This window comes from Artibeus jamaicensis, unplaced genomic scaffold (genome assembly GCF_021234435.1).
Source record: "Artibeus jamaicensis isolate MK-2021 breed Jamaican fruit bat unplaced genomic scaffold, CSHL_Jam_final contig_1803, whole genome shotgun sequence".
Classification (NCBI taxonomy): domain Eukaryota; kingdom Metazoa; phylum Chordata; class Mammalia; order Chiroptera; family Phyllostomidae; genus Artibeus; species Artibeus jamaicensis.
Genome location: NW_026521356.1, coordinates 4,968,260 through 5,102,194, shown reverse-complemented (window position 1 = coordinate 5,102,194; position 133,935 = coordinate 4,968,260). Strand labels below are relative to the sequence as shown.

General features: G+C 41.1%; 3 protein-coding genes and 1 pseudogene across 7 annotated transcripts in view; 3 read left to right on the top strand and 1 right to left on the bottom strand.

Annotated features, from left to right (window-relative positions):
• Window positions 1-14,615: 14,615 nt before the first annotated feature.
• Window positions 14,616-43,437, top strand: KCTD20 (potassium channel tetramerization domain containing 20). 2 transcript variants are annotated; one of them, XM_037146233.2, is made up of 9 exons: window positions 14,616-14,776; window positions 27,007-27,060; window positions 29,502-29,705; window positions 32,370-32,640; window positions 35,493-35,595; window positions 35,949-36,069; window positions 37,099-37,296; window positions 38,680-38,790; window positions 39,984-43,437. In XM_037146233.2, exons 3-9 carry the CDS (start codon window positions 29,546-29,548, stop codon window positions 40,274-40,276), a joined length of 1,257 nt encoding a protein of 418 aa, XP_037002128.2. In that variant the 5' UTR covers window positions 14,616-14,776; window positions 27,007-27,060; window positions 29,502-29,545; the 3' UTR covers window positions 40,277-43,437. The 2 variants fall into 2 exon arrangements, with proteins under 2 accessions (XP_037002128.2, XP_053527165.1); XM_053671190.1 differs by lacking the exon at window positions 27,007-27,060.
• Window positions 43,438-46,979: 3,542 nt separating this feature from the next.
• Window positions 46,980-90,227, bottom strand: STK38 (serine/threonine kinase 38). Of its 4 annotated transcripts, none has more exons than XM_037146230.2 (14): window positions 89,972-90,227; window positions 85,778-85,913; window positions 72,734-72,785; window positions 71,697-71,819; window positions 69,930-70,013; window positions 65,210-65,333; window positions 62,924-63,078; window positions 58,999-59,101; window positions 58,136-58,197; window positions 52,094-52,211; window positions 50,231-50,354; window positions 49,969-50,064; window positions 48,958-49,052; window positions 46,980-48,462 (listed from the first exon to the last, which is right to left on the bottom strand). In XM_037146230.2, exons 2-14 carry the CDS (start codon window positions 85,906-85,908, stop codon window positions 48,332-48,334), a joined length of 1,398 nt encoding a protein of 465 aa, XP_037002125.1. In that variant the 5' UTR covers window positions 85,909-85,913; window positions 89,972-90,227; the 3' UTR covers window positions 46,980-48,331. The 4 variants fall into 4 exon arrangements, with proteins under 4 accessions (XP_037002125.1, XP_037002124.1, XP_053527150.1 ...); XM_037146229.2 differs by having other exon boundaries at window positions 85,778-85,910; XM_053671175.1 differs by lacking the exon at window positions 89,972-90,227 and adding an exon at window positions 85,553-85,686 and having other exon boundaries at window positions 85,778-85,864.
• On the top strand, window positions 84,087-84,331 carry LOC119050067 (40S ribosomal protein S27-like; annotated as a pseudogene).
• Window positions 90,228-129,507: 39,280 nt separating the features above from the next.
• The window catches only part of SRSF3 (serine and arginine rich splicing factor 3), a 6,842-nt gene continuing 2,414 nt past the window's right edge, over window positions 129,508-133,935 (top strand). Inside the window, exons 1-3 of the mRNA XM_037146228.2 lie at window positions 129,508-129,638; window positions 131,535-131,742; window positions 132,725-132,859. Coding sequence (XP_037002123.2) covers window positions 131,537-131,742; window positions 132,725-132,859 — 341 coding nt within the window. The 5' untranslated portion in view covers window positions 129,508-129,638; window positions 131,535-131,536. The remainder of the gene's footprint in view (window positions 129,639-131,534; window positions 131,743-132,724; window positions 132,860-133,935) is intronic.

Here is a 133,935-nt window from a genome sequence, read left to right as displayed (position 1 = left end):
CACTCTAGCTACTGGATGGAGGATGGTTTGGAAGCAGGCAAGAGATCATTATAGTAACTTTGTAATCTGCTATCATGGTAGCACTAGAGATGGAGAACAGTGTACAAATTTGAGAAGACTGAAGAACTAGAATTGATTGATTAGAAAAGGGGATGATAGGGCAAGAATGATTATGGATAACTCCCAGGTTTTTGATGAGTAAATAAGTGGATTTGGTGGCATTGAGTGAATCAAAGAATACCAGAATAGAATTTTTGTCTTGTTTGGTTGTGGGTTTTATCTGGGAGAGAGGCGCAACAGCAGGAAATGAGTTGGATATATATTCAGTGTCTGAGGTATCTGAGGAATTATTCCAGTGGAGATGTTAGACAAGCATTTCCAAAACAAGTTAGAGCTCAGAATAGAGGTCAGGGCTGGAAATTTAAATCTGTGAGTTATCATCATAGAGAAGGTGGAAAATGCTGTGTAAATAAAAAGAACACTCATGCATTCATTCACTAAAGATATGTTTATGGCCCTGGCTGGTGTGGCCCAGTGGATTGCCAGCCTGTGAACCAAAGGGTTGCAGGTTTGATTCCCAGTCAGGGCACATGCCTGGGCCAGGTCCCTAGCAGGAGGCCCACGAGGGGCAACCACACACTGATGTTCATCTCCCTCTACTTCTTCCTCACTTCAACTGTCTAAAAATAAATAATTTTTTAAAAGGCATTTAAAAGAGAAGATATGTTCATGAAATTCCTACTATGTGCCAGGCACAGTGCTAGGTGCTAGTTTATAATAGTGAGCAAAAACTTTCTGGCGCAAGATATGTAAGTAGACTTCACTGAGGATTGTACCAGTCCCTCAGTGTTGCTGAGCAACAGAGGATGTTGTTGCAAAGATTGCAGTGCATTTATATAGTTACATTAATAGGGGGTTATATTCAGGTTTAATAGGTGGAATCAGGTACCCTAGACCTATTCCAGTGTCAAGATTCTGCCCCACCCATACACACACAAGTTGTCCTACATCCTACATAACTTTGTCCTGTTCCTCTGGATATTCACATAGGTGAAGTAAAAACAAAAACCATGTATAGTTATTTTAGAACTTAAGTCTGTTCCACACATACAAACACAAAGATTTTTTGCATGGGTTTCATACAAGGCGGAACCCCCCCAAAAACCCAGAATTTATTTATTAAAAATTGTACACTTATTATTTTTTAAAATATATTTTATTGATTATGCCATTACAGTTGTTCTATTTCCCCCTTCATTCCCCTCCACCCTGCACACCCCCTCCCCCACCATTCCCCCTTTAGCTTATGACCACGTGTCTCAAGTTCTTTAGATTCTATCTTTCCCCTACTATTCTTGCCCTCCCCCTATCTATTTTCTACCTACCATCTATGCTACTTATTTTCTGTACCTTCTCCCCCCTTCTCCTTCTCCCACTCCCCTGTTGCTAACCCTCCATGTGATCTTCATTTCTATGGTTCTGCTCCTGATCTAGCTGTCCTCTTAGTTTGCTTTTGTTTTAGGTGTGATTCTTTTTTTTTTTAATGTAGGATAATTTTATTTATTCATTTATTTATTTTTTACTTTTTAAATTATTTATTTATTTATTTCTCTTTAGAGGGGAAGGAGAGAGGGAGAGAAACATCAATGTATGGTTGCTTCTAGTGCGTCCCCTGCTGGGAACTGGCCTGCAGGGAACTAGCTAGCAACCCAGGCATGTGCCCTGACTGGGAATTGAACCGAGATAGGTGTGGTTCTTAATAACTGTGAGTTTGCTGTCCTTTCACTGTTTATCTTTTTTATCTTCTTTTTCTTAGGTAAGTCCCTTTAACATTTCATATAATAAGGGCTTGGTCATGATGAATTCCTTGAATTTGTTCTTATCTGAGAAGCACTTTATCTGTCCTTCCACTCTAAATGAAAGCTTTGCTGGATAGAGCAATCTTGGTTGTAGGTCTTTGGATTTCATGACTTGGAATACCTCTTTCCAGCCCCTTCTTGCCTGGAAGGTCTCCTTTGAGAAATAAGCTGACAGTCTGATGGGAACTCCTTTGTAGGTGACTGTCCCCTTATCTCTGCTGCTTCTAGAATTCTCTCCTTCATTTTAATCTTGGCTAATGTAATGATGATGTGCCTTGGTGTGTTCCTTCTTGGGTCCAACTTCTTTGCGACTCTGTGAGCTCCCTGGATTTCCTGGAAGTCTATTTCCTTTGCCAGATTGGGGAAATTCTCCTTTATTATTTGTTCAAATAAGTTTTCCACTGGTGGCTGTTCATTTCCCCCTTCTGGTACCCCTATAATTCAGATGTTGGAGCGTTTAAAGATGTCCTGAAGGTTCCTAAGCCTCTCCTCAATTTTTTGAATTCTTGTTTCTTCATCCTTTTCTGTTTGGTCATTTTTTTCCTCTTTCTGGTCCACTCCTTTGATTTGAGTCCCAGTTTCCTTTCCATTACTGTTGGTTTCCTGTGCATTTCCATTCATTTCAATTAGTTTAGCCTTCATATGTTCCTCTAATTTGTGGCTAAAATCAACCAGTTCTGTGAGCATCCTGATCACCAGTGTTTTGAACTGTGCATCTGAAAGTTTGGCTATTTCTTCATTGCTTAGATTTATCAGCTCTGGGGTTCTGAGATGTTCTTGAGCCATGTTTTGATCTGTTCATGCCTGTTACGTATGAGGAGCAGAGCCTTAGGTGTTCACCAGGGTGGGGCCACCCAGGTTGTTGGTTTATGATGCTGTATGTGGGGGCATGGTCAGAGAGGGGCCACCCAGGTCGATGGTTTGTGACTCTGTAGTGGAGGTGGGGTCAGAGAGGGACAATGGCAGTTCCCTCTGCTGTTTCCTGCCCCTGGGGCCTGCACTGCCTGTCTCACCGCTCACTCCTTCACCAGTTAATCTGCACGCAAATGTGTGACCGTGGTCAGCCCTCAGTGAGTCCACCGCCTTGTGCCCTCAGTGGGTCCACCCACTTCTCCACACCTGGGATCCGCCCACGGCTGCCAGCGTGCCTGGGTTGTGTGCCTGGGTGGGTCCGGTGTATCTTTCCTGCCCTACCTACCCCGCTCTGCTGCTGGCTCTGCCCTTCTTAATGGTTTGGCTGAAGGGTTCGTTGTTGTCAGATTTCCGTATAGTTCAATTTCCTGTGGTTTGGCTGCATTTTTGTTGCTAAAACTTTGTTGTTTTTAAACTTGGTTGTGTGAGAAGGTACAGTGCTTCCACCTACACCTCTATCTTGGCAGAAGTCCTGTACACTTATTCTTATAAGTTTAAACTTCATTCACCTTCAAAGTATTCTCCAGATGATGCAATACACCTGTCAAGGCTTTTTTTCACCACTGCTTAAACAGTTTTTGAATTCATCAATCTTGGTGCTTTTTAGGACTTCTGTCGTTTTTTTGTTTCACCTCTTCCACATTGGCAAAATGTTTCCCTTTGAGAACTTTTTTCATACAGGGGAACAAAAAAAAGTCATTTGGGTGAAAAGTAAGATTGGGTGAATAGGGAGGGCAGGGCACAGGGAAAGCGTTGTTTTTGGTCAAAAACTGAATACTGAGCGTGGTGTGGACAGGTGTGCTCATAAATCACCCATCATGAAATGGGAAACAACATTGAAAGAGTCTTCAAACCAATTCACTGAAGCCAAACTCAGTGTCTCAACCACCAGCTGGTCCACTGACGCAGACGGGTTCTTAGAACACTCACCTAGCAGGGAGAGGCTGTACTACGAGGGCCCGCCCTCCAGAACACAATTCTGGTTTTTTTGAGGGGGCTGCCCTCTACATTGGATTTTCTAAATACACATCTGTAGTATAAATTGAGATATCAAGAGAAACTTATTCTTTTATGTTATTATTATCATTTTTCTAAACTTTACCAAGATTTGTTTATTATCTCAGAAAACTGGGTGACTGTACCACCACCACACATGCTAACTGTGTTACTCATTTAACACACCTCACCACACCGTATCTGTGGCTGCTACATTCACTGTGATTCTATGTATGGGTGCAAATGAATGACTACTTAACCGAAGTCTTCTGTTATATAATGTGTTTGAGCTTTAACATACTGAAATATGTATTGTTTTATGGTAACTACTATTATAAATTGTCTTCCTTTTCATTCTCCTCTATGGCAAGGGCATTATACAGATTTTTAAAATTGGATTTGTATGTAGTTTCTATTAACCATACATGTCATTCCAGGATAGAAAAGAAGGATTGGCAACATTATTTGTTTTAAAAAGTGAGTTTCAAAGTGTTCTAAGGTCCTTGCATTGTCCCCAAAGAGGTAAAAGTATAAATTTAAATTCATGTTATACTTAAACGGTTACACTTTTTATGTTATAAAATCAGGGAAATGACTGTTGGTCCCGTTTCTTTACCCTGCACCCACATCTCTGCAATGGCTCCATGAGCCTGGGACTGGAGTAGCAGTGTGTGAGGTCCAAGCTGAGGCCTGAGGAGGCCGCTGGCTTTCTGTTGCCCCTTTAACCCCTGCCATTTCCATGAGAAGAGGTTTCCCTGGGTGGCTGCAGCCCTTTAAACTGAGCACCAGAAAGAACGCAAAACAGAAGACAGTAAAATATCTATAGGCTACAATTAGAGATCCTTTTTTCCTCCCCTCTTGCACCCAGAGAGTTAGAGATTCTGTATTCTACTATTTTCCAAAGTTTCTAAATGAGCATAAATTACTTTCCATTCTCAAAAAAAAAGTGGAGGGTTATAAAAAATGAAATCATTGACTCTATTTGCAGCATATTTGTTTCTCCAAGGACATGAATTTATCAGAGTGCTTTGCACACAGTGGGCGGGTAATAAATACTTGTTGAATGAAAAAATAAACTCCCTTAATTAATCTCTCCAGGCTCCCACTGCAGTTCTCCTCTGTTCTTAGTCTTTCTCTCCCTTTTAAGACAAGTTTCCAACTTCCCACCCACTCCCAGTTTCTCTCTCCTTCTCATTCTTCCTTCTCTTTCCCTAACTCTTCGGGAAGGAAGGGAGAGAGGGAGAGAAACATGTTATACTTAACATGTGCGAAAGCTACATCAAAAGGTTGCCTCTCGCACACTCCCAACTGGGGACCTGGCCTGCAACCTAGGCACGTGACTGAGAATCGAACCAGGGACCTTTTGGATTGCAGGTCAGTGCTCCATTCACTTGGCCACACCAGCCAGAGTGCCCCCTTTTATTCTTTAATTGGGAATTGCATTCCCCTTTCTTCTCTCCTGTGTCCTCCTTCCATGAAATTTCTCCCCCTTAACTAGCCATAATAAATACTTATGCATTATTTATTGAAAGTGTATTGTTTACAGAAATCTATCCTGTTTTTAGTGTTTAAATAATTTAAAAATACAAAAATATATCCATATTTGTGCTTAATTTTTAAGGACTATTTTGCCCTGGTTGGTGTGGCTCAGCGGACTGAGCACTGGGCTGTGAACCGACGGAATGCCAGCTTGATTCCCTGTCAGGGCACATGTCTGGGTTGCAGGCCAAGTCCCCGGTAGGGGATGAACAAGAGGCAGCCAATCAATGTTTCTCTCCCTCTCTTTCTCCCTCCTGTCTCTCTCTGAAAATAAATAAATAAAATCTTTTAAAAAACCTTTTATTTTTAAATATATTTTATTGATTATGCTATTACAGTTGTCCCATTTTCAACCCTTCACTCGCCTCCACCCTGCACACCCCCTTTAATTCATCTCCATGTGTCATACATATAAGTTTTTTGGTTTCTCCATTTTCCCATACTATTCTTACCCTCCCCGTCTATTTTCTACCTACCATCTATTCTACTTATTCTTGTACCTTCTCCCACTTCTCTCCTCCTTCCACTCCCCTGTTGCTAACCCTCCATGTGATTTCCATTTCTGTGGTTCTGTTGCTGTTCTAGTTGTTTGCTTAGTTTGCTTTTGTTTTAGATGTGGTTGTTAATAACTGTGAGTTTGCAATCTTTTTACTGTTTATATTTTTATCTTCTTTTTCTTAGGTAAGTCCCTTTAACATTTCATATAATAATGGCTTGGTGATGATGAACTCTTTTAACTTGACCTTATCTGAGAAGCACTTTATCTGCCCTTCCATTCTAAATGAAAGCTTTGCTAGGTAGAGCAATCTTGGATGTAGGTCCTTGCCTTTCATAACTTGGAATACTTCTTTCCAGCCCCTTCTTGCCTGCAAGGTCTCTTTAGAGAATCAGCTGACAGTCTGATGGGAACTCCTTTGTAGATAACTGTCTCCTCACCTCTTGCTGCTTCTAGGATTCTCTCCTTCATTTTAATCTTGCTAATGTAATTAGCAAGGTGCCTTGGTGTGTTCCTCCTTGGGTCCAACTTCTTTGGGACTCTGTGAGCTTCCTGGATTTCCTGGAAGTCTATCTCCTTTGTCATATTGGGGAAGTTCTCCTTCATTATTTGTTCAAATAACTTTTCCATTTGTTGCTCTTCTTCTCCTTCTGGTGCCCCTATAATTTGGATGTTGGAATGTTTACAAGATGTCCTGGAGGTTCCTAAGCCTCTCCTCATTTTTTTCTGAATTCTTGTTTCTTCATTCTCTTCTAATTGGACGTTTTTTCTTCCTTCCGGTCCACACCATTGATTTGAGTCCCAGTTTCCTTCCCATCACTGTTGGTTCCCTGTATATTTTCCTTTATTTCACTTAGCATAGCCTTCATTTTTTCATCTAATTTGTGACCAAATTCAACCAGTTCTGTGAGCATCCTGATTACCAGTGTTTTGAACTGTGCATCTGATAGGTTGGCTATCTCTTCGTCACTTAGTTGTATGTTTTCTGGAGCTTTGATCTGTTCTTTCATTTGGGCCATTTTTTTTGTCCTGATGCACCTGTTACATATGAGGGGCGGAGCCTTATATGTTCACCAGGGTGGGGCAACACAGGTTGCTGGGTTGTGATGCTGTATGTGGGGCAGGGGTCTGAGAGGGAACAATGGCGCTTGTTCTGCTCTCTGCTAGTTTTCAGTCACTTCCCCTGCTACCCCTGAGCAAACTGGGCCCTTCTGATGCTGATTCCCATGTGCGTGGGTTTGTGTATGTCCTGGGACCTTGTGGGTCTCTCCAATGAACTCTCGTGTGAGGCTGGGAGTCTCTCCCAGCACCTCAACCCCCACAGGTGTTTTCAATCTGCATTTTGAGGCTTTATTTCCCTGCACTGGGACCCTGGGTTGTGCTGTCTATCTCTCTCCCCAGTTTTGCCTGGTTCATCTGCATGCATGTGGGTCCCCCCAGTCTACCAGCCGCCTTGTGCACCGCGCCCCTCCATAATCCACCGCCTCTGCTGGGTCCACCAGCCACTGCCTTGCCACAAGCCCTCGCTGCCCCACCGCCTGATGCCACCCCTCCTGCTGGTCCGGATGCATGTGTCTACTTTAACTCCTTGGTTGTCAGATTTCCATACAGTTCAATTTTCTGTCAGTACTGGTTGTTTTTTTGTTTCTAAATTGTTGTTGTCCTTATTTTGGTTGTGTGAGGAGGCCCAGTGTGTCTACCTACACCTCCATCTTGGCCGGAAAGTCTAGAACTATTTTAATAACATATTGAGTTAAATTAAGTTGCTTTTTAATTATATGTGAATCTTGTTTGACTTTTCTGTGGTTCAGTGGTTCTGGGTGGAAAAGTTTCACCACCCTCATTTTATACCTTTCCAAAGAAAAGGAATGTCCTCCAGTGACCTTCAAATTTTGAAAATTCTACTTATTTGGACAGACAATATTTGCAAACAGAACCAAAGCCACCTTTAGGAAGCTTTTGGAGCACAGGCCAAATACCACTGTACCTTCCGATATATATTTCTGTCCAGGTAGAATAAGGTTACAGTGAACATTATGGGCAAACCTGAGAGAAAATAAATCACAACCATGGGTTGGTCACTGAACCACTTTGGATCTTACATTCCTTTTTAACAAGTGAAAAAAACTGGCACTGATGATCTTAGAGGGTGGAAACATTTGGTATTTTATAAGTTAATTTTAAACAATTTCTTAAAAGGAAGCATAAGCCTAAAGGGTAGGTTTTCTCTCTGTAGAATCCTAGAATTACAAAGCTGAAATGGTTCCATGTAGTTCACCTAACACGACCTGAAATGGTAACTGCACCTCTGAGAGCCGAGGTCTACACCCATAACATGAGACTAACAAGTCCTGTTTCACCAGGCCACTGGGAGAATTAGAGTTAATACCTGCTTACTGTTGAAAATAAGACAAGAGGCCCAAACGAAGTCGCTCATGCTTAGCCCCACATCAGCAGAGACCTAACTACAGTTTGGACTCTCCCAGAGATAGACCTTAATCCAGTCCATTGGGAATCACCTGATCAGCACTCGTCTGACAGAGACCCTGCCATGCCCTGAAGGGGAGTAACCTTGCAATAACCAACTGGTTGGTTGTTTTTTTTTTTGCCTGTATAACTTCCCTGTTTTCCCTCCCTTCTGCCTATAAAAATCTTCCATTTTGTAGAGTCCTTGGAGCCCAATCTTCTGCTAGATTGGGTGCTGCCCTATTCAAACTGATTTTGCTCAAATAAACTCTTAAGATGTTTACTATGCCTCAGTTTTTCTTTCATCACTACCATATGGAAGACATTCAACAAATGACAGCTATCATTTGGTCCAAATTCCTAATTTTTAGGCAGAGAGGTCATTAATGACTGACCCAAAGGTGACCAGGCTGGTACCCGATGTCAGATCTCCTTAATCCCTGTTCAGCCTTCTCTCACCTGAATCCTTCACAAAGTCAATTTAAGTATATGATTTTGACTGCAAGGCTGAACATCTACTACTCTTCAGCATCTTAGGGGGTCTACCTCCATTTATAATAAATAAAAAGCAAGAGAGAACAACCCAAATTACTAGTTAAACAAGTGCTAAGTGCTATAAAGATTCAGAGCAAGAAGAGGAACTTCCTGAAATTGTTCTCTTCAACTCTGTTCAGATGTTGCTATCACATGATTGAAAATCAAAGAGAAGCTAAGGAAGGGCTGAGCTAGCAATTCCTTCCAGATCCAGCCTAGGAATGTGTGTGTGTGTGGGTGTTTGACAAACTGTTAAGAATAGGAATCCATAAGGGCAATTACTTAAATGTCCCCTTAAGAAAAGATGTCAAATTCTCTTTAAAATACTATTGTTATCAGTGATCACGAATAAAAGGAGGAAATACTGAAAATATTTGTCACTGCAACATGTTTTTATGTCTATTCAAACTGCATAATAAATGTTAAGGAAACCAGTATATTTTAATATACAACTTACAGTTGATATTAAGGAGGGCAATTTTAACTCATAAAAATCTTTGGGTGTTCCTTCTAAAGATAATATTGGTTTGGATGGAGTGTGTGCATAACATTAATACTAATAGTACCTTAAATTTCTCTAGTGTTTTAAGATGATAAAATACTTTAACATAATTTTGATTATGTTTTCTTCCTCATAACAACCTCATGGCAAAGACAGGTCAGTTATTATCTTACAGATTATGAAACCCAAGTTTATGGAACTTGCTCCATGAGTGGTGGAACGACCTCACACCAAGTCATCTGGCTCTTTTTCCAATGTTGTTGTTGTTGGGTTTTTTCACTACATCATATCGCCTTATGAATCTGGTATCACTTCACGTTTTCCTTTTCATGTCCCTTGTTCTCACACAGACACTGACTCATTTCCAAGCAGGCATCACAACTCCAAAGAAGCAAGAGCACTTTGGGCTCTTGGTTAATCGGGAGAAATCTTTCTGAATTGGCCTAGTTCCCCTTATTTGTTTGTTTTCCATTATAAAATTTCTCAGAGTGGAGGTAAGGGAATAGGACATATGCTTTGGTAAACAGATCTTGCCTTTCCTCAGTTATTGAAAGTTTGGGGAAAGAAGGAGGTGTGATTTGAGCAAGGTAAAAGAATCTCATGGTTTTCTGTGGCAGCTCAGTAAGTGAATAGGATCTATTTTGTCATAAGCCCAAAGTCCACTGGTTGAAAACCTACTTTGAAGAATATATACTTTGGGGCTTGTCTGTTTGTTTTCTTTTTCAAATGCAGTTTAATACTCATACAAAGTTTTAAAAAAAATTCCCAGCATTCTCAGTACTGGGTTCAGGTATTGTGTTCACAAACATGGGAAACATGAGCCAGCAGAGCCAGGCATGGGTTGGGAAGGTCAGTCTGTAAACTAGTAACAGGAGGAATGACAGATAAGCATATCATCGGTTTACACCCAGCCTCTGCCTCAGTCCAGGGTAACATACTTCTACATTTTCTGACTCCCCCATTCCGGCTCCTCACAGGACTCCTGTTTACGCAGGTTAATTTGATACTTGAACTTCAAGCCGAGCATTCTATGTACTTTTACAAAGTCCCACAGTCCTGACACCGTCCTGGCATGCGGGGGGGGGGGGGGGGGAAGGAAGAGGAGCTCATGCCCTCATCAAGATATCAGTGAGATATGTGTACAGATTACTCTCCTGACCACTACTAAACTTTAACCATTAAGCTTCAAAACAATGTTCTAGTCTCTTACTTTCATCATTTCATCTTTTTTTCCTCTACCCCTCAAAATACACTCTACTACCTTCTTGTCCATTATGTTCTAAAAAAAGGATATCTAAATAAAATTCCAAAATTATATTAAAATATGGAATATATTTTAAAGGATTTGTTCTTTTAAAAGCAGTTATTTTTCTTTTTAAAGTAATTTAAGCTTAATATTGTCCCAGGAAACCAAACGGATATATTTGCAAATAGCTCTGTGTGGAGTAAATATATTTCAGCTCTTAGGTAGGACTGGCCTCACCCTCCAAACTTTTTTATAAAAATATTTTTATCATAAAATAAAAGAAACACACAAACAGAAGACAACCCAAAGGAAATGTTTGCCTTAAGGAACCTTATAAAGGCAAACACCCTTGTAACTACTACCAGATCAAAAAATAGGACTTTACTACCTACCGTTAGAAGCCCCTTCCACGTTCCCCTCCTCAATCACAACTTCTTCCCTACCACTACCACCTAATAAGTAACCATCATCCTAACTTTTACAATGATCCCTTTCATGTCCCTTTTCCTTCAATGGTTTTACCACCAAATGTTTACCCCTAGGCAGTATAGTCTCTCGCCCCCATACACACGCTTTAAAATTTTTCTGATATATATTGTGTTTTTTTTTAACTTTACAATTTATCTCTTAAGGAGCAGAGAAAGGTCTTCTGACCTTTCCTGAGTCTTCTCAGAAGAAGACTTCTGAGTCTTCCATAGCCAGGACTTTGCAAATTGCATGACCATGGTGCAGGTCAACATGTTGCTTTGTTCCCTGTGTTTCCTGTGAACTGGCTGCTGGATCTCAATTCTAGATCAGATTTAGGTTCAATCCCATTAGCAACATTTTAGGTGGTGGGATGGCTTTTCCTCAAGAAGCACAGAATGCCTAGTTCTCTCTATGATCTTTGAGAATCTTGATGCATAATGCCTATATCTGCTAATTCACAGGTTGCAAAATTGGGACATTCTATCATTTCTCTTTCACGTAATAGAGGAGTACTTTTATGTAGATTCCCTTTCCTTTTGTCTTATTTGGTTACCCAAATAACAAAACTTAACTTTTTAAAGTTCCTTTGGAGTTGAGATCCTGCCATCATCATTTATGTAGTTTTCTTGGGGTCCTATGCCTTTGGACTGTGACTACTTGTTCGTTGAATTTGCATATGAGACATTCCCTATAAATTAGACTGAGGTACACTGAAGTTGTATGTAAAGCAAATGTATATTAACAAAGATTTAGTAGTAAATTCCAGCCACTAAGAAACTTAAAATTCTTGTATTCAGGGTCCAGTCTGTTTCCTGCTGGTCATAAGCCTTTGTGACATCATGAAAAGATGGTTAACAAAGGTGAACTGATGGAAGTGAAATAAAAACGATTCTTGTGAATCTATTTTAGGTCAGTATGCAGGCTTCTGGCTGGCTTCCCTATACAAAGTCACAAATTAACTATTTCAATCTATATCTGAGCACAATTTGGGCGGCAAATGAAAGTGACTATTCTTTCAAATATTATCATTTGATATGCAGTGACCTAGAGATCATACAACTAACCCAAATATTTAGTTCAAAAATTGCAAGCATAATTACTTTGAGAGTTCAAAAACCGTGGGACTTTGGGGGTTTTTATATTTACTACTGTATATATGATATAGTATATAGAAAGAATAATTAGTTTCTTCTATGATAATTGATACTAGCTATGGCTTTAAAAATATTTTCATTTTAAGATAGTCAACCTTAAATGAGTTGTTTAGTGGTAACAGCCGAAGGCATTTATGGTGCTTCCTGGAAGGGCTCCGTTCTCCTGGACGCAGTCAGGTGGAAGGGCCACACCTCACTGAGTGTCCAGCAAGAACTTTGGGGTCAGATGGTCTGGGCTCTCAGTTCTTCAGCACCACTTGGTAATTTAATGGCCTTAGATACTTTGTTTTTGTCTTGCTTTTTTCATTTGTAAATCTGAGTAATCAAATCTCCCTGAATTGCTAAAAAATTTAAGTGATGTAAGACACTGGGAAAATGCTTTGTAATAATTACTGTTGATAGATGTTATATTTAAGGAGACTTAAATAACAGTTAATGAGATGAACTGTATTGCCTTTTGATATTGGCCATTAAGACAACTGAAAATTCCAGGTCTGCCAATCTGACATTAGAAAGGTTTCAGTTTCACATATAAATACATCTGAGAGGTTCATGTTTTGGAGATGAACTAAAGTAGAAATAAAATGATAAAATCAGCATACACCTGTGCTTTCTGTGAATATGCATTTGTTATACTCCGTCTCCTTGATGTCTACTTTAAAAAAAAATATCAGGTCTGATAAACTATTATAGACAAAAATAGAACCACATAACCTTAGCCTGGTTCTCCATCCTTTGCGCCAGATTTTTGTATATTACAAACCTGCAGAGAGAAACCTGTCCAGAAAGGAAGAATTTAAGAATTCTTGCAAGAACATTAGAAAGGTTTTTTTTTTCCTTTCTTTTCCTTGACATGAAGACTGTACACTGTACTTTATAGAAATGGAAATAAAGGCATTAGTTTGAATAATCCTCCATGTTACTTTAGTAACATGGAGAAGTGAAAGTTTGGATCCTATAAAAAAGATCCAAACTTTTCAATTAAATTATTTATATATTTTTTATAATTTATATTTATTTTTTCAACTCAGATTGCTTCTATTTATTTTTACTATTGAACACTGTGGCAGACACAATGCTATGTGTTCACCAGACCACTTTTCTCATTCCTCTTCCCCAGGCACACAGGAAGTGATACCTCCCAGCCTTCTTAACCAGGCTGAGCCGCGTAACTAACTAGTTCAGGCCAATGAAATGTCAGAAGTGAAAGGTTCACTTCTGGATGAGACAAAGAAAAGCCTTGGCAGGATTCTCCAATTAGGCTCATTCTCCAATCTAGCTCTTCTGCCAGTCTAGTGTTGGGTTGTCAGTGCCAGAGATGGAAGCTGCTGAGATTGCTGAGTCACCACTTGGAGGTAAGCTGCCCTATAGTCACCTGCCCTTCCTTCACGTGACTAGTGAAGCATCATAATATAGCCCATCCTGATTCAAACACAGTACTGGATGCTTTAAAGTCATTTAAAGTGAAGTGAAAGACAAATGGGGAATGACTTCTAGGCCACTAAGATCAAATTATAATGAAAACATTTTGAGTTTTTGTAAATTAATGTTTTTGACCTTGAAAATGCAATTTTGCTATATAAATGCCCAGCAACCATTTGCAACCTATTGGAATGACAGTCAAACTATTTTCTCATATCACTAATATTTGGATTCTGATCCTAATCTTAGCCCCCAAATTAGTTTTTAGAGACTTTTGTAGCAAAAAAGTTGACTCAGAATTTAAGAAATCATGCTATTATTAATTTATATGGTTTTCAACATTTTCAAAAAGTTTGCATAACCAGTGTAACATTTTAATTAATTAGTATGATAACTTTTAAAAAGTACAAAAGCCATTAGAAAGTCTTGACAGGATTAATACTATTTCTTTCCTTTTATGTTTTTAGCATTCGTTTTACAGGTTTTTTTTTAGTTGTTGAAATATTTTTCTCATAAAACAACCAGTTTTCCAATAATTTGCTTTCAGTTGACTTAAAATTTGTAAATCAACTTTGCTATAGCATCTAATTTCATTAAAGTCAAGGTTTGAGAAAAATGTGTTTTTCCTCCCTTTTTTGATCAGAATGCATAACCAGGATAGAGTGTTCCAGGCAAAACGTGTTTAAACAATTCCATTGTTCTTACTACCTCCTTCTTTCAAATGCAGGGAGAAGAAATCCGGGATCTATAACTTTCTATAAGCTTTAGCTGTCCTGGGGCTGAGTTTTACACTCAGATGACTAACTTTTCCGTTTTATACCTTCAATAATTGAAAAGAGGGTATCCGCAGCCCAGAAATGGAATCTACCCTGGCGGTGCAGGCGTGAGACTGTCCTCCTTATAACATGTGGTACGTCCGTCCCAGGAAGGAAAGGCGACACCTTCCACCGTGGGGCCGCAGCCCAGAGCTCAGCTTTCCCGGCGTGCCCCGCGCCGAGGGGACTCTTAACTTGAAGTGCTGGGTGATTCAGCCGCGTGGCCGCGCGCCGGCCAGGGCAGGGGGCGCGCGCTGCTGCGGTACGGGCGGTCCCCGTGGCGGCTTTTCCTAGTGTGGTCTGCTCGAGTGAACGCATCCCACACGAATTCAAGCCCCTGGTACCAGATCGCTGCGGGGAGCGGCAGGTAAGTGGCGGCAGGTGTGGTCTGGAGACTTGCCTTTGTGTCGGGGGCTGTCTTCCCTAGAGGCTGCTCTGGCGGAAGTTCGCAGGGTCCGACCCCCACCCCCCTGTGAAAAGGCTCCGGGACTGAAATCATCGCGAGGAAAAATGTCGGCAAATGGGTTCTGGGCACCTGTTTTTGTGCGGAGGGTGAGGTCTGAAGATCGTGGGAAGGGTTTACCTGTATGGAAGTCGTAAATACAGTCGTGGGGACAGCTGAAGTATAACTTGCCTGGTTCTTGAAGGCCCTTGGTGTTTTTATCCCTCCAGAAATGAGAACTTCGGAATGTTTATTGATAAGACATTTGCAGACACGATTATTTTATGGCAATTAAATGAACTCATTAAAAATTATGTAGTTGGTCGGACTCCTAAACTCGAGCAGAGAGTGCATTTTGCTCGCTTTTTTCACCCCTGCTTCAGTCTTCTTTTTCTGCCACCCACAAACAGCTAGCTTTTATCAGAGGCTCTGCCTGCAAAAGAGCTGGGAGAGCCTTACCAGATCATCCAGATCATTTTCTTTTAGATAAAACCTCACTTTTTATAGCAGACAGTGTCTTCAGGTTTACACACCTAGCTCTACACTATCAGAAAACCTCTTCTGTTCTGGAATTGGGATGACTCTCAGAAAATATCCTTGGTTGAACCGATTTATTTATAAACCGGCGAGCAAACTACAGGATAAACAAGGCTGTGGAGGAACTATTTAACCAGTTCGTGAAAATGCATTTCCCATTCACAATGCCCTTGTTGGCTGCTAAACAACCAGCGAGCTGCAGCTGTTACCTGAGAAATTGAGGGCTTTTTTTTTTTTTTTGATGGCTCCAAAACAAAGGGTTATAGTAATATCAGTGGACTATGACAAATCCAGAGTCAAAGATCTTCACTCTCAGCTCTGTCCCCTCCCTCAAATTCTGGGACAGTAATTCTCAAATGTAAATTTGCTCCTTAAAAATGCTAGTACCACTCCGAGAAATTTGATTGTAGAGATCTGTGATGAGTGCCTGCGTATGCACTTGAAGCAAGTACTGTCCTTCAGTCTGTTACTGGTGTTCCAGGGACCACACTTTGAGCAACACCACCATAGGGCTGGCCTGAGGATTTTTTGAACAGCCCAGCTCCCTTATCCCTTCGTTGCTTTATTCTCCCCTGCCCACTTACCAGTCATAAGCCAAGGAAGAGAACTTCAGGAAAGATAAGTGTTTTCTTGGACTCACACCAGGGTAGGGAATGACTTCATACATATTTCTAATACTGCCTTGGTGTTTAGAGATAGCCAGCACCTATATAATCTGTGCTTTTTTCCTCTGGAGGCTATTTTCAATATTATCAGACCAGCAATGCCATTGTGCCTAATTTCCCACTCTCAACTAAGTCTCCTTCCCTTAGAACCAGGCCAGCCACTGCTGTGTAATTCCCATGGCCCTGAGCTCTCAGATTTCCTGGCATGTAGCAGTACCAGTAGCACTTATGAGGGCTTTTAGTTCCCTCATCAAATACCCTAGCAATGCCTGTTTTGTGCAAAGCACTGTGGTAGGCTCTTTTAGCTGCAGCACTGGAGAGATGGCACAGAGTTACATTGCTCCCTTGAGGCAAGGCAGGATCACCTCCTCTGCTGCCAAAAGCTTTTTCTGTTTTCTTAGTCCCTCTTCAAATAGATGCATAGGAATGAGGTTAGAGTTCTGCTGTGTGTTTCTGACCTTTTTTCTTTCTTTGGTATCTTTTTAATGTCTGATTTCTCTTCTTAATCCTTCTTTTTCTGTTGATTCATAAAACATTGTCTTTCCTTTTGTAGTCCTGGGCTTCATGATTACGAATCATGTCTTCCTCTGCCTCCCAAGTCTGAACATGCCTGCCCCTCCTTGGCTAACGGGAGTAAAAAATTTAGGGAAATAGTTGGAAAATGATTGATTTCTGGTTGGAATACCCAGAGTCATAGAAGTATAAAGCTTAGAGATATAAGGAGGCTTATTACAAATTTATCTAGTGCAATCCTCTCATTTTTCAGCTAAAGAATCTGAGAGATGAGATGGCAGAGTGCACTAGGACTCCTGGCTCCTAGCCCAGTGTTCTTCCCAATAAGTCATCTCAAGAAAAATGCTGCAAAAATGGAAGAAAGGTCCAGAGAAATTAAGTTATGAGGAGATGAAGAAAATGGAGAGACTTTCACATGACTACAAAAGCAGGATTATTTGCGGAAAATGGAGATTGAAGGAGAATGTGATCGAACCATATAAATTATGAAGAGTGGGAATACTAAAATAAGGAACTCTGTCTGAGGCTTGAAATAAATAGTAAAAGGAAAATAAGAGCAAATAGGTAGTTTTCTTATAATCCCAAGAGATGTTTTTTAAAGATTCAGTAAAGGTTAAGTATATTGATTAATTTTAATTATGTTAGACGTTTGAGCAATGTCCAGAATCTTTTGAAGTTGTCACATAACTATACTGTTGTCCTTACCAAAGTTATTAGGTATCTCTGTGGGAGACAGGATATAAGACTGATGTAACTACTAACATGATTCAGTATATCCTGGTGTTCCTACAGGAAGTGAGATTATTGGAATAGTATATGCATTTCTGGAATATTGGGAAGGAAAGAAGAGAACCTTTTTGATATTTTTGCTTAGGGCCCCCAAATTAGACATTTGTTGGATTGTTCTTTTATATTCATGAAAAGCAGAATTAGAAATACTGTAGTAAGGATTTATTAATTCATAGACATTATTATATGCCAGATGCTGTACTAAATGTTTTTATGTTCGTCATCTCATTTTATTTATCTCCATTTTATAACTGAGGAATCTAGGACACAACAAGCTTAAACTTGCCAAAAGTCATAAACCTAGTATGTGGTCAGTGTTCAAACTTAAATCTGGCTGACTCCAAAGCCATGAAGATTTATGCTTAATAGCTCCCTCATTATATAGTTGACTCTTGAACAATCTGGGCTTGAACTACATGGTTTCACATATATGGAATTTTTTTCAAATGATTGCAGTTTGTTGACCCTCACAGTTTTAAGCCTGTGTTATCCAAGGGTCAGCTCCACGTTTGGGAATTTGAGTATTCGGAGGCATATACAGTTTGTACAGTGTGAGAGGTCATGCCCCTAACCTGCATTGTTCAAGGGTCAGCTCTACTTCATGGGGTAGTAGTTTAAAAAGTGGGATTTGGAGTCAGTCTTTCCTTGGTTTCAAATCCTAGCTCCTAGTCAGTCATTTACTGACTTGGATAAAGTACTCATCAGTGTCTGTGTCTCTGAAATAGTGTTTGTAATAGTACCCACCTACCTCAGAGAGTTGTGAGGATTGAGTTAATCCTTGTAAAGCACTTACAACGGTGCCCGAGATACTAAACATTCTTAGGAAAGGCTGGCTGTGTGTTATTTAAAAAATATATATTATAATTTACTTTACTGGAAGATACTGTTTTCTTCAGATTCAGATCTTTTCTACTGTTGAAATTGTAAGGGTTTCTGATAAGTATTGTATAAAGTAAACTATCTCTGTTCTTACTAAAACAGGGGGCGTTATTACAAGTTTGGAAAGCATTGAGCTACAGTGGAAAGATCTGAAACCTGGGCCAGAGGATTTGGTTTCAGTTGTCTCTGTTACTGCATTCCGATTTGTTTTATAGAGAAAGCCGTAAGGACCAGATGAAGTAACAAATATGAATGAAATAATTGCATGCTATACAAGTGTAAAATACTGTTATTAAAATTATAGGGGAAAGTGAAAATAAATTATTGTTGAGATTATTAAAAGAAATTTCCAACTTCCTTAGAATAAAATAGCTCTTATGGGAAGATCACAGTCTATACTGTAAAACCATATTAGGCTCCTTCCATATGTTTGTCTTAAATCTCTTCTTGGTAGGAGGGAGTGAAATTTAATTTTGGCAGCTGTCACCTATGTATTACTTTGTTAGGGCTGCCATAACTATCCTAAACTGTCCTAAGCTTTTCTTTTTCTTTTCTTTTTTTTGAGTTGAAATATTCTAACATTTTAATAGAAAAAAATTGGAATTGAAAATATTCCTCATTCAGCAGAATCTTCTCTGAGCATCTGTAGAAAGAGGTTTTTAAAAATTTTTCTTTATTCTAAGCTTTTATTAAAAGAAAAAAATTCCAACATTTTCTTGAAGAGTCCCTTGTGTTTAGAGGTACATTTCTTTTTCTCATTTTCGAAGAAATAACACTCATTTTAGGGAGTTTGGAATATTCAGTAAAACAATTTTAAAATAAAATTACATATGAGCCTACAATTAAGGGAAAATAATATTTTCAATCTTTTTTCTGTGAATATGTTTATTATTTCAACCTGCCTGTTTAAAAATCTAACATGTCAGTACTGTTTCGTGCTATTTAATTTATTTTTTTATTTAATTTATTGGGTCATGCCATTTTAGTTATTCCAAAACTTTTTTTTAGTCTTTAATTTGGTGGATTATATTGTCAAATAAAAAAAATGACAACAGTCAACACAACAATAATCTTAATCTCTTCTCTTGTTTTAGTACTTCAGTGTCCTACAAGCAAATCTTTAAGCACTCATAAAACTCTAAATCTTAAAAATGTAAACTTATGAATCTAACATATTTCAAGGTGTTCTTAAATATTGGTTCTTAAATATTGCAATACTCTTTTTCAAACTTAGCAAATTTTTCTTTTATCTCTAAAGTAATAATAATCAAACTTAAACTCATTTACTCAAGGACACATTTTGTAATCATATATCAACCAGCTGACATTCTTCAATATGTCAGATTTCCTCAAACATTACATCTGAAATCCAGATGGATTTATTTTATTGATTTAACGCATTTTGTGTGCCATATATTGTCTAACTACTTTGTAAATGTTATTTAATACTCAAAAACTTTATAAAGTAGGTGCCATTAGTACCCCCCATTTTACAGCTGAGGAAACTGAGGAAGAAAGAGGGTAGGGAAATTTCCCACAGTCACACAGCTAAAAAATAGTGGAGCAAAGCTTCAAACCCAGACTTTTGGCTTCGGAGTCTATAACTGTTACCACTATGCTATGTTACCTCCCCTTTTAGGTCAGATTTACTTCATGACTACTGTGTATAAGTTCGCAATTTTGGGGCTGTGATCCAAGCCCCAGTTCTGAGGCCAGGACATAGACCCACCCTACACTGATAATGGACACTCTAGAATCTTTTCTGTTTAAATAGTTGCTGTGAGAAGACCTCTAAATCACTTACCTTCAGATGGGGGTTGACTTTACTAAGTTCAAATTAAAGTCTTACCCAATTCCACTGTGATTTCAATTTTATTACCTAAACATTAGCAGATGAAATTCTATAATTTCCACATAGGGTGCTTCTGTCTTTTGATTGGGTTCAGCTATTTTTGATCATTCTAATAACATCATGATTCCTAAGAAAAAGCCAGTCAGTATACGACAGAATCCCGGGGGTGAGGTCCCTAACATCCAGGACACTGTTGTGCTTGCTATTACCTAAACCAAGGAAGAGACATGGATGCTGTTAAAGATTACTTAATAGCAAACTTCCAGGAAATAGCCAAGGGATATACTAATGGTAATAATATCTTAAAAGGAACAGTGTAAGACAGTACAATTAAAAATTTTTTTAATGTATTAGTCAACAGAGTAGGCCATTTTACAGGAAAAAGCTAAGCGTGTGTAGAGTGAGAATAGATCAGTACATGTTGAAAACTCCTTTTTAAAAAAAAGATTTTATTTTTAGAGAAGGGAGGGAGGGAAACACTTCCCTTTAGAGAAGGGAAGGGAGGGAGTTGCCTCCGACTTTTCAGCCTGCTGCATGAGGCCCATCCCTCTGAGCCACACCCTTCAGGCTGTATGTGGAAAATCCTGGAGGCAGTCCGTATCACCGTGTCAGAAGATGGTTCAAGGACTGGTTCCAATTGGTGTCAAAGGTTTTCACGGTTCTTAGCAAAAGTGAGAGCAATGCAAACAGTCACACCCACGCACACACATAACCAGTTTTAAAGCACTTGACATTAAGACATCAATCTAATAGGTTTTTAGGGAAAAGAAACACTACCATATTAAATATATACATGATTTTAAGACATCCTGATTTCAAAAGTATTAAAATGTGAAGTGAAGAATTACAGTGTATGTTAATATAATGCTTTCTTGGGAAAACTATCTTTTGTATCCAAATTATACCTTTACTTCTTTTTTTATATTACTTTTTAAAAATTCATTGAGTTTGAGAGGGAGAGAGAAAAAACATTGATTCCTTGCTCCACCCATTTGTGCATTCATTGGTTGGTAGCCCACTTTTGCCCCACCCTGTATGTTGACTAATTCGTTGATAATCTAAAGAGACTACCAAAAACTTCTCCGTAGTTTTGAGAGATTTTTAAAAAACCTAACTGATAAAAATATAGTTCTAAAAGTACAGGTTTGGTTTACAAAAGTAACATGTTTGTTATCTGTAAATGTTTAAGAGTTAACAGTGGTATCATAATTGTTTTATTACCACCACAAGTGGATATATTCAGAATCCAGTACTTATTCTCTGTAAAAATAAGATACCCAGAGCTATATTGTAAATAGAGGGATTTTGGTATTAGAATTGGGATGAGGGATTATGTGGTGACTAGGTGTTAATGCCAGAAAGGAGAAACAAGCAGATATTTTTTAAAATAAGGTTTTCGAATATGATTTTTGTAAGCTTGAAACGAGTTTTGGATATTTAACATAATAACAGCTGACACTTTTTCAGTGTTTACCCTATGCCAGAGACAGTGCTTTATCTGAAGTATTTGTAACTTCTAAAACAGTTCTCCCATATAGATGCTGTTAATATTCTTAATTTATAAGTGAGGAAATTGAGACTCAGGGAAGTTAGTCATGCGCCCAGATTCACACAACTAGTAAGTGGTGGAATCAAGAATGAACCCAGGTGATCTGGTCCCCGGGCACTTGTGGTGAATGTGGGAGGCGGGTAGCCGGTGGTTAAATACAGCTTTCCTTCATTTGAGACTTTGTGAGGAAGTAATAATGCAAATGGGAAATATTTCATAGCAGCAGTTCTTTGAAAAGAAAATGAAATAAAAGAGAAAGGGATTGGGGAAGGGGATTGTTCTCTACTAGGGATTAATTATGCAATTGCTTAGGCTCACAAGGAGACTGTGTAAGGAACGCATGTGTAGAAACCTTGACCAGTATTCAAGAAATGCAGTACCATGAGTCTTTTTCTACACAGAAAAAAGTCTTCTGGTATAGCTGCAGTATTAATCTAGAAATAATATAATCTATCTTCAAAGTATATAATATATTTGTGGATTAAAATAGCTGCAGTAAATTCACATTTTACTTTTTGAATTAAAATTTTGATTAAACAGTGTCTCAATAGTAAACATCAAAATTGCTCTGGTACTAATAATTTCAACTATCCACACATATTTCTGTTAATATTTCAGTGGATTGAGTTATGGCAGTAATAAGTAAAGCAAAATTTTACTTCTGTCTAATGAGAGAACAACAAAGCTACATTCTGGGTCGTAAACTGGCACAGGGAGTCTGAATGTGTGCAGTTGCTGTCCTCATTAAATTTAATGTTCAGTGAAGACTACCACAGTCATTCTAAAACTAATAAAGTTGGTGTTACTCAGTGCAGAAGAAAAAGTATAAATGAGTAGTTAAGACATAATTTTAAAGATTAGAAGAAAACGTGTCTGTTGACAACTTAAAAAATATTTCAAAACTTCTAGGTAAGTGACAGAAAAACACTGGCAAAATATTAAATTAAATTAAAATACTAAATACATGTTACTGGCACAGAAATAGATAAATCAGTAGCACAGAGTTTGAAAACTAGACCAAGCATATATTATATGTTAGTACATGATAAAATTGACATCTCAATTTAGTGTGGGGGGGAATGGACTCTTCAGAATATATTATTAAGGCACTTAGTTGGTTAGCCATTTGAATTTTATTAGATCTGTGCCTTAATGTAAATGCCAAAATAAACTATATACAGGTTAAAGGTTAATTTTTTTTAAATCTGTGTATTGGGTTGAATAAAATTTGGTGCATCCATATAATGGAAATTATGTACCACTGAAAAATTATGTAAGCCCTGGCTGGTGTAGCTCAGTGGATTGAGCGCTAGCCTGCAAACTGGAAGACCGTCAGTTCAGTTCCTAGTCAGGCACATGCCTGGGTTGTGGGCCTGGTCTCCGGTTGGGGGTGTGCAAGAGGCAGCTGTTCAATGTTTCTCTCTCTCTCTCTTTCTCCCTTCTCCTCCCTCTAAAATGAAAAATAAAATATACTTATGAATTTATACTTAGGAAAGTCAGGAAGAGGACTTATGGGTGATTTTTGTCTTTTTAGTATTTTCTGCCAGGAACAATGAACACATGCTACCCAAGTGCAGGATTATTGTTTGTCTTCATTTTTGAAAACTCTACATCAGTAAAAGAGCTCTAAAAAAAACAGGACAGCGTGGCAGAGGAGTAAGAATGTGGCCTTTTTCTGAGGGAAAAGTGGAAAGACACGTAAGATCAGATACAAATGAAAAGTTAAGCATCTGAGGCAAAAAATAATAATTCAGAGAATTCCAAAAGCAATACAGTATGTGATTTCACTACATCGAACAGGGAAAGGTAGCTGAAATCAGGAAAACTATACAATAGAACATAAATATCTTCCAAGGTGAAAGGAGCATGATGAATTTAAGAGTCCAGACAGTAATTAGTAGTCGTACAAGGGAGATGCCCATACCCACATTTATCTCTTGTCTTTTTGTAGTGCTTTATGCTTTTTGAGTTTTTCCATACATCCAATTTGAGAAAGGATTGTCCAGCTTAGTAGTGGTACATGCATCCATTTTTATGGCTTAAAACACTGCAGCTTAAGGATGTTTTTCTTAGTGACATGGTGAGTTAATAACAAAGCCAAAGCCATAACCTGCTTTGCTTCAGTCTAGTGGGTGGTCCTGTCATCCTGTCTTTTAATTTTTTTAAATTAATTTTAGAGAGAGGGAGGGAGGGAGACATTTGATTTGTTGTCCCACTTAATTATGCCTTCATTGGTTGATGCTTATATGTGCACTGATGGGCTCGAACCTAGAACCTTGGTGTATCAGGACAAATCTAACCAACTGCGCTACCGGACCAGGGCCTATCATGCTATCTTGGTATCTCACAGACTACCAGGGAGATGTAAGCAAGTCATGGGAAACACCCAGTGATTCTAGTCCTGCCTCACAAACTTGATATGAATAAATCACTGCTATGATCAGTATCCAACCAGCGTGGGTTTTTTTCCCCTACCCACCCAAAACTTTTAAGACTGTCAAAAATGAAATTTTGGAAGCATTGCTGAAAATAAATGACTACATTAGAATGAAATCCTATTTCACATATCAGATAAGTAAAAATAAGAAGACCAAACACTGTTAGCAGGAGTTCTGGCAAATGGACATTTCATGCTGCTGGAAGGAGTATAAATTTGAATATTTATAAAGGATAATCTCGTAGTATATATCGTTCTCCATTAGCAGTTTTACTTCTAGTTTATTCCAAGGATACAATGGGGTAGATGCCCAGAGATATGCATACAAAGATTTCACCACAGCTTTGTTGATTTTTAAAGTATTTATATCTTCCTGTATTGACTGATTTTTTCAATAAGCACATTGCTTTTATAAGCAGTAAAACATTAATAATGCTGTTTTTTTATTGATGGAAAAATAAAACCATCTATCACAGGATTCTTGCATTATTACCATAACTCCTACTTGATAAGAACTGCAGCAGCAAAGATCCTGGAAATTCCTGGTTTTCTCTTTCATTTCTGACAAATAATAGAAGGAATAACTTTTACAATCAGTAATGGATGAAAGGCAAGAGGGTGGAAGCAGTGCAAATGGTTGAAAAGAATGTGGGAATCCGAGGACCTAAGTTTGGAATCTGCATGCCTCTTAGGTAGAGTTGTGGTTTGGGGCAAGTTGCTAACCTTTCTAAAGCTTGATTTTTTTTCAACAGTAAAGTGAGGATAATTAAAATATCTTTCCAGGGTTGTGTCATTATCAAATAAGATTAAGTTTGTAAAAGCTTTGTAGACTCTACAGTTCAGGAATAATAACAATAATCAACATTTATTGCATGCAGTGTGCAGGCATCATGCTGAGCATGATGTGTAAATGTATGACCTCATTTAATCCTTATATCAACCTGTGTTGTTAATGGTTATTATCCTCTCTTACGAGTGAGCAAGGCAAGACACAGAGAGACTTAGGAACCTGCCGGGGCCGTGGTTATAAAGATAGAGCGATAATGGAAGATCGTACTTTGGAGAGAAATGTAGCAAGAAGTCTCTAAGAAGTATTTATGTCTCACCAGTCTGCCAGACTTCTTTGAGGAAGACACAAGAACTTGGGAAGGGAGGGCCCAGTGGAAATAACTTACTTACAAGGGTCACTCTCTTTACAGATTCAAACAACTAAATTATTGCAGGTTTGGGGATATTGGGTAGGAAACTCCAAGATTTAGAAATGTTAAGAATAAAGTTTATATGGGCTTAATACTGGTATGGTCTTAATATTTTTAGAAATAATCTAGAAACAGAAAACCAGAAAGCCTTAGAAGACAAACTTTCTTTTGAGATTGAAACTTTAGGGTTGCACATGCAAATGAAGTGAATAGAAACGTCACACAAAAACATCAGTGGTGCGCACACACACACACACAGAGCTGGGTGCTCAGTTGGTTGGGGTGTTGTCACATAAACAGATAGATTGAGGGTTCAGTTCTTGAGGGTTCAGGGCACATTCCTAAGTTCTGGGTTCGGTCCCCAGTCAGGGTGCATATAGGAGGCAACCATTGATGTTTTTCTCTCTCTTTCTCTCCCTCCCTTCCCCTCTCTCTAAAATCAATGAGTGTGTCCTTGGATGAGGATATAAATATAAATAAGCACATACACATATATACACATACATTCACATGCATGCATGCTCTCATAGTACATTTTAAAGATGACGGCCTCTGAACTGTCAGTAGTATCCTAGAAGGTGATCATGTAGACGTTTTAGATTCTGTCTGTTACTTCTGTTGTCTCTTCCTCTACCTCTTCCCTCTTTTCACCAGAAATCCTGGGTATCACCACAGAACATGTGTGAAGCAAAACGGAATCTGTTCACCTCTACAGACAGCATTAGCAGGGTTCTCATTACTAGGTGTAATGGAACTAGGCCAAAGTCAGTGATAGGCAATTAGAGTAGTTGAAGAAAAGGAGTCGTTTCACATACGAACAGATTGAAAGGACTAGAGTTTGTGTCTGAAATGAAGGTTTGGCAAAAATGTAAGTACTTTCTGAATTTAATTATGAAGTATAGATGAGGGGTAGATAATTTATTTGCCAAATTCTCTGGTATTCTACCACATACATCACCACCCGGCTCTTACAGAGAAGAGACATGGCCCTGAAGCAAAAGATCAGACCCTTGTTCCGTTAACAGTCTGAAAGCATAATGCTTAAAAATCTGAATAGTTCAGTGGCAAGATATTGAACTTAATGGAACAGTGATCTGTTTAATTATCTTATTTTCTTCAGAAATAATTAATTAGAGGAAATTGCAAGTAAAAAGAAAATACATACGTTATCTAGAGATTATTTTGGATTAATACTTGAGATGACTGTGTTCTAGAGGAAACCAATGTGTCCTTATTTAGGTGCAAGAAATGTGTGGAGACAATTCCACTGTCAAAGATTGTATGTAAACTCCAAGGTAGGGAGATTATGATTCTAAATGTTTTGCTGTTCTAGGTCAACAAAATCAAGACTTAACAAAATATGGGCCTTCATAGGAGACCTGTGAAATAAATAATAAAAATATTTGTATAGCTCTTCAAAGGGTATAAAAATGCTTTTACGTGAGGTATGGAAGTAAAGTTTGAGCTGGCTTGCTGGATGTTAAGTTTCTCTGCTTCATAGCTATACAGTGTGTGTTTCACTGGTGTGTTTCTAACTCCTAGCTGTTTTCTGAAGCAGACTCTTCAGTTCCTGTTAGGTGTGCCAGGGATGTCATGATCCTTTGTGGTCTGTGATTATATGTTACTGTGACTTTTAGGACTGTCGGCCAAAAATAGTTTTGTAGCAATAGAAGTCTTTGTTGTTGGAGTACTTTGCTTATTTCTTTTCTTTCTTTCTTTTTTTTTTTTTTCTTAGATCTGTTCTGAGGACCAAGATTCATGTGGGGGATGGTTACAGAGTTGAACCATGGTAGGCAATGAAAATATACATTCAAAATTGAATGAAACATCTGTCCTGGAAGGGGAATAGACTATGACTCTTAAATTTAAACTGGCTGGCCCTGGCTGGTGTGGCTCAGTGGATTGGGTGCCCACCTGCAAATCAAGGGTCACCGGTTCGATTTCCAGTCAGGGCACATGCGTGGGCTGTGGGCCCCGATAGGGGGTGTACCAGAGGCAACTATACATTGATATTTCTCTCCCTCTCTCCCTTCCTTCCCCTCTCTCTAAAAATAAATAAATAAAATCTTAAATAAATAAACTGGCTGCTCTGGTGTATGTCGAAGAATGTTGAGCGTCAGTCTGTTTACCTTTTTGGTTTCATAGGTCAAAGGAGTTTTGTTCTGTTGTTTCAGGATTATAGAAGAATTCGTTCATAGGGGATTTAGGAAATGTTGGATTAAGTAGGTGATGTATTCAAGTGCGTGCCAATAAGCCTTAATCCTGAGACGATTTCTTGAAAAAAGGAGTTCTGCAACCAAATTCATTTGGGAAAACTTTGCAAACTGGGTCCTGTCTTGAGTTTCAAAGTACACTCTGATCTTGTTTACTGAAGTGTAATTTGTAGTAATTAAATAAAGACAGCTTAAATATTTGTAGATGAAATAGACTCATACAGTATTACATAAATAGCAGTTAAAAAGGATGGACTAGATCTTGATCTTCTGTCGTGGATGGATCTCAAGAACATTAATTTAGAAAAATACTACAGAATGGGAGGTGCATTTAGAATATAGTTTGTCTGTTTTTAAAGCAGCTATATGCTTTTAACAGTATATCTGTGTAGGATAAAGTCTAAGAGGGGATAATGATCAAAGGGTCCTGTTTAGGAAGGGAAACAGTTGTATATTATTTGTAATAAGTATTAACTGGATACAAATAAAATGCCCGTTAATGCTGCACAGCAAGTTCCTTTCTCTTCTCTCATTGGTGATCTCTCCTCTGCTAATTCCAAGGCTATCTTTATATTTATTAATTGATTGTATACAAGTCAAACTGACTTTTGAACCTTGGTACTATAGAATAGAAAGAAAGCATTTTCATTCTAATCCACTGTAATGACACCTTTTTCATGCATTATAAGGAATAAATGAAGTAATATATACAAGCAGTTTAGGCCAGTGATTTTCAGCCTTTTTCATCTCAGGGCACACATAACCTAATCACTAAAATATTGTAGCACACCAAAAAATAAATTTTTTCTGCTTAGGAAAAAAATGATATAATTTTGATTCATTCACATCAGATAGCTATTGTTGTGTTGGATGTTGTGATATTTTTTATTTGACAGTCCAAGGCACATGTGGCAAACACAAGACCTGCAGGCTGAATCTGGCCCTCCACCTTGTTTTATCCAGCCGGGCACCTTGTTTCTACCTGGCAACGGTGCCAAGCTCCTGGTCTCTAGTTAAGGAGTAGTTACATTTATACAGTCCTAAAATTACATTTGGCCCTTTGAAGGCAACTGCAAGGCTGAGGTGGCCCCTGGTGAAAATGAGTTTGACACCCAAGCTATGGGAAAAGAGGTCAGTGCCCCTGACTAAATAGTCATTGCATGTTTTAAAAATTTTTGTGGCACACCAGTTGAAAATTGCTGGTCATCTAGACTGCAGATTTTCAAGAGATAGGCTTATTCAAGTTTATTCTATTTTGTCTAAGAGGTCTTTGGAGAGCAACAAAGAGAAGTTTGAACTTGGTTTTTATTTTGTTTTGTTTTTTTTAATTTTATTTATTTTTAGACAGGGGAAGGGAGGGAGAGAGGAAGAGAAACATCAGTGTGTGGTTGCCTCTTGTGTGCCCCCTTCTGGGAACCTGGACTGCAGCACAGGCATGTGCCCTGACTGGGAACTGAACCAGCAACTCTTTGATGCACAGGTGGGCACTCGGTCCACCGAGCCACACTAGCCAGGGCTACATTTTGCTTTTTTTAGTGCAGGTGACTTCTAGTTTCAGCTCTCATACTAGCATTATTATGATTGTTTGACATTTTCTAGTGTTTCATTGTTGCCAGGAACATGTGTGTCTCCATTTTAAAAATCTGTGGGAAGGTTTTCTTTAAGTGACCATTGTACTCTTCCTCTCCTGTGTCTCTGTAGTATAAACACCACCAAATTACTGCATCACCATTAAATACGTAGAATTTATCATGAATGTGGCTAAAGTTAGTACATTCAATGTCTATTTACAGATAAAGCTTGAAATTATTCTCTAGTAACAGGCTTATCAACAGACCGTTTAAATAAGCCAGTTTCTCCCAATATAAAGTCACAGAAATGTTTAAGACGTCATTTCTTCTCAGAACAAGACTGAGAGGCATAGAGCTGTCAGTTCTCTAGTTTGGCCGCGTGCCATGGACGCCCTAGGGAACCTGTTTTGAAAGTGTTCTAAATCATGTATATTCCTGTCTTGCAGGATTTTTTTCTGATCGAGAGGACAGTTCAGCATAGAGTGCAAGGATGAATGTTCACCGTGGCAGTGAGAGCGACAGGTTATTACGGCAGGAGGCCAGCTGCCTGATGGATGAAACCTCAGCTGCAGCCCAAGAAAAAGAAACAAGTAGCCTGACTACTTCTGGTCTTCAGAACCTTACCTACCCTCTAGGTCCCAGGAATGACGGTATGGTGATTAGATCTTACTGAGTTCGAGGGAGGGCCTTCTGACACCTGAGCACCTCCTCTGCCCAGAAGACATAAATGTTCTAAATAAAATATCCAGTGAATTGGCTTAACTTACATACCACAATTATATAAATTGAACCATCGCAGAAAATCAGTCACGTCTGCTTGGTGATAATGGTGTAAGAAAAATAGTCATGGATTTGCAGGCAGAAGATAGATTGAAGTTATAGCTCTGCTACCCATCAGCTGTAACTGTGAGTGAGCTCCTTAATCTTTCTGAGCCCTGCTTTTTTAATCTAGAAAACAGATTTTTTAAATTAATTTAAAAAATACATGTTTATTAATTTCGGAGAGAGAGAAAGAAACATTGATGTGAGAGAGAAACATGGCTTGGTTGCCTCTTACACACCCCAACCAGGGATTGAGCCTGCAATCTAGGTATGTACCCTGACCAGGAATCAAACCCTGAACCCTTCGGTGTATGAAACGACACTCCAGCCAACTGAGCCACACTGGCCAGGGCTAGAAAACAGGAATATGAATATTCTTACCTCATAAGGATGGAAGATGATGTGAAAGTTCTTGATAAACTGTTAGGTTCTTTTTAACTTTTAATAAAAACAGTACAGTTATTGAACACGCACTGTGCTAGGAATTTTATGTACGTCTCTTTAGATCAAGGGTTGCAAACTGTGGGCTGGACTGCTGCCTATTTTTGTAAATAAAATTGTGAAATACAGACATCATTCCCATTTGCTTACATACTGTCTGTGGCTGCTTTCCAGCTGCAGGAGCAGAGATAATGACCCACAAAGCCCAGACTAGTTACTTCCTGGCCCTTCACAGAAAGTTTGCAAACCCCTGCTTAGATTAGTCTTCCTTGTAAAAATAAGGAATCGGAGGCTTCAAAAGCTTGGGTGATTTGCTCAGGTTCATGCTGCTAAGATGTAGGGGACTGGGATTTGGACTCGTGTCTGTCTGGTTAGACTCTGCTGACAGAGGGACTGCCACCCTAGCATGTACTATTAGGGAGAATTTGTGCAATGAGTCCCTTTTCCTGCTCACCCAGTTAAGTGTGGAACCTGAGGAGTCCTTCAGGAATCTACCTGATTTAATTGCTTCATTGCTGGGGGGAAAATCAAGCTTTCTAGAGAACTGAGTTAGTGACTTTGACACCCACTTTCATTTAGAAAAACAGCACTGGCAGTGAAGGCCTGTCTGGTGGTGACGGTGTGTCTTGCTACTGGCTTGTCTGTGGATTGTGTGGCAAAATGAGGGCCACGGTGAAAATTTAAATCCTACAGAAGCTGTAGGATGTGAACCCTAAATTGTTTTTTTGGTCTATATTTTTCCTTTTCTCTAGAAACAAGTGGAGGGAAATTGGGTGTACTCTAGCTAACAGTTTATTGGTTATTTAAATGCCTGAAAATGGGTGGTAATTATGTTCATTAAATATTGTATAGAAATTTAAAATACAGGAAGGATTGGAGTGAGACATTCGGTTGTATCTACATTTTATTTCTTTCAAAAAAGGTCTTGAAGGAAATGGAGAAAAATGAATTTGCCAAATCTAGGTAATGGCATATACATATTGTACTAAGACTATGCTTCAATATGTTGAAATTTTTTCATTTAAAAATATTTGTTAACGTTAAAATAAAATATATTGGGAGAATTGCATATTTAAGAGCATCCTGTAGTAGCCCTTTAGTACATAGTTGCTCCTGCTTGTCTTCTGTGTACATCACATTTCATTAATTCCCTTTTAAGCCTCTTTTGCATGACGTGGTATCGCACATTTTTAAGTGCTCTCATGAACTTTCAGTTGATAGTCGATCCTGTGAGGTAGGTGCAATGAACATTGTTCTCATTTTACACAGGATGAAACAGGTTTAGGAAAGTAAATTACATAAAGCAAATGGCTCTTTGTTGATAGAAAAACTGAGAGTCCAAGCATGAATCCTAATCCAAGGCTATTTGCACTGTAATTTTGCTGCTGATAGCAAGAGCTGCCTGTTCAAAAAGTGGTGTCGATGATGTTTAGATTCTCCTGTGGTAGTGCAAGTGCATTTTTCTGTGATTTTTTTAGGAAAAGTGATACATCAGACAGAGTCTATCATTATCTTTCTGGAAAATAAAATTTGGAAACATTCTTGAAGAATGTGGAAAATAAACAGTTTAGGCACACAGAGGTAACAGGTTCCTAAAAACACAGGAAATACAAGAGTATTAGCGAGGGAAGTGAAAACAGAAGTAGAAAGTAATTACCTCTGTGGAACAAGCCGAGGGTGGGCATGGGGTGTGCCAGTGGATTACTGGTTTTCCACAGAAAGTCTTTTCTAGTGTTTATTTTTTTAAAACCATGTAGAAGTTTACTTTTAAAGTTTTTAATCATTTTTATTTTTAAATGTGGGTATTATTTTATCCCGTCCTCCTCCCCCCACACACACACACAGAAAAGAGCTGGTGGGGGGCCAACATAAGCCCTGGTTGTATTTTTTCTTTATGTTCTCTAGGAAGGAGTTTTTGCCTGTTGACCTCAAAAATCTTTGGCGGGGGTGTTTAATTTATTTATGTACCTTTGTTTTAAGAACACCGGGTTTATTTTTTTCCCCAGAGCTTTTTCTGTCGAGTTACTTGGTTCGTTTGTATGATCTTTTAGACCTTTCACCTGACTATGCCTCTCAGCTGGCAAATCTGCAGTTCCCTCACATGATGCCACTTCCCGAAGACGTCAAAGGCTCTTGCTTCCAAGGTGGGAGTAAACGGAACCATGAGCCCTTTACTTCAGAACGATTTGGAAACAGCACTGTGGGCTTTGGCAGTAACATTCATTCCCTGGCGCCAGAGAAAGTGACGCTTCTGGTAGATGGCACACGTTTTGTGGTGAATCCACAAATATTCACTGCTCATCCGGATACCATGTTGGGAAGGTAATTGATAATTTCTTTCCAAATGCACTCTGTTCTCTAGGAATAGAATATCTACTGTTTTATCTTGTTATAGATATGAAAATAAAAGGCATTACATTGCTGACTTTTCTGCCTTCCTACTTGGTGAGACAGGGAGTGCAAGCTGGTAAAAAACCTTACATGTGTTGGTGATTTGGGGGAGGTTGAATACTTATTTTATTTATAAAGCCAATATAGTGAACAAAAGGGAGTACCATCAGTTAGAACTATATAACTGCTAAATCTCATTCCCTAGTCCTCTATAAACTCACTCTAAAAAAGAAGTCAGACACGTAATTTCTTCTATTCACAATTTGCATAACCTCACAAAAGCAATGTTTTCTAAGTTCCACAAGTCAAAGACACTAGGGTAAGGTACGATCTGTAAATCAGAGTCTTTCTGTTTTTTGGTAGGGGTGGGGGGCGTCTTTTGCCTGTTAATATAAAAAAGAGAATTAGGCGTTTTCACATGACACGACACCACAGCCATTTCACTGACGCGTGTTCTTTTGCCTGCCATCTATCTGTGGGCTGTGCCTGGAGGCAGATGTCACACTGTCGTTTTCCAGAGCCTCCATCACTGTTTGTTTTCTGAAACGGGGTCCCTATATCTGGCTGCTTTGTTGTTTCCTGGTTGTTCTTTGTTCTTCATGTTTAATTCGGACTGTAGTCTTATCCTCCTCTCACCATCTCTTGCCCCAGCTTTCCAGGGTTAGAACTTAGACAATGGAAGGAGACTGACTGCTCAGGAGCACTGGCCAAAAGTCCCCTGGGGGTGTGGGCTGGGGCTTAGGAGGCCGCAGACCGTAACACGAGGAAGAGCAAATAGGATAAGAGTGTAAAATGTGTGCGTATATACACACACACATTTGGCTTTTGAGGATTTACATCTACTTAGAAGTAGATGTTATTTAAAGCTCTAACTTTACTCGGGATGTTGAATTAATTTGAAATGAATTAGAAGTCAGAGTGGACTGCACTAATTTCCTGATTTTAGGCCAAATGGGATGTAGCTATTCAAATACGGGTTTACTTGAACATACACATACAAAGTCATGATGAACCATTTTCAATCAAAACCAAACCTATATATTTCTCAAACATCTCAATTAACATTAAACTACAACATTAAAACATTTGCAAAATTGGCCCTATATTTTATCAGACTTGACTAACTGTACTGAATCTTGGTATTACCACTGCTAATGCCCAGCCTCCAGTCCCCCTCTCCCCACCCCCAGAAAGTTCCTCAGGGCAGGTCTGCTGTTTGCAGTAAGTTTCCTCTGAAAATAGGATAAAGAGAAGAAGGCAAGCATTTTCTAGGTAAGAGCTTCTCAGGTGACAGTGGTTCTTTGAATCTAGGAGTGGGTTGTCCCAAGACGACAGTCTGATGTCTTTACCTAAATGGCTCACTAGCCGAGTTGGCCGAGATCAGGAATTCTGAGTTACTCAGGTCTGTTGTGTTCTGCAGGTACATACATATTCACAAGCCCAGCCAGTGAGCTTACAGATGTGGACCACGGTCAGAGGGGACAGACTGAGAAGTTGAGAATGGGTTAATGCATATCTCTGCCACTACTAGAGAACTGTCTCTGAGTTTACGCCCTGCTGATGATGGGCGCAGGGAGGGCGGGTTGTATTTATGGCATGTTGCTCACTGTTTGGTTCATAACTGTCTCAGCTAGACCGCAACCAGAAGGTTCCAAGAAAATGTCAGCATTCTTTGCAGACAGCTTTTATCAGGATGGATTTCCTATGTATGGTCTAATGATTTGGAAAGCATGTGATATGGAGTCTTCTTCAGTCCTTTGACAAGCAGCCAATTCAGAGTGGAAATTGACAGTTTTGAACAGTTGAGCAGCAGGGCTTCCCAGCAGGTTAGGGTAGGAAGTGGCAGTGAGCCCCCACTGGGAACTCAAATCAAGCTGGCTATAGATAGCACCTGTCTTCCCTGTCTTTGGTGCTGGCTCCCCCCTGCACAGCTCATGCACAGAAACACAGCAGCGGTCATAACAGTCACAGGGCCAGTTTTACTGGAGGGGACTGGAGAGACAGGAGGGCGAAGGGCAGGTGAGTGAGAAAAGCCAGACTGCTTATATCCTCATGACGTCCGAGTTCATGCCCAGAACAGGCCTCCTCTCTGAAGTACGTCAAACTGCTGATGAGCCTGATAACACCTACCATCCTTTTCTACTTGACCTGACATTCCCATAGTTAAGAGTTACTCCTTGGATTGAAGAAGCCCCGCCCCGCAGGAGCTTCATCATTAAAACATACCAGGAAAGGCAAAGCATTAACATCTGTACCTACTAATACAGATTCATCTATTGGATTAGATGTTAAAAAGAAAAACTCAGGAATATTGAGGAGTACGTACCAGATCAGGCAATGTCGTTAGAGGAGGGAAAGGAATGGGAAAGGCCAGGACTGCATGAGACACTGTCTCCCTGAGCTGTCGGGTCTGTATAGTCAGATTCCTGGTCCGAGGGGAGGGCCAGAGAGGCACCTCATACACTGCAGACATTTTCCAAGGGCTGGCTCTGCAGATACTATTTTACTTCATTTGCTGTCACAGAACCTCAGGACAGTTGAACCTTGAGGACTTGTAGCATCATGCCTCCTCGCACTGAAATGCTGAAAGCAGTTGCTGCCTTTTCCAGTCTGAAGGGCATTTCCTAAGGCTTGAGTACATTGTGGGGGCTGGGTCCCAGTGCTCTGTTCACTCAAGCTAGGAGAGAGTGAAATGCAGTCTCCCCAGAATGAAGGGAAGAAAGAAGTCCTACTTCTGAAGAATCCTGCTGGAGCAGGTCACGTTGTTCCCTGGTGTCTTTCAGGATGTTTGGACCAGGAAGAGAGTACAACTTCACACGGCCCAACGAGAAGGGGGAGTACGAGATCGCTGAAGGAATCAGTGCGACTGTCTTTCGAACAGTGCTGGTACGCAGGAGCCTTTTTATTATGTCCTCAGCCCACGTGATCAGAAGCCCTGAGAGGGCTTCCCTCCGGCCTGTGTGCCTGACTTCAGGGTCTCTAGTTTCCAGTTACTGACTTTTCCACTTTATTTTTCATTCCTGTAACTTAAGTCTTTCTGTATGAGTTCAATAGGTATCAAGTTCTGATTAAATATGTCAGGACAGCCAGGAATCACTTTGCCGTTAAATGAATCAGCCACCTTGGTGATAGTGCTAATAGCCCATCACTTTAAGAGGACCAGCGATGAGTAGGGTGTTGAAGAGATAATTTTTCATCTTGTTCGTTGCCTGTGTTTCTTCTTCCTGATCTGTTTACAGGATTATTACAAAACCGGTATCATCAACTGTCCTGATGGCATCTCTATCCCAGACCTAAGAGATACGTGTGATTATCTCTGCATTAACTTTGACTTCAACACTATCCGATGTCAAGATCTGAGTAAGTACAGGAGCAGCTAAACTTAGTTTGCCTGGAACTGAAGCGTGGGTTGTAAATCATCACAGAGTCAGAGACGTGACACTGTCCTGCTCCCTCTCTTGCTGCAAAGCACTGAGAGGAAGTGGAGCAAAAAAAGAGAATGGGTAGTGGGTTCTAAATCTGGCTTGACCATGAGTCACCAAGTTAATTCCTTCCCCTCTTGGGACCTTAATGTTTCAGCCTTTTAACAAGTAAGGGTACTGATTGTCTGATATGTGGGGAGTCTCACAGATAAAGTCAAACAGCATAAATCGGCTAGGTTCATACAATTATTTTTATCATTATTACTAACTTAGTGTTTACTAAGTGCTTTACAGATGTGAACTTGCTGTAAGTCTTAAAATAACCATAAAAGATGGATGATAACCTATTTAACAAATGAGACTGAGAAATTAGCTTGTTCAAAGCTCTAAGCATTAAAAGCTGAAATTAGAGCCAATTGTCTGACTACAGATTCCATGATCTTATCATTACCTAGGCTTCCTGAAATTCCTTGAAGTTCATGATACATTTCCCTGCAGATTCCATAAAATTCTCTGGACTTGTGGTTTCTTTACCAGTCTAGTATATACTTAGAGCAAGTCCCCTGGTATCACCAAACCTCAAATTATTCCTCTTCTCTGGTACTCTGACTCCATGAAATTGAGATCCAGAGCATCTTCAGAAGAGGTACTACAAAGAATCATCCCCGAATGATGGTTCTTTTTCTTGTAGAATTAATGTTTATGGTATGACACTGTGTTCAACAAAACCTCTGATCAGAGTGCTCAGGGATTTTCAACATCCCTGAGTGGAAGCATGGTAGAATGTGAAGCATACCTAACAAAATCATCTTAGTTATCACCTTGGAGCCGGAAAACAATCTTGGACTGTCAGTGGGTCTCTTCTCTGGGCCTTATCAGTGATAACAGCTATTACCCCATAGTCCTTTTCACTCCAGTCACACACACACCTGGGCAGAGAGGATGTTCACCTGCACTTCTCCCCCAGGTGCTTTACTGCATGAACTGTCGAATGACGGGGCTCACAAGCAGTTTGATCACTACCTCGAAGAGCTGATCCTGCCCATCATGGTGGGCTGTGCCAAGAAGGGGGAGCGAGAGTGCCACATCGTTGTGCTGACGGATGAGGATTCTGTGGACTGGGATGAAGACCACCCCCCACCCATGGGCGAGGAATATTCCCAAAGTAGGAGCCACTTGCGTAACGTAGATGTTTTCAGCAAGAAACATGCTGCCCAGTGTAGCAGCTAGGTCCTAGAACCCCCATGAGTGTTACTGTTGAGCCGGTGGTGAGCACATTCGCCTGGACGACAGTGCCGTCCAGCCATGCGGTCTGACCGCTGTGCTGCGGAGCGCGGCGCAGTGGGTGCTCACCTTCCGTGCTACAGCTGCTGTCTGGCCCTGGTCAGTTGTGAGGCAGCACAGTAGATGGCGGTGTCATTCTTCTCTCCATACCTTTCGTTTTAAATCCTTTCAAATTGGTAGTAATTCAGAATGCAAAGGGACATGTACACTGAAAGGTCTTGTTCATGCCCCCCTGCCTCATCTGCCCAGTTTTCTCCACTTCTTCCAGATGTCCTCAGTGTGTATACATAAGCTCTTACATGTTTTTCCTTTTTTTCAAGTGACATTAGTATTACAGACTGTTGTACACCATTTCTTATATTGCAAGTTGCCATGATCGTCTTTATAGCACTGTGGTATTTATCACATGGTTGTGCTATAATTGATTTAACTAGCCCTGTTGATGGACATTTAAGCTATAAATTGTAAATGATGCGGCAGTGAATATCCTTTTAGACAGTCTTTTCAGACAAGCATATCTCTATAGAATAATATTCCTAGAAATGGAATTCCTGTGTCAAAAGCTTTGTACTTTCATAACTTCGATGGATGTTGCCAAATTATCCTCAAGGTTGAGCCACTTTATACTCACAAAACATATGAAGGTTTTCTGCACCCTTACCAAAATAATGTTTTACTAAACTTTTATATTTGCCGTTTGAGTTTTAATTTGCATTTCTCATTTTACGAATGAGATTGAACATCTTAATTTTTAAGAGCCATTTTAATTTCCTTTTTTGTTAGCCGTATTTGTGTCTTTTACCCACTAGAAAATTGGATTGTTAGTCTTTCACTTAGCAATTTGTGGAAGCTCTCTATTTGTCATTGTTCTCTCTATATATTGAGGAAGCTAGCCCTTTGTAATATGAGTTGCAAATATTTTTTCCAGCTGATTATTTGTCTTTTTAGCTTTAATAGTGGTTTTGACTGAGTAGAACTGTATTTTTGTGCAGTCAAGAGTATCAGCTTTTATTGCTTCGAGGTTTTACGTCATACCCAGAAAGGCCTTCCTTATCCCAAGATTATAAAAATACCTTGTATGTTTTCTTTCTTATGGTTAACTTATTATTTAACATTTAATCTGTGATCCATCTGGATTTTTTTTTCTTCAGGGCAAAAAGAAATACAGCTTTCATTAGTCTGATTCTGTTAGCCCATCTCTTTCCTCTACAGAAGTTGTTGCTCCATAACTAACCACACATCTTCCTCCCTCCCCCCACCCCAGTTCTTTATAGCTCCAAGCTCTACAGATTCTTCAAATATATTGAGAATCGGGATGTTGCTAAAACAGTGTTAAAGGAACGGGGCCTAAAAAACATTCGCATCGGAATTGAAGGTAAAAATGTCCCAGTCAGTCAGTATGTAGCTTATGGAATAGGTTGGAACAATGGCCCAGCTTATGTTCTTAAAACCCAGCTTCCAGAGCTCCTAGACAATGGACACACATGTAAACCAACTTTCTACCCAAGTCTGAAGGATCTTTATTTCTGTTTTTGTTTGCTCTTAACATTTCTTTTTCACTTTATTTCCTCTGGTGGGTAAATGGAGCAGGTCTGGTGGGCTCACGAAGTGGGAGAGCTGTGTTGCCAGCAGTCTTGGGTGCATATCTTTCTGGGATCTAGAAGGGTCCTTCTAAAAGCTATAGCTTGGAGACTGAAAATTTAAGTTTATTACACTATATACCTTTGAGAAATGCCCGGGTATATTGATAGAATTGCCTTAAATGACCTTGACAATGACTCCCAACCTGTGGGCTCCATGGAAAGGTCTCAGGGACTGAATCCCAGACAGTGCTGAAGCCATCCTGGTCTCCCTTCCACGGGTCTTTGACTCTTGTGTTTTGCTACTTTTACGTCTGTCTTGCCCACAGAACCCGTCAGACCTTCCTTGGGTATGTCTTAGGTTGGAATTTAAAGTTGGAAGAGATTTTTGAGATCATCTAGTAAACCTCTTTCCACTGTGTACTTCCCATCTCTCTTCCCAGGCGATAGGGATCTCTCCATTTCCCAGCGCAGCACCCCAGAGCATCCTATCTTAGAAATGACCGCCTCCGGCTTCTGTCTGGACTCTGAAGCTACTCTGAATAAGATTCCTCCCACTGCCATGTGACAACCTGTCAGATAATTTAGGCAGTCCACATTCCCTTAACTAGTTCTCATACAGTGTGCCTGCCAAGCAGTAGAATTAGAAGACTGGAGTAGCTATGCCCTAGCAGGATTTTTGTTCTGCAGTATTGTTGCCAGCAACTAAATCTTATGAAATTACTAGGAGGCTTTTCTCCCTTCCACCAGAAGAGAGAGAATTTGTTACTTCCCTTCTAGGGATAAGGCCGACTAGTCGAGCCAGAGGGAAGACAGCATGTTGGGGACTGGGGCTGGGAGGACACGGTCAGAGGCTGGTCACTTCCCTAGTAGTTTTCAAGCATAATCTTTGGGTTTGGGAGGAAATTGATGCCGGGAGGAAGGAAGAAGGATAGAAGCCAGAGTGAGCATTTGCTGAAGTCATGAGAATGGCCTTTTGCTGTTTCAGGTTATCCTACCTGTAAAGAAAAAATTAAGAGAAGACCTGGTGGTCGATCTGAAGTAATCTATAACTATGTGCAGCGTCCCTTTATCCAGATGTCATGGGAAAAGGAAGAAGGAAAGAGTCGCCATGTGGATTTCCAGTGCGTTCGGAGTAAATCCCTCACTAATCTGGTAGCTGCTGGAGAGGATGTCTCGGAGGACCAGGAGATACTAATGCATCACCCGCCCCAAGTGGATGAACTTGATCGGCTAAATGCCCCGCTTTCTCAGATGGCTTCAAATGACTTTCAGGATTAGGGCCAGCTGTGGGTCCAACCCTCTTCGAAGTTTTTCTCCGTCTGGGCTGCCCAGAGCCAGTCCTCCTCATGTGTAAGAGACATGCTTCTCCCCTCCTTTATGCCATAATTAATGTGCACCCCTTTCAGTATATTTGCACCTCTGGCAGGGGATGAAAGAGCACTCACTGGTAATCAGCTACCAGCTTTGCAGCAGCCCTGGTAACTTGAAAATTTAGGTCTGGTGCTGTTCACTGAATCTGTGTAACTGCAAAAGCAGAAAAGGAAGTCAAGACTCCTGTTGCCTCATTCAGCAAAGCAGTTCTCATCTTTTATGCTTTGTTCTTGGCTTTTGTGTAGTTTGCTTTATACCAGGCACATTACTTAGTAGCAAAGGGACCAAACTTAAAAGGAGACAATCTCTGTCTTTAAACAGACACTAATGGCATACTCATTGGGGGTTACATTAAGATGCCGTTCCTGGTGGCACCTGTGCCCAAACTGTGTCAGGGAAGTAGGCTGTCATTCAGAATGTCTAAAAGGAAATTCTTAGGCGCTTAAATGCAGTTTTGTTTTTTCATTAATGCAGCGAACAATCCCAAACCACACAGATTCTGTGACAGGAAGGGTAATGGCATAACAGTATTTATGAAACCTTAGCTTCATGGTGTTCGAGCCAAAATAAGTTACTAATTTTGAAGGAAATTCACAACTCAAGTAGAAGAACCTCTCCAGGTCAGGCCACTCCGATGGTCTTGGCTTGGAGTCTGGTGTGAAGCCTCAGGTCTTTGCCCTGGAGCAGCATGTTGCCGTGGTGTGGCTGGGAGGCCTCTGGGGCTTTAGCACTTAAAGGCTTTTGGGATGTGGGCAAAAGTTTCTCAAGAGGGCCGTTTCTCAGCAGGACACTTGTAAGAGCTCCAGTGAGGGAGCATTTGGGGTGAAGCTGGTTGGGGAAGCCTCACCTGCCCAGGCTTGCTGCCAGTACAGGGCTTTTCTTTGTATATTCTTTTCATATGTATGGAGTACTTTTCAGTATCGGGATATTTTTAATTTTTGAAATAGCCTATCAGCTGCTCACACTGGATAAGAAACCATACTAATGTCATCCCAAAAGGATGAGTTGAAGGGAAATGAGACCTAGTAATTGTCTTTGCTCTGTCAGCTACATGTTAATGCACGGTGTGCGACAACCCAGACCACTCCCCGCACTGAACCACCTTCCCCGCCCTGATGTCACCATGGCTGGAGCCCAACAGGCTGTGGGAGCATCTCCCACTTTGTGTGCAGCCTGGCCCCCCAGTCCCCTGCCCAGAGAATGTGCTGCTCATAGATGACAGAGAGGCACATAGTTCCCTTCAAGTTCTTCAAGGCAGGAACAAGACCAGTCTTCTTCAGTTACACTCCCATACAATACTGTAGTTGATTCTCTTTCACAACTGCATTCGTCCCAGTCCTCCAAAGGTGAAGTCAGAAGGGTGTTGAAAGCTGCCTTTTCCAGACTTGAACAAGAATGTCTTAAGAAGTGTGTTCTGTGTGCATGTGGTCAGCATCACAGTGGAAATCAACACTCTGTTCCTTACTCTGAAAAAGTAAAAGGGGTTAAACTGAACCATTCCCCTTTTATAGACTTCTGACTACCACTGGTGTCCCTTTGTAAGGCTGAAGGCTGGGGCTTAGGGTTAGAGTTGTTTTGTAGCCAGAGGGTAGTTTTATTTCTGTGAAACTTGGCTCATATTTGATGTCAGGGCGGCTGTGACCTTAGCAGTAAACGTTCATGCCCTCTGGTAGTTGACTAGCCCAGTATTGTTTAATGGTGCTTCCTTTATACTTTTCAGTTGACTTCCTTGTCATTGCAAAGGAAATTTGCAGTCTGTTTGTGTAGTCTGTTAGGTATAACTTCTGTTCAACAACTAAAATGTCATTAACGTTTGGTAAGTGTCACCCTGCTGCAGCTATACTCTAATTTAGTCCTTGCTTAGGTAGAAAGCCAGGTATGAAAGTATGGCATGTACTTAACACTTTTTTCCGTGTAAATGTTACACTTACTCAGGCTTTCAAGAACTAGATCTTTCTTCCCCGTATTGGGTTAACATGGTTTTGGCCCCAACCCCATTGAAAATCTGTGGAGGTAAATCTGCCAGTGTCACCAGGTGATGGTGACTGGGGAAAAAGCTGGGCCCTCAGGCTGCTTCTGCTGGAGAGGGAGGTTTTTCCTGCACCCATGGGCTCCCAGCCTGGAGCTCGGCATCACTGTGATCTGTGGCTCCCCTCAGTCATAGCTGCTCTGTTCCCATGGTCAAGTACTGGCCCCCTGGGTAAAAAGTGTTTCTAACAAAAAGGGTAGGACTCAGGTTTGGTGTTATTTCTAAGTGCCTAAATAATTAAGCCAGGCAGTTTATACAGAAACATTTTCATAAGGTAATGGTTTTAGGCAGACTATTTTACTCAAGAGGTATCTCAGCAAGCCAAGATGAACCTGAATTTGATCTTTCAAATCCAGGGCTGTGTCTGCATCATACCACATGAGCAGGAATTGCCATTGAGGACTCTAAGAGTAGTGGATAAGGAGACAGTGTTAAGATGTGTCTGGTGACATCAATGATTTCTCCGAAGTGGTGGAAATGCATTGAGAAAGAATGAATGACAGCAAAAGGTAAAGAAGCTAGAAAGTAGCTGGATTTACTGCACACGATATGCAGTAGCCAATATTATTTTAAACTAAAGTCCAAGAGAACAGTGTGATATCTAATATATATAGGTCTACGAAAATACTATGAAATAAGCCCAGGAAGGATGGATATATTTGCAGATAGTGTTCCAACAGGTCCTTTTGTGTAAGTAAAAACAACACAGGCTTTAAATCACACTGTCGGTGTGATATGGAGCCTTTTTTATGGTGTGGAACTATAGGAGGGGTTTGAGTACTTTATTCAGTGCCACTTCTTGCCGTCGGTTTGAAATTGTTAACATGGGCTGAATTTAGAATGCAAACCCTACGTCTTTGTGGGAGATGGAGCAACATTCAAGCTCTGGGCGGGACCACCTCTGCAGAACGTTTTCTCCTAAAGGCAAAATGCCTTTAGTTTTGCCTCTGTGTTTAAAGTTGCACATGTTCACCTACCAGTGTTTACGAAATCCTGTATTTGGGATGCTTTTTTTAATAATAAAATATTATCATTTGTGTGTGTGTGTGTTTGGAAGAAAGTAAAATTAGAAGTCAAGATTTTAGAAGGGACTGAACAGAGTAGCATTGGCCTGCCCAGAACAGTCTCCTTACCTGCGGCGGCTGTGCATGGGTCTTGCCTTAAGCCTTTTGTGTTTCCCACCCTGCTGTTTCCTTTGTACCTCTAGCTTCCAGAGTCTTAGTGGTCTCCCTTTTCTAGTTCCTGGGTAACTTGCATTCCAGACCCCTTAAGCCCTCAAACTCAACTAAATAGGATCCGGCAAAGTGAAATGTACATTTGAAAGGTAGGAGGACTCAAACTTCAAAGTTCCAGTTTTAGTTTATAGCAAGTGAGAGGTGCCAGCAATGAAAAGCAGGTGGGAAGATAGAGCAGAGTGCAGGCAGGTCCCTTGGAGACACAACTGGAGAGACTTTCTCATCCTTTGGTATCAGATTGCACCCTACTCAGGTCTGGTATCTACTGAGGCCCCTAGGCTCACCTAGCCTGGGAGGCTGCTGGTGATGCAACTTCAAGGGGTGCTAAGGCAAGCCTGTGGCTCCCTAGCAGACCTGCTTTATCAGCATAGGTTAGAACATGCTCTGAAGACATGGCCTGTTGAGTATATTTTGTGCCAAGCTGTGTATGACATACGGTTCCATCAAAAGGCCTTTTATAATCACATGAAGACATTTATGAACAGTCTAGCTCACTCAGGAACTTCAAAAGGGTGGAGTAGCCAGTTTTTACTGTGAAGGGTGGAATTCACAAGAGAATTCTAGGGGTGACTCATGACCAAATTGTGAAGGATAAATACTAGGTTTGGATCCATAAGTACAAGGGTAGGTGGTATCCAAGGCAACTTAACTGTAAGCAAAAGTGACAGTAACTGCTTATTGTCATCAGGAAAGTGGATGGGTGATGCAGATATGAGGTCAGAGTAAGGATGTTCCTTGGAGAAAGGCGTGTCGGGAGCCTGCAAGGGTTTTATGCAGAATGACATGATCAGACTTGAAATTTAAAAGAATTTCTTTGGCAGCAGGGGGGAAAACAGACTTGCAAAAAGGACCAAGGGCAAAGAGGTCATTTAAGAGGCCACTAGGTTCAGTAAGGAATAATGAAGGCAATGGTAGGACAGGTGGCCATGTCCTAGACATGCTTACTGACAGGAACCATGTAAGAAGTATCCAGCTTGGACAGTTGGGGAGACAGGAAAAAAGGCTGTGGAGGCGCAAGAGGAGCTCTGGACAGCTTCAGTCTGAGCCTGAAGGCGGCCCTCCACTGGCAACGTCTAGCTGGCAGTTGGCTCCGGGAGATCTGGAGTGTTCTGGGGAGCAGTCTGGGTAGATTGGTCACTTTGAAGACCTCGCCACAGAAACATGGCAGATAGAGCCCCAGTATGGGACTGAAAAAGAGGGCAAAAAATCATTGCTCTGAGGAGCACCACCAGCATTTAAGGGGTGGCAGAGGAACTACCAAGGAGCAGTTTTTAAAGTCAACAGTGTGAGTGCAGCACATTGATCAAGTAAGGTAAGGAGCAATGGCAGGGCACCAGTGCCCAGAGGAATAATAATAGAAATTAATAGCAGCATGCTTTATACATGGCATAATTAATACCAACATTTCACACAAGGGACAGGAACCAGACTGGCGTGGATTCAAGTGGGAGGGAAATGATGCAACGAAAGTGACTGCAGTGCACCCTGTGAAGCAGTTACCCAGAGTTCCGTGCCTGTACTGTTCACTCCCCTCTGCCAAATTACTGCTGTTTACAATCATCTTCCAGAAACTTCCCTAAGCTTCCCAGCAACTCTGGGCTGGCTTAACAGTATTGTTACACTGACAGTGAAACACCAACTTTGCAACTGATGCTGCATTTAAGCCACTGAAGTGGGTAGGAATTCTCCCCTCAAACTGATCTGCAGTCAGAACCACAGAGCACTCGTGTCCCCCAAGTGCCTGGTATTGAACTCTGTATATCACGGGGGTTAAATGTTATTTAGGTAAGATGTTTTTCTCTGAAAAAGCACATGGTAGTTAGTTTAAATCTGTGTTGGCTTTGATAGGTAATTCCAGGTCAATGTATGCTACCTAGGAAGGGAAAATACCATTCACTGAATCCTTCTGAGTCCTAAAAACCCCCTTCAGATAACACACCAAGGACCAGGAGAGACAAACAGGGTCCAGGATACATACTTTCCAAGGAAAGAACCCAGATAAAAAGTATTAATAATAAATAGCAGAGGATTCCTATTATGCCGTATAAATGAGTTTTGAAATTATCAATCCCAAAGGAATTCATCTGTTACTTTTGCAAATAATTCTAAAAAGAAACCGGATGAAGGCACTGAAGAAAATTCTGATGTGCTCTGAATCAGGAAGAAAAACATCCCTAGTTCAGGTTCATTTCAGTATGCACTACAGTTCAAGTTCTGTATTTTCTAACTCCCATGAACACAGTGGGAAACAGGACTATCTGCGAACAGGACCAACAGTGAGCCAATCCCAGCAGGTTTGCAATGAGCCTTGGAAAAACAGTAGACATCCTGACTGCGTTTAGCTGCCTTCTGCCCGCAGGTCCCACCCTAGTCTTGCCCTTTCCTGCCCCTTCCTGAGGCTCCTTTCCCTAACCTAGAGGGGGTAAGAAGTGGGACCCAATAGGACTCATGTACACAAGATCTGGAGACGAACCCTGCTCTGGTGGACACGGGCGGCTGAGAGTCTCATCCTACGAGCTTTTGAGATTGCTGGTCAACCACAGGCTGGGGGCTATAAACAGATGTACAAAGGGTCCACCAGTTAAGAGCACTTGTAGGAAGCTCTCCACCTGGCCTTACCATGAGGGGAGAGCTCACTGCCCTGTAACACGGAACCAGGCAAAAAGAACACGCATGGGGCCAACTGAAGATGGTCTCTTGATATGAAGAAAAATTCAGAAGACTCAGGTCCCAGCTTCCCTGGGAGAGAAAAGCACTTTGCCTACAGACGGTGATACATGTAAGCTTTCTACCTCTTTTAAGGAGAAACCATATTTCACTTTTTTCGCAGTTTTTGAACAGTTTATTAAAAAGTTTAAAAGTTAAAAGGTGGACATTTACCCCTTAAACAAATTACCCCCTGCCACTCCCCAACACACGGACTATCACCACTCCTGTTACATCTCCTCACCCATGCATACCACACACTCTTGCAAAACACGTGGGGGTCAACACCCCAACTATTTGGTAATACAAAGAAACTACAAATTTACCAAAAAAAAATTCTCATTTACTTCCTTTTCACTAATAGATCATGAATGAAAGATTAAGGGGCAGACACATTACCTTAATCCAGAGTTAATACTTCCTTAATGTTTTTTTCTTCCTCTAAGACAGTAAAATCCAAAGCAATTTCACTTACTACTACAACTTTGAATTCCATTTTTCTTTTCTGAATGGCTAAGATAGGACATACTTTCCCAGATGATCTTAACAACATCAAGACAAGCAGGAAGCAGTCCCCTGACTGGAGCTTGGCCATGACGTTCCGCAACAGGTAAAGTTACCACACAGGTGCAAATGATGCTTTCAGAGTTATTGAAATTTTAAAAAGTAATAATGCATTTATATGGAGTCTCCACAATTATCTGACAGCAAAATTCCTCTAAAGATGGTGGCAGCTGTAAAAGAGAAGGCACTTTGTGCTGAATTTCAGAGGGTGTCTCATGGGAGCATGCCACGGCGGCGGCCCGGCCGTGGGCCACCCTGTCCAGTAGAGAGGAACATCCCCCAGAAAGGCATCTGCAAAGGAAAACTGTAATCGTGCTCCCCATGCAAAATGGTACTTAAAAGTTGGGGAAGAAATACAAACACAGAAAGAAAACAAACACAGCTGCACTGAGGATGGAGCAGTGAACTTGACAAAGATCTGTAGGCTGGCTCTGCAGTGCACCTTCTATTGGTCTAGTTCTTTCCCCATTTCAAAGGAGGTTCTGGAGACCAAGCAGGAGCAGCACCTTAGCCAAGAGGATTCCAAGCCTCCTGCCTCTGCCTGGCTCTCCTTACTGTGTTCCCAGGATAAACCAAATGCCCATCAGCAGCACTTGCAGGCATTGCTGGCTCACGGTAACATCCAACTGAGGGATTTTCTGATACAACCATGAAGAGAAAGTGAGGGTTTTCCACGTGATCCAGGACTCCTTGGCAATGCCCAATGGCTTTAGGAGCCTTCTAAGAACAACAATGGATCAAGCTGGTATTCCCCCATCAACACTCAGAAAAGCAGCATGAGTATTTCAGATGGGTGGGAAGATAAAAATCAACGGAGTGAGGGTCTTTAGCCTAGTACCATAAATAAAGTGCACCATGAATGGAGGCTATAAAAAGCCACTTGACTGGGGTGGGGTATGGGAAGAAACTACCATCACCGCCCCGTCAGAGAAAGGTGGATCATTTTCTTCAGCCAGAATGCTGGCTGCTGAGGCTTTCATTATTGCTTTATTTCCTTAGTACTATGGAACTTTCAGCTGTAAAGGAAAAGAAATACTTGGTGGGCTTGGCAGAAAGCATATCACAAAATTGCAGGAATTGGCTGTTACTCAGTGTAAGTATGCATTACAATTTCAACAATGTGGGATGACAGCTGTTTTTTCCCCCGTCATTCTGATGAATTCAGGAAAACATCTATCAAATTGGCTCACGACACTCCTACGGAAACTGCTTATGGCTGATGTAGTAAAAATGGCTGTCTTTGTTTTCCAGCTTCTCAGATGGTGCTTTGAAGAGCATCTACTCACTATCACATTTCAGGCAAGTTTACCAGGACATACTGGTGGGTTCCATAAACTTCTCGGAAGCTCTTTCAAAAGAGTGTGTGAGAGGAACAGTGCGATGCTGCACAAAGAACTCTGCTCTATTTAGGGTTCCGTTCCAAGAGTCCTATTTTGCTGCTTTCATGTAGGAAGGTATTGCCCCCCGCGCAGTCAGGCCCTCAAAGCGCTTGTACGTGTAATTGATGAAGACCCAGTCCTTGTTCTTGTAGTCAGTCTCAGGGTGATTACTTGTTGCCACTGGGAAAGAAATAGATGTGAGAGTTCATTTACTGTCTTACCCCGATGGACCACTGGGTACTGAGGACAGGACGTTCTGAAGAAAATACCAGTTTCTATTTGGGAAGAGCTACGTTTCACTCTGTGCGAATTTTGTGCATTTGTGCTTGCCTATAGATTCCTTGAACCTCACTTGTTTCACATGTACTTTAAATGTTTTATTTTCCCATTTCTGTCATTTCAGGTTACCTAACCTTTAATTTAATAAATAACAAGAAAAGAGATCTTTGTGATTTACCAGCCAGCTGAGCAGGTTAAACATGGGAGTTTGTATTCATCTTTCTTTCGACAAGGCCTCGCTAGTGCCCAGCGTCAGCACTGGAAAATACTTACGAAGAACCCGAAGAACTGAAGTCCCTCTCCATGTTCTCTGCCCTGATTTGTAAACATCACCCCAAAACTGGGGGGTAAGTAATGCATTTGTAAGGCAGCAGGAGGCAGTACTGGTGGTATTACCTGTTGGCTTAAGAATATCAGATTCTGGAAACTCATCGAAGTTTGAGGTATCATCAATGCTTTTGATTTCAATAGATATTGCAGCAGGTCTCTCTCTGCCAAGAATAGACATGCCAAAAATTACTATGATTAGTAATCATGTGGATCATAATTAATCGAGTCTTCTCCAAAGAAGACCACTGGTGGCAGGCAGCATTTATGTTCTCTGAAGAGCTTCTGACCACGGACCAACTAGGCCAACTGACTACAGCCAAAAAAAAACCAAATTACAATAAAAAAATACAAAGAACAATTATTCACAGCTAGGAAGACAAGAGCAATAAGGAGAAATTAAAGTCCACAGTTAGGTACTCCTCCTGACAGACTGCCCTGTCTGCTACAAGGGAACCTGGACTTTCTATCAGAGGTGCACATGAGCAGGGGGCTAAAAATGCAGCACACCGGAGGCAGAGGTAAAAATCACAAGGATGCAAGTCAGAACACAGCTGTGAAACAGATGACAACTTCACCTTCTGTTTAGCAACCATCACGTGCTGAGTAAGTGGCCAGAGGCTCTCTGATACAACTGGGCTGGTGGCCCTCCACAGTCTGGAACAACCTCCTCTTCACCCCCCGCACCACTGCCTGCCCCAGTCCTTCCACCCCTTCTCCTTCTTCATCTCCCAGTGACAGTGCCTAACCTCTGGGCAGGGACTGTCCTGCAGGTGGTCCCCAACATCAGAGAGGTTGGTGTGTTCCAGGTAAAAGAACAGGCGTCTTAGATGTCCCCTTCACCATGGAAGCCAAAGTTCACTTCACCATGGAAACAACTGCTAGGTTCAACATATCCCACGGCTCAGGGCCAACCAGAACCCCCAACTTCCAGTCCTTACCATGAATCAAAATCAGGAAGACACCTTGAACTTCTAAGAAGAAATTAATGACACAATTTGCCAATAATGATGCTTCCAAATGAGTATTAAGCAAACTAGACTTTCTGAAATAACCCTGAAAGCTTTTATATGGATATACCTGATATGTTCCCAGTCAACGCCTTCGAAAAAAGAATTACGTTTGATTTCCTCAACTCCAGAGGCTCCAACCCTATGTTCCCATTCACAGCAGAATCTGGAAAAGACAGAGGCCTTCTCAGCATATCTCAAGTAGTCTCTTCTCTTTTAGAAGAAATGGGAAGAAGCAGGGGACGACAAATCCAGGAAATAATGAAAGCCTACAAAAATGGATTCACTCACGTCAGAAAGCCTAGGGTGGGGGAATGTTCTCTGACTGATACCTCAAAATTAGGTCCTTGGCCTTCTCAGAGACAGGAACTTCTGGAGGAAAAGTCAAAGTTTCTTTCCAGTTCATCACCTTCTTATATGTCTCTTGAGGGGTCTCAGAACAGAAAGGTGGGTAGCCTGCAGTAAAAAAGGAACTTGGAACTTTAACAATGCAAAACTTTGAATCTGAGATTATTCTCCTTCATATGATTCTATAAATCTTTAATGACCTTGTATGTCCTTCCCTCCATGACACAGACAGGATTTCCACTCATCCCAGAACGCACCTAAACAAATTTATCTTCCCCCAAACTCCTAAACCCAAAGTGAGGTTGTGCTTCTGGAACCACGAGGGAGCCACCCAATCACAGGAGCTGGGGAAAGGGAGGAGGACATAAGCAGAGTTGCAGATGTGGGAATGGCTGTGACCAAAGCAGACAGGAAAGGATGAAACAACATCAGTAAGAAACGACTCCATTTTAAGAACATCTTTATGTGGGTAAAGAGCCAAACAAGTTGAGTAAGAAAAAAAGCATGGGTTTTAGCCCTGGCTGCTATGGCTCAGTGGACTGCAAACCAAAAGGTCACCGGTTCAATCCCAGTCAGGGCACATGCATGGGTTATGTGCGGGCCAGGTCCCCAGATGGGGGCACGCAGGAGACATCAGATCCATGTATCTCTCACACACTGATGTTTCTCTAAAAGTAAATAAATAAATAAATAAATCTTTAAAAGAAAAATAAATAAATAAATAAATCTTTAAAAGAAAAGCGATTCTTTTTCTTTCCTTAAAAAAAAAAACAACTTTATTTCTTTTTAGAGAGGGGAAGGAAAGGAGAGAGGGGAAAAAACATCAATGTGTGATTGCCTCTTACGTGTCCCCTACTAGGGATCTGGCCCACAACCCAGACATGTGCCCTGACTGGGAATCGAACCAGTGACCCTTTGGTCCACAGGCCAGCACTCAATGCACTGAACCACACCAGCCAAGGCTAAAATCTTAAAAAAAAAGAAAAAAGTGGGTTTTGGAAGTGATCACCACCCCTCTTCTGAGAACTACAGGCAAGAGGATAAATACACTATATTACTCTACCTGCCCTCCACACAGATTACAGCCACCCCACAGGCATCCATGCAGTGCTCCCAAAGACCGCACAGCCAGACAGATGCCACACCGGCCATCACCCCAAATACACGGACTCTCCTAGTGCTCTCAGGCACAGGGCTACCCCACTGAAGTGTCCCCTAAATAAAACATTACCGATCTGAGTAAGAGGGAGCGAGGTCAGAGAGTTCCATGCTTTGAAGGCCTTGAGAGAGGAAGGGGACAGCAAAGAAGAAGAGTGGATGAGGCAATGCCCAGGTAAAGCCCTCTGCATACGATGGGTGTTTAATAAATGCCAGTGACTGAAAGAGCTGCTACACAGAGAGGATGAAAACACAGGAAAAAACCATGATAAATGATCGGCAAAGCAACCACAGGACATCAGTGCACCACAGAACACAGGATACATTTTTTTGGCCAAGAGTTTTCTACCTGGGAAGCTTAACTTTGAAAGATGGGGGAGGAGGAGCCTGGCCAGGTAGCTCAGTTGGCTACCGCATCATCCCAATGCACCAGAGCTGCAAGTTTGATGCCTGCTCACAGCACATTCAAGAAGCAACCAATGAATGCATAAATGGGTGGAACGAGAAATCAATGTTTCTCTCTCTTTCTCCCTTCCTCTCTAAAATCAATAATTTTTTTAAAGTTAAAAACAAGAAAGATGGAGGAGGAGAGGGAACATAATCCCAAATTGAAAGAGAGTTTATTATTTAACAATGTAGGAATTTTTCCTGGCTACACAGAAAAAGCCATGTAAAAGCATGCTACTTACCGATGAGCATCTCATACATGATCACTCCAAGCGACCACCAATCACAGAGCTTGTTGTACCCGGTCTGCATGAACACCTCAGGAGCAATGTAGTCAGGAGTACCTACTGTGGAGAAGGCCTGAAACACGTGCCACACATCAGGGAGGAGGCAGGCAGGAGGGTGCCCAGAGTTCTCTTCTACAGACCAAAGGCCACCAGCACCATCTGGAGCTACCCACGAACTAAACATACAGGAAGGCCTAGCTGCTTAACGGCAAACCTGATTTGCCAGAGCACTTCCAAAATGAAAAATAAAGCTTGTTAACCCAACTTTGCAGATCTGATGCCCAAATTGCTTTGCCGAAGGCCTCAGAACTAATTAAGTGGCAGAGTGCAGTTAGGAAATCACCTGGCTCCAAATCATCCCTTTCTGCCACATACATTCTTTGATTTGAGAGAATTATTAAGGGAAGTTTTATTATCAAAAGCTAAAGTTATATCCTATATGTCAAAGGATTATAAGTGTCTATTTACCAAACTTAACTCTTTATGTAAACAGTTCTTACAGGAATGTTTTCTAAAGTAAAGTGATCTCTTCTCATATACCAGGACTGTAATGCTGGGGAGGTGCGGCCCAAGCTGCCCAGTGTGCCCAGCACGGAAGGCTCTAATCTTGGTGCTTTCGCTATTATACAACTTCTAGACTTAAAAATTACAGCTGTGTTCTCTTTTTAAACTATTTATTATAAAATACGGCAAACATACAGAAACGAAGCACAGACAAGATAATACACAAGTAACCATTACCCATATTAAAAAGAGGTTAAATAAGGTGCCATATTTGTCTCAGACTGTCTTTTAAAAGAAATAAAACTAAAATGATTAAAGCCTGATAGTCTCCCTCCCTCCCTCCCCACCGAGGCTAGAACCTCCCTGAGGTTGCTATGCCATGCTTGTATGAGTATGGACATAAGTGACGTAGCACCAACTCCTTGTATATTTCAACTTGGGCTTCATACTGTACTGTATTGTTCTACAAGGCTACAACTTGCTTTTTTTCCCTCCGATTATAAATGAGAGTAATTCATGTAGCTCCAGCATGCCCATTTTATTCCTGTGTACACTATTCCATTACACAAATGTCAATGTTTTCTTTTTTTTTTTTTTACAAATGTCAATGTTTTCTTAATCCATTCTCCTGGACTCTTATATTGCTTCCAATGTTTCGCTAGAACAACACCCAAATAAACATTCTTTTAACACTTCCTGGACAATTATGCAAAAATTTCACTAGATGTAAGAGAAACAGTATCACTGGGTCTTCTACTTAATTAGACATCTTCCAATTGTCCTTGAAAGTGGTTATGCCTGTTTACACACCTACAGTGGGGATGAGTATTCTGTATCTCGCCAACACTTGGCTTTCTCGCACTTCTTAATTTTTACCAATCAGATGAATATGAAATGAGATCTCAGTATTAATTTGCATTTCCCTTATTCCCAGTAAGGCTGAGTGCATAGTCATGTATTAATTAGCCATTCAGGTCTTTTTTCTGTGAATTCCTGTTCGGATTCTTTGCTCATTAGTTGTTGTTTTTGTTCTCTCTTTTTAGTTGCATTAACCTTTTTCTTACTGATTCACAGAAATTTTTTATAAATCCAGGGTATAAATCCTGATTCAGGACATTAATCCTTTATAGTTTCACATATGTCAAATGCCTTCTCCCAATCTGAGGCTTATCATTTTATGATGTTTTTAAATGATGTAAATTAGTCACATACCCAAAATTTGTACTTATTAAATTACAGAGCATAATGAAAATGAACGCCCATGATTCAACTGTGGAACCGAAATATTACCAGTATCATTGAAACTAAACATGCACTCCTCTGCATCCCACTGTAGTGCCTCTAACCCTTGTAAATTCCATTTTATGTTTATCATTCCTCGGCTTTTAAAAAGAAATTTAATTCTGCCACGTGTTTCTTTAAATGTGATCCTTTTTAGTTTTGTTTTTGATTTGTAAAAATAGCACCATTTACATGCAGCCTTCTGCTATTTGATTTCTCCTCATGTTTTTTTCTAAATCGACCCACGATGTTAGATATGTAGCTGTAGTGCAATTATTTTCACTATGGTAAAATATTTTATTCCAGAATGTAACCCTTTTCCTGTTGACGGACAGGAACCACTAAATAATTTCCAGTTTTTGCTATTACGAAAATGCAATAAACATTCTTTGACATGGCTTCTGGTTCACAGGTGCAAGAGCTTCTCCAAGGCACACGACTGGGGCAGAACTGTGGAGGTGTAGGGTCTGTCTAGGAACTACAAGATAATTCGAAAGTAGCAGAATCTTGTGATTTATCTTCTTGTTTGCATCTTTCAACATACAGAAAGTTTTTTCTTTAAAGCAGTAAAATAAAACACGTTTTTCTTTATGATTTGTACTTTTTGTATCCCATTTGAAAAATGCTGCTTTACTCTGAGGTCATAAAGAAACTGCAGGTATTTGCTTCTAATATTTTCAAAGTTTTACTTTCCATCTACAATTTATTTTATGTATATTGGAAGGCAGAAACCCATTTTTCTACATACTTAATTGTACATCGTTTTCTTTTAAATGCACATATTAAATAACAAATGCCAGGGTGAGGGTTCGATAAAGCTTTAAGCCTGAAACAGGGATTGGGCCCCAAGAAGCAGAAATATTTTCCTTCTAATTAAAGGTTCAGAAACTACAGAAACTCTTCAAAGAGAGACTAGATTTATTCCAGCCAAGCGGAATATTAAGTAAATCTTGTTTGTTCAGAGATTTCTATTAAGAAATCAGAGATATATTGCTACAGGAAAAGAATTACCTCAAGATATGAATGTGCTAAAAAACACCCTTGTTGTGGTCACACACTGCCAACAGCAGGTGCCCCTGTGACGTGAGGCAATGCGGTTGCTCTCCTTTCCATGAATTGGCGGTAGGATTTTCCAGTCTAGGGACTGTCCCCTTCCCAAGCTCTTGTCTGTTTTCCTTACCAAGGTGTCCTCCATCTCTAAGCTCTGAATACCTCGAATCTTTTTCATTCTGTTGTCCGGATATTTACAGTGTCAGGTCATGCTGCACTCTAAGACAGCTTCGTTGGTTGTTAACAGTCAATTCAAACTCGTGACATGTTGCAACTTATGATTTCACTTAGGATTTCAGAGGAAAGAAAACAATTTCATTTCCTACTCAATCACTTCTGTAAATTCTACACTAAAAAATAAATAAATTGACAAAGACCAGATGCCTAGGTCATACTTCATCTTTTACCTCTGTAGTTTAGTAACTTAAAGTTGACACATAACTATTTCCTAACCAGTTACTGAGTCCTAAGGTTACCCAGCACCACTAAGCAATTTAAAGCATTACAATATGATTTAAGCACCCAAGGAGTAAACCTTGAGCCTCTATTCGGTGACTCTCAATAGACTGAGAAGTAACGGAGTGGGTAAGCAGTATGATAGACGTATTAACCTAGAGCAATAAGTTTACATTAAGCATTAACATCAACTTTCTGCTTGGTACTAGCTGAATGGGTCACTTAATGAAAGGTCAGAGCACGTGATTAATTGACCTTTTGAAGGCTAAGAGGTGCCTTTTATTTTTCTTCAATTTATCAAAATATGTAGTATGAGGATGACCTTAATTTTTTTCCATTTCTATCATAGATAAAATAAAAAGGCAAGAACATTACTCACAGCGTAAGAACTTTGGTTTACTCAGATTTTAAACTATTAAAGGATACTGAACTTCAAATACAGACACCGTGATACCTCCTTCCTTACAGACCTATAAATGGTTCCCAATAAGTCTGACGTGACTCTTTGGTCCTGACAGCCCCTCACCCTCAACAAGCTACATAATCAAGTTTTCAACCACGCACAGAATTTAGACATTTAAAGAGTATTACAGTTCCTAGGGAAAGACACTATGATGTGACTAACTACACCAAACTTAAGTATCCCCAAGTTAATGTCACAGAAACAATACCAAAGATTAATTTCAGTTACTGCATCTCCAGGCGTTTGGTTTAAGCTAATGCCTCTCCCAGGGCCCAGGTTTAACATAAAAATCATAATATTCAAAGCACAGTCTGGGACCATAGCCTCAAATAAACTTAAAAAAACCAAACAAGTCTTTCCTTTGAGTCTTTCTTAAACAATTCTACAGGCTTCCATTTTCACATGACTGACAGCTACTTACTAGTGAACCTACTGAGTATTGGGCTGGCCAAAAAGACTGTTGGTTTTTCCATAAAATAAAATACATATTCTTCATTTTCACCAATAACTTTATTGACTTGGATATTTTGAGTATGTCAATCATCTCCTGCGTGGTATATAACACTGACTGTTACCAATCAATGTCTCCACTTGACTGCTATCAACTCCAACTGGTCTACCTGACCAGGGAGTATCGTCCGGTGACAAATCTCCAGCACAAAACTTTGCAACCACTTTTGCCTCCTTTGATCAGTCACAGCACCTTTTCCATACACTGCACAAATCTTTTTTTGCATTTCAGTTGCATCTTTACCTTTCTTTTTTAATTTTTATTTATTTTTAGAGAGAGGGGATGGGAAAGAGAAAGAGTGGGAGAGAAACATCAGTGTGTGGTTGCCTCTCATGTGTCCCCTACTGGGGACCTGGCCTGCAACCCAGGCATATATACCCTAGACTGAGAATCAAACTGGCGACCCTTTGCTTGAGCACAGGCCCGTGCTCAATCCACTGAGCTACACCAGCCAGGGCGCATTTTTACCTTTCTTAAAATAATACAGCATAATATGCCAAAAGGTTGCTTATTTTTTTCCATCTTCAATATTAAAACAACTACACAAAAATTCATCAATTTGATAAGTTTTTTTAAATGTGCACTGATATGACAGCCATCAAACACAATCTAATAAAATTGTCTAGAATCAAGTAAAAGACAACAACTAAATGCTGTTAGAGCCATCTTACAGAGAAAAAAATGAACTTTTTGGCCAACCCAGTAAGTTACGAAAGATACTGCAGAGAACTCTAATTCAGTCTTTTGCTAAGAAGACTGGCTGAGAAACAACGTTTGGCAGACCTGCCGAGTTCCTACCACATACGTGTACACTGACAAGCAGAAGTGCTGCATGTCCAGGTAAGAGATGTGCATGACCATCACTCCGAGTTAGTGGTGGTTTTCCACGGCTGCGATTCTTGCTTTCTAGTGACCAGCTTTCAGTTTAGCTTTACCGTCACCCATTTCATTTGCTACCGGTTTCTAGCAATGCCGAAGTATGCAGTGATACACATTTCTTTGAATTTTCCAATGACTAGACATCAGTACATGTACACTGCACTTCAAATATGAACCAACGAATCAGAATACAAGTTTGCTAGATAGCAACATTTCACTGTGAATTTGTATTATTTAAATTAACTTCCAACATACTATCAAGGTAAATCCAACAATGTTATTTTTTAAGCTTGTGGGGCATAATTTTATGTGTATTCACTTAAATATTTATAAAGTAAATGATGCGCATTTCCCTTACATTTCTCTCCAATTTTAACACCTGGTCCCTTTTCCATCACAAAGTAGAAGAGGATGGGGCAGGGAAATTGAGGAGTCTTGACTTGCTGAAGTGAATCAAAATTTTAACAGTTTGAGAACCACTCACTGCCTTAAAGCTCTGGGTAGGTATCAGTACCTACCCAAAGTTTTATGGTTTTATTTTGAAAGCTCTGCAGCTTTAATATAAACCCTTTACCGCCATGAAAATAGGGAGAGGGGGGAACAGGAAGAAAAGGGGTCATCACCAGTGTAAAAGCTCAGAGTGAGGTCATCTACTGAAAATGTCACAACCAAAACAACCTATTACCTGCCTTCAAATGATTACTTTGGTGCTACATAACAGTGCTCTATTAAAGTAATCTTAAAAGGGAGAGATGTGCTGCAAACGTTTATCAAATGTAAATTCATGTGTATATTTTTTTAAACATATTCATACTTAGTTTGTAGCATTTAAGAAGCTACAGCTATTACTTACTAGCTGACGTCTATTTCTCTTCCAGGTTTCTGCCTTCCTTTTGGAATTCATATTCTGGAAAGCTAAAAGCAGAGAAAACAAGTTCTAATCAAAGTTGAGACCGGAATGTTTACTACTATTTTAGGCTCTGGTTCAAACCACATGAGACCCTAAAGTCTGCCAGCACATCAGGAACCCTGGGTGACACATTTCCCACCATGTCCATAAGCCCAAATCGGAGGCTCTGAAGTGTTTGTTCAAAGAAGCACACAAGGAGGTTAAGTGGCGTTTCCACATGGACGGTGTGGCCCCAGAGGACACGGGCAGGCTTTGATCAGAATTACAGAAAATCAGTTTCATCAGAAGCAAAGGTCCCAAAGTGGACCTAAAACATCTACAACTTCTCAAAATTATCACATTTCCAGACGTAATAACTGTCCATCACAGACTCCTGAATTTATAATACATTATTTGATATAAACTCCTCCAAGATGAACTGTAATTTTACCACATAACTTCAGTGGTTTGATGGTGCTCAAGTGAAAAGTAGCATTCATAAAGATAAATTTCTTCCTGCCGTGACGGAAAGCAGCGCACAGGATAACGCAGATCTGGAACCGTGCCCAGGACTTTTCCTCTACTGCCCCGCGTGTCTCCCCAAGACCCAACCTCTCAGCGGAGCTCCAAAGCCAGCCCCTGCCAACATCTCACGTAACACATTCGCAGCACGCGCCTTGCCGCAGTATACAACTACAACTCAGTTAACGCTCTAAAGCCTCAAAGGAAGACTCTATTAATGTGTCCTGCACATTTAGTTACCAGGGGAACAGCTTTACTAGGCCAAAGTAAGGAACAAAAAGGCTAACATCACTGTTAACACTTACTGAAATCACTGGGAAGGCTGTGGTTCAAATTCCTGTAAAATTCTGTCCTATGTGCTTTTTTCAGGCCTGTGCAAAGGCCAAAGTCAGAAAGTTTCACGTGGCCCTACGGGGAAGAAGAAACAAGGTAATGCAAAACATTCCTGCCTGTGGAACACAGTGTTACCTTCTCCAGCTCCTTGCAGCATCCATTGCAGCTCAACAGCCAAAGTACACTGCCTTTTTTTCTCTTATTACAGGGAAAATATATACAATAGCAAATACATTTTTTAAAGATTACCCCAAATTCTATTATACTAATAAAGTATTTTCATTTTTGCATATTATCTTTGTTTTTGTCCAAACATAAACTTTTAAACGTAGTTGAACACAGCATCTAAAGACACTTTTACTTCTTAAACTAACTCAAATATTCTTGTTTATATCGTCTTTTAAATTACCTTTTTTAATGTTTATAGATAATATCCAAATGGCTTAGTACATCACTGCTTAGCTCACACACCCTTATACTGCACGCTCATTCCTCCACACCCCTTCACTCTCACTGTGCTGCGGACCACACGCACTGTAACCCAGAGGGCCTCTGTTCCCCACCCCAACCACACCTGGTCCAGAGGACGGTCTTAATACATGGTTGTTAAATAACGAACAAATCTTTGTTCATATAAGTTCACCTTCTCTTGAATTCTTTCAGTAGGATAAATGCCAAGGAGTAAACTATTCCAAAGACAGAAGTTATAGACTTTACTACACAGTTCTTAATAAATGTGGCCAGAGTGCATTTCAACCTTACATCTCTAGTTTTACCACTCCCTTCCAGGAAAACTCATACCACACTTTAAAAGTGTTGTCTCACTTATATTTCTTATGCCACACTCCACAGACTGAGAGTCAAGACAAGGCTGGCTGGTGAAATGACAAAAACCAAACCAGAAATCAACATGCTCTTTCTCTCCAGGCCAGGATTAGCTAACCTCTGCAACCCTCTGATCTCATCTGGAAAATGGGGATAATGACATCTTCCTGGTAGGAATGATGAGAATTAATGCAGACAGGGCTCCTAACTAGCCCTAAGAAAGAGGTAGGTGTTCTTAGGGTGGTTAAATTTTAAGTAAAGGAGATAAAACCAAAAACAGGGGAGGGAATCCTGATGCTCAGGGATCTACGCTACTCCAGGACACAGAGTTATTCAATGCAAGTGTTGTGGCCAATGTCTGAACCCTAAAGACTTGAACACATGTGGCCATTCCATGACACCACCTTCCTTCAGGCCCAACATACAGCCTTCCCAGGGTACAAGGCTACAGAAGCCTGCTCAGATGGGCCAGGCCTTACTTTGTTTTGTTTTTCAAGAAATCCCATTAAATTCAACGGTGTGTGTGTGTGTGTGTGTGTGTGTGTCCCCACGCATGCAACAAGGTGAACTGTCAAACAAAGACAGCTTTGAGCCTGTTCACCTGTCTTTTTTTTCAGATTTGCAAATAACTTGTTCTACAAGTCAAGGAACAGAGGTTAATTTGTAGTTCTCATAATTACATGTTCTACCTGGATACCTCTAAGAAAGGAATGTGCCTTAGAGAGCAGTGCCTAGAGCAAATGCTATTCAAACCTAGATTTTCAAGGAATTCTGCAGCTATTCTGAGTCTATGTCACTCGAAATTTCTGTATTTTCCCTTCTACGATATATATGGCTGAATACACAAATGAGGTCACCTGTGAGAACATTTATTCTACAAGTCTGGGCTAGCACATTATAGAAAGTAAATATGCACCTAGTGAGGTCCCCATTCCTCCTCAGCAAGACTAATCCCAAGTTCTTAGCCTTTAATGTTTGCTGAACCTGGTCACTGACTATAGGGGACAAGTAAGCCAGTACTGAGGCACCTTGGGGCCAGGGCCAGGGCACTCGAACCCAAGACCAACAAAGTAGAGCCAGTGCCTCATTACAAATATATCAGAACTTAGTAACACAGAAAAATACTTTCATATACATTAACATTTTAAATACCAAGCTATTTATTTTAATGATGTTAACTATATATAAATTATTGACAGAAGCAGAAAAAGTACTGAAGCTATTATACCAAAATAGTGCTTATCTATGAATGATCACATTATTAGTATATTTCTTCTTTGTAACTCTATCGTTCAAATGCTCTACTATGCACATGCATTATTCTTATGGCAAAGAAAAAACTATTAACCAGAAGACATCATCTGACAATTCTCCTGCCCTCCTAACACAGAAAGATAAAGGGTTTTAGAGAAAAAAATTCAGGTTTTTCAAGAGTAGCAAGATAACTGTCAAAAGACAGCAAGAAAGAAAAATACTCCAGAATTACATTTATTGGGTTGGCCAAAAAGTTTGTATAGTTTTTTCCACAAAAATAAAAGACACGATTGTCATTTTCACCAACAACTTTACTGATTTGGATATTTTAGTATGCTGGCTACCACCTGCATCATATAACACTGATTGTTCTCAACAATGTTTCAACTTGATCACTATCTGATCTACCTGAGTGAGAAATCTCCAGCACAAAACTTCACAAACCACTCTTTTTTATTAGATAAGGGTTTATTTTTATTTTATTTTTATTTTAGGATTTTATTTCTTCATAATTTTTTTATTGTTCAAGTACAGTTTTCTGCCTTTCCCCCAAACTCTCCCCCACAAACCACTTTTGACACATTTGATCAGTCACAGCACCTTTTCTAAAGACTGGACAAATCTTTTTTTTTGCATTTCAGTTGCATTTTTACCTTTCTTAAAATAATAAAGCATAGTATGCCAAAAGGCTGCTTATTTTTTCCCATCTTCAATATTAAAACAACTACACAAATTTACCAATTTCAATAAGTTTTGGTTTTAGATTTATTTATTTATTTTTAGGGGGAAAAAGAGGGGGAGAAACATCAATTTGTGGTTGCCTCTTGCATGCCCCCTGCCCAGGACCTGGCCTACAACCCAGGCATGTACCCTGACTGGGAATCAAACCAGCAACCGTTTGGTTTACAGGCCAGTGCTCAGTCCACTGAACCACACCATCCAAGGTGGGTAAGTTTTTTTTAATGCAAGCTGATATGACTGCTGTCACAGTACAATCTAACGAAAGTATTTCAAATGAACTTAAAGCCAGCTAAGCGCCACTAGAGCTTTCTTACAGAAAAAAAGAAACAAACTTTTTGACCAACACTTTTCTACTTAAAAGAAAATTTCAGTCTAGACAACAATTCTGTGTAACAGAACACAGCATCCTACAATTTTAGAGCTGGAAGTAACTTTGGAACTTCTCTGAATCAATGTATTCACTTTACAGATAAGTGAGCTCCAGAAAGTAAAGACTTCTAAAAACTATCGGGCAGCACAGAGGATAATCTTCAAATCTGCTGTAAGTTTAAGAACCAAGCAACTAAGCTCATTTGCATATCTCCTGGGAAATACAAAAAGGCCATTACAGAGGCTGACAGGCCTCTTCTTTAAACAGATGGCCTAAGATCTGGGACCTACACAAGGGAGTTGTGTTTGCTGCTTGTTGGCATTGCTTCCTGGTTCCTGGCTGGCTTCCTCACCTGACAAGGCTGCCCAGCAGAAGTGATGCCTCAGGAGAACTGCATGCTAAGAGAAGATGATTATCTTTGGCTTTATTACAAAATAACCTTCTAAATAAATTTCACCCTCAATCATTTTCAAAAGGTCTGTTATTTCTAAGAGGAACATGTAATCTAATTAGAGAACCATAAGCCGTTCAAAGAAAGGAAGTAACAGCAAACTTACCTGAAAAAAGAGAGAGAGAGAAGTAGTGCAGAGGCAGTTCAGAGCTCCACAGCTTCCCCACTGGTACTGCCACAGGCAGTGCAGGAAGAGGCTGCTCACCGGGGAGACAGACACACTCGGACACCCTGCTACCCCACCATCCCACGGTACCTTGCTGTCCAGGAGAAGGTTGTCTGGTTTGATGTCTCTGTGGATGAATCCAAGTTGGTGAATGGAGTCAATGGCTAATACTGTTTCTGCTATATAAAACTGAGTCTCCTCCTCTGTCAAGGTGTCTTTTTTCATCAGCAGAGTCATCATGTCCCCTGGAAACAAGAAGATAAAAACCACCACACACACAAAACACATGAGTAAGTGCCTGTTTTCAGATATGCCTTCCTTATCTGCCAACATAAGGCCTCTGCTGTGTTCCAGAGACTGACCCCCGACGCCACTATGGGCAAAAATGCTAAGTGGCTTGCAACACTTAAAGATAAAATTCATAGCCATGGAGAGCAAAGCACTGTGGCCTAGCCTAGCTGATGCTTACCACTGAGCTATGATTTCCATTTTATATTGAGAGAAAAAGAAAATTTCTCTCACACTAAAAAAAAAAGTTTGCTTATGATAATTTTTTGACCTGGGGATAAAGCTACTTTCCTTTTTAACTTTGCACAAATGTCTGCAAACTTCCTAGAGCCAAATGTCATTTTCACATAAGTTGTACTGCCATTATTACAGAGAGAGACTGGAATGTCAAACAATAATAAGCATTCGGGGAGGCTGAAAACAGACTCGCCAATCTCTATTCACAAAGCACTACAACATAAACACAAAAGTGAGATTTAGGAAGCAAAGTGCTAGTCAACAAAAACTGAAACTAAACTGAAAAACTAAACTGAAAGTGGGATAGCTGCTTCCCCAAAGTGCACAGATACTAACCACCTCCCCAATCAGTGGGGTTTCTTCCTTCGGTGTTTTATTACAGGTATTTAAACTGATATGCTTTATGCAATTTTTACAACACATTATCAATAGTTTAATAATTAAAAGGTAACTTCCTTGTTTTCTGCAAAGTCAAATTTTAATTATATGAGCAACATAAAATGGCAAAACAAAGATTCTGATCCTAACGCAACAATTAAGACAAAAGCGAATTAAGTCTAATATGTAGTTTAAAGCTAAGAAAAGCAGGAAAGCCATTTATGTTAGAAAATAGGGAAAAGAGAAAGAAAACTGATTTTAATAGAGCATCATGCTGCATTTATTTCATTTCATTCATAACTTGGGAATTTTTATATTCTTAGAGAAAAGTGGATATTTTACCCCTATGCAAAAAAACCCATTCAAGCCTTTTATTAAATACTCTCTCTTTTTTGACCCAAGACATGAAAAATATGAATCCCTACTCACTCCTGGCAGTCACACATGCAATCTGGAGGCACACTACTGACATAAGGACAGCGTGCCCGGGCCAGCTCTAAGGTAGCCATGTGGCAGCCAATGGCCTCCCCGCCTACCCAGGTGATCAGAGAGCTCGGGCCAGGCGGTGTAAGGCTCCATAGGCCAGCTCCACTGGGTGCCCAGGGCGGGGTCCAGGAGACATGAGCAGCTATGGAAGTTGGTGCAGGTAAGGTTGAGGAGACACATGCCAAGGGGCTGGTAGACAGAGCTGGTTCTTATTCCTGTTTAAGAATCAGCATCTAAATAGTAGAAAATTTCCCCTCATTCTATATCTCTTTTTAACCTTCATCAATTGTTAATAAAAATTACTGATGACCCTAGATCTAAACTAAATGTTGTCACAACATCAAAATATTATGCCACAATTATATTTGCTTTGCTATAGAACCAAAGGAGAAAAAGTTTTCTTTTCTTCCCAGCAGAGTTGGCTCACAGCTCACCTGCTCACTAGGAAACAGGCTGTGTTTCCCAGAAGAGATGGTAGACACTGTTCTGGGTTTGTCTGGAGCTGTCTTAGGAGGTGTACATGCTAAGTTACATGAAACATAAAAATCTCAGAAATGAGGAACTGATTCTGGATACTAGTATAGGTAATGAGAAATTCCTTCCTCATTAATATAAGTTACAGAAAAAGAAACAAAAGAGTTGAAGCAAAGAATGTTACAGTTTCCATTTTGTCACTTGGGAAACTGATTATACATGATGCCCACTGACAGGAGAGCAGGCAGGCTCTAGTTTAATCTTATACATTTAGAAAGAAAAAAGAAGGAAATGTCCATCTGAAATCATGAGAACGAATTAGAAGGTTATTTTCATGGCACTAAGAATTGTAGAAAGGCACCCAGTACCAGACAGGTTACTGACTTTCTTACAGACCTAAAAAAGACATAGAAAGTAACTTTGTGAGCACGGATTAGAAAGGAGGGTTAATTGAGGTGAGAAAGAAGCCACAGAACAAAAAGGAAAAATGACCTTTCATCGTCAAGTAATTACCTCCAGGCAGGAACTCCATGATTAGGTAGAGGTTTAGCTTATCCTGAAAACTATAGAACATTTTCACAACCCACAAACTGTCTGCCTCCACTAGAATGTCACGCTCCGCACGAATGTGGCCAACCTGGAGGTATATGCATTTGATTAATGACAAGACTTGCTCTGCTTTATTAGATTGAATATTTGTTTAAACAATTTAAATACTATTTTGAATATTATATTGTGATGATGCAAAAGATCCAATATATGCTTAGGCCAACCTACTAACTCAAAACTGACATTTGACTTGGCAGTATTCAGTAATGAAAACTTAAGTGATGAAAGGCTTAAAAAATGGCAAAATGAATGGCTGTCATGCAAACAGCAACTTTAACAGCACTAAAAATCGAACCTCTGATTAGTTAAAATCACCACTGTTTTTCATACCTTTGTGTTTCAATACAATACTCCCTCCTCATCAGAGAGGGATATTTTCCAAGACCCCCAGTGGAAGCCGGAAACCAAGGATAGCAGGGAACCCTATCTATACAGTGTTTTCCCCTATATACACGCACCTATGATAAAGTTTAATTTATAAGTTAGGCATAGTAAGAGGTTAACAACAATAACTAATAATAAAATACAATTATAACAATATACTGTGAAAAAAGTTATGTGAATGGTTTTAAGTTGAACACAAGCACTGTGATACCACATCAGTCAACCTGATGACCAAGGTGGCCACTAAGTGGCTAACAGCCGGGTAGTGTATACACAGTGTAGATACAGCAGACAAAGGGATTCGTACCCCAGGCAGACAGAGTGGGATGGTGTGCGATTTCACCATGCTACTCAGAAAACAGCGCTCAGTTTAAAAGTTATGAACTATTTCTAGAATTTTCCATTTAATGTTTTTAGACCACAGTTTAACACAGGTAGCTGAAACCATGGAAAGTGAAACTGCAGATAAGGGGGGACAAGTGTAATCTTTTATGATATAATTAATCTCAAGATGAGACTCTCTAAAAAGTCCTGGCTCAGCCCTGGATGGTGTAGCTCAGTAAATTGAGTACAGGCCTGAGAACCAAAGAAAGAGTCAAGGTTATATTCCCAGTCAGGGTACATGCCTGGGTTGCGAGCCAGGTCCCCAACAAAGGGTGCATAAGAAGCAACCACACACTGATGTTTCCATCTCTTTCTCCTTCCCTTCCCCTCTAAAAATAAAAAAATTAAATCTTAAAAAAAAAAAAAGTCCTGGCTCAGGTGTGCAAACGCATGTGCAATGCCGGTGCCCTCGCTGACAATTCTAGAATACTATGACACCACAGCACTTAGGTAACTGCTGTGCACAGAGTATGTACTCAAACAATTCTTACTAAATTGAAATATATGAGCACCTAAGAAAAGTTTTAGGTTCAAATTTATGGTATTTCCAGTTTTCTACTCTTACTGAAATATCTAGCTAAAGAGGCCAAGTTGCCAAAGGTTTGGGAGAACAGGTGGAATTCATTTAAAAACATTTTATTGTAAAATTTACCTTATCTACTTGTAATATGTAATGGTAATCAAAACAGTGCTGCATATTATCAAATCCAGCCCCCTCTCCTCTTATGTAAGAATCACAAAATGCAAAGTTGGACTGAATAAAATCTAAGCTTATAAATCCCAGTCTAATGCTTGAAGAGAGGTTTTGGTCTTAACAGATGCCACAGGGCTTGAGTTTACCATGTGTTCAGAGGTAAAGATGTACCAAAGTTTGCAAACCAGCACTCCTTTTGGCATCTCGGCCCATGGGTGTTGTTTTGTTAGATACGATGTTCTATATGCTTTTTAAAATTGGAATGTCTTTAGCAAAGCCAGGCAGACTTCCATTCGGACACAAATCCTACCCCTCTCCTGTCTTATACCTAAACTGCCTTATTCTTTCATGCTAATTCCCAGGGGCCTGAAGGCATTTGAGTTTACTTACTGACTTTCCAATTGCTACTAAAATTGTTCCATAAATTTTTAAATAGCAGGAACATTTTTACACCTCTACTAACAGCATGAAGGTGGGAAAAATGGAACATAGGGAACAAGTGCTATGAATCATGGTGAAGTCCAATAAAGCTACTGCCTTTACTCAGGTTTAATACAGCAGCAACCTTCTGGAAAACACTAATGCCACTTGCTGAACGGCAGCCATGGCTTTGACCAAGTCATTACCAGACAGAAATATGGTACAAGGCAGCCTTCACCTGCCTCTGCTTCCCCTGGCTCCTGTTAAGGCCTGTCCCTACTGCAAGGAGCAAGAGAAAAGGTAAGGCGCTACTATCACCACTTGTCACTCATCTTGGAGGACAGATTGGTGACTACAACATTCCCTGTTTGTCAGGGGGAAACCTATAGTCACTTAAGTTCACCTTGTCCTTCTCTCCTGGGGCTGAATCAGCAGCTAGGGCCCTCAAGATCAAGGAGTGGAGCCCTGGATGGTGTGCCTCAGTGGACTAAGCGCTAGTCTGCAAACCAAAAGGTTGCTAGTTCCATTCCCGGTAAGGGCACATGCTTGGGTTGCCAGCCAGCTTCCAGGCCAGGTTCCCAGGTGGAGAAATTTGAGAGGTCACCAATTGAGATGTTTCTCTCCCTCTCTTTTTCCCTCTATTCCCCTCCCTCTTACAAAACAAAACAAAACAAAACAAAACAAAACAAAACAAAACAAAACAAAACAAAACAAAACAAAAAGATCTAGGAAAAGAGTAGGGTAAGGGTACCCTTACCCTTACCAGAGGTTCCAATTCTTATCCCGTTCCATAAATATTTAATGGGGTGGGGAATCACGGGCTAGTTGCTACCCTGGGCACTAGGGAAACAGATATAAGTCAGTCTTTTGTCCCACCCCAATACCACGACCAGCATCACAATTAGAGGTTTTCCTTTTTCACTGAAAGAGAAACACGAAGAAACTAGCTAAATGCTGGTCTCTTATCCTTTAAAATTTTCCAGGTGGCAAAAATTTCCACCCTGTGGGACAAAATAACAACCTGAACTTTCTCTGGGTAGCTTTAATTCTTGCTCGGTTTAATAAAAGCAAACGAAAAACTTTTCCTCTGAAAAGGCACCTATACCTAGCTGACAAAGAATTAGGCTCTGAATCCGAACTTTGTCAGCCGCACCCGAAAGTAATGGACCTGCGGTGGTCTGCTTCCACTCCCACCTGGTGCGACTGCTGCTCGCTCTCCAAGATGGTGACCCACAGGGACTGTGGCCAGGAACCCTCAATGGACCACACTGAGATCAAACCCAGGGAGCTGAGTCCAATGGCAAGGTGGACTCAAATCCTAATCCTAACAAATATCTCCTTTACTTTCACTTAGAAAAGCTTTAGGAATTAATCTTGAAGGAGGCACAACATTTGAGAACACGTTTTTGCACAATGTCTGGATCACCTGCCACCATGCTGGGGAACAGGCACAGGTTATCGAGGGTTAGTACGTGAGGGCCATGACATGCGCTTCTTTACCGTCTCATTCTGAGTACAGTTAGCTGATAAAGAAAGATTTTGAACCTTGGGTAAACCTATAGGAAATACGGCTTGTAAAAATAAAACTTACTTGTGAAATACAAAATATACTAACTAATAAACACAGTTTTACAGTTTCCTTTTCAAGATCAGCTAAAACTCTTTTGGTGCTTACACCCATACCACATACTAATTTTTAGATAACACATAAATAGAGCTGTTGTGCATTTTTAATAAGTTGGTGTTAGCATAAACTATAATGTCTGAAGATTTACTGCCATGGTATTTGATGCTCTCAATCGAAATTCCTGGGAGTCTAAAGATTCTGGGTAACGTGAAAATTAAAGAGAAAATATAGATTCCAAGCGTGGAGCTGGAATTTACACGAAATCTCAGTGATTATACCTCCTCTCAAGAGGCAGAAAGGAGTAAGTGTGGGGCCAGCCTCCCCACTCCTGGGCTCTGCACCCAGAGCTCTCCTTGTCTCTCTTTGCCCTCCTGTAGCATCTGATCTTTTACAGGATATTTACGGGCATCACCCACTACAGCTTGTTCTTAAGTAACCAGTTAAATTAAACTAGATTTACAGAAACTCTGCATTCTCGTTTTTAATATATTGCTTAATATTTAAAATTTATTTTGCACAAACTACTTAGGTATCTTTTTAGGTTTTAAAAAGTGCTCTTAATCATTAGTGAAGAATGGTCACTGCTCTGCCGTCTGCATATTTTTTCAAATTCATTCAAGAAGAAGGCTGTTCTCTCTTAGGCAATGATGAGCTTACGCAGAAGACCAAGCTTTGATTCCAGTGAACAAAATAAAGTACAGTGAGACACATTTTAGATTGCCAATTCCAAATTCTAATTCCTAAGCCTCAGTTGCAAAGTGTATCTGCAGTTCCTCTCTCAGCATTCAGTCAGGAACGTGCCACCACATCAGCTGTTACCTAAGAGAAGGCTCATCCGGACGCCCTGTGAGCACCTGGGACTCCCAACAGCAGGCGCTCCTCTGATAGGTTCTCCACGTTAAGAAGACTGCACAAAACGTGTAGGCATTATTTATACTTTTCAAATATATGTAACTGCTTCTTCGTTGGATAAGTAACATTATATATATATTCAAACTTGACAGAGCTAAAGAAAACTGTAATAACAATATACATTTCAATTAAGCAAAAAGAACAGTTTTAGGAGACAACAAGTTCATAGGGTGACTCAAATCCCTACTACAATTGGGTTTTACCTGCTCTTTTTCAAGCATATCTGCTTTACGGAGTATTTTCATTGCATACACATGCCCTGTATCTTTCTTCTGAACAAGCCGCACCTAAAAGTTATTTAAAAAATGCCAAGTTAAAAGTTTACAATGCCAAACTAAGGCTTTCATGTGTTATAGGAATATTTAAACTAAAAAGGTTTTACAATTTATATAAGCAACTAGCAATACCAAAGCAGAAGAAAGTGCTTTATGATGTATGAAAATGGATACATCCCACCCAGCGAAGCCAGTGCTGCAGACACCCTCAGATATCTCCACACGTGAACAGCTCTGGCTCCCTAGTTGAGCAAAACAATCTAATTTCAAGCCCTTGTTTTTTAACTTAAGGGCTCATTAAAACCATGGCATATGTCATGTAGTCAGCTCAGAAAACCTAAGTAAATGATTACAATGCTTAAAACAATAGCAAAAGCTCATGTGTAGGAAAAAACATCTGGAAGGAAAAAAATCTAAAATGTATAATTAGGGAAATAGAGGTTTATGCAGTTTTCCTGTCAATTTTCCAGTGTTTTTAAGAGAGAATAGATAAACAGATGAAAAGAAAATTAATGGTCTACTATACAACGCCCCCCAAAAAACTTCTTGGCAACTCCCTGCACATTCTTCGCTTCCTCGCCCAAGCCGTGTATGTTTTCTTTTTCCTGAACCTTTGTTTTCCTGACTGAATCACATGTCCCTTCCCCACTGAACAGAAAGCAATTTAGAGGGGGTACTGTATGTTTCCCTCTCTTAACAGGCCAACAGGGATTCTCAATGCCAAGGGATCAAGTTAATCTTCTACCTGTGCTTTTGTATGCACTTATATTTTCCCCTGAGGTGTGGGTTTTCAATAACATGATGCTCCTTTTACACAAAAATAATGAAACTATTGCATCAGTAAGTCAACCACTTTGGATGCTTTCCATTAGGGAATGACCTTGCATGGGTTCATTCCAATCCTCCCTACCAGACCAGATCACTCCTGTGACCAAGCAGGATGTGTCTGCAAGACTAGCTGGGACAAAGCTACAAATTCTTTCAACTCTCTCCCACTACTTTATAGAACTCATTTCTACAAACCCTGTCTCCTAGGGCCATCTTTTTAGAGCTGTACCAATCGGACATGAAGAAATAAAGGGTGGAGTGGTACTGGGAAACAAGAGCTTTAAGATGAGGAAACCTGAGCCCTGGGCAGGTAGCTCTCAGGTAATTAAAGCATCATCCCAACATGCCATGGTTGAAGGTTCGCTCCTCGGTCAGATCACATGAGAATCAATCAGTGAATGCATAAATAAGTGGAGCAACAAATAGTGTTTCTCTCTCCCTAAAATCAGTAGAACTTTTTAAAAAGATCAGGAAGCCTGGGCCAACTTCTGGTACCACATGCTCAATGGCTCTGTGACACTGCAACACTACAGGCTCCAAGTCACGTATAATACGAGTTCCTGTCATGATTACAGCAGAAAAACAGTCAATAATAACTACTGATTTCCTTCTACCTTTCAACTCTCCCTCTAGATCAGTACTTAAAGCATCAACATCATCTCTGGAAAAAGAGAGCACAACCATCAGCGATCCAGGACAGTGGAGAGGGAAGAAGAGGCCAGACGGCAGTTAGGGTGTGGGGCTGGCGTGCTCGACCCACCCCCCACATGCAGGTCTATCAACAATCATACATAGAAGCTGTGAAGTCCTGTGGTGTCTCTGTACTGGGTAAGCAGCTGTAACTGCGGGGGTTTGTTTTGTTTTTACCTCACCAAACGCTCCTCTGCCTATTACTTTTAAGGACTCAAAATCTTCCAATCCAAGTCTTGTTCTCTTCAAACGAAGAAACTCTGTTTCCTTCCGAGCATGAGCTGATCTCCTGAGTCGTTTCTAATGTTTAAATAAATAAAAGGACAGAGGAATGGGAGGGTGAGGAGTTGAAATTCTGCAACAAAGTCCTATTTGTGATTTGACCCATCTGGAAAACAGGCCCCCAGACGAAGCTTACTTTTTCACACACAGAAGCATCACAGAAGGACTCTTACAAGTCACTTCTCCCCTCGCGGCGTTCAGATACAATAACCAAACCATAGTCAACAGACAGGTGCTTCCTCAGTGACCCTCTGGTCTAACCTTGCTAATGAAGGAGGGATAAACGATCATCAACATTTTCCTTTAACCTTTGTTACAAAAATAAAAGTGTGTGCTTTTAAGTTTCTCTCTGGGGTTTTTACTCATCGCAGTTCCTTTTACTTTTACGCTCTAGTTTTCTATGATCCCTACAAATCTGGGATATTTTTCACCACTTTCCTGGGTTCTGTGATTCATTGCTATTTTTTAAAGCATTTCCTCTGCCTTTTCAGTTCCTTGCAGTTTCTTAACTGTATTTTCTCGAACCACATCTGTGGGCATTGGAGAAAAGAGCTGATTTGAGAGATCTTTTCCTTAATAATTATTTCAGAAATTTGCCCCATTTCTGGGAGTCTTTTCAGTGAATTCTGCAAGTATGCTACAATTTGCTTTTTAACTTTTTAATTTGATTTCATCTCTTCCTTTTGTTGGGACTCTGAATTAGTTCTAATGAACTTATTTTAACTATAGAACTAGAGAAATCTTTCTCTCCTGAATGCCTGATAATTAGCTTCTCCCTCTGCATGAATACCTAAATCCAGAAGCACACTAGCCCTCCTAAGTTTCTGTCACTGAGCCAAAAGCCTTCCCTGTGCACTAAGACTAGCAATTTGCTGAACAAGAGGTGACCTGCCATGCTGTTTCAAGGGGAAAAAAATGATGATTTTAATTACCTCTTCATCTTTTAGGCCTTCTTCTTCCATCACTTTTTCTAACTTCTTTTGTCTAAAAATAAATAAATACATGTGAAATAACATTTGAATTATAATTTTCTGAGAAGTCCATACAAATATAAAAATTATTCTTTTAACAACAGAATACAGATACAGGTGAATCTTAAAAAAGCTCATTAAAGCAATAAATTACAGTTACCAAGACAACCGAAGAGTCCTACTTTTTTTGTTACTTTTACATTCTGAAACAGAATGCATAAGATATTAATGCAACAAGGAATCTTATTTTGAAATGAAAAGTCCCCCCCCCAACTGTATTTCCTCCTTCACAAACCGCAAAACAGCTGGTGTTTGATAACCTCCTATCAAGGTGTTTCCCTCTCTCCGACTGAAATCTACTTCCTTTATTTTCACACCCTCCTCCTCCCTGCCACAAAGAGTAATAAACAACAAAGGTAAAAGGCAGAATTTAGATATTCAAGGGAGGTAACTGGTATCACTATAAAACTTAAGGACTGTAAATCCTTAGAGTACTGAATTACAGAAACTGTATTCAAAAATATTGTTGGCCCTGACTGGTATGGCTCAGTGGGTTGGACAGCCATCCTGCAAACCAAAAATTCAGTTCAATTCCTGGTCAGGGCACAAGGCCAGGTCCCTGGTTACAGGTATGCCAGAGGCGACCCATCTCTGTTTTTCTCACACATCGATGTTTCTGCTCCCACTCTCGCTCACTCTCTCTCTCTCTTTCTTTCTCCCCTCCCTTCCCCTCTCTCCCAACCTCTGTCCTCCCTTCTCTCTCAAAACAATGAAAAAAAATGTTCTGGGGGGAGTGGGGATAAAAAGTTCTGTGGGTTTTTTAAAAGATTTTATTTATTTATTATTAGAGAGAGGGGTGCAGAAAGAGAGGGAGAGAAACATCAATGTGTGGTTGCCTCTCGAATACCCCCCACCAGGGACCTGGCCGGCAACCCAGGCATGTGCCCTGACTTGGAATCGAACTGGTACGACTTTGGCTCATAGGCCCAGGCTCAATCCACTGAGCTACACAAGCTGGGGAAAAAAAATGTTTAAGAGTATTTTTGATCTACAGTTTCATATTGATTTGATAAAGCCAAAAGAAACAATTAAAACTTCCTTATAACCTTTATTTATTGAGTACTGTAAATGAAAGCACATAGGCTGGAATCTCTCTTCCACCACTCTCAGCATTCCAGAAAATGGGCAGTATGAGCAAGGCAGGGAAGAATAAGGGTTAGTGAAGTAACAGCATACGGTCTAGTGTGGCTGAGGCACACGCACTTCTGTGTGTGCCTGGCTCTTAGTGAGTCGCCGACCAAGAATTTACAGAGGCTTGTGCACAAAGAAGCTATGTGATGAAGTTTCTATTTTAGAATGGCAACCAGCAGTAATGAGCTAATGGACTGGCAGGAAAAACAACTGATAGACTGAGGCAAATTTAAAGCTATCATAAGGATTCATATGTGCAGTAAAGATCTAGAAACAGGGCTGGATACCTAGAGTGAAATGAACAGAGCTCCTGCAAAGATAGCCAACCAACTTGCAGTAGGAATTGAGGGAAGTCTTAGAATTTCTTGTGTGGAAGGACAATGATGCCACTGACCAAGCCAAGGGTAAACATGGAAAGATAATGGGTTTCATTTTGGTCAATGAATATGTATTGCAATAATGGTATTTAGTTTAAATGACTATACTGTTAGAAATATTACAAATCCACAGACCTACTCTGCCCCTGATGGGAAGAAGCAAGCATCTACATGACTGTTAGGCTGCCCACTTTTCTTCTTCTAGTTCGCAGAATATTTTGGGATATGCACCTATGTGTGGTCATATATTGGAGTGAAAAGGCTGTATTATTGGTAGTTTCATAAGTGTAAACTAATTGCATTTCAGTGGTTAAATAGCTGAAGGAGGGAAGAATAAGAAGAGTCAAACTATCAATAGCAAGAGCTACAAAAACTCAGCCATGTTTAGTTCTTTTTGTGCCCTGATTATCAAATACCATCACACCTTCTGACTATACATTTTCTGAATGACCACACCAGACTGGGCTGGAAGTCCTCTGTGCTACCACACAAGGTGTATCACAGAGACAGCTCCTGCTGACTATATTTTAAATCTAAATTCAAACACTTTCCACACTTTATTGCAAATGTAATTAAATTGGTTTCAGTAGAATACCTACCTGAAAGTACAGCTATCAGAGTCAGCTCCTTGAACCCGATCAGACCTTTCATTAGAGGACATACCCAGAAAAGCCCTGCCATACAGAATCATCCCTGGTAATGATTTACTGGGACCAAGTCAGCAAAGGCCTTGAAGACAACAAAATTGACAAGCACAGCCTGAAATGAGGCTTATAAGAGACATCCTCTGTGAGATACCATGGAATTACTGTAAACTTTGTTAAATGTTTGGTGGCATTGTGATTATACAAGAAAATGGCCATATTTTTTTCAGTCCACACAGGATTGAAAGATAGTTGAAGTTTGCTTTAAAATGCAGTAGCAAGAAAAAAATAAAATGTAATAGATGAAACAAATTTAGCAAAGTCTTCACGATTACTGTATCTGAGGGATGACTAAATGGGGGTTGACTGCCTCAGTCTTCCTATGTGTTTATTTGAAAGCGCTCATAATGAAACAGAAAAGCAGGCCCAGCTCCGGCCACAGCACCAGGTTAGCTGCCACCCCCCCCCTGCCCCGTGGTGGAGCCACCCATCCACTCAATCCCCACGTTCCAGACCATAATCCTGGGGAGACACAGGCCCCTTCCACGCACAAGGCTTTCCATGAGCTCCACTCATTTTTGTGTGAACTCATGTAAGTTTTTCTTTTTAATTTATTGGTTTTAGAGAGAAAGGGGAAGGGGAGAGAGAAAGAAACTTCAATTTGTTGTTCCACTCATTTATGCACTCATGGCTAATTCTCTTATTTTTATTTTTAAAAGATTTTATTTATTTATTTTTAGAGAAAAAGGGGAGGGAGGGAGAAAAGAAGGAAGGGAGAGAAACATCAATGTGTGGTTGCCTCTTACATGTCCCCTATTGGGGACCTGGCCTGCAATCCAGGAGTGTGCCCTGACTGGGATTCGAACCAACAACCCTTTTGTTAGCAGGCCAGAGCTCAATCCACTGAGCCACACCGGCCAGGGCTGGTTGATTCTTGTATGTGCTGTAACCTGGGATCAAACCCGCTACCTTGACATATCAGGATGATGCCTTAAGCAACTGAGCAACTCGGCTGAGGCCCCAGGTAATTTCTTTTGAAGGCAGGGACCTCATCTGAATTCTACTTCCACTAAGAATAGTGCTTTGTAAGTACTAACATTTTGAAAAGTATGCTGCTAATTTTTTTTAAAAAAAGGTCAGAGCTCAGAATGTGTAACAATGTGCAGACCCGTTCCTGACTACTACTTTTAATTAGCCACCATTTCTAAGCCTAATTTAGGCTCCCCTCCCAGCCCAGCTTGACTCAAGAGTTTTCGAGGCCTTTGCTGACTTGGTCCCAGTAAATGATTACCAGGGATAATTCTGTTATGATAGGCCTTTTCTGGGTATGCCCTCTAATGAAAGAGTCTGACTGTGTTCAAGGAGCTGATTCTGATAACTTTACTCCCAGGCAGGTATTCTACTGAAACCAATTTAGTCACATTTTCTTTCAGTAAAGCTGTGGAAAACTTCTCACTTAGAATTTAGATTTAAAATACAGTCTACAAGAGAATAGATGACAATTTCTGTTGATGAGGCACTTGAAACCAGAAAAAAACAGTATAGAAATAAACAGTGGTCATTATCTCCATGATGAAATTGAGAAAATTCTCCAGAAATACCCTAAAAGTGATTACACAGATGTTTTTTTAAATCTCAACAAATTACTTTTGTTTGACTGATATGCAGTCAGTGACTACCATTACAAGGTCTAGATTCACTCAACCCTGGGGCTTAAATAAAACTGACTCTTGCTCATTAGTAATAACCACATATTACAACTCACTATTAGATCAGTTAGGAAAACCTGGGGGACAACAACAAAGAGGAGTAGCAGAACATGCTGGTTCTCAAAGAATAAAATGTAATAAAGTTCTGATTTGACTTTGGAGTATGGGAAGATGTAGACCATTATTGCCAATTAAATCAGGTTTTTGTGGCTTTAATTAATCCAGCAAAACAGTATTTATGAAGAACAGAAACAACACAGAATATTTGTAAGAAAAAAATGAAGTTTCCTTAGTTTCGATTTCAGACTGCTATAAATTATTAAAACCATTAATTTTTTATGAATAACTAGACAATTATGAACACCTACTGGGAACCTACATCACATGAGAGAAAACAGAAGGAGAAATGCTGTTCCTAGAGAAGGTTACCACAGAGGCCACTATAAAAGGCGAAACAGATGAAATAAAGATGACTGGCCCTACCAGGTGGACTCAGCTTACAGTTTACCAATAGCACTGAGCACCAAACTGTACTCTGCAACACTGTGTGATGGGGACTAGACTCCGGGGGCCTAATTATTTTTCAATTCATCTGTAGAGCATGTTGCAATGTTTCTATAAAAATAACCAATATTCTCATACTCCACTTTTATACAGAAAACTATCAAAATGAGTTTTATTCTTCCTTCCACTTCTAGGCTTTGGTCTCATCTCCTGTTGCAGGAAGTCCTTTATTTTCCATGCAACCTGGTGCTCTCCCATACATGGAACAGTACCATAGGAGAAAGAATAGAGGTTTTAAAAGCATCACATGAGGCACATACAAACAAAATGAAAATCTGTATTATAACCTGGTCTCAACATTTACTAGCCCAAGACTTATTATTTCAAACCGCTTATCATATATTAGCCACATACTCATAATAAAATGTCTTTATCAATTGTCTCACATCATTAAAATTCTGTTTTTAGCAAGTGCCTGTGATGTTTCCCTTCATATCAAAAAGCCGTAGCCATTTCTGAGAGTTCTCATTTTAGTTTACTTACTACTTCAGTAAATCCTGCCAATAACTGTTTTTCTTTTATTTTTTTAACTTTCTAGGAATAATAAAACCTATAATCATTTTATCCAATTGTATCAATAAACTCAAAACCAAGTATCAACTCATGTCCAAAAAAGAGGGCACTAAGCCCAGACTATTGTAGCTCAGTGGGTTGAACACCCTCCTGTTGGATTCTGGCTCAGGGCCCATGTCTGGGTTGCAGGCCAGGTGCCCAGTTGCGGGTGCACAAGAGACAACTGATTATTGTTTCTCTCACACATTAGTGTTTCTCTCCCTCTCCTTCTCCCTCCCTTCCCCTCTCTCTAAAATAAATAAATAAAATATTTTTTTAAAAAAAGAGGGCACTAAATAAAAAAGATTAACAAGGAAATATTGATTCTAAAAAAGCTCAAAGTATGTGCTGCTTTTTAATTTTATTTATTTACTTTTTTTTAAATCCTCACCTGAGGATATGTTTTTTATTGATTAGAAAGAGAGAGAGAAACATGTATTGGTTGCCTCCTCCTCACACCTGAACGAAGATTGCACTACACAACCTAGGTATGTGTCCTGACTCAGAATCAAATTTAAAAAATTTTTTGGCATATCAGAGGACACTCTAACCAACTGAGCTACCCAGCCAGGGCAGTATCTGCTGCTTCTTCATTTGTAAAAATGAAAAATATTGGTGATTTGAGGACAACAAAAATTACCAAAACCAAACATTCTAACTTATATGTCTAAAATTCTCTCCTTATTGTCTTTTGATCAATTTGGTATTAAAGAAAAACAAAAGCCACAAAAGTTTTTGGAAGTTCTCCCCATCTTAAGAATCCCCCCAAAAAGCATTGATTTCAACCCATTTTAGGGTACAATCAGTGCAAAGCACAATGTAACATATGAATAATATAAATAAAACCATGTATCATCTTGTTCTTGGGGAATGCAATACATAGGGCAGAGCCAGTAGGATTAGAAACCAACTGACTATTATCAAGTAACTGACTATTAAAACAAGTAACTTAAGATTCATAAGCATTTGTTTTGTAACAACAACACCAGAAGCTCAGGTTTCACTCCGCTGGCGATACACTGTGCAAATTTATCTTTTAATTCCCCGTGATCCTAACAACTGGTACTGGGCAAGCATTTGTCCCAGTGAACAGCAGCTGGCTACCATCAGCTAAGACATGTTTGCCAGTCTGTAAACAGAGCTGTATATTTAAGGTCACATCATATATCCCATTTAAATTATGATTTACATCCTCACTAAGAACATGGATGCCAAAAATCTCTATCAAAAGATTAATATGCTGAATCAAGCAACATATAAAAAGAGTAATACATTATGAGCAAGAGTGTTTTTTTAACCTCAGGAATGCAAGGTTAGTTTAATACTCAAAAATTAGTCTATGTCCCTGGCTGGTGTAGCTCAGTGGATTGAACACAGGCCTATGAACCAAAGTGTCACTGGTTCAATTCCCAGTCAGGGCACATGCCTGGGCTGCAGGCCAGTTCCCAGCAGGGGATGCACAAGAGGCAACCACACATTGATGTTTCACTCCCCCTCTTCTCCCTCCCTTCCCCTCTCTCTAAAAATAAATAAAATCTTTTTAAAAAATTAGTCTATGTAATTCACCATATTAAAAGACTAGGGAGAAAAAACATATAATCATTCCCAAGATGCAGAAAAAGCATTTGAAAATATTAACACCCACTTGTGACTTTAAAAAAAAACAACAAACAATTCCCAGCCAAATAGGAACATAAGTCAACTTCCCCAATGTATAAAGAGCATCTTTGAAAAACCTACAACTAACATAATAATGAACAGTAAAATAGTGAGTGCTTCCCCTTTATACTGGGGACAAAACAAAGATGTCTTTCTACTAATATTGAATACTGTACCTGAAATTCCAGCCAATGCAATAGGGCAAGACAAGAAAGCTGTATAAATTGATTGGAAAGAAGTAAAACTCTCTAACTATGACAACTGTTTATATAGAAGTCCTAAGGAATCTACCAAAATAAGCTACTAGAATAAGTATATTAGCAAGTTACAGAACATAAGGTCATATACAAAATTCAGTTATATTTCCATATGCTACAACAGTGATCTTCAACCTTTTTCATTTTATGGCACACATATACTAATTGCTAAAATTCTATATACTGTATTTTTTTTTTTTGCCAATCTGACAAATAATAGGTGTAATTTTGATTCATTCACACCAGATAGCTGTTGTACTGGTTGTTGTCATATTTTTATTCGAAAATCTAAGGGAAAAGAGATTAGTACCCCTGACTAAATTGTATGTTTAAAAATTCTTGCAGCACACCAGTGTACTGTCGTACATCAGTAGAAAACTGCTGTGCTACAAAGCCATGGACAGGAACCTCAGTTGGTTAGAGCACCATCCCAATACACTGCGGTTGCAGTCCCACTCCCTGGTCAGGGCACATACAAGAATCAACCAATGAATGCATAAATAAGTGGAACAATAAATCAATATTCTCTCTCTCTCTCTCCTCTCCATATCCCCTTCCTCTCTATCTAAAGTCGATTTTAAAAAGTCACTGTGCTACAGCAAAGATTGGGAAAATGAAATGTTAAATATCCACTTATAATAACATCAAAAAAACTCAAAGGCTAGGAAAAGATGAACAAATATACATAAGACGTCCACACTAAAAACTACAAAACACTGCTGAAAAAAATTAAAGAAGATCTGACAAAGTGGAAAAATATACCATATTCATGCATCTAAAGATTCAATATTGTTAAGCTGTCAATTCTCCTCTAAATTTATCTATGGATTCAATACAATTACAATCATAATTCCATCAAGCTTTTCTGTAGAAATTCACAAACTCTAAAATTTATATGGAAATGTAAAGAACTTAAAATATCCAAAGCAAGCTTGAAAAACAAGGAAAAAAAAGAACAAAGTTGAGAACCTACACTACCTGACTTCAAAACTTACCACAAAAGAACAGTAATCAAGACAGTGCGATACTGGAATAGAAATAAATAGATCAGTGAAATAGAACAGAGCATCCAAAAATAGATACACACTTACATGGTTTTAAATTGATCAAACAAAATATCAAAACAATCAAATGAGAGGAAAAAAACCTTTTTTTTTTACAGTAAAATCGTGCTAAAATAACTGGATATCCATAAAAAGCAAAATAAGTATCAACCCCCATTTTAAAAAATATTTTATTTACTTCTTTTTAGAGAGAGGGGATAGGAAAGAGAAAGAGTGAAAGAGAAACATCAATGTGTGGTTGCCTCTCATGTGTCCCCTACTAGGGGACTGGCCTGCAACCCAGGCATGTGCCCTGATTGGGAATCGAACCAGCGACCCTTTGTTTCACAGGCCTATGCTCAATCCACTGAGTTACACCAGCCACGGCTCAACCCCCATTTTATATCACACACTTATTAATTCAAGAGGGGTTGTAGTACTATATGTAAAAATTAAATTGATAAAACCTCCAGGAGAAAATATGGAAGAAGATCCTTATGACTTGGGATAAGCAAAGGTTCCTTAAAGGTCACAGAATGCAAAAACTGTAAAAGAAGAAAAAAAGAAGCCTGAGTTGAAAACCTCTGCTCATCTAACATTGTTAGGAAAATGAACAGAAATGCAACAGACTGGGAGAAACTATGTATGACGAAGGGCCGGTATCTAGGACATATAAAGAATTCCTATGACTCTATGGTAAAAAAATTTGAATAAATTTCACAAGAAAAATACATAAATGGCCAAAAGCACATAAAAACAGTTCAACGTCAGGACTTCTGGCCAAGATGGAGGCGTGGGTAAACACACTATGCCTCCTCGCACAACCAAAAGAAGGACAACAACAAATTTAAAAACAAAAACAACCAGAACTGACAGAAAATCTAACTGTATGGAGGTCTGACAACCAAGGAGTTAAAGAAGAGACATTCATCCAGACCAAATTAGAGGGGTGGAGTCGGGCAGCCAGGCAGAGAGGACTCACGGAAGGAGGCAGCTAGCCACCGGCTGGTGGACTGGGAGACACAGTACCCTGGAGTGGGTGGTCCCACACTCACATGCAGATAAACCTGGAGGGACAACTGGGGAGCGAGACAACACAACCCAGGGTCCCAGCATGGGGAAATAAAGCCTCAAAACACTGACTGGAAACGCCTGTGGGGGTTGAGGCGACAGTGGGAGAAACTCCCAGCCTCATAGGCAAGTTTGTTAGAGAGACCCACAGGGTCCTAGAACATACACAAACCCACCCACACAGGAATCAGCACCAGAAGGGCCCAATTTGCTTGTGGGAAACAGAGTAAGTGACTAAAAACCGGCAGAGAGTGGAGCAAGCGCCATCGGTCCCTCTCAGACTCCTCCCCAACATACAGTGTAGCAATTCAGCAACCTGGGTTGCCCCACCCTGGTGAACACCTAAGGTCCCACCCCTTACTATGTAACAGGCAGGTGGAAACGGGAAAAAAAAAAAAAAAAGGCCCAAGTAAAAGAATGAATCAAAGCTCCAGAAAAAATACAACTAAGCTACCTAAGCTAGACAAGGTAGCCAACCTATCAGATGCACAGTTCAAAACACTGGTAATCAGGATGCTCACAGAATTAGTTGAATGTGGTCACAAATTAGATTAAAAAAATTAAGGCTATGCTAAGTGAAATAAAGGAAAATGTACAGGGAACCAACAGTGATGGGAAGGAAACTGGGACTCAAAACAACGGTTTGGACCAGAAGGAAGAAAGAAACAAACAAACAGAAAAGAAAAAAGAAACAAGAATTTTTAAAGATGAGGAGAGGCTTAGAAACCTCTTGGACATCTTTAAACATTCCAACATCCAAATCATAGGGGTTCCAGAAGAAGAAGAGGAAGAGCAACAAGTGGAAAAGTTATATGAACAAATAATAAAAGAGAACTTCCCCAATCTGGCAAAGGAAATAGACTTTTAGGAAGTCCAGAAAGCTCAGAGAGTCCCAAAGAAGTTGGACCCAAGGAGGAGCACACCAAAGCACATCATAATTACACTGCCCAAGATTAAAATGAAGGAGAAAATCCTAGAAGCAGCAAGAGAAAAGGAGACAGTTTCCTACAAAGGAGTTCCCATCAGACTGTCAGCTGATTTCTCAAAAGAGATTTTGCAGGCAAGAAAAAAGTATTCCAAATCATGAAAGGCAAGGTCCTACACCTAAGATTTCTCTATCCAGCAAAGCTATCATTTAGAATGGAAGGGCAGATAAAGTGCGTCTCAGATAAGGTCAAGTTAAAGGAGTTCACCATCACCAACCCCTTATCGTATGGGACTTATCTAAGAAAAAGATTAAAACTGTGTACGGTAAAATGACAGCAAACTCTCAATTATTAACAACCACACCTAAAACAAAAACAAACTAAGCAAACAACTAAAACAGGAACAGAATCACAGAAATGGAGATCACAATGGAGGGTTATCAGCAGGGGAGTGAGAGGGAAAGAAGGGGGAAAAGGTACAGAGAATAAGTAACATAAATGGTAGGTAGAAAACAGACAAAGGAAGGGTAAGAATAGTATGGGAAAAGTAGAGGCCAAAGAATTTACATGTATGGTACATGGACATGAACTAAAGGGGGGGAATGTGGGTGGGAGGGGGTGTACAGGGCAGAGGGGAATAAAGGGAGGAATATGAGACAACTGTAATATCAATAAAATATGTTAAAAAATAGCTCAACATTATTAATAATCAGAGAAATGCAAATTTAAACAATCGTGAAATACCACTAAACATAAAGTTAAAAGATTGACAACACAAATGTTAGCAAAAATGTAAAACGACTAGAACTCTCATCTATTGTTGGTAATATTTTGGGAAAAGGTCTAACAATTTCTTTTTTTTTTTAAGATTTTATTTATTTATTTTTACTCAGAGAGGAAAGGAGGGAGAAAAACATCAATGTGTGGTTGCCTCTCATGCACCCGCCACCGGGGACTTGGCCCACAACCCAGGCATGTGCCCTGACTGGGAATCGAACCAGCAACCCTTCAGTTTATAGGCTAGCACTCAATCCACTGAACCATACCAGTTAGGGCAGGTCTAGCAATTTCTTATAAAACTAAACATATGCATATATATGTTTATGAACCAGCAGTTCCACTCCTAAATTTACCTAAGAACGGAAAACAAATATTCACAAAAAGATCTATAACAAATGTTATTGATAATAGAAACTTATTCAAAGTAGTAAGAAACTGAAAAAGCCCAGATGTTTATCAACAGAAGACTGTATAAACAAACTGAGTTATAGTCAAAAAAACAGAACAGGCTTTCTGGTGGTGAAAACCTCTCCATGACAACATGCCTCTCCATAAGGATCTCCTTCATCCCTCTCCAGAAGAGGAGAAAAGACGCGAAGCACCTGGTGCAGAGCCCCAATTCCCACCTCATGGATGTGAGATGCCCAGGGTGCTATAAAATCACCACCGTCTTTAGCCAGCACAAAGGGTAGTTTTGTGTGTTGGCCGATCCAGTGTCCTCTGCCAGCCTACAGGAGGAAAAGCAAGGCTTACAGAGGGTGCTGCTTCAGAAGAAGGCAGCACTAAAGGCACCCCAAATCAAGATGAGTGGAGAACTATCCCAATAAACACACTGTGGATGCATTCACAAAAAAAAAACCTAGAATGGTTTATATCAGCAATATAAACAAATAAGCTCTTGATACAATAGCAACATGAATGTATCTTGAAAACATTATGCTGAGTGAAAGATGCCTTTCTCAAATGAGTAGTTACCATATGAATCGGTTTAGGCATTCCACTTGAATGGAATAGGCAAGACCAATCAATGGTAAAAACGAAATCATGACAGTGGTTCCCTGGGATTGAAGGAGCATTTCCAGGAATGAAAGAACTTCCTGGGATAATGGCAATGTTTTATATTTGACAAGGGTTTAAGATATACAGGTTCATGCATTTGCCAAAGGGGTAATGGTAACCCCTAAGACAGGGGTGTCAAACTCATTTTCACTGGGGGCCACATCAGCCTCACAGTTACCTTCAAAGGGCCAAATATAATTTTCAGACTGTATAAATATAACTGCTCCTTCACAGTTAAGCGAGAGCTCGGTGCTGCCACTGGGTAGAAACAAGGTGCCAGACCAGATAAAACAAGGTGGAGGGCTGGATTCAGCTACCAAAATTTGCATTTCATTGCATGCAAATTTTCTCCCTTAAAATATTGAACTCTAATGTGTTACACAAGCAGAAATATTCAGAAGTAAAATATGCTGACATTTGAAACATACCTTAAAGTACAGCAAAAATTAAGATAGATTAATGAACAAATAGATGGATGGATACAGGGATACAGAGCTATGTGATAAAACCACAAATGATAATTGTAGAATCTACATGATATATTTATGGGTATATACTGTACAATTCTTACAACTTATCTGCACTTTGAATATTTTCATAATAAAACGCTAGAAATAAATTTTAATTATGAGTTACTACATGAGCAGTATACACCAGATCAATAGCAACAGCTGCTGCCACCACCACTAACTACACAATTATGTCATGTGAAGCACCACGACAGATATTCACAGGCGTCACACAGAACCCCCACGACAATCCCCTCATTTTCCAGATGTGGGAACTGAGAAATAGAAAGACTCAGAAACTTGTTCTAGGCTCATAAAGCTACTAAAATGGTGGAGGCAGGATTCTGAACCCAAGTCTGACTCCGGAAGGGCTGCTCTTTCCATCAGATCCCACTGCCTTAATGAACTCCGAGGGTTTGGCCGCACTGTTTTGTACTACCATGGAATGCTGCAGACTCAGTAGACTCCTTCCAGTGATTGTGGGTTACAACAGCAAGGGCTTTGGAAATCAATGATGCTGTCAATCCACTCTAATGGGACAGGCTACAACATGGCTGCTGCTATTCTTGTCTCCTTTCAAAGAAAAGATATTATGAAGGTGCTTTACGATACTACACATAAATGCCAAAACCATGACAGAATTTTCTTAAACAAAATTCTTTACCTCATTTCTCGTTCTTCATGTTGAGCAATAAGGTTGCTATAAAAATTCTCCAGTGTCACTTTGGTCATTGTCACCCTTTCTTTTGTGTGATTACTCATGGATGAACAAGGTGTTGACCCTGTCATTGCCATGGCTGCTAGAAACAAAGAAAAGAAGTGGTTTTAGTCTTAGAGTTAGAACCCATCAATTACGCACTCTCCTACACTACTAGTAGGACTATAAATCGGGACAACTTTTTCTGGAGGACAAAGAAGTAAATAACAGAACACCTGGTGAAAATAAGTAGATATTAATGTCCTCTGACCCAGAAATATCATCCCTAGGTAAAAGGCCTAAAGAAATTGTCACTCAGGATATGCACAAAGATGTGCATTACAGGAGATGGTCATTATGCCATCATTTTGTCACATGAAGTTAGAGGGAATTCAGTAAAGAAATAAATAAAATGCTGTGGATACATACAAAGAAATACCACGTAGCAGTCAGAAGCAAATCTACCTCTAAAAGTAACATGAATGTATCTTTAAATGATGTCGTATTTTTTTAAAGGAAAAGAACATGATCACAACATCATATGTGTAAATTTAAAAAATATAATATAGCCCTGACTGGTGAGGCTCAGTGCGTTGAGCACTGGCCTATGAACCAAAAAGTTGGCAGTTCAATGCCCAGTCGGGGCACATGTTTGGGCTGCCTGCCAGGTCCCGAGTCAAGGGTGTGTGAGAGGCAACTGCTCAATGTTTCCCTCCCGCATCGTTACTCTCCCTCTGTTTCAGCCTCCCTTCTCCTCTCTCTAAAAACTAAATCTTCGCTAAAAAAATATTTTTTAAAGGAACATATAATATAGACACAGTACAATTCTTTGCTACCCAGGAATCTACCTTGGAGAACTCAAAGACCTATAAGGATTCACAAGATGGTTTGATGCAGCATTGTACAGAAAGAAAAACTAGAAATAACTTGAACATCTAAAACAGAACTGATTAAATTATGAAAAAGTCCTATAATGAAATAATATGCAAACAATTAAAATGTTAAAATGTTTAATGTCAAGAAAAATGTTTCCAATCCAAGTGAAAAGAGTAGGTTACAAAACAGAAGGTATACCTTCTCAATTATGTTTCTGTGTTTACTATACGTGCACAGAATTATTAAAAACACATGAATCGAAATGTTATTAGTGGTTTAACTCTAGGCTGAGAAAACAGATCATTTTATTCTTGTGTATGCTTTCCACATTTTCTATATTTTCTTCAATAACCATGTACTATTACCATTAAGTTACCACTAACTTTTAAAAGTATAATTTCTATAGTTAAAAAATATCTGACTAAAATGCTCATCTACAGGTATATATGTACTCTGACATGCATATTTGATAAATGTTTGCTATCTACTTGAGTTTACAAGCTAAAACAAAGACCTACGATGGGAACATATTACAAAGAAAAAAGTGAATTGAAATTTTAATGACAGAAGATGCCACAGAAACAAGGCGCCCTATCCTCCCAGTTGTATGTGTGAGAAAGCCAATACTAACAAAGTTTAAATAGATGATAGAACATGTTTACCTATATTTATATTTAAATTTCATTTTTCCCCAGAAATTTTTGCCAACCTACATTGTCACACTAGACCAGATTGCTCACCAATCTTCACTTGCTCCAGCTCTGGCAATAATGTTCAATATTATATCCTTATCATGTCTTCCTCCTACACAACCTGCCTCTAAGTCCATTAGCAGCTTCTCTGCTTTGTATAGCAAACTAAGGCTTGTGAGGAATGTGCAAACACTTGTTATTACTAAGAAAAAAGACAACATTAAACAATTTTCTAAAATGACACTCAGGAAAAAAACAGAGAGTAACCCTTTCAGAGCAAAGAGATTCAAAATCAAGGCTCTGCTTCAGAGTCAAACATCTTGATTCATAATAATGTGCCAAAATGGTCAGTAATCAGAAATTCAAGACATTGAACTCAGCTCTACCTTATTATGTTATCTTCTTCAAGGAAACTTTCTGCTAATACCAAAGCAAACTTAAGTGTTTTTAGAATATCAGAATTTAAAAAAAAAACAACTGTTTGGTTTATGAAGCTTGGGGCTTGGGTGTGGTTCCTTATTTGTCAGCCTGTACCCTCTCTCCACCCACAATGAAAACCACATGCATTCTAAGTTTGGTGAAGAAATTTTCAAACCAGATTTAAAACAAGTCTGAAGCAAGTGAGCACTTTGTACTCCACTCCTCCCTTGTCTGAAAATTTCTGGATACCCCTTATACATTTTAACAACTGATATTACTTCAACTTTAAAAATACAACTAGAGAGAGTTAAGCCTGAGACAAACAGTGCCTATGTATAATAAATAGTGGTTAATAAATGTGAGTTGAGCAAGGGAATGATTTTTTGGTTGTCAACAAAGCTAAAAGAACAAAATTACATTTCCAACCATGAGTGTACAAAAGTTTGGGGGGTAGTTTTGACCCATTTAAGTCATGGTATGACTTACTAAAGTTTTAAAAAGAATACCAGGAGATTAAGGTCACTCAAACATGCTTATGTAGTAGACCAGTAAGTGTTCAACCAGAACGGCCTCTGACCTTCACATACAGTCTCTAACGTAAGGCAAAGATTACACTGTCCTTCTCTTCCACCTTTCTTCAAACCCCCCTCCTGCTGGTCATCCACTTATAAAAGGGTTAGCCTAATTCTAAAGACCTTTCATCCAAAGATACAATGATGCTTACTATAGCAATTTATAGGTTCACTGGGTCAACCAAATGCTTTGTATAAGATATGGCTTTCCCTCTTGTGTTTGATAACCCAAGCCTTGACGCCCTGACCTACAGACCATGGGATGCCCTTGCTCTCTTTGTTTCTTTCTCCAACTCTGCAGAATTAGGGAGTAACAGGTAGGTGAGAAAAAGTCAGGGGTAGGCACTGCAAACATAAAAGGAGATCAAATGAAAACCACTGCTTATTGAATACAGAGAGTTGTACCTGGTTGACTTCACAATGGTACTGTTATCTCTATAAATGCCTCTTCTCTTACCAAGTCTTCACTTCCTTCTCTGTGACTGGACAATCCAATATCTTTTATTTGGACAATTCAATACTGGGGCTAAGACTGTTCCTTAAGAGTCACCCATCTAATTTCTCTCACTAAAATGTAAGCCACTGGAAAGCAAGTATCCTGTCTTCCACTACTACTCTTAATATCCTTCCCCCAGCTCAAGGGCAATACCATGCACTTAGTGAGTGCCTTATAAAAAGCTTACTAGGTGAACACTCGCGTTTATGCCCGTTACTAGGAATTAAGGATATGTATGCGTGTGACGGGGAATGGTTTTCTATAGAGAGCTGGAGGATGGAGTTCCCACGCTCTTACCGGGAAGCTGGTATCTGTTTGGGGTCGGATGGAACCTGTAACTGTGACGGTTGTTCTATGTTGAGGGAAACCGCGGTTACCATGGCCTGGCTAATTCTAATTCAGAGCCAAGGTGGCCCGAAAGGGAGAGGGAGCACAGGGTCTGCTTTACACAGCCTTCCCCTGTGCTTTTCAAAAAGAAAAAGTTTCTCTTTGCGTCTTTTAATCAATTCAAAGTGCAACTGGGAGATCTGGTCTCTCACTAGGAGCCCTTGTGCACACTTTCTGACAGAGACTTGCCTCTAAGTCCTTATCAACTTTCCTCTTTTACTTTCTTATTAAGCGTCCTCACTAAATTTTCCTGTGATTTTACGATTATCTCAGTACCCAAAGGTTAACCATGGGGAAGGGAACAAGCTCGGAAGTACCACACCCAAAGGTGGGCTTTCGACGTCTCTGCCTCACACTACAGCTCTTGGGTGCTTCGGCTCCGGAAAAAAAGAAAAGGAGGTGAAAACTGGTAATGAGCGAGATCCCGGAGGGGACTGAGAGACGGCGGCGAGCGGACAAAGCTGGGGGCACGGAAAGAAAGCTGCCCACCCCGCCCCAGGGGCACGCGAAGAGAGAGGACGGGGTGCGAGCCTGGCGCTGGGAAACCGTGGGGAGCACGGACGGGGAGCCTCTGGAGACCGGGAGAGCAGTCGAGGGACCGAGAGGGCAGGGCGGGAAGGAGGGCGCAGGCGAGAAGGGGAAGAGTCTCGACGAGTCGGAGAAGAGGAGAAGGGAGAAGCCTGGGATGGACTAAAGACAGCGGCAGCAAGACACTCACCAGAGCCCCGACGGAGGCTGGGCTGCAGGCGGGGATAGCCGCGGACGCCAGCCGGGCCGCAGGAGGGGAGGGGACGGCTGAGGTGCTCTGAATCAGAGGACCAGGGACGGTTGCTGGTGAGAGCAACAGGAAGCTCCCCAACTGCCGGAAAAGACGGCAGCACGGAGGGGCCAAGGCAGCCGGTACCCCGCCGCTGTGAGGGGCTGGCGGGGAGGCCTGGGGCCGGGACGCGCAAGCGTAACTTCCCGGAGACGAGGCGGGGACGCTCGGACTGCGCGTGCGCGGCCCGGCCCCACCCACCCACACCTTCCCCGCCTCACCAGCGCAGAGTCCGGGTTGAGGGCAGGCTTGTGGGGTGGGGGGGCGGTCCCAGATGGACAAGGCCGGGGGAGGTTCCCTTTGTTTTGTTTTCTCACTTTTTGTTTCGAAATAATTAGACTCAAAAAGTTGCATAATTAGTGCAAAGAGCTCCCCTATACCCATCAGCCACCCAGCTTCTCTTCCTTCAACATCTTATATACGCAGACTACACTATCAAAAGCAGGAAATTGACATTGTCACAGTTCAAATTAAATAGACGAATACAATTAATTAGATTTCAGCCCTTACTCGGATTTAACCACTTTGGTGTGCACCCATTTCCGCACGTACCTTCGCGCGTGTCCACGCCCCACTGTAGTCCTGTGTTGTGTAGTACCCTGCCCCTCCCTCGACTTTCGAGCATTAGAGCCCAAGCTCTGCTGGAGCCCTTGATCCCACCTACTCTTCGTCAAAGTAATGACTGAAGGTGCCTTACTGTGGGATCAGGCTTTCTCTCGCAGATTTGGACAAGGGCTACCGGAGGGCGTCCCAGTGCGCATAGGAGCCTGCTTTTCAGGGCTGCTCGACCGCGCCTGTATCACCCCTTAGGGTAAAGAGGTCCCAAGTTTACCTAGCCTTGGGGCACTCATTCTTTGAGAAAGGAGCACAGTGCCCTAAACTTCCTGGAAACAAGAAAGGTCCCCACCGTCCTTCAAAGAGGCTATCTAGAGAGTGAAAGAAGCATATGAACAAATGATTCTTTAGGGTATTTTGTGATACTATGGTTCTCTCTCTCTCTCTCTCTCGTAACTGTAAAACCATGGGTCTTGGTTTTATTCTTCAGACTTGGGGTCCCAGGCTTTGTTTCCTTAATGGTCTTGAAAACATAGGCCTTCCTTGACTGCTTTCATGTTACTAAACTCCAAAGCCCGTTTTCCTCTTACCTACTCTCATACAGAGACCACCTCTCCCTTTTGTTCTCTGCCCAGAGGCCCTTCTCCCTCAATGCCTTCTGTCAAAGTTCTAGCCATCCTTAATGACTTACAGTGCAAGACGTTTGCATAGAGCTTTGCAGTTTACAAACTGCTCACTCATTTTTATCTCAGTGGATCCTCACAGCTCTTGGGCAGGTTACATAGAATGAGTATTTCTAGGGTTTCTTACTCAATTTTTCAAATTCATTTTTAATTTATAGTTAACATTACTTTCAGGTGTGCAACATAGTGGATGGACATTTATATACCTCATGATGTGATCACCACAATAAGTCTAGTAACCATGTGTCACCGTACACAGCTATTCCGATATTATTGACTGTATTCCCTATGCTGTATGCCCATGACTTAACTTATATCTGGCAGTTTGTATTTCTTTTTTTTATGATTTTTGTTTATTTATTTTTTAGAGGGGGAAAGGGAGGGAGACAGGGGATGGAGATAGGGAGCAAAACATCAATGTGTGCTTGCCTCTTTCGTGCCCCCCACTGGGGACCTGGCCCACAACCTAAGCTTGTGCCCTGACTGGGAATTGAACCAGTGACCTCTTGATTTGCAGGCCAGTACTGAAACACTGAGCCACAGCAGCCAGGGCACAGTTTGTTTTTCTTAACCCCCTTCATCTTTTTTGTCCATTCCCCAAGCCCACCACTCTGGCAACATTATCAGTTCATTCTCTCTGTGAATTTGTCTCTATTTTGTTTTGTTTGTTCATTTATTTTGTTTTTTTACATTCCACATATAAGTGAAGTCATACAGTATTTGTCTTTCTCTATTAAATTTAGGGTGAGTCTTTACTGATAAAGTAACACTCAGAGAACCACAATGATTTGCCTGAATTCTCACAGTTAGTGAGCAAGTAATTGAAGGAGTGAACCCTATTTTCTGACTGCAAAAGCAATGTTCCTTCTGCTTTCCCCTTCCTGCCCTCTAAAGCCCAGTTCAAACTTTCATCTTCTCCTTGGAGCCTTTACAGTTTCAGAAGAGGGATTTCATTATCTCCTCTCTATATTCCTATACTGACTCATCTGTACCTCAACTCTAATAACCACTAGAGTCTTCCTCAAAATAGCTCAGCCAGAATATGCTACTCTCTCCGCACTGATGTAAACAATGACATTTCACCATGACTCCAATAAGCCTAGTGGATATTTGTCATTCTTTTTGACTACCTGAATCTCTTTCATGTGTTTGCCACTTCTCACTAAAACTAAAAATTCCAAATGTCCACTCTCCGTGATTCCTTTGCAGCTAGGGAGCAGGCACAAAACTTAAGTGCCACCTATCACTACACCCACCCTGGACTGTGAGTTGGAACCAAGGCTGATCTGATCCCACTTGCAGGACTCGACATCATTTGCTTCACTCTAGTACTGATGTTGTCAGATTTTGTCTTTATTTAAATGTTGATATTTGGTCATCATGGGGTTTTTTGCATTAAAAGTTATGTTTCAATATTGCAGTAAAATAATTTTTAATGATTTTATAGGCCTGGCTGGTGTGGCTCAGTGGACTGGGCACTGGCCTGTGAACTGAGGGGTAGGTGGTTTGATTCCCAGTTAGGACACACACCTGGGTTGCAGGCCAGGTCCCTGGTGGGGTGTACACCAGGGGCAGCCACACATTGGTGTGTCTCTCCCTCTCTTTCTCCCCCTCTCTCTAAAAATAAATAAATAAATCATTTTAAATGATTTTTAAGATTTATTGATTTAAGAGAGAAGAGACATTAAATTGTTATTCTTCTTATGCATTTATTTGCTGATTCTTATATGTGCCCTGACTGGGGATCAAACCCACAGCCTTGGTGTATCAGGATGACACACTAACCAGCTGAGCTACACAGCTAGAACCTGTAATAAAATACCTTGATCACTGAGTTATTTGCTGCCTTCACAGATCTTGCACCAAGGTGAAAGTCTTGCTTTCCTCACCCTGCTCCAAGTCCTGGAAAGATTACTCTGAATCTGTTCTGCAGAGAGTGGTGGCTGCTCCAAAGAATTTCTAAGTTAACCAGAATTGTGTCCGCTTTCATTTTTTTTATTCTCACCCGAGGACATTCTTATTGATTTTAGAGAGAAGGGAAGGGAGGAAGAGAGAGAGGGAGAGAAATATTGATGTGAGAGAGAAACATTGATTGGTTGCCTTCTTATGCTCCCCAGACTATGGACTGAACCCTCAACGCAGGCATGTGCACTGTCCAGGAATTCAACCCCCAACCTTTCAGTTTTCGGACTGATGCTCCAACCAACCGAGCCACGCCAGCCAGGGCAATATTCACCTGTCTATGCTCTGTAATGAAGGCAGGCAATATAGAAGGGGATTGAGAATGAATAAAGTATATATTACTTTGCTGTTCTCTTTTAATCTAACTTGCTAATATAAATGGAGAACTAACGTTTAGCAGGATCCTTATTAATTGACTTCTGGTTAATGGAAACACTGAACAGAGTCAATTCCTTTATATTTTCTATATTGCCAACCTCTCTGGTAACACTTAGCCAGATTCTTTTTGTAACTCTTTTATGGGTGAAGGAAGAGGAGGAGGTGAGTGTCTTTACTCACCTCACCTTATAGTATAATATCTCTGCACTTATATAATTATAATTACAATATAATTCACCTAATCCAAGCTTCCCAATTTTACAACAGATTTCTCTGAACACATCTTGGGGAAAACCTTTTTTTAATAGTATACTAAGTTATTCTTCATCCCCATGGGACTTGAGTTCCTTCGTTTGAATATTAGCACTTTATTGTCTTGCTCTTTCCCCCAGTTTCAGATCCACTAGCCTTTCCCTTCTCTTTCAGCATTGCCCCAAATTGTTCTTTCTCCCAAGGGAAATCACCTGCTTATCCTCCATCAGGCTGACCTTTGATTGCTTCACCAGCAGAAGCTCAGTCTGTCAGTAGAGACCACAATCCTCTAAAGGACAGGCAGTGTGCACCCTGCCTATTGGGGCAATGACATCAGGAACCAGCTGGCCCAGTGCTTCTCAAACTTTAATGTGCACACAAATTTTCTGGGATTCAGTTAAAATACAGAAGGTCTGGGCAGAGCTGAGATCTTGAACATCAAACAAGCTCCCAGGTGATGCTAATGCTGCCAGTCCACATACTACACTTGAAGTAGAAAAGAACTTGATGTAAGTATAAAATAAGAAGGGACAAAGTGTCCTTGATCCAACAACCCTTGGTCCCTACCAGGGCCGATACCGATGAGTCAAATGAGGCACCTTGGACACAACATTGAAGGAAGCGCTCAAGCTCAGGTGGTGCATCCCCTGAATGTGCACGACCCTGCGAGTGAGCACCTCACAGAGTGCATCCCAGGCTCCTCACTTACCCATCCTAGTGCCTGCCCTGCTCCCTGCCAAGTAACATTTTGGTCGGTATCCATCCAGACTACTTTCTAATACACACGTGAACATGTACAGAATCATATTGTACGTGATCCCATTATGCATAATTGTGCCTACAACATTATGCATACAATATTGTATTCTTATTATGTATTCACTTATATCTAAATTACACTATTCTAAACCTTCAAGCTCGATAATTTAATCTCAACAAATTTATTTAATAATTCTGTTCTTCTAATATGTACACAGTTGCTTTCTCTGAGTGAAAGAATTATGAATGCTTATTATTTTCTTCCTTACACTTTTCTGCACAAATTTTTCATATTGGACCCGCATAACTTTTAACTATTGTTTGTTATCAAAGTAATACATGTAAGGACTTTAAAAAGACTAACCTATCTAGAAATAAGAACAATAAACAGCAGTTTCAACTGAATTGACTCCACAGAAGCAGCTGCCTTCAACACTTGTTGTTTCTTCTCCTACTTGCCTCCTCATTTCTAAATAATATTGCTATTTCTTGTTTTCCATTTTAGATACTTTTTTAATGTCTTCAGTGAAGACAAGGATTTAACTCACACCACAACTTCTACATACGTCTTCTACCACCACCGTTCTCCTTAAACCAATATTCGGTGTTTACAACTGAGCCAAGCGGGACAGAAAAATTACTGTCTTCCTGTATCACTCTTTGTTTTTCTCAGAGTTAACAATTTCTTCGATTTTTTCCCCTTGTGTAGTTTTGTTTTAAGTGTCTATCTCTGATTCATCTGGAAGTTTTCCACTGGAATGGAAAACTTTTCTCAGATTATGGTCAAACTCACGGTCTACCAGCTCCATATTTTTTCTCTGGGGTCATCCTTCTGGAGGCTTCTGTATTAGTCAGGATTCTCCACAGAAACAGAACCAATAGGAGATCCACACATACACAAGGTAGGGCAAAAGCAGGTTTACAGTTGTTCATATGGAAAGTAATACAATAAATAATTTATTAATTATTAATAATAATAATCTAAGGATAAACTGTGTTTCATGTATTCACAACTGTAAACCTATTTTTGCTACATCCAGAGAGAAATCATTTTTCTTTATCTATTGCTTTTATTTTATTTATATTTTTAATTACATTTTATTGATTATGCTACTACAGTGTCCCAATTTTTCCCCTTTGCCACTCATCACCCAGCATCCACCCCTCAGGCAATATCCATACCATTGTTCATGTCCATGGCCATGAGTATAAGTTCTTTGGCTACTCCATTTCCTGTATTGTACTGTACATCCTTATGGCTATTCTGTAACTACCTATTTGGACTTCTTAATCCCCTCACCTCTTCACCCATTGTCTCTCACTCACCTCCCATCTGGCAACCATCAAAACCCTCTCCATATCCATGATTATGTCTCTGTTCTTTTCATTTGTTTTTTTACATTCAATTGGTGACAGATATGTATTTCTTGCCATTTTATTGTTCATAGTTTTGAACTTCTTCTTTTCTTTAAATAAGTCCTTTTAACATTTCATATAATAATGGTTTGGTGATGACGAACTCCTTTAATTTTTTTCCTGTCTGGGAAGCTCTTTATTTGACCTTTAATTCTAAATGATATCTGTGTCAAGTAGAGTGATCTTGGCTGTAGGATCCTGCTTTTCATGATTTTGACTATTTCTTGCCAATCCCTTCTAGTCTGCAAAGTTTCTTTTGAGAAATCAGCTGACATTCTTATGGAAACACCCCTGTAAGTAACTAACTGCTTTTCCCCTGCTGCTTTTAAGATTCTCTTTATCTTTAATGGAGGACTTCTGCCAAGATGGAGGGGTAGGTGGAAGCACTGCACCTTCTCGCACAAGAAAGATTAAAAACAACTAAGTTTTAGCAACAAAAACGCAGCCAAACCACAGAAAATTGAACTACATGGAAGTCTGACAACAACGAACCCTTCAGCCAAACCCGTAAGAGGGGCAGAGCCAGCAGCAGAGCGGGTCGGGCAGGAAAGATCCACTGGACCCACCCAGGCACACAACCCAGGTGCGCCGGCAGCCGTCGGCGGATCCCAGATGTGAAGAAGTGGGCGGACCCACTGAGGGCGCAAGGCGGTGGACCCACTGAGGGCTGATCCCGGTCACACATTCACGTGCAGATAAACCGGTGAAGGAGCAAAGCGGTGAGACAGACTGTGCAGGCCCCAGGGGCAGGAAACGGCAGAGGGAACTGCCATTGTCCCTCTCTGACTCCGCCCCCACATAAGCATCACAAATCAGCGACCTGGGTAGCCCTGCCCTGGTGAACAACTGAGGCTCCGCTCCTTATACCTAACAGGCACAAACAGATCAAAACATGGCTCAAGGGCCCTGGCTGGTGTAGCTCAGTGGATTGAGCACGGGCATGCGAACCAGACAATCGCAGTTCGAATCCCAGTCAGGGCACATACCAGGGTTGCAGGCCAGTTCCCTGCAGGCCAGTCCCCAGCAGGGGACGCACAAAAGGCAACCATACATTGATGTTTCTCTCCCTCTCTCCTTCCCTTCCCCTCTAAAGATAAATAAAAAATTTTAAAATAAAATAAAATAAAATAAAATAAAATAAAATAAAATAAAATAAAATAAAATAAAATAAAATAAAATAAAATAAAATAAAATAAAATAAAATAAAACATGGCTCAAGAACAACTCAGAGCCCCAGAGCCGATACATCTAAGCAATGAAGAAATAGCCAAACTTTCAGATGCACGGTTCAAAACACTGGTGATCAGGATGCTTACAGAACTGGTTGATTTTAGTCACAAATTAGAGGAACATATGAAGGCTAAACTAATGGAAATTGTGTTTGTCTCTATGTATTAGGTAGAGCTGCTTTGACTCTGTGTCTTGGAAGTGTGGTCTAATGTAGTAGATGTCACGTAGGGTTCAGTGGCTCAACCTCCCCTATTACCCAACCTGGGTACCCAAGATGTGCCCTTCATGTGGGCCGAGTACACTCTCCTCTTGTGGTTGAGCCTTGATTTCTGTTGGCAGATTAATGGGAGGGATTTAGCCAGGCCAGTCAGCTGCAAGGACTGGCTCTGACCACTAACCACCAACCTCTCCCCTCTGTAGAAGATCAGCTATGTGGGAGCAAGGTGGTGGTGCTCTGACATTGTATGTAGTTATTCACTGGGTGCACGGACTCTGGGTTTTCCCAGGTGAGGTATGCCAAGGTCGGCCCCCACCTATATTCTCCCTCAGGCTACCCTGTATAAGCTATAAAGCAATCTGAGGTGGCTGCTATTTGTGCTGGGCTTGGAGGTTCCAAGGCAAAGCCAAACTGTGATCCAGTTCTGGCAGCTGCTAGTGCCAGGCCTAGGGCCACTTAACAAGTGGTACCGTCCCTGAAGGGACTGGGGGCTCTTTGAGGCTGGCTGTTGCTTGAGAGAATTCAGGAATTTTAGCATGAGCTAAGACCAGCCATTCATATAGAAAAGCCACTGTTAACAGCTTGGGTGGCCCTGTTAATTGGGTGGGACAGAGCCTCAGGGGATCTCCAAAGGCAAGGCAAATGGTGTTAGCCAGGTTGATGAAGTCTCAGATATGGCACCCACCTGCCATCTCTGTGGCTCTGTGGGAGAAGATTTTAGAAAAGAGAGAATGGCTTTTGCCTGCCTTTCTGTACAGGAGAAAACTGTCCCCCAGCTCTCACCTTGGTACCAGACACTTCACTTTCTTCTTGTATGCCGCTGGTACTTTTCAAGCTGCTGCCCCAGTACTGGAGTTCAGAGGGAGTGATCTGAGTAAGTTTGTTTGTGGGTTCTCTAAGGAAAGTGCTTGGGACTCCAGAGTTTCTTCCAATGAGTCAATCCCCACTGGTGTTTGCAGCCAGAAGTTGTGGGAACTTATCTTCCTAGCGCTAGAACCCTGGGCAGGGGGGTCTGGGGTGTGGGTGGTACTCTTCACTCACAATACATCCCTCCCAATTTTTATCCCCCACAGGTAAATGTGGGACCAGCTTGTTTGTTCCACATCTCCACCTCTCCTACCAGTCTGGATGGATGTGGTTTCCTTTAATTTTGTAGTTGTAGGACTTCCATTCAATTTGGTTTCTGACAGTTTTAAGTGATGGTCGTCCTATGGTTTTTCTCTTTAATCTCCCTCCCACTCAATTTCATGGCCAACCATAGCTTTCTGTAAATATTTTCCAGGTGAATTAAAACTACCCATCAGAAAATTGTGCTGGGATAGACAAAGTTGACAGGAGAGTCAGTGGGTACTTCCTCCACCCCCATCCAGCAGCCTTCCCCCTCCTTCTCTTCCTCACAGTCCTAGGAGAGAGTGCTGACCTCAGACAGCACATTCTCTGAAATAACCGCCACTAACCAGGCCTGCCCAGGAGAAAGAATTTATTGGCAGCTCCATCCTTCAGTGAAGCATTAATATAATTAGCTGGGTCTGTAACATCTATCCGGACGTTTTTGTCCTAATGCTTAGGGTACAAACCTGAACACCTCAAACAAAGAAAACGCTGCAATGTAATAGTAGCTTTTCATAGTGTGCCTTGGTTTTAGACCCCAGATGCAACGACACATAGTACAATGGTGGCTTTGCTCACACGATTTTGCCTGCTGAAAATTAAGAGATTTTCGTTTTCTTTAAACTGGATGGTTAATGATGGAGCTAAAGTAATTGAGAACTTTTAAGAAATACAGGTTTTAAATTAATTTATTCCCAAATGACTGTGTGTGTGCATGATGAGTCAATGTTTCTTTGGGAATTGAGGGTGAAAATCTCAGACTAATGGAGGAAGCAAAGCAAGGCAGGGCCAGGACCCAAATCATGCATAAACTTTTCCCACCTTCCTGTTTGGGAATGAAAATATTAGGAGGGAAGAAATTATGCAAACATTATGGAGCAAGGAGAGAAAGAGAACTATATTGCTGAACAAAAAGAGTGACAAAAAGTTCCTAAAGCAAAAATAAATCTGAAAGCCAGAAGTGAAAGGGACAAATAAGATACCCACCGACTTCACTGTGCTTAGATTGGAAACTTCCTGTAAAACGAGGCAGTTTCTGAGGCTCCAGCATTGAAAGGTTTTCTTTCAACTAGCAGAGCGGGGAGCGGTGTGAATCACAAGGCTCTCAGTCTCCCTCAGGAATATGCTGAAAAATCTTCTCATATTTGCAGAGGCCCAGAACCATCCTAACTGCCAGCTGCCAGCTGACCTCATAAATTCTCTAAAAATGAAGGCATGTGAATCCCATTAGTTCCAAATAGAGGTAAAAGACACACCAAAGTGTTCCATATTCATAATTTTGGAAAGTGCTGGGTTTAGTAATGTAAGTTTTTATCACAGGACTTCTCAGGACCTTTGCTAGTGTTGTGCCTCTCCATCCGGAGCATTTATTTTGTAGGATTTCCCCAATCTATTGGAGATATTTTATGAAGCATTGATTAACATTTACCAAACCTCGCTCTGAGGAACACAGATCTGATTAGTAGGAGAAAGGGGCCCAGAAAATCACCTGCAGTTCTTGTGTAACTTCAGGTCAAAGAAGCAAAAAGAGACCCAAGAGCCGATTACCATCTCCTGGCTTTGAAAAATTGTCTAGTTACCACAGATAGCTAACTAGTTATTAATAAGAAAGAGAGCAAAATAAATGTTGAATTTATTTATTTTTAATCTTTTAATTCTTGCCTGAGGATATGTTTGTTGATTTTAGAGGGGAGGATAGCAAGAGAAAAACACTGATATGAGAAACATCAATGGTTTGCCTCCCATACACAATGGTTTGCCTCACCAACCAATGATGAAACCCACAGCCTAGGTATGTGCTCTGACCAGGAATCAAACCCACAGTCTTTTGGTGTACAGGATGATGGCTCCACCAAAGTGAGCCACCTGGGCAGGGCAAGAGATTGAGTTTAATAAAACAGAAGCATAAGCCTGTTTACTTCACTAGGAAGCTACAGCTTCACACACATACCAGGCCCGGCATTGCCCCAGCAAGGACTGACACCCCTCCTCCCCCACTCCAGTACAATCCAGTTGGGGGGAGCAGGAGATGCTTAATCAGAGAGGCTTGGTCAGTCTAACCAGGAGGTAGATCTATCAAAAGCCCATAAAAGCTTGGGAAGTTTATTGGTTATTTTGAAAAAGCTCCTGGTTATAACCCCAGGGAAACAAAGTTCTCTCTTGCTCAGGGGTCTGCATTCGCTCCTGTTGGTTTTCAGGCTCTCTGGTTTGGGAGCGCTTGACCATGTAGATCTAGCTGCTACCGGAGCCCACAGCAGCCTGCATAAGCTCGGAAGGACTAAGCTTTAATATGAAACAGAAACTCTGGACCTTGGTCTTTGTTTTACCCTTGCTGAAGACGTGGCTGGACTTTTTCTGCAGCAGGACAGAGGAAGACAGGAAATTGGAAACCCAGGGGCAGCTTCCACATGAATAAACCTTGCCACACTACAATCTCCCGCGTGTGGGTCCTTGGAAGGCTTTCCTCGTAAATCCATAGAGGAGCCTGATTTCCACTGACAACAATCTCATAAATTCCCCTTTAGTTCTAAATTACTAACAATTGTTTCAAAATCCAGTAATATCAGAGGTAAAAGGGAACCTAGAGATTACTTTATCTAATCCTTCCATTTACAGGTGTGAAAACTGGCCTCAGGAGAGGAATGCACCAAAGTCACAGGCGAATTAAATTGCAAAGCTTGGTTGGAACCAGTTTTCCTGACCTGTGCTTTCAACAGTGGATTCTTGATTTACCCCTGAGCCCATAGCCTCAAGATGTTTTCGATGGAATCTGAACTATTATCATGCAGGTGTCATGGTCCACCTCTCTTTAAAACGTTTTAAAATAGGTTTGTGTTGTTTGGTAAATAGACCAAGAATTATAAAAGGTTCAGCCATGGCTTGTGTGGCTCAGTGGACTGAGCACTGTCCTGCGAACCAAAGGGTCATGGATTCAATTCCCAGTCAGGTCACATGCTTGGGTTGCGGGCCAGGTCCCCAGTAGGGGGCGCAAGAGAGGCAACCACACATTGATGTTTCTCTCCCTCTCTTTCTTCCTCCCACCCCCTCTGTCTAAAACAAAATAAATAAAATCTTTTTTAAAAAAAAGAATTATAGAAGTTTCAGAGTGAAGATCTCAACCCTACCTTTGTTTCCCATGCTTCTATTTTTTTTTCCTCGCGCTCCTACATCTCACCTTCCTTCCCTACCTGGTTAGACTGATATCAGTGTTTTATGTGTCCTTCCTGAGTTTACTGTGCAAATATTAATGTAGAGCCTTATTCTTCTCCCTTATTTACACACACAACATGATCTCTTTATTAGGCAAGTAAGTTTCTTCCCCTCTAGGCCTTAGTTTCCTCATTTAAAAAGAAAGAATTGTACCAACTCTCTCTGTGTTCCCCTAACACCCTCAGAGGCTGCAAGTGTGTCAAGCCCCCTGCCACTCGCCTGGCCCCTCTTGACAACATTTGGTCTTTTGGAAAGTCACACTTGCGTGGCTGGTTTAGTCAGTAACCTCAAAATGAGAGCACTCAGGGTGTGGTTTATAGACTCTGGTATTTCATGCTTTAAGAAAATCCAGTACACAAATGCCAACATTTCCAAAGCAAATTAAGGAGTGGCTGTTTGTATATTCGCTTGGTACAAAATTCAAAAGAGCATAAAACAAAAAGGCTCCACCTTGATCCGAGGCCACCAAGCCCTCCTCCTGTGGATCAGTTTCTTGTATAGCCTTCCTGAGATTTTGAATATGCAAACATATCTATATATGCACTCCAAAATAGCACTCCAAGCACTGTTTTTCTCCTTGTATTTCTCACTGAAAAAGATATTTTGGAAATCCTTCATATCAGGGCAAATAGAACTTATTCCTGTTTTCTTTTTATTCCTTTTTTAAAGGGTTGTATAATTTTCCAATAATGGATCTGCTAAAAGGAATTGATCTTAAAGGGGTTCCTGTTAATAGTGAACTCCGTTATCCTGTTTGAAATCCGATTTAATCCCTGAAGTCCTGCCGTCAGTCGCACTCTTCTGTAGAAAGCAAGACTCGGTCACAGGGTGTTCCCCTCTGTGCACAGCTCTGGTCAGAGCAGGCGTCAGCGCCTGCCGAGCAGCTTGTGCCGAACAAACAAGTGTTTTCACCTCCTAAATATTAAGGTTGAATCTCAGACTGCTCTAAGATCTTCAAAACTTAATCTTCTTAAATTTCAGAATAAGTTTTCCCCTCTTCCTAATTTTTAGAACAAGCTTTCTCTCTCTTTCTCCTCCCACCATCCATTACTGAAAACTGAAAAATCTAATGTAGTTTTTTTTTTTCCACCAAGTTTTTGAAACCTGCCTCATTCTCCAAGGCTCTGACTAATCCCTAATAACCACTAACAATCTTACCTGGTTGGTCCCCAGCTCTGCCCTGATAACAATAAAACTCATCTAGAACTATACTCACTATAGGCAATGCAAAGAACTTTGGCATATGGCTCAGTTGGTTGGGCATCGTCCTGCAAAGCAAAACGTCACCAGCTGGATTCCTAGTCAGGATGCATGCCTGGGTTGTGGGTTTGTCCCTGGTCCCCAGTCAGGGTGTGGTCAATGTGTGTGTGAGAGGCCACCAATTGATATTTCTCTCCCCTCTTTTTCCCTCCCTTCCCCTTTCTCTAAAAATAAACAAATAAAATGGAAGGCAGGCAGGCAGGCAGGAAGGAAGAAACTTTGATCAAAGGCAGGTGATAATGAGATATTGATCTCCCAGCCCTCAGTGTAGCCTAGGTGGGTCGGGCAGCCCTGAGGAGCCTGGTCATCCATTCACCCCAAGGGATGTACAAACACTGTTATGTTTGTCATGTGTGACAGAAAGGTTGACAAGCTCTAATGAGCACTATGAGAAGAAACACTCTTTTTAGCACAGAGTTTGGCATATGGTGTTGATATACGAGGTGTGCCCGGAAAAAGTCCAGCCATTGTTAATATAATGAGAATGGTTTGAGTGACATCGATGTAACCTGGCAACCAAGGAGAGTGGACTGGAATAAGCATGCGTGAACAGTGACTTTACAGTTCCAGTCAGTGGGGGCAGTACATGCCCTTGAGTGAGCATGTCTACTATGTGGCCGTCACATTAAAAAAGACTGAACAAGTACAGCAACAAATCTGCAACAAATTTGGTGTTAAGCTTGACAATTACTCCATGAAAGCTATTCGGATTATTCAGAATAGCTCAGGGCAACTGGCGATGGGCAGCTTCATCATGACAACGTGCCCACTAATGGCATCATGTCTCATGCAGAGTTTTTGGTGAAACATCCAATCACCCAGGTGACTCAGCCCCCCCCCCCCAACCCAAATTTGGCACCCTGTGACTTCTGGCTTTTCCCCAAACTAAAATCACCTTTGAAAGGGAAGAGATTTCAAACTGTTGATGAGATTCAGGAAAATACCATGGGGCAGCTGATGGTGACTGGGAGAACTGTGTGAGTTCCCAAGGTGCCTACTTTGAAGAGAACTGAGGCATCATTGTCCTCTGTACAGTGTTTCTGGTATCCTGTATCTTCTTCAATAAACGTCTCATTTTTTCATATGACATGACTGGATATATTCTGGACAGACCTCATGTGATTCATTGATGGGTTGGTTGACTGATATAATCAGGTACTATGTACTCAATAAATAGTAGGTATTATTATTATTTTTATAATCCTAATCCTACTTGACCTCTTATTTTATTTAATATACTTATTTCCCTTAGTTCTGCGACATGACATTCTCCTGCTTTTCTTCCTAACTTCTGAATTCTCTTTGCTGATTCTTCTTCCTCTACTGGGCCTTTAAATGTTGGAATTTTTCCAAATTTAGTTCTTCATTCTCTTCTCTCTCCATGAGCTACGTCAATGTCTTGCAGGACTCCAGAGACAAACTGTGTGCCTGTGAGCCCCGAATCGATGTTTTCAGCACATACCCTCCTCTGAGCTCCAGACTCATGAATCCTACTGTCTGTAATCTCTTCTTGAATCAACTGAGGCGAAGCATCTTCCACCTAGAGGAATGAGAGCTAAAAATCAAACTAAAGGTACTGTTGTCCCAAAACACGCACTTCATTCTTTCATTTGTACCATTCCTCCAGATAAAATAATTTTGTAGAAACAATGGAGGGAGGGAGGGAGGGAAATATAAAGTTTTTCTTGAGCATCTGGAATTAGTACTCACTGTAGAATCCATTTCAAATCTTTTCTACCTTCTTCAATTCTGTGATTCTGCTAACCCTTCCCACCCACTGACCAGACTCACCCTAATGAGCAGATCTAACAGTTCCCACTTTATGGAGACCATTAGGCAGATCTCTAACCTCCTGCCACCAAATCTACAAACATTACCATTCTCAGCCTTTTCTCCTCCTGTTTAGGCCAGTTTCCTGTCCCGCCTTTGGCTTGTGTCACTTTCTAGTGTCTCAGGGATCCTTTGCTTGGGAGTGTCCACCCTCTCTATCCTCTCTTCTAAGCGCTCTCTCTACTTGCGGCTGCCTTTCTATCGTTCGTGCATATTCAAAGGCTCTCCAAAGCCGAAGTCTCTTCCTTCGACCCCATGCCCTGCTCCTGCCACTACCCTTTGCCATTCCCTTCACAGTCAAATTTCATGAATGAATTGTCTGTTTACCATCTTCATGGTACATCTCAGCCTTCTGCAACTGAGCTCTCTTCCCGCCGTCTGCTGAAGCTATTCTTGTCAAAATCAATACTAATGTCTCCCAAATCCTTTAACCCAATGGTCTTCACATTGCTTGCACTCTCTGAATTATTGGCCACCATCACCCAGGCCCTCCTTGTTTCCTTGCTGTTTTCCCCTGACAATATTTCATAAATGGTTCATGGGGAATTGCCAGCCCAGGGACAATATTTTCTTTCTACCCTCACAAACAACTAGTTATCTCTAACTTGCCCTTCAGGTCTGGACTGAGGGCATGGTTCCCTGTCCCCTCAGACCAGTCTGCAAGGCTTCCTGTGCTTTGTCTCGGGAGCAATTATCACAGACTGCAATTAGTTGCGTTAGGGTCATTCTATACCCCTAGGCTTCCTCCTGAGCTGTATCTGATTTCCAGGGACTTTTATGGTGCCAAAACTCAGGGGAGGGTGGCCCTCTGCTCTTGAACAGCACCTGTTATGCTGGCCCAGCTGAAATGTACTGAGCTCACAGGCTCCTGAGTTATAGTATAAAGGGATCTGAAGGCTTTCCTTCATTCTCCTCACATTTTGATTTTTTACTTACGTTTTTCTGGACTTTGTCCAAAGTGATTATTGGAAATGCATAAAGCAGCAGTCCCTGAGGGTGGCCTGGTAACGGCCACACAGACTCTTTGTATGAAATTTCACTTAACAACCACTGGAAGCACCGAAGCAGTTATCAGGGCATTCTTCTCACCCGGTTCCTAACTCCCAGCCCAGAACTGGGCCCAGTTCTGGGGCACTGCCCAGGCCCCGGGACACACTGGACTCTGAGTTCTCTAGTCTCCTTCTCCACAGTCCAGGGGCTCTGAGCCCGTCTGGAGGCGGAGTGGACTCTTCCTGGCCTTGTGTGCTGTCTTTGCTCCTGAGTCCTTTCTGTTTCCCAAAGGGTCTTCCCTCCAGCTGGGTCCATCCTTCCCTGAGTTGAGATAACAAAGATTTAATACACGAAACAGAGAAAAGGCCATGGAGAAAAGAAAATCCTGGTGCACAAATCCTGGCGCACAAAGCATCAGCTGTTATTCCAAAGTAGTCTCCTGACAGGACTGTGTGCAGATAGAAAGTCTAGGAAAAGTGGATTTGGAGGTAATAGATGAATCCAGAACCTCCTGATATCCTTAGGAGACAGGTATAGCAGAAAAAAAAAATCGTTTTGCCAGAGAGTAGGAAGAGAAGGGTGTTTCATCTTTGGCATTACACAGAGGAAGTTCTGGGGGGAAATGTGAAGATTTTGTGATTGTTGAATAGCAAAAGGTATGAGTCATTTGTAAATATGAAGAAAAATAAAACACATACTTGTGCCTAAATGTAGCTGGCAAGAAGGTTAATAATCACCCACATATCTCCCCCTAATTACCTAATTAATGCAATTACCTCCTACGACATTGTGGCCTTTCTCTTCCCACAGATCCGGATTCATTGCTTGTTATCTACATGAAACAACACCATCACCCCAAACAAAAAGCCCACAGATAACCAAGAAAAGACACGTGTTTGAGAAAGGTGCCGTTATATTTTCAAGGAACTCTGCATTAACATACTTCCTTTTTTTTTAGACGATCAAATCCTGAGAGGAGAATGTTAGATACCAAGTGGAAGGCAGTGACGCATGCTTTTCTGCAAACAGTGCTGGTTCTTCAGGGGGCTGGAAGCAGATTCCAGAGGCCTCTGGCATTTTCAAAACCACTCAGGACACCACAGAACAACAAGCACATATTGTCTGCCTGCAGGTGACTGGAACATGACACTACCTCAGGGAGTCTCCCCAGATGCCTTCTCTTTCAACACTGAAATGTACCTTGAAATCCCCTTTCCACTGGCCGGTTATCCAAACCATTGTCAAATTTCCCAAAAAGTGTCTTTTACAGCAGATTTGTTGAACCCAGTGGTGGGACAAGACTGCTCCCTGAGCTGCCTGTTATGGCCCTGTCTTCTAATCCTGTTGTCATGACACTGACTTTCATTGACACTTGTTTAGGTCGAGAAAGACTTAAAATGGTTAAATATCTTCTTACTGACAAGCACACAGCAGAACTCTGGCCTTCAGGGGCCCTGTAGATGACTCTCTCCCATGATACTCTCTCCATCTACCTACCCCTGTCTTTTTCATGCCCTTCTTTCTTATTGTTGCTTAGACTTCTCTTTGGAGAGACTGCTTTGGAGAAACCAAACTAATCGGACTCCGGGGAGAGCTGAGCTGCAGAGCTGCTCAGCTTAAATGAACTGACAAAATAATTTTCTCCCATATCCTGTTTTTATTTCAAACCCTGCTTAAAAACAGGTTTCTAATTGAAATGTTCTAATTTAAATCATCTTTATTAACAATGACTTCTCAGGTACCTACCCAATGAACACTGTACCAGGCCCTTCAACTAGGTTCTTTCCATTGATATCCTGGTTTCCATGAGAAACAGGATCAGAAATAAAGTGCTAATGAAGGGCAGACAGGGGCTAATTAAGTAGGAAGCTAATGAGGCCCAGGCTATAGGCCTTCTCAGCTATGGGCCCCTTTCAAGGCCCTGTACCTGATTCTGTATCCATAGGCTTTATTTCTCTCCCTAGAGCAGGATGTCAAACTCATTTTCACCGGGGGGCCACATCAGCATTGCAGTTGCCTTCAAAGGGCCGAATGTAATTTCAGGACTGTATAAATGTAACTACTCCTTAACTAGGGGCAAGGAGCTCAGTAGAAACAAGGTGCTGGGCCGCATAAAACAAGGTGGAGGGCCGGATTCGGCCCGTGGGCCTTGTGTTTGCCACCTGTGCCCTAGAGGGAGCTTTCAAAATTGCATAAGCTTCAGTCCCCACAAACCTTGGATCTGTCCCTGGTGTGGAGCCAGTATTTGAACTCAGAATTATCTGACTTTGAAATATATGCTCTTCACTCAGAACTGTTCTTCATCATGAAATTCAGGAGTCAGAAAATGCAACTTCTTCTCCCTAAATCTGTGTAACCTGGAGCACTCCAATAACCTTAACAGAGTGCTCTATTTAACTACTATTCGAATCACCCCTTTGGAGACTCAGGGACATATATCAGCAGACACTTCTTTAGCACCACGTGGCTAGGCAGATGAGAGAGAGCGTCCGGTCAAAGGCCAGACTTCGGATCTGCTCTCTGACTTGGAATCCTGATCCTCCCACTTCCTCCTCAGCTGTGTGTACTTAGGCAAGTTATTTACCTCTCTGTGCCAGAATTTCCTCTTCTGAAAACCTAGTATAACAATAGTTCTGGCCTTGGCCAGGTAGTTCAGTTGTATAGAGCGTTGTCCCAATATGCCAAGGTTGCAGGTTCAGTCCCTGGTGGGGGCACATACAAGAATCAACCAATGAACGCATAAATAAGTGGAGCAACAAACTGAACTCTCTCTCTTTCTCTCCCTGCACCCCCCACACCCCCGCCCATGGATCACATCCGCAACCTAGGTATGTGCCCTGACTGGGAAACTGGGAATGGAACCCACAGCCTTGGGTGTATTTGGTGTAATGTGTGATGCTCCAACCAACTGAGCTACCTGCCCAGGGCTCTTCCTATTATTTTATAATCTTTTTTTTAGTCAATATTCTCTTCTTTTTTATGCTTTTAAAAAAGTTTATGCCTTGATTTGAGAGAGGAAGGGGGAGGGGGAGGAAGACAGAGAGACAGAGACAGAGGGAGAGAGAGAGAGAGAAGGGTCGATTCCGTGCCCCACCCAGTTACGCACTCGTTGGTTGACTCCCATACGTGCCCTGACCAGGGATTGAACAACTAACCCTGGCACGTTCAGACGAGGTTATGTTATGCCAACAAAGCCACCTGGCTGGGGCTGTTCCTTTCCATTCGTGTAAACTTTCGTTTTGTTTAATGTCCAGACCATTGTCGAATTTCCCCAAAAGTGTCTTTTATAGCAGATTTGCTGAACCCAGTGGTGGCATAAGACTGCTCACTGAGCTACCTGTTATGGCCCTGTCTTCTAATCCTGTTGTCGTGACATTGACTTTCAGAAAGACCAGGCCAACTGTCCTGAAGAATATTGCAGTTTTTTATTTTACTTTTACTTCCTGTGCCAGTGTTTTTCTTGCTCCCTGGATTTACTGTAAATTAAAAATTATATCTAGCTAGCTGGTGTGTCTTAGCGGACTGAGCGCCGGCCTCTGAACCTAAAGGCTGTTGGTTCTATTCCTGGTCAGGGTGTTACAGAGCAGGGCCAAGGCGGGTACGATATACTATTACCGAAAATAACCCCTATGGGGTTCTCATTGTCCGCCGCCAGAGGAAAGATGTTGCTCGATCCCAAAGATTTGTGAAAAGGAAAGGAAATCTTTATTTAAAGCTATATAGACTTAAAGTAGTGACCTAATGTCTTCATTAAAATATCAAAGTCCTTTAGGATACCCACAGACACACCCAGTCCTTCCTTCTCTCTCTGCCCTAGTCTGGGGCATTGTATCTCAGGAAAAGAAGTAGACGTCCGTGATTCAGGCTCCTGGCACCATCAGCTGTGTTGCCATCAGGATCTCCAGCTAATCCAAAGCCATGTGGCACCTTCTCATGGCCCACCAACAAAAGTCCTCGTACCTCTTTTCTTCCAGGCAAAGCCTCTCCTGCTTCCTAAGCCATGTGGCCAAGGAGAGCACCCCAACGCCACGTGGTCCTCACTCTTGCAAAGCTGCAGAGGTCTCCACTTTGTCAAAACCTCGTGGTCTTCTCTCCCAGCAAAGCTGCAGGGAGAGGGGGCGGGGCGGGCCACCACTCTGCCAAAGCCAAGTGGCAAGTTTTCTGCTAAAGCTGCATGGTGACTCTCCCTCACGTGGCTGCAGGGGTCCCCACTCTGGCCAAAGCCCAGTGGTTCTCTCTGCACTGCCGCAGCCGTGTGGTCCTCTCTCCTAGCATGGCTGCCAACTCTGGGTTTAAATTCCCACGCCAGTCTTCCTCTGCAGCCCCATTTCCGACTTCTCCGACAATCGGTTACATGTGCCAGCATTCCAGTATCCTTCCAGCTTTACTGGGCTGCCATAGTGATTCTGGGCAGGCGTGAGCCCAGACGTGGATCCCAGGGTGTGGAGCCAATCTTCTCCAAGCTCTCAAGCAGGCAGTGTAACCAGGGGGAGTTGCCTCCCAGTTACATCTTGGGTGGAAGTCACTCCCTTCTCCCTGGCTCAAAGCATGGACACAGCTATTTAACATATCTATGAAACCAGTTGAATGTTGTAGATATGTTAAATGAGCATGCCAGAGGTTAGCTGCAAAGCTGTTGCTGTACAAAACAGCTCTACATGTTCCTGCTCCATGGGTCCTTTCACCCAAATTATACCTGTGAGGGGAAGGGGTGAGGACATCCTAATATTTCCTGGACACCTTGAGTTCTGGACCCCATTCCTAATCCCTGTTTGCCGCCCCCGCCCCCCCCTGGCTGCACCCTGTATCAAGGGCACATGCCTGTGTTGTGGGCCAGGTCCCCAGTAGGGGGCGTGTGAGAGACAACCGATCTATGTTTCTCTCACACACCATGTTTCTGTCCCTCTCTTTCTCCCTCCCTTCCCCCTCTCTAAAAATAAATAAATAAAAATTGTATCTAAAGGTGTGAGAAACCCAATTTAAACATTTTGGCTAGACAACAGTTTCTAAGAAGTGTTGTGTATTCATATTATATCATCAGAAGACACCCATTACTGATTCTGAGATTGAACCAGTTCTGGGGGAATGACAGTCTGATTCTCCCATTATATGGTTACATCTACCCCACCCCTAATTTGAGACTAAAAGTGAACCACTGTGCTCTTAATTGGCATTATTTGTATGTGTAGTTCTCTACCAATCTTTTGTTTACTTTTTAACAGTTTTTTAAAAATATTTTATTTATTTATCTTCAGAGAGGAAGGGAAGGAGAGAAGGAGAGAAATATCAATGTATGGTTGCCTCTCATGAGTCCCCTGCTGGGAACTGGCCTGCAACCTAGGCATGTGCCCTGACTGGGAATAAAACCGGGATCGTGTGGTTCACAGGCCCACACTCAATCCACTGAGCTACACCAGCCGGGGCTACTTTTTAACAGTTTTGTTCAGATATAATTGACATACAACAAATGGCACACTTTCTAAAAGTACTGTATTGATCTTCTGTTGCTGCTGTAACAGATTACCACAAACTTAGTGGCTTAGAACAACACAAAACTTACTGCCCACAGTTCTGCAGGTTAGGAGTTCAACATGGGTCTTACTGTGTTTGAACCAAAATGTCAGCAGGGCTGCATTCCTACAGGGAAACTCTAGGGGAAAAACCATTACCCTTTTTTTTTCAGCTCCTAGTAGGCTGCCCACATGCCTTGGCTAAGAGCCCCCTATGTCTATCTTAAAAGCCAACAACAAGCCTGGCTGGTGTGGCTCAGTGAATTGAGCGCCGACCTGCAAACCAAAGGGTGGCTGGTTCGATTCCCAGCCGGGGCACATGCCTGGGTTTCGGGCCAGATTCTCAGCAGGGAGCGAGTGAGGGTCAACCCCACATTGATGTTTCTCTCCCTCTCTTTATCCCTTCCTTCCCCTCTCTAAAAATAAATAAATAAAATCTTTAAAAAAAAAGCCAACAACATTAAAGTAGTGGCCAGGTAGCTTAGTTGGTTTTAGTGTTGTTTCCATACACCAAGGTTGCAGCTCCATCCTAGTCAGGGAACAAACGAGAAGCAACCAATGAATGTGTGGATGAATGGAACAAGAAACTGATGTTTCTCTCTCTCTAAAAATCAATAAAGTAAAACAAATTTTTGTTTAAAAGGCAACAGTGTTATACCTCTCTGATCGTTCTTCCTAGTCACATGACTCTCTTTCACTCTTAAGGACCAGGCGCACCCATATAATCCAGGATAACCTCTCCATTTTAAAGTCACCCAATTAATGCCCTGGCTGGTGTAGCTCAGAGGATTGACATGAGCTGTGAACCAAAGGGTCGCTGGTTTGACTCCCAGTCAGGGCACATACCTGGGTTTTCGGGCCAGGTCCCCAGTGAGGGCCACATGAGAGGCAACCACACATTGATGTTCCCCCTTCTCTTTCTCTCTCCTTTCCCCTCTCTCTAAAAATAAATAAATAAAATCTTTATAAAAAACAAAATAAATAAAGTCACCTGATTAGTAACCTTAATTCCATCTGCTACCTTAATTCTATTTTGCCATGTAACATTCGTAGATAGCTTCATAGGTTCCAAGGAGTAGGATGTGTACATCTTTAAGAGACCATTATTCTGCCTACCACAACTTATTCTGTGATCTGCAAAGACTTCTGTCCATCTCATATACCAAATATATTAACCTGTTCCAAGATCCCTCAAAGGCTCAACTCATGAGAGTATTAACTCAAAGCCCAAAATCTCATCTACTGAATCTCATCAGTGAAATCATCTAAATGAGATACAGGTGAGACTGTGGATATATTCCATCCTGGGGCAAAATTATTCTGTATCGGTGGGCCTGTGAAACCAGAAAATAAGTTTTCTGTTCCCAAAAGACAATGGTGGGTTTAGCATAGGTTCACAGTTATAGACATTCCCATTCAAAACAGAAAAAAGATAAAAGATATAAAGGAATCACTGATACCCCTGAAAATTTCAGGATCCAGCCAGGTAATCTCCACTAGGTTCCAAGGCCTAGAAATGATCCACTATGGTTCTCAGCTCTGCTCTCTGGATTCAAGACTCCATCCTCCTCTTTTGCATGAAAGGTGTATGTGTTTATAGCTGAGTAATTTCATCAGCCTGCTTCCTGTCTGTAGAATTTGGATGGTCCAACAGACTTCTTCATTTTGTCTTCTCTGTGTCCCTTCCAGTCCATCCTGTCAGTGTTTCTGCTGGTATCAAATTCTCAGGAGCCTTGGGATCTCCTTTGAATGTCCCAGGGACTAACTCCAGTAGACAAGAGGCTCCTTCACTAATATCTTCTAGGGAATCCCAACTGTATGTTGTTTTTTGTTTTTATTTTTTTATCTCTTATTTTGTTGTTGTTGAAATGGATGAAGGAATCTGTGATTTACACCAAGGGCCTTTTTGGGCTATGACAAGGAAAGCTGTTATGAACAAATGTTCTGTGCAAGGCTTTGTATGGACTTATGCTTTCATTTCTCATGGGTAAATGCCTAGTAGTGAAATGACTAAGTCACATTGACATGGATCCCAGCTCTTGGAGTCCATGGATAAGATGAGACAAATTCACACAGACTACTGAGTCCTGTGGAGGAAAAGGGACGGCATGGCTTCTCTCTCCAGGGGAGAAAAAGGGCTTCTCTTCTCCCCTCCCTCCTCTTCCCACTCCCCTGTTGCTAACCCTCCTTCTGATCTCCATTTCTGTGGTTCTGCTCCTGTTCTAGCTGTCCGCTCAGTTTGCTTTTGTTTTAGGTGTGGTTGTTAATAACTGTGAGTTTGCTGTCCTTTCACTGTTCATGTTTTTTAACTCCTTTTCCTTAGATAAGTCCCTTTAGCATTTCATATAATAAGGGCTTGATGATGATGAACTCCTTGAACTTGACCTTATCTGAGAAGCACTTTATCCGCCCTTCCATTCTAAATGAAAGCTTCGCTGGATAGAGAAATCTTGGATGTAGGTCTTTGGATTTCATGACTTGGAATACTTCTTTCCAGCCCCTTCTTCCCTGTAAGGTCTCTTTTGAGAATTCAGCTGACAGTCTGATGGGAACTTCTTTGTAGGTAACTGTCTCCTTATCTCTTGCTGCTTTTAGGATTCTCTCCTTCATTTAAATCTTGGGAAATGTAAATATAATGTGCCTTGGTGTGTTTCTTCTTGGGTCCAACTTCTTTGGGACTCTCTGATCTTCCTGGATTTCCTGGAAGTCTATTTCCTTTGCCAGATTGGGGAAATTCTCCTTTATTATTTGTTCAAATAAGTTTTCCACTGGTGGCTGTTCCTCTTCACCTTCTGGTACCCCTATAATTTGGATGTTGGAAGGTTTAAAGATGTCCTGGAGGTTCCTAAGCCTCTCCTCATTTTTTTAAATTCTTGTTTCTTGATTCTTTTCTGTTTGGTCATTTTTTTCTTCCTTCTGGTCCACTCCTTTGATTTGAGTCCCAGTTTCCTTTCCATCACTATTGGTTCCCTGTTTATTTTCCTTCATTTCACTTAGTGTAGCCTTCATTTTTTCATCTAATTTGCGACTTAAATCAATCAGTTCTGTAAGCATTCTGATGACCAGTATTTTGAACTGTGCATCTGATAGGTTGGCTATTTCTTGGTCACTTAAAAGTATTGGCTCTGGGGCTTTGATTTGTTCTTCTGATTGAGACATTTTTTATTTGTTTGTGCCTGTTACATGTGAGCGGCAGAGCCTTAGGTGTTCACCAGGGCGGGGCAACCCAGTCGCTAGATGGTGACATTGTATGTGGGAGCGGGGTCAGAGAGGGAGTTATGGTGTTTTTTTCTGCTCTCTCTCAGATTTTGGTCCCCTCTACCACTTCCCATAAGCAAATTGGGCCCTTCTGGTGCTGGTTCATGAGTGGGTGGGCTTGTGTACATTCTAGGACCCTGTGGGTCTCTCCAATGAACTCTCCTGTGAGGCTGGGAGCCTCTCCCAGCACCTCAACCCCCGCAAGTTTTTTTCAATAGGTGCTTTTAGGCTGTATTTCCCATTGCTGGGGCCCTGGGTTGCGTGGTTTGTCTCACTGCCCATTTTTTGCCTGGTTTATCTGCACATGAATGTGTGTCTGTGGTCAGCCAACCGCCTTGTGCACCTCACGGTGTCTGCTGGTTTCCTCCCTGCACCTGGGGTCTCCAACCACCACCTTTTCTTGCCAGAACCCTTCTCCTCTGGCAGCCGACTCTGCACCTCTTACCGGTCTGGAGGAATGGTTCGTTGTTGTCGAACATTGGTACAGTTTAATTTTCTGTCTGTTTTATTTCTAAATCTTTGTTGTCCTTAAGTTTGGTTGTGCAAGGAGGTACAGTATTTTCACCTAAGCCTCCATCTTGGCCAGAAGTCCTCCTATACTATTCTTAAACTCACCATGTCTATTTTGTACTTACCAATTATGCTTCTGTACCTTTCCCCCCATTCTCTCTCTTCTTCCTCCCCACTGATAACCCTCCAAATGATCTCTGTATCTATGGTTTCTGTTCCTCTTCTAGTTTGCTTAGTTTGTTTTTGTTTTTTAGATTCGGTTGTTAATAGTTGTGAGTTTGTTGTCATTTTAATGTTCATAGTTTTGATCTCCTTTTTCTTAAATAAGTCCTTTTAACATTTCATATAATAAGGGCTTGGTGATGATGGTGAATTTCTTTAGCTTTATTATGTCTGGGTGCCGGGGTCCAGCCTCAGCAGGGTTCAGGGTCCCTGAAGGATGGATGGCGCATGTGAATGAAGAGTCAGACACCTGACTGGATGCTGGAGAACAGCCAGCTTCTGTGGGACTGACTGAACTTGTAGAGTTTGATTTAGGCTTTATTTTTATAGAGATTGTTGTATAACATTAAAGGAACAGGTGCATGGCATGATCAGTTAAGCAGAAAAAACCAATACAGAGGTAACCAGGAAAAGTACTAGAATTTCCACAGTTTCAGTTATGTTAAACAAAAGTTGTTTTGACCAGGAGAGCCATTAATCAGACAATTTGAAATAGCTCTATGTACAGAGTTTGAATGTCTTATTGTCTATTAAAGGTCTTAGAATTTGGCATGAGGCAAAAGGTACCATAGACCGAGCAGAGGTTAGGAAATTCATTATAAGGCCTTTGTGATATCTAACTTAGCTATCTATCTTTCTGTCCAAAATGTTTCTCTATGTACTATGGACTCTAACTCCTTGGTAATTATATCTACGTGCTTAGTTTGTAGTATTTAATAAGCTTTTCCTGTTTCTTTGCCTACTAAATTCTAATGAATATATATTCCTGTTCAAGGTAAAGGAAGGGCTGTTACTCCAACAACTTTTAGACATTCAGGGGCTATTTCATTAGCGGTAACTTTGTTCTCTGGTCAAGAAATTATTTTGTACAACTTCATTGGAATTATGCGAATCAATGAATCTGAAATACAGGTGTCTAACAATCCCACCACCTTTTGATCACCCAAGCAAACATGTAATGAGAGATAGACATGAAATCCAGTCACAGGTGCCTCTGCCTTGCAGATGCATCTCAACCATCCTGGCCTTGTCAAGGGACGGTTGCTGGCCGGCTCCTGACATCTGGAAAACACTTTATCTGCCCTTCCCTTGTAAATAATAGCTTTGCTAGGTAGAATAATCTAGGTTGTAGATCTTTGTTTTTCATCACTTTGAATACTTCTTGCCTGCAAAATTTCTTTTGAGAAAACTGCTGACAGTCTTATGGGAACTCCTTTGTAGGTAACTGTCTCCTTTTCTCTTGCTGCTTTTAAGATTCTCTCTTTATCTTTAACCTTTGCCATTTTAATTATGATGTGTCTTGGTGTGGTCTTCTTTGGGTCTACCTTGTTTGGGACTCTGTGTTTCCTGGACCTGTATGTCTATTTTCTTCACCAAATTAGAGAAGTTTTCTTTCATTATTTTTTCAAATAAGTTTTTAATTTCTTGCTCTTCCTCTTCTCCTTCTGGCATCTCTATGATTTGGATGTTGGCACTTTTGGAGATGTTCCAGAGTCTTCTTATTCTCTCCTAATTTTTTTAGTTCTTGCTTCTTCATTTTTTTCTAGTTGATTGTTTATTTCTTCCTTATGTTTCAACTTATTCATTTGAACCCCTGCTTCCTTCCCTTCACTGTTGGATCCCTGTTGATTTTTCTGTATTTCACTTAGCATAGCCTTCATTCCTTCCCTTACGCTTTTGCTGTATTCAGTGAGTTCTCTGAGCATCCTCATCACCAGTGTTTTGAACTCTTCATCTGATAGCTTGGATATCTCAATTTCATTTAGTTCTTTTTCAGGGATTTTGTTCTGTTCTTTCATTTGGGCCATATTTCTTTGTCTCCTCAATTTGGCAGCCTCACCATGTTTCTTTCTGTGTATTAGGTAGAGCTGCACTGACTACCTGTCTTAGTGCACCTATTAAGTTGTAAGGCAAAGAGCTTTAGGTATTCCCCAGGGTGGGGCAATACGCTTCATCACTTTGTGGCTCTGAATGTGGGAGAGGGGTTGAAGAAGGAACAGTGCTGCTGCTCGGCTTCTGCAGGCTTGCTGGGCACTTGCCCCATTTCCAGTCATTTCACCCTCCTTCTCATATGTGACAGGCGCTCCTCTAGCTGCTGCCCTGGTGGTGGTTTCCAGAGTGGGTGGGTTTGCATACGTTCTAGGATCATGCAGGCCCTTTAAAGGGACTCTTCGAAGAGATCAGCAGTTTCTTCCACTGCCCCAACCCCCACTGGTTTTTATAGCCAGAAATTATTAGGCTTTATTTTCCCAGCGCTGGAACCCTGGGCTGTGTGGTCTGGCCTGGGGCTGGGATCACTTGCTCCTAAGGTGTCCCTGCCAATTTTTATCCACCACACATGAATGTGGAACCAGCCATTCTGCAGCTACCACCGTCACCTCACCAGCACCACACCACTTCCTCCTTGCCCTGGCTCCCTGTCTCCCCTCCTCCTACCCATCTGAATGAATATGGCTTCTTCAAATTCTTGGTTGTAGAACTTCCACACAGTTTGATTTGCTGGCAGCTCTGTGTATTTTGTTTTGAGGTTAGTTGTGATTTTTCTTATGGTTGTACAAGGAGGTAAAGAGTGTCTACCTACACCTCCATCTTGAGTGGAAGCCTGAACTTTTTATTTCTTCTTAAACTCTAGGAGTCTCAAGGAGACTTGCAGGGGGCAGTGGCAGCTCCACCCGGGTTTCCCCCTGATCCTGTCTCCAGGGCCCCCTTTTCTCTCACTACCAGGTGAGCTAACAGCAGCCCTGCCTTGGCTCACTCCTGTTACTTCTTTTACCCTAAGTCTTCCCTTTGTTTCTCTGTCCCTAGACTTAATAAGCATATTCTAAAAATTACTTGTACTCATATTGTGAAATCTTTCCTACACAAAGTCAAAAGCCCACACACTATAGTCCATCCTGAGGCAGACCCACTCCAGGCCAATGCCTGTCCAGTAAGTGTGACCTGGCACCTGTACAGTAACTTGAGCATGAACATCATGTTGTTAACCACAGCTGAGACAGCCTAGACCCTGCCTATCATTGGGTCACATACTTGTGGGCACTGGTTTGTGATGTCATATGTATTTCTTACTGTTGGGATCAAAAGTTTGAAAAATCCAGGCAAGGGCATTCCCGGCAAAAGGGACTGTATATGGAGGTACTATGTATATGGAGGTACTATCTATATGGACTGTATATGGAGGTACTTGCTTCTGGAAAGGAAAAACTAGGAGAAAAGTAGGGCCAGGTAAGAAGGCCCTGAGACTCACGGTAGTGAAGCATGACCTGGAGGCAGAGAGACTCAGATGAGGAGTCAGTGATGGAAAGATAGTGAACTGGAGTTTGAGGTACTCTAGAGGGATAGGAAGAAAGCACGTGCATTTGGGTACATGGCTCAAGAGTAAGGGAATAAGCACTGCAGCAAAGATAAAGCAAAGAACTTAGGTCCCTTATGAACAGAGATACACAGGGAGCCAGGAAGAGACCAGGAGGGAAGCCAAGGGCTCCTGCATCAGCGAGCAGTAGAGGAAGAAATACTATGAAGGGCACTGAGAAAAGGAGCCAGAGCTGGGAACTCCAAAACTGGAAGGTCGAGAATAGAAAGGAAAGAGGAAGGGATCCATAGGCTGAAATGCCTTAGGTCAAGTGAGAAGGATGCAGACACCTGGGGGCTCCGCATCAGTGTGGATCTGTGGTGAGCGTCCTGACTACAGGGGGCTACAGGTGCTCCAGTCACTCTGAGCTCTGGGACCTTGGGCAAGTGATTTCACCACTTGTGCCTCAGTTTTTTAATAAAATGGAGATACTAAGAACATCTCCTTTGGGGGAGTTGCAGAATTAAAAGAGGAAGGGAGGAGAAGGAGGAAGAGAGTCAGTGTGAATCAGCTGTAAATGTTGTAAAGGCTACACAATTTAGCACATGGTAAATTATGATAGCTATGGCACCTGCTACCTAAATGTTTCTGGGTTAATGTGCAAACTGCAGAAACTCAGGAAAGAAGGAAGGACAGCTGAATGAAGACAAGTCCATTTTAAAACGCAGGATTAAACACACATTTAACATTTGACATACTGACCCCTCCACTCTGCCCTCTTCAGTTGCTTCTGGTAGTTGCTTTTGAGGCCAAGTTTGTTTCCCTGTGTTTGTGATTTCCTGAGTGTGAGCCTGAGTCACTGAAAAAAGATTTCTCAACCCCTAGCTGCACAAGCAGTCTTTAATCTGGCCTGGATCCTTTTCCAGACCTCTTTGTGGCTCTAGAACCAAATAAGGCAATACACTGAGGAAGGCATTAAAGTTCAGGGCCACCAAGGCAGGAAGAGGGTAGAGCTGAAATCAGAAAAGGAGGCTCAAGAACTGAGCGCCCGAGGAGGGGGGGGGCACAACGAGGGAGGACATCTGCTCATGTAACATGTTGTTCCTTGAGGTTCCCGGAGGAATGTCGGAAACTGAAAAAACAAACACAAACCCAGAAATGCTAAACACAATCCTTCCAAATGGCCACAATTTCTGAGCATTGCAGCTTTCTGTTCCTCAAGTCCAGGCTTGGGGGCAGAATCCCACCTCCATCCCTGACAAGTACAATCTTGGGCAAGTTACTTAACCTCTCTGTATTCCAGTTTCCACTTGTTTCAAGTGCTGCGATTACATTTTATAAATCAGGTACATTTCAGAGGAAACCACAGGGTGGAAATTATTGTGTGTGGTGGGTTGGTGGTGGTTGATGCGTGTGGAGAAACATTTGGTGGCGGCAGCGTGAGGGGAACAAAATGACTCAGATGCTCTCAGCTAACTCACACACTTTAGGGGTCACTTAATAGCTCAAACTAGAAAGAGATTAGATAATTAACTGAGGATTATTGGAAACTGAGGGCCAATTTTAAATGAAAGCTTTAAAGGCAAATTGTATTTTAGGTATTTTGGCTCTTCAGTAAAAAGATACTTCATTAATTTTCATTAAAATATAATTATAGAAAATTAGACCACACAGAGAAACAAATAGCTAAAAATCCTCAGCCATCTTATCATATAGAGGTAAATGCTATCAATTTGATATATAATTTTTTTAACTTTTTATTCAATATATATAAACACACACTATTTGAAAAACATCATGTCTGCATTGCTCTGTTACCTGTATGGGGTCTTGTAGGTGTTTTTTTTTTGGGGGGGGGAGAGTTAAGAATAGTAGTGAATCCTCTTAAAACCTACAAAATGTCCACCTGCCCGTTTTTCTTATGTACAGAATTCCTCTTTGCTGATTCAGTGTTTCCCAAGCATTCTGATTCTATGACACACTCCGAGAGGACTAAACTTTCCCAGGACACAACATGGTGAATGAGAGAAAATATAACCTTATAGAACTGTGAACTATAACCAATATGAACAGTGTTCATTTGCTGTCCCTGCCCCTTAAACTGAAAAACAGAACCAAACAACAAAACTCATGAAACAAGCTACAGGTTATCTGGAGAGTGAGACTTTATCTGGGTATATTTCACTTTTACCTAGATCTGGTGGGCTGGAAAGGGACTGGGGGCGGTGGCCAGTGGTCCCCATGGAGCTTAGTCTCTCTCTGCTCTAAGACCAAAGCGGGTCTGGAAATGAGAGCTTTCACACTCATTTTTTATGAATATCTATTGTCTTCTGTGCCAGGCGGGCGTCCCTCTCGAGGCAGGCAGAGATGTGTGGCTGGCAGGAAAGGGGTTAGGGAAGAAGCTAGGAGTTAACCTGTCTCTTCTGAATTACTGAATGTAAGTGTCCAGTAATCTATAAAATACTCTGCTATTAAGACAACGAGAGTACAATTATTCTTTTTCTCCTCCTCTTCCTGCTCTTCTCTTGTGGCTTCTCTCTGCCTTCCCCCACCCTACTTTTTGGTCTTATTTTTATGGAAAATTTAAAACATATAACAAAAGTAGACGGGAAAGTATAATGAACCCTGTTTATCCATCACCCAGCTTCAACAATTCCCAGCTCATGGTCAATCTTGTTTTATCCTCAAACCACTTACCCTATCCCTGTATTATTTGGAAGCAAATTCAGAACATCATATCATTTCAGGTATACATATTTCCTTATTTATTTTTATTTCTAGTTGATTAATTAATTTATTTATTAATGTGTTTTATTGATTATGCTATTACAGTTGTCCCAGGTTCCCCCCTTTACTCCCCTCCACCCTGCACACCTCCTCCCACCCACATTCCCCCCTTTAGTTCATATCCATGGGTCATACGTATAAATTCTTTGGCTTCTACTTTTCCCATATTATTCTTACCCTTCCCCTATCTATTTTCTACCTACCATTTATGCTACTCATTCTCTGTACCCTTTCCCTCTCTCTCTCCCTCCTACCCCCGTTGATAAACCTCCATGTGGTCTCCATTTTTGTGGTTCTGTTCCTGTTCTAGTTGTTTGCTTAGTTTGTTTTTGTTTTGTTTTGTTTTCGGTGTGGTTGTTAATAATTGAGAGTTTTCTGTCATTTTACTGTACATATTTTTTATCTTCTTTTTCTTAGATAAGTCTCTTTAACATTTCATATGATAAGGGCTTGATGATGATGAACTCCTTTAAGTTGACCTTATCTGAGAAACACTTTATCTGCCCTTCTATTCTAAATTAAAGCTTTGCTGAATAGAGTAATCTTGGATGTAGGTCCTTGCCTTTCATGATTTGGAATACTTCTTTCCAGCCCCTGCTTGCCTGTAAGGTCTCTTTTGAGAATTCAGCTGACAGTCTGATGGGAACTTCTTTGTAGGTAACTGTCTCCTTATCTCTTGCTGCTTTTAGGATTCTCTCCTTCATTTAAATCTTGGGTGATGTAAATATAATGTGCCTTGGTGTGTTTCTTCTTGGGTCCAACTTCTTTGGGACGCTCTGAGCTTCCTGGACTTTTTAGAAGTCTATTTCCTTTGCCAGATTGGGGAAGTTCTTTATTATTTACTGAAATAAGTTTCCCACTTGTTGCTCTTCTTCTTCCCCTTCAGGTACCCCTATAATTCAGATGTTGGAACATTTAAAGATGTATTGGAGGTTCCTAGGCCTGTCCTTATTTTTTTTGAATTCTTGTTTCTTTCTTCTTTTCTGTTTGATTGTTTCTTTCTTCCTTCTGGTCCACACCATTGATTTGAGTCCCAGTTTCCTTCCCATCACTATTGGTTCCCTGTACATTTTTCTTCATTTGACTTAGCATAGCCTTCATTTTTTCATCTAATTTGTGACCACATTCAACCAATTCTGTGAGCATCCTGATTACCAGTATTTTGAACTATGCATCTGATCAGTTGGTTACCTCTTTGTCACTTAGTTGTATGTTTTCTAAAGCTTTGATCTGTTCTTTCATTTGGGCCTTTTTTTTTTCTTGTCTTGGCATGCCTGTAATGTAGTGAGGGGCGGACTCTTAGGTATTTGCTAGTGCAGGGCAACCCAAGTCCCTGTGTTGTGGCACTGTATGTGAGGGAGGGGTCTGAGAGGGAACAGTGTCACATGCTTTGCTTTCAGCCGGCTTGCAGTCACTTCCTCCACTACCTACAAGTAAATTAGGCCCATCTGGTGCTACTTCCCCAGGTAGGTGGGTTTGTGTACATTCTAGGACCTTGTAGGTCTCTTCAATGAACTCTCCCGTGAGGCTGGGAGTTTCTCCCACTGCCACAGCCCCCACAGATTTTTTCAGTCAGAGGTTTTGAGGCTTTATTTCCCCCTGTTAGAACCCTGGGTTGTGTAGTCTGTCTCACTCCGCAGTTGTTCCTCCCAGTTTATCTGCATGCAGATGTGGTACCACCCACTCTGCCGGCCCCTTCGCACCCTGGTCCTTCAGCTGTTGCCATGCTGTGGGTCCTCTGCCCTGGCCGCCCGTCTTGCCCCCTTCTACCAGTCTGGATGAAAATTTCTTTTTTAACTTCTTGGTTGTTGGACTTCCATGCAGTTCAGTTTTCTGGCAGTTCTGGTTGTTTATTGTTTTTGAATTTATTACTGCCTCTTTTGGTTGTGCAAAGAGGCACAGAGTATCTACCTATACCTCCATCTTTAAACTTAGCATATTTTGGCTCTTTCCCTTCACCTTTTTCACTCACCCCCCTGCAACACCTCCCTTCTGGCAACCATCCCTGTTTCTATGAGTCTGTTTTATTTCATTTGTTCATTTTTTTTTTAGATTCCGCATATAAGTAAAACTGTGCAGTTAAAATGAGTTTTTAAATGATTATTTGTTGTAATTGTGTGTGGTTATTTTCCTTTTTTGGGTAGAGCAACACTACCCAATAGAAATATAATGCGAGCCACACATATAATTTTAAGTGTTCTAATAGCCACGGTTAAAAAAGTAGAAATAGATGAAGTTAATTTTAATAATATAGTTTTAAAATCTAATACATCAAAAATATTATATCAACATGTATCAATATAAACATGTATAATAAGCCCTGGCTGGCATGGCTCAGTTGTTTGAGCGCCAGCCTGTGAACCAAAGGGTCGCTGGTTTGATTCCCAGTCAGGGCACATGCCTGGAATGGGAACCAGGTTCCCAGTAGCAGATGTGAGAGAGGCAACCACACATTGTTTTTCTTTCTTTCTTTCTTTCTTTCTTTCTTTCTTTCTTTCTTTCTTTCTTTCTTTCTTTCTTTCTTTCTTTCTTTTTCTTTCTCCATTCATTCCTCCCTGTCTAAATAAATAAATAAAATCTTTTAAAAATTATGAGATATTTTATTTATTTTTTTAAATTTTATTTTAATTGTTGTTCAAGTACAGTTTTCTGAGATATTTTACATTCTTTTCTTTTTTATACTGTTTGAAACCCAGCATGTATTTTATACTTGCTGGGTTGGCTAAAAAGTTTGTATGGTTTTTTTCTGTAAAATAAAAGACAAATTTTTCATTTTCACCAGTAACTTTATCGATTGGGATATTTTGACTATGTCAGCCATCTCCTGTGTGGTATAACATTGATTGTTCTCAATTAATGTGTCAATTTGATCACTATCAACTTCAGTTGATCTACCCAACCAACTGTGGGGCAGTGTCCAGCAAGAAATCTCTAGCATTAAACTTTGCAAACTACTTTTGACACATTCGATCAGTCACAATCCTTTCTCCATACAGTGCACAAATCTTTTTCTGCATTTCAGTTGCATTTTTACCTTTCTTGAAATAATAAAGTATAATATGCTGAAAATGTTGTGTATTTTATTTCATCTCCAATATTTAAATGGCTACACAAAAATTCACCCATTTAGATAAGCTTTTTTTAAAAAATGCATGCTGCCCTGGCAGGTGTGGCTCAGTGGTTGAGTGCCGGCCTGTGAATCAAAGGGTCACCAGTTCGATTCCCAGTCAGGAGGGCACATGCCTAGGCTTGGGCCAGGTCCCAAGTAGGGGGTGCGTGAGAGGCAGCCACACATTGATGTTTCTCCCCCTCTTTCTCCCTCCCTTCCCCTCTGTCTGAAAATAAATAAAATCTTTAAAAAAAAGAAATGCATGATGATATGACACCTGTCACAGTACAATCTAACAAAATTGTTTCAAATGAAACTAAAGACAACTAAGTGCTACTAGAGCCATTTTATGGAAAAAACCAAATGAACTTTTTGGCCAACCCAATATAACACATCTCATTTCAGACTCAGCCACGTGTGCCTAATGGCTTCTGTACTAAAGAGCATGGTCCTAGGTTAGCTTTCCAGTCTTCTCTGCTCTATGTCCTGGGAGGCTCACCTCTAGGCTTGTGTCACCCAGCTCTCTTGCTCTCAGGTTTCCAGATGGCTTTAGACTATAGGAGGTACGACTACACGATGGGACTATGGAGGAGAGAGTAGTCCAGTCCTTCCACCTCTGATCCTGCTCCTTTCCAAACAAACAACAACCCCCCTCCCCCAACACACACACACACACACACACACACACACACACACACACACACACACACACAAGAAGGCTGCCACAGTTCCTCTACTTAAGGCCATAATGGCCTCTCTTCATAGCTACAGCACTTGTCTGGTTTGGGTAACCCTGCTCATTCTTGCCCCGTTGGGCCTAAGAGCTGCCTCTGGGAGTCCTACCTTCCTTTGTGGGTTTCTCTAATCCTGCCCATACCTCTGTAACCAACCCTTTGTTGACTGTGCTATCTGCTTCCTGCCAGGACATTGAACCAAGTAGTTAGTGAACTATTGTTTTTCTAAGTTTTAAAAAAGATTTTATTATTTATTTTTAAAGAGAGGGAAAGGGAGGGAGAGAGAGAGAGAAACACCAGTCACCTCTTGCACCCCCTTAACCAGTGACCTTTTGGTTTACAGGCTGGTTTTCAATCCACTGAGCCCCACCAGCCAGGCCTGAACTATTGTTATGTTCCATATTCTTATTGGATTTTCCTTGAAGTTAACCACACTATTTAAAGTATAAATTATTATACATAGGTATTATGCTCGGCTATTAGTAACTTTTTTCCCCTTAAATCGAAAATGTATTTAGTTTACTTGTAATGGGTGAATTTTTTAGAATTGGAAGATAACTTAGTGCCGTGGTTCTCAACCTGAGATAGTGAGAAAGTGTGTGCCAGAGTAATTTCTATGTTTGGGGTCTTTCTGTATGCACTTGATGGGAAAGAAAAGTCAACTTGAAGTGGCTTAGGCAAGTTTTGGGAAGAGACAGGGAACTTGTATGTTTAAATAACAGAATTCCAAAAGTGGAACTAGGTTCGGGCTTCTTCAGGGACAGGTCCAGGGCTCTTTATTCCCCATCTCTCAGCTCTCCCTGCTTTTAGGTTGGGTCTACCACAGGCTGCTTCTGCTCTTCTGGAAACAGGGTGGCTGCCCTCACTCAGGATCCCACCAGTCAGAGGAAATGAGCACACCTCTGTACTGACTGAATTAGTCATTTTTTAAAAAAGATTTTATGCATTTATTCCAGAGTGGGGAAGAAGGTAGGGAGAAAGGGAGAGAAACATCAATGTGTGGTTGCCTCTGGAATGCCCCCTGCTGGGGACCAGGCCTGCTACCCAGGCATGTGCCCTGACTGGGAACCAGCCAGGGCTGCATTAGTCATCATTTTTAATGAGGATGAAAGTGGGGGCTAAGAACCGGAATGATTTAATTAACCAGGTATGGTCATGTCCCTACCCACGAAAAAGTGGGTGGTAGGGCCCAGCCACCCCTGAATCGATAACATGGTCTACTTGTGAGAAAGTTAGTTCCCCCAAGAAAATCAAGAGATGTTCACTACAACACATGCTCTCATTGCTGGTCCCTACCAAGAAATTCTGATAGGTCCTCTTGAAGCTTCCTGTGGTTCTACGATCTGGACAAGAATGGTTGGCAGTCAAATAAATCAAAGGAACAGAGGATGTGTCGGGGTTGGGGGAGCTGGGTGGAGGGTGGCAAAGGGAAAAATTGGGACAACTGTTAATAGCATAAATGATAAAATGTAATTTAAAAAAATCAGAAACATTGAAATATTCCAGAATGTAAACGGATTATTCATTTGGTTGCAGTTAGCAGAAGATGGAAAGTCTGTGTGGATAACAGGAGGTTCAACATGTTACTCACAAATACAGTTGGAGGAATTAAGAGAGTTTCATTGAACGATGCATGCTAGACTAGTATTACACAAAAACAAAAACAGAAAAAATGATGAGAAAGGATAGGATACTGAGATGTGAAAGGAACATTTAAAAAGAGTCAGCATTTTTTGAACAAAGATTGTACCAGGTGATTTACACACGTATTTCTTTTAATTGAAAAAATAATTAAACAAATATGTATTGATGGCCTGTGCTGTGTATCAGGTTTGTTTCCAGGCCCTGGGGATGCAGCACTAAAGACAAAAGCTGAAGTTCCCATGGGAGGCAACAATACCTAACAACCCTGCAAGGCTGGCATTATTATCCCATATTACAGAGAGGGAACTAATCCTGTCAGGTTAAGGGGTTCTTCCCTTCTTCTTTTTCTTTTTTAAATTTATTTAATGTTGTTCAAGTACAGGTTTCTGTCTTTTACTCCCATCCCAGCCCACCCCCCCCCCCCCCGTACTCCCCACCTCCCTCCCATTTCCACCCCCCTTAGTTTTAGTCCATGTCCTTTATACTTGTTCCTGTAATCCCTTCCCCTTTTCCCCTGAAATTCCCTCCCCTCTCGTCACTGTCAGCCTGTTTTCTATTTCAGTGTCTTTGGTTATATTTTGTTTGTTTGTTTTGTTGTTTAGATTCCTGTTAAAAGTGAGATCATATGGTATTATTTGTCTTTCACCACCTGGCTTATTTCACTCAGCATAATGCTTTCCAATTCTATCTATGCTGTTGCAAAGGGTAGGAGCTCCTTCTTTCTTTCTGCTGCATAGAATTCCAGTGTGTAAAGGTACCATAGGTTTTTGATCCATTCACTGATGGGCACCTGGGTAGCTTCCAGCACTTGGCTATTGTAGATTGTGCTGCTATGAACATTGGGGCGCATAGGTTCTTTTGGATTGGTGTTTCAGGGTTCTTAGGATATAGTCCCAGCAGTGGAATTGCTGGGTCAAAAGGCAGATCCATTTTTAGTTTTCTTAGAAAATTCCATACTGTTTTCCATAGTGGGTGTACTAGTCTGCAATCTAAGGAATTCTTTTCCAGACACTTTAGCAGTAACTGGCAGTGGGGCAGACAGTCCAAATCCAGTACTACCTGACTTGGCTTTGGCAGAAGAAAAAATTATAAAGAAGAGACAAGCTTACAGAGGGGAGAGGAGCAAGCAAAGGCAAACATAAGTGAGGCAGAAGAGAAAAACATTCAGAGAATGAAAGAAGAGAAAAAAAGTAAAGAAGAGGGTTTACTAGAACCCCTCCCCACTCCCAACACCCCAGAGAAGGTCAGCACAAGGCCTACCTCAGCAACTGGAATTCCCAGTTGGGAACTGGAGTTTCCCATTCCCCTGCCTCCTCCATGATATGAAATTCCCATATCCCACAGTTCCCATCTTACAAGTGAGGAAAGGAAGGCTCAGCCTTGGTTAAATCTTCGCGTTATTTTTCCCTCCCTACATAAAAACCTTTTAGAGAGAGAGATAAGGCTTCAAAGGAAACCATCTAGGATAGATAAGAGAAATAATTGGCATACCTTTCAGCTAATGATTGAAAATACAGGTTATTTTTGGTTTTTTTTTCCCCTCTTGAGAGCAGATTTAAATATATTTTAGCAATGGATAAGTCAGACTCTACTGCAAGCGGGTAGGGGAGGTTTGAGGGCACCAAATTCCTTAGCTGAGCTCACTGCTCGGGAGAAGGAGATATGGCGATTTTTCTAACACAATTGCGGTAGTTCTCTCCTAAAAGTTAACTATTCCTGCTGCTCTGTTCCGGAGGGAGTGGAGAACAGGAAGGTGTGAGTGGCCTGCAGACCCCACCCTTACCCCCTTCTCCGGGAAGAAAACCACGGGTGCCTTTCTGGTGTATGTTTGGGAGCTCAGAATTTAAATTCAATCTTCTTCAGGAACTTCATTCTATTGTTATTCGCTAAAGGTGAGTTTCCAGACGGCTGACGGGGATCATTTGTCTTTTGAGTTTCTATTAGGCATTTTAAGAGGAGAGGCTGACGACCGTCACCGGTCTCTGCCAAATCCTGCAGTTTGGGTGAGAGGCGGGAAACCAGCCAGACTTGGGTAGACCTTCCAAGATCCGGTTTTTCCCTAAATGTAGGATGTGGCGCACACAATCTAGTGGCAGCTCGGGCACATAACTCAGTGACCATGGGCGCAACTCTGAAGCACGTTTGTAAACGCGAGGGTCTTAGACTAAGCCGCTGACGAGGATCAAGTAATGAATTCAACTAATACCTACATCTTAATAAGAGCTTTGGGAAATGATGGCAGTAGTGTTAATAACTCCGGCCTATTTGGAGATGAGGGAGAGGAGACAGAATAATTCGGAGATCAAAATCCCGGAAACAACACCCAGCGAGCTCCAGGTTTGAGGTCACGAGAGCGCGGCAGCTTGCTCCTCCACAGTTCAGGCGGCGCGGTCAGAGCGCGCTCCCGGCAACGACGGTTCCTTACGTTTGTAGCCGCTACGTCAAGGCCTTCTCGGACTCTTATTGGGCGAGCCCGCCCAATCATGTGATCCCAGGATGCCATATAAATTAGGGCAAGGAGAAGGCGGTGGTCCGCCATTTCGTGGACGCCTGGCAGGAGACGGTATCTTGGGACCGGGGCGGAGAAGAGCGGAAGAACAGTTGGAAGGTGTGCGGATTTAAGCCGCGGCGTCCCTAATTCAAGATCTCGGTAAGAGGCTGGCGTCCCAAGGCGTGAAAAGACAAATGAAACTTAACAGTGCCGAGTTGGGGCCAGGCCCAATGGCGGCGCCAGATTGAGACAAAGAGACGCCGCCGCCATTTTGTGACGTTCAGCATGGGGCGGTGGCGGGGGCTTAATGCCCACCCAAGGCCGTATCCCAGCCTTGAAGTGGAGGTGTCTATAAATCTTTACGGGGCGGGGGAGGTGAACCGGAGTATGGAATTAGCTGAGAGTTGAGGCCGAGAGGAGGGCCGGTGATCGTACAGTACTCCAGGCCGCGCGGTCTTTCAATTTATGGCGCCTTTTTTGGCCCCACGTTTTCTTAAGCTTCTAGGATTTAAGTCACTAATCCGGACTGGACATTTCGGTGCACATAAGTGTTCTGTACTCACTTTTGTTTTCATGTTCTAATTTGACCTCTTTTTACACGTTGAATCTAGTTGTTTTTTTTTTTTTTTATTTTTACTTTAAACCAATTTTCTGTGGCCAGTATTTTTCTTGTACCACCTTCCCATTAAGCCGTAGTTCTTCCTGAAACTAGTGGTTCGGTTCGGTCACCCTGAGCCACAGGGTGGGGTCTCGCAAGTAGGATGTATCTGGGGTTTTTTAATTGGATAAGCCCAACGTGAGAAGAACGTGGCGTTTATGAAAAGAAAAAAAAAAAAAAGCCCTTGAGCTGAGTTATTGAAGAGGCCGCTTTTTAATGCAATTGAAACTAGTCCGCAAGGCGGTTGGGATCGTTGCCTAGCGACTCGAAGAAGTTAAATACAAGCCCTTAAAGTGCAGTTAATTCCTGAACAACAAATGTAACCACTGATCTTTTTCTGGATTTACCTGTTTTGGACATTAATAATGGTTGGAATCGTAACATACTTTTGTGTCCGGCTTCTATAATTTAGCATGTTTGCGTTCATGTTTGTAGCATTTATAAGTGCTTTTTCTGAGTAATCTATTGTATGGATAATCGATTTTGCTTTTCCATTGCTGGACATTTGCGCTAATAATCGTTTTGCGGTTGACTAAAAAATTTAATATTTCGCCTTGGTGCTTGAGGTATGAAGCTGGTTAAGTTTTAATGTACCTTACACGGCACATTTTTACCTCTTTTCTAGTGGTTTAGTTATAATGTATTGTGCTTTGCATTGTTTCATTTGGGTTTGAGCTTCAGGATTTGCTTCTGAGCAGGTTACCTCCTTGTCGAAGTGCTTTATTTTTTAGATTAGTTGAGATAACATGGGAAGCCCACAACTCAGCTTCCATACTGTACTAAATGTTCCTCCAGTGTTTCAGTGTTTACTTTCTCCTCACTTTTCAAGGAGGCTTTTTTCCCTCAAGCAATTTGTGCTGTTTCCTCACACTTACCGGTACTATTTGGGTCCTGTGCTGTATGTGGCCAGGATGACTGAAATGTGGCCCAACACAAAATTGTAAATTTACTTAAAATATGATGAGATTTTTGTGTGTGATTGTGTCACAATGTTTTTATTAATTTTTAGAGAGAGGGGAAGGGAACGAGAAAGTGGGGTGGGAGAGAAACATCAATGTGTGGTTGCCTCTCATGTGTCCTCTACTGGGGACCTGACCTGCAACCCAGGTATGTGCCCTGACTGGGAATCAAACCGGCAACCCTTTGCTTCACAGGCCCGTGCTCAGTCCACTGAGCTACATCAGCCAGGGCTGTGTCACATTGTGTTTAATGTGTGATCCAAGAAAACTCTTATTCCAATGTGGTTCAGAGACGCCAGAAGGTTGGATACCCCAGAAATGGGTGATTCAAGGGTGATAATTTTACTCCTTTGGTTTTAGTATTTTGGCAATTGTTCCTAAGGCTCTTTTTCATTGTGTAGATTATTTGGGTAAAATATTACATTTTTTTTCAAACAGAAATGCATCGTGATTCCTGTCCCTTGGATTGTAAGGTTTATGTAGGTAATCTGGGAAACAACGGTAACAAGACTGAATTGGAACGAGCTTTTGGCTATTATGGACCACTCCGAAGTGTGTGGGTTGCTAGAAACCCTCCCGGCTTTGCTTTTGTTGAGTTTGAAGATCCCCGAGATGCAGCCGATGCTGTCCGAGAGCTAGATGGGAGGTAATTTAATCATTGTTTTATACTAACAGAAAATATGTTGCTTGAGTTTCTAAGGTTTAAAATTTCTAGGGGTATGTGGTCCTAAGTGGCTTCTTAAGTATCTGAAATTGATACTGGAGATTTACATAAACCTTATTTGCCATTAAAAAAAGGATTGAACAGTTGAGATATTAGTAAGTTTTTTTATTCAGTTGCCCATTAAAGAAAATAATAGACTTTTTAATAGTTTTTGGTGAGTGGGTAGCTGCATCCAAAAAATGGTCAGAACATTTTAACTTGAATTCTACAGTGTCAGCTGTGTTCTCAACTTTGAATTGTTTCTAAAAACAATTGTGGGATCCTATTTCTGTAAGTAAGAAAGGCTGTGAACTAATCGTAGCTGAATTAAGGTTTCTTGGGGGTTTTACCATTATCTTAAGTTTGACACCACTTTTAGGAAGTGTGGAGTGTGTAGCAGATTTCCTTAGTAATGATTGTTATTGGCTGACCAGTAATACCTGAGTCATAATAGTGAACAGGTATTGCCTTTGCCCTTTTTACTTGGCATTTGAAACCATTGGATCTCGTGAAACCAAGGAAAACTCTTAACCCTTAAGATCCTAAAATTATAAATTATATGAGGGTTGGCTGAATAAAAAAGCTCCCTTATCCAAAGCAAACATTTTCAGGGCCCCACCTCTTCCTAAATCACTGTCCAAGTATAATGGCATATCTAAACTTAATGGTGACTGCCATTTTTTGTGTCACACTATTGTGTAGTGATGGAAGGGGAGGGGTGACACAAATGGCCAAAAATCTTCTGTCCCATTTATTGCTGTTTACATGGACACAGGTGGGGGGTGGAAAGACAAGCAAGTATAATAGGGTAAGATCAAAGTATTCCTTGCTAAGAAGGTAACTAGAAGTGCCTTTTTTTTTTTATATTTAACTCATCTCTTAGAAAGTCAGCTTGGCTGCTTTAAAGTTAATGTTTTTGTCCTAGAACACTATGTGGCTGCCGAGTAAGAGTGGAACTGTCGAATGGTGAAAAGAGAAGTCGAAATCGTGGCCCACCTCCCTCTTGGGGTCGTCGCCCTCGAGATGATTATCGGAGAAGAAGTCCTCCACCTCGTCGCAGGTACTTGAGAGTGTGTTTAGAGGTTTGGTGTAATGGAGTAGCTAATAGGAGCAGGTATTTCTCTTAAAAGTTTGTTGGTGGGTTATAAACTTACTGAAGAATCAGAGGTTTATATGAAACATTGCTGGGTATAGTTCGGGGTATGTGAGTTGTGCTGAGTGTTGGCTTTTGTCTTTAGGTTCATGTTGGTAGTCAGTAACTTCTATCTTGGATCTATCTTCTAGTTCATCTTCTAGTTGCATCTTTCCAAGTCTTCCCTTATACATCAATTTAGGCCTTTTTCCATTTCTTGACTCCATAATGACAAACATTACATTCAACTCTAGCTCTTCACAAAAATGTGTTTTCTATTAGCACGATTGTAATATTTATCAATCAGGCAGCTGTTTTAATGTTACAACTGGTAAAATAGAAATCTTTCTGAAACTAACTTTAAGTCACTGACCAATAAAGGGGGCTAAAAAAGTAATCCCAGTCATCTATTCTTCAAACCCAAATAGAAGAGAAAAGAAATCAGTTTTTTTATAATTGAAAATGGCATCATTCTTGGCCCAGGCAGTGTTGTCTGGATGCTAACTCCACATCTCCTCAAACCTCCAAAATAGTTTCTGTAGGACTGAATTTACCTCTTACAGGTGAGTGAAGTCCTTCTAGGAGATAGGAGTTCAAAATCTTGCCCCTTTTGCTATTTTGAAAAACAACACACTGTTGCCCATCATAATAAAGAGTATTTGTTAGCTAATAGATGGTTGTACTGATGGCTTGTTTTTCATTTTTTTTTGTGCTTTTTGGTCCATCTATTAATAAAAATGAACCCCGTTACAGAGTCACCATCATGTCTCTTCTCACCACCCTCTGAGTCTGCATTAGCCAGTCAACTAGCCCTTTCAGCGTCATGTGACCAGCGCGCCCCATTTCAGCTTGGCTGGTGTCGTTTCACATGACCCAGGCATGGCCAGTCGTCAGGTTGCACCGCCCTTTGGTTCCCGAGCATGCTGTTTTCTCTCAGCCTTCTCTCCAACCTTAACCAAATCGGCAGCAGCCACCTCGACCGCCCACACATTCCTGGCCAATCA

Bases quoted from the DNA above. Each gene is read 5' to 3' on its own strand.
- KCTD20 (XM_053671190.1), top strand. From the start codon at position 29,546: ATGAATGTTCACCGTGGCAGTGAGAGCGACAGGTTATTACGGCAGGAG. The intron at 29,706-32,369 runs GTATGGTGATTA...ATGATCTTTTAG, and splicing joins TCTAGGTCCCAGGAATGACG to ACCTTTCACCTGACTATGCC. The intron at 35,596-35,948 runs GTACGCAGGAGC...ATCTGTTTACAG, and splicing joins CTGTCTTTCGAACAGTGCTG to GATTATTACAAAACCGGTAT.
- STK38 (XM_037146230.2), bottom strand. From the start codon at position 85,908: ATGGCAATGACAGGGTCAACACCTTGTTCATCCATGAGTAATCACACA. The intron at 58,198-58,998 runs GTAAGTGTTAAC...CTCTGCTTTTAG, and splicing joins CAGCCTTCCCAGTGATTTCA to CTTTCCAGAATATGAATTCC. The intron at 49,053-49,968 runs GTATATCCATAT...TATTCTTGGCAG, and splicing joins GTTGACTGGGAACATATCAG to AGAGAGACCTGCTGCAATAT.